The sequence below is a fragment of the Bidens hawaiensis genome, unplaced genomic scaffold (genome assembly GCF_021521415.1).
Source record: "Bidens hawaiensis isolate Kalapana, Puna unplaced genomic scaffold, B.hawaiensis_p1.1 tig00023470_1, whole genome shotgun sequence".
In the NCBI taxonomy this organism is placed as follows: domain Eukaryota; kingdom Viridiplantae; phylum Streptophyta; class Magnoliopsida; order Asterales; family Asteraceae; genus Bidens; species Bidens hawaiensis.
Window position 1 is genome coordinate 17,733 of NW_027493691.1, and position 128,813 is coordinate 146,545.

The 128,813-nt window shown below is 35.7% G+C and overlaps 11 protein-coding genes across 13 annotated transcripts; 7 read left to right on the forward strand and 4 right to left on the reverse strand.

Annotated features, from left to right (window-relative positions):
- The first annotated feature begins 5,669 nt into the window (after positions 1–5,669).
- On the forward strand, positions 5,670–22,206 carry LOC143567642 (importin subunit alpha-1-like). 2 transcript variants are annotated; one of them, XM_077054014.1, is made up of 11 exons: positions 5,670–5,724; positions 19,272–19,368; positions 19,460–19,551; positions 19,664–19,795; positions 20,093–20,278; positions 20,349–20,512; positions 20,591–20,669; positions 20,750–20,878; positions 20,975–21,102; positions 21,528–21,906; positions 21,996–22,206. In XM_077054014.1, the coding sequence occupies exons 1-10, from the start codon at positions 5,689–5,691 to the stop codon at positions 21,898–21,900; spliced, it is 1,416 nt and encodes a 471-aa protein (XP_076910129.1). In that variant the 5' UTR covers positions 5,670–5,688; the 3' UTR covers positions 21,901–21,906; positions 21,996–22,206. The 2 variants fall into 2 exon arrangements, with proteins under 2 accessions (XP_076910129.1, XP_076910128.1); XM_077054013.1 differs by lacking the exon at positions 5,670–5,724 and adding an exon at positions 18,171–18,383.
- On the forward strand, positions 7,679–9,992 carry LOC143567633 (syntaxin-43-like). The gene is made up of 7 exons (XM_077054003.1): positions 7,679–7,884; positions 8,778–9,144; positions 9,231–9,311; positions 9,397–9,474; positions 9,545–9,610; positions 9,688–9,768; positions 9,872–9,992. Exons 1-7 carry the CDS (start codon positions 7,679–7,681, stop codon positions 9,977–9,979), a joined length of 987 nt encoding a protein of 328 aa, XP_076910118.1. The 3' UTR covers positions 9,980–9,992.
- Positions 10,182–11,789, reverse strand: LOC143567632 (pentatricopeptide repeat-containing protein At5g56310-like). The gene has a single exon (XM_077054002.1). It carries the CDS (start codon positions 11,787–11,789, stop codon positions 10,194–10,196), a length of 1,596 nt encoding a protein of 531 aa, XP_076910117.1. The 3' UTR covers positions 10,182–10,193.
- A 2,931-nt stretch (positions 22,207–25,137) lies between the features above and the next one.
- On the reverse strand, positions 25,138–28,835 carry LOC143567650 (protein SAR DEFICIENT 1-like). The gene is made up of 9 exons (XM_077054024.1): positions 28,763–28,835; positions 28,250–28,394; positions 28,083–28,158; positions 27,927–27,979; positions 27,346–27,836; positions 26,981–27,141; positions 26,701–26,898; positions 26,508–26,616; positions 25,138–25,466 (listed from the first exon to the last, which is right to left on the reverse strand). The coding sequence occupies exons 1-9, from the start codon at positions 28,833–28,835 to the stop codon at positions 25,138–25,140; spliced, it is 1,635 nt and encodes a 544-aa protein (XP_076910139.1).
- A 7,595-nt stretch (positions 28,836–36,430) lies between these two features.
- Positions 36,431–41,662, forward strand: LOC143567634 (uncharacterized). Of its 2 annotated transcripts, none has more exons than XM_077054004.1 (10): positions 36,431–36,575; positions 37,507–38,188; positions 38,281–38,365; positions 39,184–39,271; positions 39,357–39,541; positions 39,762–39,894; positions 40,545–40,681; positions 40,783–40,857; positions 40,961–41,080; positions 41,219–41,662. In XM_077054004.1, the coding sequence occupies exons 1-10, from the start codon at positions 36,431–36,433 to the stop codon at positions 41,321–41,323; spliced, it is 1,755 nt and encodes a 584-aa protein (XP_076910119.1). In that variant the 3' UTR covers positions 41,324–41,662. The 2 variants fall into 2 exon arrangements, with proteins under 2 accessions (XP_076910119.1, XP_076910121.1); XM_077054006.1 differs by having other exon boundaries at positions 36,438–36,575; positions 38,269–38,365.
- A 1,605-nt stretch (positions 41,663–43,267) lies between these two features.
- Positions 43,268–44,469, reverse strand: LOC143567652 (uncharacterized). The gene has a single exon (XM_077054025.1). The coding sequence runs from the start codon at positions 44,467–44,469 to the stop codon at positions 43,384–43,386; it is 1,086 nt and encodes a 361-aa protein (XP_076910140.1). The 3' UTR covers positions 43,268–43,383.
- An 8,789-nt stretch (positions 44,470–53,258) lies between these two features.
- LOC143567643 (putative protein disulfide-isomerase A6) lies at positions 53,259–58,291 on the reverse strand. The gene is made up of 11 exons (XM_077054015.1): positions 58,087–58,291; positions 56,620–56,704; positions 55,773–55,870; positions 55,557–55,612; positions 55,309–55,426; positions 55,125–55,152; positions 54,939–55,030; positions 54,702–54,858; positions 54,262–54,386; positions 54,044–54,143; positions 53,259–53,390 (listed from the first exon to the last, which is right to left on the reverse strand). The coding sequence occupies exons 1-11, from the start codon at positions 58,245–58,247 to the stop codon at positions 53,325–53,327; spliced, it is 1,086 nt and encodes a 361-aa protein (XP_076910130.1). The 5' UTR covers positions 58,248–58,291; the 3' UTR covers positions 53,259–53,324.
- A 3,631-nt stretch (positions 58,292–61,922) lies between these two features.
- Positions 61,923–63,686, forward strand: LOC143567653 (uncharacterized). The gene has a single exon (XM_077054026.1). The coding sequence runs from the start codon at positions 61,923–61,925 to the stop codon at positions 63,684–63,686; it is 1,764 nt and encodes a 587-aa protein (XP_076910141.1).
- Positions 63,687–71,300: 7,614 nt separating this feature from the next.
- LOC143567635 (uncharacterized) lies at positions 71,301–75,316 on the forward strand. Its single transcript, XM_077054007.1, has 10 exons — positions 71,301–71,362; positions 71,480–71,563; positions 71,664–71,688; positions 71,807–71,889; positions 72,849–72,881; positions 74,366–74,444; positions 74,509–74,561; positions 74,769–74,829; positions 74,964–75,046; positions 75,184–75,316. The coding sequence occupies exons 1-10, from the start codon at positions 71,345–71,347 to the stop codon at positions 75,271–75,273; spliced, it is 609 nt and encodes a 202-aa protein (XP_076910122.1). The 5' UTR covers positions 71,301–71,344; the 3' UTR covers positions 75,274–75,316.
- Positions 75,317–81,282: 5,966 nt separating this feature from the next.
- LOC143567636 (cysteine-rich receptor-like protein kinase 10) lies at positions 81,283–90,357 on the forward strand. The gene is made up of 7 exons (XM_077054008.1): positions 81,283–82,086; positions 88,079–88,222; positions 88,491–88,615; positions 88,689–88,899; positions 89,169–89,406; positions 89,733–89,883; positions 89,983–90,357. Exons 1-7 carry the CDS (start codon positions 81,291–81,293, stop codon positions 90,355–90,357), a joined length of 2,040 nt encoding a protein of 679 aa, XP_076910123.1. The 5' UTR covers positions 81,283–81,290.
- A 24,398-nt stretch (positions 90,358–114,755) lies between these two features.
- Positions 114,756–115,432, forward strand: LOC143567654 (protein FAR1-RELATED SEQUENCE 5-like). The gene is made up of 2 exons (XM_077054027.1): positions 114,756–114,948; positions 115,035–115,432. Exons 1-2 carry the CDS (start codon positions 114,756–114,758, stop codon positions 115,430–115,432), a joined length of 591 nt encoding a protein of 196 aa, XP_076910142.1.
- The last annotated feature ends 13,381 nt before the right edge of the window (positions 115,433–128,813 follow it).

Sequence of the window (128,813 nt, forward strand, 5' to 3'; positions counted from 1 at the left end):
TATATTACAATATGGTACTCATATAAAAGATAAAAAGACACTCGTTATTATGGTGAATTTGTTTTTCAATGAAAACGTCGTAAAAAAAAGTTATGGACGTTATCTTTCCTACAAAAAATATACTTCCTATTATAACCTAACCCTAATATATTAATATATGGTGTTGTCAAAACCATTGTAAATGATATTTGAAAAAAAGAAAAGAGAGAATATTGAATAAGGAGGGTATGGTCAAAACCGTTGTACAAATCACAATTAAAATAAACCGGTTCGGTGAAACTGTTGTAAGTGATATGTATAGAAAACGTAGTTCTTTTCTAACCGTTGTGAAAGATAAGCCATTTAGTCCAACCGCTACAAAAGGAGTTTATTTACACTAGTTAAAACATATTGTCATGATGGACATACTATAAGAAGCGTTTTCTCGTGTTTTTTAAGCGGTTTCATGTGTAACTGCTTTAAAATAAATTTAAACCTTTTTATAGAACATTTCTTGATATTCATATGAACATTTGATATGCAATGACCATTTGATCTTGATGCAGTAGTTGTGTTAAATTGATGCAATCATCCGGTAAGTGTTTAGAGACGTATATATATATATAGGCTAAGTATAAAATGAAAACCCACTTGAGTTGTGAAAACTCTAAAAACTCATTCTCAACCACATGTTTTTAATTAATGTTTAAATCTTGTGGTCCACAATTAAAGTGAATAAAAAATATAAATATAAATATAACTTTTTCCCTCTCCTGAAAACATATATAAAAATTAGTAAAAAAATATTAAAAAATAACAAAACATTTTTTATGTTTCGATATTTTGTATTAAACGTTACAACATATATTACATGTAACAAAAAAAAACGATGTTACATAGGGTTTTCGTAGGTTTTCACAACTCAAATGAGTTTTCATTTTAACCTTACCCTATATATATATATATATATATATATATATATATATATATATATATATATATATATATATATATCATCAATAATGAACAATTTAATAGCATTATAAAGTATAATAACATAATTAAAGTTTAACCATTATACTTCCAAAAAATTGTTTCTCTAATGGGGTTGACTATAAAATTTTCAAGTATACACAAGGGGAAGAATAGGATGGTTTGAACTTCGGTTTGGGTCGAGATATCAAGATGCTCATGACGATCGAGTCTTCAGGATGGATTGTACCAGTGAGAGTTTTTAATGAGATAAAAACAACCTTTTGAAAGAATCAAGTTATCATGAAAATATTTGACAAGTTATCAATTAGCATTACTATAAAATGTTTATAGTAACTATTTTAAGTTGAAAATAACTTTCCTAAACTATTTAATAGGTTGCCTTTAGAAAGAAAGACTTACGGCCTATTCCGCTTCAATCATTTTAAACTATTGGTACATTCTATAGGATGTTACAATCGGATATACTTCTTTATTCTATCAAACATCTACTTAAAATCATATCGTATGTAAGAAGACTTTCATAATTTGCCTTCTCATTGTCTCATTGTGTATCATCATTCATCAATAAACCATACATTTTTATTGAATGCTTACGCGGAAGCATTTTCATAACCCACCCGAACGCGTACATACATATACATTGGCATGATTCCATTGTGTTACATAAACGATATCGATGGTGATCTAGCCATATGAAGAACTAGTTTAAAATCACAATCATCAATTCTAATTGGTTTGTAAAATCAGTCATTCATTAGAGTGATCTAGCCATATCAAGAACTAGTTTAAAATCGCAATCATCAATTCTAATTGGTTTGTAAAATCAGTCATTCATTAGAGTGATATTGTCACTTGTTAGCCACAAATTTTCATGGCATGCATCTCAGTTTGTTGCCTGTTTTAAACAATTAATAAAAAGGTTTCGAGACCTTCTCTTTGAATTAAGATAACAGAGAATAATATTTAATATTATTCTCTGTTATCTTAATTCAAAGAGAAGGTCTCGAAACCTTTTTATTAATTGTTGTGCGAGCATATAACGTGTATATATATGTGAACCTTCTGGTGGGCAAAAGTGAAATTGCACTAGTTTTGACGTTATTTTACTAATATCGTGAAAATAATGTTAAAAGTGGCGGAAGGTTAATCGGGCATCATGTGATGGCGTTGATAGTCGAAAGTCAAGGATACATGCACCAATCGGCCGGTGTCCCGGTGATTGAGTGTTATGTGTCTTATGTTCAAGGCTTGATGCAAAACTACTATCGTGCCGAGGGGTCTCACCGGAAGCAGCCTCTCTATTCCTACGGGGTAGAGGTCAGACTGCCTACATCTTACCCTCCTCGTACCTTACCATAGCTTTGCTAGAACATACCGAGTACGATGATGATGACGATGAGAATAATATTCCTATCCAGCAGCTAGCTCCGCTGGTGGTCCGGTTATCGAAATGTCTAACGCCACTCCGACTCAGTTCAAGCAAACTCGCTCTTATGCTCTTCTTAGCATACAGGATCCTGCAGGAACCTCCACCTTCGTCCATCTCCCTTCTTTCTAATATATTGTGTATCTATGTAAATATGCAAATCACTTTGCAAATATTAATATTTAGATATGTATATGCATGCGTAACTATTAAGCAGTAGAAGACAGTAGTTTAAGTAAATCACACAGACAGATATTGTATGTTCTGATTTATTTATGTGTCTTTTGTATATATTCTGTCAATGTATCTTCAAGAACAAGAACTAGTATTATACAAAAATACAATAGTTAATTAGTTACAAAAAATGCATAAATATATTTATGTATAACAATTTTATTGAAGGTACATCATATTTGAGCATCTATGCAGAAGTAAATGTAAACAAGGTTATTAATTTCTAAGGTTGGTATGAAAGTTTGTACCCAAAGTTATTGATATAGTATGGGAGGTGGGATGAGGCTTTTCTCTATTTCAAGGAGGCGCTGTCAGTGCCAGTGAGATCCTCGGCTTTAAAACTATTTTTTACGTGTACAGTGTACAATATAGTAAACTAAATAGTATAAAATGTGTCGAAATAAATCAAAGCAACAACCATAAAGTAATAATAATGATAGTAGTAAACTAAGCTATATTGCAACAAATAAAAGTACTTATGCACTCCCCTAAAAAGATCTATATGCTAAGACAAAGCTAGGATAACACAAACAAAAATGTAGGAAAAGCTAAGGCCTAGACAAATAAGAGAGATCTATACACTCCCCGTAAAGTCTGTAAACTTAATCCGATGTCTTAGAGCATTCTCAACCCATCCTCTATAATGTTGTGAGGGGAATTTGTAAATTATAGGGTGGGGTTGTAAGTGGTTGTGAGTGTAAATTATAGCGTTGAGAGAGAAAAGATAGTGATTTTTTGTAAATTTGGGGGAAGGTAGTGATTTTTTGTAAATTATAGGGTGGAGAGAGAGAACTGTAATGATAAAAGTATAAAAAAATATTATTTAATTAAACTGAGAGAGAAATATGGTGTTATATAGTGCAATTATGAAGATGGAGATAGAGAACGGGCTGGGAATGCTCTTACGTCTCTAAAAACTTATTTCTTCTTCAAGGTTGACCTTCTCAAATTACCTTTATCATTTAGGATCTTGCTGGATTTGATAATACGGTTCTAAACCCCCACTAGTGGATCCACTCTTTGACCATCGAACACGCCACCATTTATCTCGTGAACGTTTATAACAATTACCCAAAAATCTTTTTCTCTATAGTCTAGACTAGGGATGAGATCGGTATCGTACCGATAACGGTACCAAAAAGCCCGATCCTGAAAATCATATATTTTTGATACCGATATCGATACCGAAATATTCATTTCAGTACTGGTACGGTACCATTGAATGTGACACAACATGCTTTAAAACTTCAAAGGCTACCAACAAATTCCACACTTTTGTAACGTAACATGCTATAATCGATATTTATTAACTAAAAACAAATTCCACTTTACCCATGACAATTTACAAACACCCTTCACTATTATTATTATTATTATTATTATTATTATTATTATTATTATTATTATTATTATTATTATTATTATTATTATTATTCTTCTCAGTTGTTTTATTATTTAACAAATTTATTATTATGATCTATTTTTTATATTAGAATTAGTTACCACTTTTTTTAACCTTATCTCGTACAAGCCTTACGAACATAATATCAATCTCTAACTAATAACCCTCACTATTAATTTAGTCACAAACTCCTTGTACTACCAATCATGATATAACTTTATAATGAATTTTGTATCTGATCGATATCAGTCACTCTTTTAAGTTTAATTACGCAATCATAGTCACTTGAAGTCTCAGTGTAATTATCTTTTACAGACCGGTAATAAAACGTAATAAAATAATAAAAAAATTATACAGTCTTGAATAAAAAAATTTACAAAAAAAAAGGTAAAATAAAGTAATTGACACAAACATGAGTACCTTAGCCATTTGAATTTAAAAAAAAAAGTTAAAGAAGAAAGAAGAAAGAAACCCTAAAACCCTATTTGAGTGTAATTGTTTGACACACCCATCTCCACTCCACTCCTATATAACATAATACTAGCTTGGTGCCCGCGCGATGCGGCGAGTTATGCACGCAAACATGACATCAAGTGTGTAGCTGGTATTACCGTTTCAGTATCTGCGTGACTTCACAACAATGGGCGCATAATCCGATGATAGTATGCTCATAATGTGGCATTGGAAGCTTAACCGGTATTAGAAGCACGTCAAACAGCGAATGTAGGTGCTCAATCAAGTGTCGGTGTGCACATAAAGCTAAATTGATCATGTCTTGGCTCACAACCCGTTCCGCCTGACACTGTTTTAACCTGAAATCTGTTCTGACTTGACCCCTTTCGAGCCGAACTCATCCCAACCCGACCCAAACCAAATTAACCTTTTTTGTATCGACCCATTCTAATCTTAACCTTTTCGACCCATGACCCAAACGGTCGAACCCGCCCAACCCGTTTGACGGTCCTTAATGGTAATCACGTAATGCATTAAGTTTTTAAAATGAGAAAGTATAGTAATATCATACTCAAATTAAAGAAAATAAAATTATTGTTTTTATGGTATAATGTTTTTTTTTAAAATGTTAACTTATGAAAAAATTATAAACGTTTAAACGTCGTGGTGGTAGTTAGTTTAAAATAAATGGTATATATTTAACTATTCTATAAACTAACAAAATGTAATTAAAGTTAAAGGACCGGACTTGTAATTATTTTTTAATAAATTAAAATCAATGTACATAATTTTACTAAAAGACAAAATTGTTAAAAGACAAAATTGTCTCTAAAATGTCTTAGTCTTATGTATTATGGTCTCTCACTCATGCTTTATATATTTACTAAAAGACAAAATTATTCCTAAAATGTCTTAATCTTATGCAATATGGTCCCTCACTCGTACCTCAACAATTCATCAACACCACTGGAGTCGGTGTGCGTTATATCACTCTACGGGTTCTGTTTTCACCACTCTCATCATATCGTTGAGGCCTAGCGAGCGTACGAAGCACCGCCGTAACCGCTACAAGGTGGCGGTGGACGCCGATGAGGGGCGGCAGAGGAGAGAAGACAACATGGTTAAGATCCGTAAGAATCAGTGAGAAGAGAGTTTGCAGAAGAAAAGACGTGTAGGACTCGCTGGTGCTCAGTTTCCTATGCCGGTTCACTCTGCTTCCGTTACTGAAAAGAAGGTATAGAGGCTTTACGACGTCGTTTTTGTTATACACGATTAGGTTTTTGTGTGATGTGTGAATTTTAGGGTTTGTTGTTTGTATAGGATTAATTAATTACGTGTGGTGTAAAATGCGGATAGTTTGTTAATTGATATTTGTGTTTTGTTCGTTTCCAGTTTGATGACCCTTTTGTTTCTATATGTGTAGGTTGTATGGGCTCTCGGTGATGTTGCTGGTGATTCTCCTTAATGTCGTGACCTTGTACTCGATCAAGGTGTTTTGGCTTCTTTGTTGGCTTAATTCAACCATAACGCTAAGCTGTCTATGCTGCGAATGCCACCTGGACACTCTCTAAATTCTGTAGAGGCAAACCACAACCTTCAATTTTCAACATCATCTTCAACCTCTCACCACAGCACCACACCACCAAAATGAAGAATTAACAAACATAAAAGATGAAGATATTCAGAACCTTACATCACATAACGATCCTCCCACACAATCAGAAAACAACGGAATTACGGGAAAATAAAAGATCAAACAAACAACCATGGAAGATGAATATTATGCAATTGCAGATCTCATATCAACATATCAAAAGTAAATGAACGGACACACATTTAGGTAAAGTTAAGCATCAACGAAACAGCAACGAAACAGTTTACGTACGGAAACAACAAAACAAACACATTAATCCTCACAAGCAAAAGACCAAAAGTGGGATGATTACTACCTTGGTTCACTCGTCATGTCGTCTCACCTTCTCCTTCAGTGCCTCCTTCATCTCAGTAAGCACTGTCTCCATTATAGCGAGCCTGCCAACCAACGTCCTCGCTCTCTTCTTAACCAAAAACATTCTTTCATTCGCATCACTTACTTGCTCATACAGAAACTGAGACATCGCGTTCGCCACCTCCGGCAGCTTAGGCAGCGGACTAACGAACACGTCTTCTGCGGTCACAGGCGGTTCCGTTGCGGCGTTCACATTTTCTTCGTCTGACGCCATGAGAGGTGAGGTACTGTTTGTCTGTGAGTTTTTTTTTATGATTGTGGGGATAACTACACACCACATTTATATTACTGTTGTTGTAATTGTAATTGTTGTTATTGTTATTACTGTTACTATTTATTTTACTATTACTATTATGATTATTACTATTACTATTGTTATTAATAAATTCACTAGACGTAGATCCAAATTGTTCTTACTTTGCGAACGCCGCGTCTTTACTAAATTTAATACTAACGCCTTGTTTGACAATTTTTAACAAACTAACATGCTGGTGTGTGATATATTATTTAAAAGGCATGTGATGCGTTAACACTTGGATTTTCACAACCCGTCGGCCTGAGCGTCTCGGCTCGTTTGCACTCAGAATACTATCTCCGGTGTTTCACGTGTCGAGGGTTTCCGGTTGAATTCGGCAATAATGTATATATGTGTGAACCTTCTGGTGAGCAAAACTGAGATTGAACTAGTTTTGACGTTATTTTACTAATCTCGTGAAAATAACGTTAAAAGTGGCGAAAGGTTAATCAGGCATCATGTGATGGCGTTGATAGTCGAAAGACAATGGTACATGCACCAATCGGCCGGTGTCCCGATGATTGAGTGTTATGTGCCTTATGTCCAAGGCTTGATGCAAAACTGCTATCGTGCCGGGGGTGTCACCGGAAGCAGTCTCTTTGTTTTTACAGGTAGAGATAAGACTGCCTACCGAGTCCGACTATGATGATAATGATGATGATGATAATATTAAAAAATAAAAAGACAATTGACTAAAAGAAAAAAATGTTACATTTCCCATGATCAGTGCGGAACTCGGATATTATCGTGATCACAAATCAAGTTTTCGTCACAAGCAGATCTTCGTTCCTGATAGCTAAGCAATATATATATTGTTAATCAATTGATCTTTATTGCGATCAATTTTTCATTCATTGAACCGGTAATAGATCGATTGTCATTCAAATGGCGACACGGAACAGAACATTTATATTTTGGAGATACAGAGACGCGTTGAAGAGCGTTAGGGCTCCGACGTTCGGTCGTTCCAATGCAGCAGCTACCTCCGCTGGCTGTCCGGTTATCGAAATGTCTAACGCCACTCCAACTCCGTTCAAGCAAACTCGCTCTTATTCTCCTCTTAGCACACACGATCCTGCAGGAACCTCCACGTACGCCCATCTCCCTTCTTTCTAATTTACTAGTGTATCTATGTAAATTAATATGCAAATCACTTTGCAAATGTTAATATTTAGACATGTACATGCATGCACTCTATAGGAATTAAACTAACTATTAACTAGTAGAAGACAATAGTTTAAGTAAATCACACACACATATATTGTATATTCTGATTGATTTATGTGTCTTTTGTATATATTCTGTCAATGTATATAAAAAATTGCAGAAATATATTTATATATGACAATTTTATTGAAGTTACATCATCTATGCAAAAGTAAATGTAAACAAGGTTATTAGTTTTTATGGTTAGTATGAAAGTGTGTACCAGTAAAATCTCACTCATAGCTAAGTTATTGATACGTTACGGGAGGTGGGTTGAGGCTTTTCTCCGTTTCAGAGAGGTTGCTGTCAGTGAGATCCTCAGCTCCAAAACTATTTTTGATGTGTACAATGTACAATATAGTAATTTAAATAGTATAAAATGTGTCAAAGGAAATTGAAGCAACAACCATAAAGTAATAATAATGATGGTAGTAAACTAAGCTATATTGCAGCAAATTAAAGGGTAAAGAGACATGAACAAGTAGCATTAACCCTTAAAAGTACTTATACAATATACACTCCCCTAGAAAGATCTATATGATTGATGTCTATACACTCCCCTTAAAAGTTTAACCTTAATCCACACGATGTCTCACGTCTCCAAAAACTTATATCCCCGATCATGTCACTCTCCTACCCACCCAACACAGTTGGCCTACAAAACGTTTATTCCCTACTTTTATTGAGTCAATCTATACTTAATTTTTTACGTATCCATATTTAAAGGATTTGATTTCTGTGAAGATTATACAGGTAGTGAAGTTTTGTTCTTTTGCAGTGTAGGAACACAAACAGTGGGTCTTCCTCCTGCTTGGGTGGATGTATCTGAAGAAATATCATCATACATTCAACATGCACGCGATAAAATGGCACAGCTTGCAAAAGCTCATGCCAAGGCTTTGATGCCCTCATTTGGTGATGGTAAAGATGATCAACACAGAATTGAGGCACTCACCTATGAAGTAACTGATCTTATAAAGAGATCAGAAAAACGGTTAAGAAAACTATCTGCTGGCGGGCCTTTTGAAGATTCAACCATCAGGAAAAACGTGCAGCGGTCTCTAGCCACTGATCTTCAAAGTCTTTCAGCGGAACTCAGAAAGAAGCAATCAAATTATCTTAAACGCCTTCAGCAGCAAAAGGAGGTATGCTATGATGAATGTTATATATGTGAATATTATTAATTCGTTTGTATTATGTGTGTGTAATATTCATGAATCATCTTTGTCAGGGTTCAGATGGTGTTGATTTAGAACTGAATTTAAACGGAACGCGTTCTTTGAGGGAGGATGATGATGGTTTTGATGGCATGGTATGATACTATGATTCATATTTGCAGCAATTAAGCTGTTTAAATTTCATTACTTTTACTTATATTTGGATTATCATCTTGATAGAGTTTTAATAAACATCAAATGGCCAAGTTGAAGAAAAGTGAGGCTTTGACTATTGAAAGGGAGAGAGAGATTCAACAGGTTGGTCCGTCAACAGTTTCTTACTAGTATTTTAAGTTCACCTTCATACTGATCTCATTAACCTCTGAAGGTTGCAGAATCGGTCAACGAGCTGGCACAAGTCATGAAGGATCTGTCGGTTCTTGTAATTGACCAGGTCAACACGCGATATACATTTTATATAAATCGGTTATAACTTATCTGTTTGTTAACTGATGTTAAATTCACAAGCAGGGAACTATTATTGACAGAATAGACTACAATGTACAAAATGTTGCAGTGACTGTGGATAAAGGCCTTAAACAACTGCAAAAGGTTGTACTTTCCTCAAATCTTATAATTATTTCATCTAATTATAGTTTGCAGTTGAAACCATTTTATACAAAATCTGGTCAATTGGGTGGTTTGATATTTGCAGGCAGAGAGAAATCAGAAACAAGGGGGAATGGTGATGTGTGCTTCAGTACTTGTAATCATGTGCTTTGTAATGTTGCTTCTATTAATCCTCAAGGAGATTATCTTCTAATGATATACATCTCTCAACACTAAACATCATCAACGCGCCAGATGCATAGAAGAACGGGGCCCACACAGAATTTAAATTCCCTCGTATTTTTTTCGGTGAGGGTTATAATTGTCATTAACCGCGAGAGGGGAAAATGTGTATGATACATTTGAGTTGCGTTTTAATTAATAAAATCTAACTACAAATATAAAACAATCAGAGGGTTTAAACTCGGTTAATCGATCCTGCTTCCAGCCTTTTGCTTTCTAGAACCGGTTTCCATCATCTTGTTCCTCATCTCAATCGCGCGACTCCACTCACCCTTTTCACCATGTAGCTTGACTAGCATCGAGTAAATAGAGGGATGATCGCGTGCCAGATTCTCCAGTGCATGTGTTAACTCATAATGCGAGTGCAAACCACAAGCACTAACCAACGCACCCCACACGCCCACATCAGGTTCAAAAGGCATCTCTTTAACCAGTTTCTCTGCTTTCTCAAGCTCACCTGATTTCCCATATAAATCCACCATACAACTATAATGCTTCATCTCTGCTTTAACTCCATATCTTCCCATTGAGTTAAAATGCCATTCACCTTCTTTAACGAGTCCTCCATGCACGCAAGCCGATAGTAAACTAACATACGTGGCATCATCGGGTTTGGCTCCACTCTCTATCATCTTCTCAAACTCACACAACGCACGTTTTCCCAATCCGTGCCTCGCACACCCGCCAATCACAGAGTTCCATGACACCGTGTTCTTCATTTCCATAAACTCAAAAACACACAATGCTGCTTCAATGTCACTGCATTTCATGTACATGTCAACAAGCGCGGTCAAAACAACCACTTCACGATCCAAACCCATTTTCAAAACACATGAATGCAGCTGGTTCCCAAGGAGAAACGTAGAGCAACCCGCACACGCGTTTAGGAGGGTAGAAAAGGTAAAATGGTTAGGACGCGTGCCTGATTTGAGCATCAAGATAAACAAGTGTATTGCGTCCATCTGGTTATTATACTGTACATATCCTTTTATCATCGCGGTCCATGTCACCACGTTCTTGTATGGCATGTTATCGAAGATGGACCGTGCTTGATCGATCTTTCGGCTTTTTATGTACCCGTTGACCAACGTCGTCCAAGAGATGACGTTGACCTCAGGCATGTGGTCAAAGGCTAATTGTGCTTCAACTGTGAGGCCCAAGTCCATGTAGCCAACAACCATCGCGTTCCATGTGCTAACATCTTTCATAACAACATCATTAAACACGCGACGTAACGATTCGCAATCGGTTATATAGGTATATCCCCGCATCAATGCAGACCCCACAAAGACATTGGAATGAAGGCCTAAGCGGATTACAAGACCATGAAGCTGTGGAACCAAGACACTGAACGTGTTCATAAGCCCGGTGATCATGGTCGAGAACGTGACCTGGTTGGGGGTTTCACCGGCTCTGATCATTTGCAGGAACAGTTGGTAGAGTTTGTGTGGGTCTTTGGTCTTGTTGAAACCGGACAGCATGGCGTTCCATGAAACGACGTCTCGCATGGGCATTTGGTCGAACAGGTTATGGGCAGACTGCATTTGGTTGTTTTTAATGTAGCCGGTGATCATGGAATTCCAGGTGATGGTGGTGGGATTTTGGTCGAACAGTTGGCGTGCATGTTTGATGTCACCATTGCGAATGTGGTCTTGAATGAGATTGGTGACTGAAAGAGTGGATATAAGGCACATACACTTAGAGGGGATGATGTTTGGTGATGGTGAATGCTTGTGGAAGATTAATGAAGCTCGAGGGAGCTGGTAACGAAGAGGGTTCATTCAACTCAAATCACCAAGCACGTCACAAAATCCTCCATTTTCTGGATTATGAGTTATTATCAAGGTCTTTTTGTTATTTTTTCCGCCTTTTCTAGCACGACTGGTTTATAAAACAAGCTAGAAAGAATATAAATGAATGTTACATAGCAAGAAAAATATTTTGTAACGACCCCGCCCAAGTAGTGTTCACCTTCATATTTATGTTAACAACCCACAAATAAAATTGTGATCAAGTATTGTGCCATTACGAAATCTCCACATAACGCACAAACTCGACAAAATGAACACATGAATCATTTCTTTCTTCTGTTTAGACAACGCTAAGGAATCTATCCACTTGATCAAATTCTAGCGAATGAAAAAAAACTAGGAGCTGAAATATCCAATCATTTAAAAATGAAGAGCCATGAAAAGTAGGCAATGTTACGATCTCTAAACAAGTGCTCTAGTGTCTCATCAACGCCATTACAAATAAGGAATGTCAGTACCCCGATAAATCAAGTTAGATATGTTTAGAAGATATTCAATAGAATACGTAATCCCAAAATATTAAAATATATCGACCTCATCAAGTCTCTTATAGACAATCCGGTAACGTCATTGTATATTTATACCTTCTAATTGGATCGATCTAAATTGAGGGTAATGCCACTCACTATCGAACCACTCATTTGGGTCGATTATGTTCCATCTCTAACTAAAAAACCTCTAAGCCTAAGGCCAATCCGACTAAATTCTACGATCTAGCATAGAGCACTTTTATCATAAGTTTAGATGGAAAAATCTAGGGAATCTAACACGAGGATCATCATCCACCCAAGTCTTCATCCAAAACACTTTATCTATTTTCTTCTTCAAGGTTGACATTCACCTTTATCATTTATGATCTTGCTAGATTTGATAATACGGTCCTAAACACCCGCAGGCGGATCCACTCTTTGACTATCGAACACGCCAGCCTTTATCTTATGAGTAACTTTTATAACAATTACCCCTAAATCTGTTTCTCTAAAGTCTATACACAAATCTTCATCTCCATTTTTGTAACACAACATGCTTTACAACTTTTGTCACATCTCAACCTAAGGCGGAAATGCCGGGGTGTGATCCGATTGCTCACAGCTCGAAGATACTATCATACATAAAATGTGACGTGTAAGGCCCCGAACCCGGTGACCCTACTTTAGCGTCGGATTTACTCATAAACACAGTTCTTCAAATCAGAGTTTATTAAAACTTTTCGCGGAATATAAAACATCAATCATTTGTTACAAAACATTAAATCTTTTATTTGATACCATAACACAAAACTTTATATTTAAAACATCTTTACTTCTTCCTTCAGATGCCAGCCGTTCAATCCATGCCGTGTGTCATCCTCATGCTAACTCTATAATCAGCTCACCTGCGTGCATACTAAAAGTCAGCTACGCTGAGTGAGTTCTAGTTAATCGAACGCCATACAATACATACACATACATACATATCTTGTAGATACATATCCATACTTCACTAGTTACCCTTCTGTTCTACATACATACTTGCTACCATACATACATACATATCTACAATCACTAACCTCAGTCTACCGAGAGTACGTTCATAGTTCACCGTCTATACCTGTACTCAAGGTCGTGAACACGTACAAGGTTCGCAGTCCTTACCTATGTTCACTATTTATGGTACGTACAAGGATCGCGGTCCTTCCCTATACCATAGTACATCCACAACACGTACAAGGTTCGCAGTCCTTCCCTATGTTGCAACCTAATTCATAGCACGTACGAGGTTCGCAGTCCTCCCCTATGCTACAAAATCAGCACGTATAAGGTTCACAGTCCTTTCCTATGCTGAAATACATCCACAACACGTACAAGGTTCGCAGTCCTTCCCTATGTTGCAACCTAATTCATAGCACGTACGAGGTTCGCAGTCCTCCCCTATGCTACAAATACAGCACGTATAAGGTTCACAGTCCTTTCCTATGCTGACGCCTATCTACATTACGTATAAGGTTTGCAGTCCTTATCTACGTTTACATATATCATCTACTTCACGTATAAGGCTCGCAGTCGTTAACTACGCCATCACCAGCCGAGTCTATGTCCGACAGAAGCTAGAGGGATTTGCCATCCTAACTTACTATGTCGAACGTAGAACTCACATGCCATTCGTGTACCTATATACACATACTTACATTATAACATAAGAACACTCTAGGCATTCTTTACCTCATTCATTTAACAACCATACCCCTTGTCGTTACGTGCAATATCCGAAGATCGTTCACGCCCCGACAAGTATTCATTTGAAATATTCATACATCTACGATATATACTATTCGTACCTTTATTTTTAACCTGACAGTACGCGCAATATCCGAAGATCGTTCGCGTACCGACAAACAATCATTCATATCTATCACACATATCACATATGACATACACTTATCACTTAGGATAAATGTATTAACAACACATCGAGTATGCACACAGCCCCGAAAACATAACAAGGAATGGGGCTAGAAACTCACCTGAACACGGTTACGTTCACCGTTAATCGTGATCCCTTTCTTCAGCTGTGCACGGCTGACTGTATAACAAGTACACGTATCAAACAACTATCACTACTCATATCATCTTTCCAGTCTTAACTACTACCCACAACGAACGGGGGTCCGGGGGCAGCGCCCCTGGCAGCAGGGTCTAGGGGCGGCAGCCCCTAGCAGGGTCCAAGGGGCAGAGCCCCTGGCTGGGGTCGAGCTGCCAGGTCAGCTTGGAAAAATTTTATTTACATTAACTGTCTTAACACATTTTCCATTAGGTTTTTAATTTATTTTCTAAGCGAACTTAACTTTAGGCGAAGTTAAACCTCAGGCGAACTTAGCTTTAGGCGAAGTTAAACCTCAGGCGAACTTAGCTTCAGGCGAAGTTAAACCTTAGGCGAACTTGGCTTCAGGCGAAGTTATCATTAGGCGAACTTAACTTTACAGCGAAGTTGCCATCAGGCGAACTTAGCTTGCAGGCGAAGTTCATCAGGCGAACTTAGCTTGCAGGCGAAGTTCGTCGCGTTGAAGGCGAAGTTGCCCAGATGAAGGCGAAGTTGCCCAGACAGCCGCTGTTCGGTTTCTTTCCAGCATTTTGAGCGATTTTAACACCCTTGCTATGATTCAATCTCACCCACTACGCTTCCCGACCATTTTCGGTCGCTTATACACTAAAAAAAGCTTGGATCTCTAAACTTCAAAGATCAAGAATCATACCTTTGAGCTTGTTGGATCTCGTTAACCTGCTAGCACACTAATCTTTTTCTCTTGGACCTGCCCGATTATTCCCTTGGCTCGGCCCGGTTCCGGCGAAGTTAGTGTGTGGTGTGTGTGTTAGAGAGTTTGGTGAAAAATGAAAGATATTTTGGGTTTAGGGGATATTTATATCCCTGAAATCCCATGGACCTAAGGCCCATTCTCATTTAACCCATCTCTATTAATCCAAGTCCATAACCCACATCCATTACCCGACACTAGCCCGACCCATACCAACTCCTATTCTTTTATTTATTTCCTGATAACCCGAGTAAACTTTCCCTCTATTATTAAGTAATATAATTAATATTATCTTGAAATTTCGGGATGTTACATGACGATATCTAATTAATGATTTTATTGAAAATAAATTCACACGATATTCAAATAAAACAAACAATTTAAATATATGAATGTAAGCTCAAATAATGATTATCTTGTTTATATCCTAAGGTCTTGTCTAAGTGTCCAACTTCAATCTTCAATACAAAGCATCATGCATATGCATAGAAAATGGAGTTTGTCAACAACACATGTTGAGTGAGATGATCACCAATTTTGACACAACAAATAGTTACATAATAAATAAATAATAAATGATAAATATTAAATACCCAAACAAACACATGTGATAGTAATCAATCAAATCATAACAAAACATTATCAACCATAAACACAACCAAAGACAAAACCAAGACTTGATAGTGTGCCAATGAATCGTTGCCAAGCGAATCGGGCATTGATTACAATGACTAATGTTGTCGTTTTACCTTCGCCAAGCGAATCGGGCTCCGGTTACTAAGACGGTCGTATGATCATACTAATGAGAACCCTATACAAGGGGATATGTTGGACCTCTCCGACAATGATAGAATATACACATAAGCAAATAACAATTAGCAAATGGCATTTAATTGATATACACACAATGATTATGATTGCGAATTTGTGTGTGTGTGTGTGTGTGTGTGTGTGTGTGTGTTATATATTGCGAATTTGTGTGTGTGTGTGTGTGTGTGTGTATATATATATGGAAAATATGAATAAGTACGCATATGTCCTCACAAGGTTTAAAACATTGTATAAAAAGGGGAATGATCAAACTCACCTTAGATAAACGACAAACGATTAATAAATGCGATTAAACGAGCTAATAAATAAGCGAGTCGTCCACTACACGTCAAATGTTATAGACAATCAGAATATGAATCTGTGAGATATGATAATACAAAACAAACTCGTGGTCGCTGGAATCAATTCAAACGGACATTTAGAACTCGAGTTATGCTTGTTTTAAGATTTAAGCGAGTTGGTACTGACCGGAATCCATACAGCGATTCGGAAGTCGAGTTTTGGTCAGTAGCCTTAAAATTACGTTACGAGAATAAAAGTCTTCTGGACTGAACGTTAAATCCGGCCAGAAGTATGAGAAAACGGATAGTCAAACTTGTTGATTATTTTGCCCTTTAACGAGTTTTAAGCGAATTGACAGTAAACACCCTTCAACTATCGAAATTGATTGAAGGTTATTGACTAAGGAATATATATGAATGATTCCTATGTTTACAACTTACCCGGAAAGTGAAAGAACAAAGAGATATGACGAGTCAAAGATCCATACGCATGCAAAGTCAAACAAACAAGCTTGTATCTTCAACGAATAAGCAAAACCGAGAGGATACGAGATGGGCAGAGGGTAGGACGGCTGGGAATAGTGAATTAGGGTTTAGGGATGATTTATGACAGAGAATATATGACATGTTTATATATGATATACTGAATCGAACTAAATATGGTAACTTACTCGTTTAAGAAACCGAATGGGCCTTTAATGATCAAGTCAATATTATAACCAGTAAATTTCGTTCTTAGACAAGGGTTAATGAATATGGACATGTATCTAAGCTTTGAGGGATTTATTGGGGTTTAATTCACTCGATTATGTCCTAAAATAAACGATTTCGGGTCAAAAATGAACTAGGAAACAATCAAGAGTTAAACGATCTGATCAGAAGCTCCACGACGGCGTGCGACAGTGAGGGGGATGCCCACCGCGATGCGCTTCGGCGACATTAAAGATATGTTTCATTTTTTACAACTTTAGCCCCTGGACTTCATTAAATATTTAAATATTGATTCTTTTTAAAGTTAAATCAAAGAATAACTAGTTTAGGAAATATAAAGGGTACAAAGTGAAAATATAATCCTTAAATACTGATAATTATTTAATATTATTAATAATAAGGATCCGAATAAGTTCGAAATTCGATAAAACAAATACTACTACAAATACTGAAAACCCGAAATGTTACAACTTCAAAAGCTACCAACAAATTCCACATTTTTGTAACAAAACATGCTTTAATCCACATTTTTATTAACTAAAAACAAATTCCACTTTACCATGACAAATTTTCAAGCCCCCTTCACTATTATGTTTTATTGATTATATTCTTCTATTATTCTCATTTGTTTTATTATTTAATTAATTTATTTTTAAAAAGCTAAAAAATATTAGAGTTTGCTACCATTTTTTTTCAACCTCATTCTATACAAGCCTTATGAGTATAATACCAATCTCTAATTGTCGTCCCACTACTAATTTGGTCACAAATGAACCTAAATTAACAATCAACCTCCTCATACTACCAATCATGATAACTTTACAATAAATTTTGTATCCCATCAATCACTCTTTCAAGTTTAGTTGCGCGATAATAGTCACTTGAGACCTCAGTGCAATTATCCTTGACCGGTGACAAAACGAAAAAAGTTAATAAAAAAATTATATTGGCTTAACTGAAAAGATCTACAAACAAAAAAAGGTAAAATCAAGTAGCTAGCCATTTGAATTTTCAGGAAAAAAAAGCAAAAGAAGTTAAAAAAGAAAGAAGAAAGAAACCCTAAAACCCTATTTGAGTGCAAGTGTTTGGCCCGCCCATCTCCACTCCACTCCACTCCACTCCACTCCTATATAATATAACATACTCACACACACTCCTTCCTCAACAATTCATCAACACAACTGGAGTCAGTGTGTGTTGTATCGCTCTAGGGTTTCTGTTTTCACCAGTGGCATCATGTCGTTGAGGCCTAGCGAGCGTACGGAGCACCGCCGTAACCGCTACAAGGTGGCGGTGGACGCCGATGAGGGGCGGCGGAGGAGAGAAGACAACATGGTTGAGATCCGTAAGAATCGGAGGGAAGAGAGTTTGCAGAAGAAGAGACGTGAAGGACTCGCCGGTGCTCAGTTTCCTCTGCCGGTTCAATCTGCTTCCGTTACTGAGAAGAAGGTATAGAGGCTTTACGACGTCGTTTTGTTGTATGCGATTAGGTTTTTGTGTGATGTGTGAATTTTAGGGTTTGTTGTTTGTATAGGTTTAATTAATTAATTAATTAATTGTAGTGTGAAATGCGGATAGTAGTTTGTTGATTGATATTTGTATTTGATTAGGTTTTAATGTGATGTGTTTAGATTTTACGGTTTGTTGTTTGTTTAGGTTTAATTATAGGTTGATCATTGCTAATTTTGGTGATGTTTGAAGTGTGGAATGAAGATATCGTGTTGATTAATCATGATTGCATGCTTTGTGTATTTGATTAGGTATTCATGTATTGTGTTATGTTTGAGTTTTTAGGGTTTGATGTTTATGCAGGTTTAACTGTAACTTTGTCTTTGCTAGTTTTGATGAGCTTTGAAGTTTGAAAATTGAAATGTAGATATTTTGTCAATTGACTATGGTTGTATGCTCTGTTTCAGTTTTAGCTATATATGATATCTTAGCATGGTTGCGGATTCTACAATGGTTCTATGTTTTAATCCCGGAATGAAATCCCATATTGAGTTTTGTTGTTGAAAGCGGTGTTTAAAATCAGCCATGTGCGGTTTATTAGTTTTTCGTGATGCAGAAATGTAACACACATTGTGAGAAACACGAATGACATTTAGTTAGCTCTAGTATTTTTGAAAGGAGAAATATTAATTTTTTATTTTCAATGTACCTGTTGTATTTTACTGTGTACTGGTATGACTGTGTCAGTGTGTTGTTACTTGTTAGGAATAATGGAAATGAGACATTTTTGTTAGAAATACGGGTTGTACTCATAATTATTGTTATATTGAAGAATACAAGAATTTTTTATACAAAACTTGTCTTTAACTGTGATGTTGCTTATTGCAGTTAGAAAATCTACCCGCAATGGTTGCAGGGGTTTTCTCAGAAGATAGTAATATGCAGCTAGAGGCTACTACCCAGTTTCGTAAACTATTATCAATAGGTATGTCATGCGTTTTGAAGCATCTATAAACTTTTGTTATATTAACTGTTGATGTAACACATGTCTAATTTGAGATATGCTTTTCAACCAGAACGCAGCCCGCCTATTGAAGAAGTTATTCAAGCCGGTGTTGTTCCTCGTTTTGTTGAGTTTCTTATGAGGGAAGTTTTCCCTCAACTACAGGTGAGATGAAACATTGTGTAATATCTATTTTTATTGCTTCATTTAATATGTTGAAGATATAATTTCTTATGTGTTGTAATTTGTATGTACTTTATATTTTCTATATGTCTAGTTTGAGGCAGCTTGGGCTTTGACTAATATTGCCTCGGGGACATCTGAGCACACCAAAGTGGTGATTGATCATGGTGCGGTTCCTATATTTGTTAAACTTCTTGCATCTCCTAGTGATGATGTTCGTGAGCAGGTATGTTCTGGTATTTTATGTATTTTATTTGACTCATAAAGCAGTCTGGTAAGAACATATTAGAGTTGACACATTGTTGCTAACATTTGCTTTTATTGGTTTTAGCTCAGTCATGTTTGTTCATATGTGTTCAGTTATGTTTGTGATTGTTTGTTTATACACTGTAAACAAGCGAACATAAATGAACATGAGCACATTTGTTTTCTTAACACACGAACACTAACAAGATACTCCTATTCATGTCTGTGTGTTTTGTTTGTTTACAGTTTCATGACACTTTTGTTTCTATATGTGTAGGCTGTATGGGCTCTTGGTAATGTTGCTGGTGATTCTCCTAAATGCCGTGACCTTGTACTCGGTCAAGGTGCTTTGGCTTCTTTGCTGGCTCAATTCAACCAGAACGCTAAGCTGTCTATGCTGCGAAATGCCACCTGGACACTCTCTAATTTCTGTAGAGGCAAACCACAACCTTCTTTTGATCAGGTTTGTCTCTGATAACTGTCCTTTATTATTTGCTAATTTTGCTTGTTAATAATTTTTTTTGTTTTGACAGACAAGGCCTGCGCTTCCAGCTCTTCAACAACTTATTCATTCAAACGATGAAGAAGTTTTGACCGATGCGTGTTGGGCGCTTTCGTATCTTTCAGATGGTACAAATGATAAAATCCAAGCTGTAATTGAAGCGAATGTTTGTCCCAGATTGGTTGAGTTACTCAGGTGAGTATTTAAAATATAATATTTTTAAGCTTGTTTTGTTTATGATGTTATGCAATTTGGATTGTTTCGTTGTTTCAGTCATCCGTCACCTTCAGTACTCATCCCTGCTCTTCGTACAGTTGGCAACATTGTTACGGGTGATGATCTTCAAACTCAGGTACCTTTTTTATATTATTATTGTATAATGCGTTTGCTTTGATTATAACTAATTCAATTTTGTGTTTGAATGTGTTGCAGTATATCATCAACAATCAAGCTTTGCCCAATCTTCTGAACCTGTTGACCAATAATCACAAAAAGAGCATTAAGAAGGAAGCATGTTGGACCATATCCAACATTACAGCTGGCAACAAGGAGCAGATTCAGGCAAGATGTTTGAATTGTATTTGTTTTTGTCTCTCTTAATTGGACTATCAGATTATTAACTTTGGCTGATTAATTCTATTTGTTATGAGTTTACAGACTGTAATTGAAGCAAATATCTTTGGGCCCCTTGTTCAGTTACTTCAAAATGCAGAATTTGACATCAAGAAGGAGGCTGCGTGGGCCATCTCAAATGCTACTTCTGGTGGAAGCCATGATCAAATTAAGTAAGACCGTCGTTTTGCCTTTGTTTTTATTTTATTATTGTGTAAAAGTGTCAAGCCTGAGCTCGCCTAAGCTTGAGCTATACTTGTTTGAGTCACGAGAGCTCAAGCTTGGATCAGGCTCAACTTGTTTAGTATTTATTAGTTTTTATATTGATGGATGTAATTATTTTTAAATATATATTTATAATTTCAACTTTTGTATATAACATTTTTATTAGTTATTTTTCTTGTAAATCTGTATACTAGTATTTAGGCAAATACCATAAAAACCAGAATACGTTCAGTTTTCTCTTACGAAAGTCAATAATTTTTGCACATTAAAGTTCATGTAAATAAAAGTTATTATATGGCTTGGTTTGTTTTGTTTAAGCTCCTACTTATTATTAAAGTATTGATGGTTATAAATGTTGATAAAATAATTGCAGGTATCTTGTTGATCAGGGGTGTATCAGACCGTTATGTGATCTGCTTGTGTGTCCGGACCCTAGAATTGTGACGGTTTGTCTAGAGGGGCTTGAGAATATTCTTAAAGTGGGTGAAGCTGAGAAGAATTTGGGAAGATCCGGAGATTCAAATGTTTATGCACAAATGATTGATGATGCTGAAGGGTTGGAGAAAATTGAGAATCTACAAAGTCATGATAACAATGAGATTTATGAGAAAGCCGTTAAGATTCTTGAAACGTATTGGTTGGAGGAAGAGGATGATGTAATGCCACCTGGCGTAACCGCTCAGTCTGGTTTTGATTTTGGTGGTGGTAATGTTTCGGTTCCTAATGGTGGGTTCAGCTTCAACTGATTTAAGGTAAGGTATTTCCTATGTTTTGGGCTAAGGTTTGCATCAACTTTGATGTTATGGTTGAAATTTTACATGTATAAACTTGTACTTTTCAGGTTGGTCTGGTTGAAGTCGGGGCGGTTTGTGTGGAGGAAGTAGTGTTTGCGGGCATCTATCTATCTTTATGAGATTTACTATTGTAGTATGGTTGAAGTTTATGGAGTGATTTGAGATTTTTTTACAATGAATATCACTGCAATGTTCTTGAATTATGTAAAAGTAATATGGGATTTCTCTTTTGGGGATCATTTTATTTGGGATTTATAGAGTTTCCCTTCTTTTGCATCTCTTCATACTTGTTTAGTTGTTTATGTCTTATTTTATGTTTGTTAACTGCATGAGAATTTTAGAAAATTCCTTTTTAACAACAAAATTCTATTTTTATCTTGCATTTGCAAGGACTTGAACCCGTAAGTGTTGACACCGTATCAATAGACCGTTTGTAAGAAAATTTTCAGACAGCATGCTATATATATTATTTTCAGTTACTTATAGTAACTTTTGTCTTATGCATCAATTTGAATATAAAAAATTGCAACAAGAGTGATGATCGTTTTTTCCAAAATGCAACTAAGCATGTGAAGAAATCGATGTTCTTGTTCATATTTGTAAGTTTGTTTCTTAAAAAAAAATGAGTGTGTTTGTGTTTGCTTTCTTTGTTAGTTAGAAATTTGAGCGGACACCAATGATTTGCCCCATGAATGGCTTTAATGGCACTTACCTGCATACGAATCACCATCTCCACTTTTGTAACATAATATGTCAAAAATTTTAGAGCTGCCAACATCCAACCCACCTTTTTATTTACTAGCTAAAACCGAGTCCCACTTGACCCATGGCAATTTACGAACACCCTCCATCTTTTTGTTTCGTTTTTATTTCTTTTATCATTTATTTCATTATTTGACTACATTATTTTTAAAATATAAAAAAATTATTACACTTGGTTACTAATATTTTCCCACCTCATCATGAACAAGCCTTTATGAACATAATAAATTGGTGGCTAAATGGATTTTGATGATCAGAGTTCTATTTAACACATTCAACATGCTAAATTTATCAATCTCTAATTGATAAGCCTCATTATTTACTTGGTCAAAAATTGACCTACATTATTAACAAGTAACAACCAACCTCCTCAATTCTCATACGTGACCAATTATGATAATTTTATTTTTAAATTTTTGAATTTTGAATTTTGAGAAGTCATACCCTATTGGAGCACGTTTTATCTCTTATATAGGCGGTAACTTTTATTTGTTATGATTTTACATACGGTAATTGAAGCAAATATCATGGGGCCCATTGCTCAGTTACTTCAGAATGCAGAACTTAGACATCAAGAAGGAGGCTGCATTGGCTATTTCAAATGCCAGCCATGATCAAATCAAGTAAGACAGATCATTTTGCTTTTGTTTGTGTTTTATTATTAAGTTTGTCAACGAGTCGAGTCGAGTCTTGGCTAGCCTTATTTAATTTACGAGAGCTTGACTCATTTTAGCAGAGCTTTGTATATAATGCTTGAGCTCGGCTTGTAAATATTTTGACAAGCTTAATTTGTTTACTATTTTTTAAATATTTTACTGGCATACGTAATTATTTATATATGCAAATCAATCAATCAATCAATCAATCATGCCCAGTAAAATCTCACCGACAGCAAAGCTATAAGTAGGGTCTGGGGAGGGTGGGATGTTGGCACACCGTACCTCTATCCAAAGGAATAAAGAGGTGGCTTCCAGAGAGACCCTCGGCTCTAAGTACATTTGCATATATATTTATATATGCAAATGCATCTATAATTTCAAAGTTTGTGTATAAAATTTTTATAATTTAGTTATATATTTGTATATTTATTTAATAAAATTTAGGGCAAGTTTCATAAAAACCAGCATGCTTATGAACTTGTTCCAAGTTATTTTTTAAAGAGTTTACACTTTCATTCAATTTTAAAATTTAGATGGACTTTAATATACAAAACAGTTTTAAGGAACGTTTATGATATGCGCCATAATTATATATTTATTGTGTTATATAAAAGTCATTATATTTATATAAATAATATGCTCAGGATGTGAGGCTCGGGCACAAGCTCATTTACTCTGATTAAGGCTCTAGCTCATTTCAAGTTTTAAGTTATTATAAAAGTATTGATGGTTATATATGTTAATGAAAATTGCAGGTATCATGTTGATCAGGGGTGCCTCAAGCCTTTATGTGATCTGCTTGAGTGTTCGGACACCAGAATTGTGATGGTGTGTCTAGAGGGGCTTGAGAATATACTTGAAGTGGGTAAAGCTGAGAAGAATTTGAGAGGATCCGTAAAAGCAAATATTTATGCACAAATGATTGATGATGCTGAAGGATTGGAGAAAACTGAGAATCTACAATATCATGATAGCAATGAGATTTATGAGAAAGCCGTTAAGATTCTTGAAACATATTGGTTGGAGTAAGAGGAAGATGTTCCGGTTCCTATTGGCGGGTTTAACTTCAACCCTTAACTGATTTAAGGTAAGGTAATTCTTGTCTTGGTTTTGGTTAAGGTTTGTATGAACTTTGATGTTATTATATATATGGTAGAAAATGTGTTTGAAGTTTATGAATGTTGATGGATTATGTCAAAGTTTCATATATGGTATTTAAATTTTCTCTTTTGAGACAATTTAATCTGGGATTTATGGAGTTTCCCTTATTTTGCATCTGTTTTGTATTATTTTCATCCACCTTAATAAATTAAGTTGTCATGTAAAAATTTGCAGCAAAAGAATGATAACCATCTTTGTTGTTATTTAATATTTTATTATGTGTTGGTTTGTTTTTACATAATGTAATTGAGCTTGTAACCAAACATGCGAACAAATCGATATTTAGTAGCATAACTACTTACTTAAGTTTGTAAGAAATTTATACGTATATATTCTCAAGAAACTTTTAAGCAATATAACCTCAAAGCGCATCTCATTTTTTTTGTATGAGATGCGTTTTGGGCTTACTAATACAACTTACAATAAGGAATGCTGACTAATACAGTTGGTACGCCAACATTCCTTTGTTTGACTCAACTCACAAATACACTTGGACGTAGGGCGATCGCTAACGACCAGCCACACACGATAACTCCTGGTAGGAGAAACTTCTAAAACTAAACAAAACAAGCAACTATATCTTATGTATAGTTAAATACCACCAACTTTAAGCCCAAAAATCAGAAATCGGGTCAAATTCCGCCATTCTTTTGGCAGCTACATCTTTCAAAACCGAAACCCATTTCATGGCAGCCTGAATCTTGCACCACCTTCCCCTTGGAGATCCAGATGCCAATCCTGATCCTGATCCATTGCAAATGTCCGAGTCAGAGGAAGCAAAACTTATAGTTTGATTATTTTGTCCATCTGCATGCCATGATGATATCCCAGTCCCACCATGAAGATCAAAACCATCATACCCAACAATAACTCCCAGTTGACTCGTATTATTCAATCTACTATTATACGGATGTGAAATCTGCATTTGCAATTCATCTGTAAAAAATTAAGGCTCTATAAGCAACAAACATAACCGGCAATAATAACAGAATCTTAAGTTCCAAATTCCAACTTCTTTTAGTTTTAAAGATTCTCAATCGAAATATACAATGATTCACGTTATGTTTATCTTTAACGGGTCAAACAGGTACAAAAATTGCTGGAGCTGAAACATGTCAAAAATAGCCTAAAGCGTAGTTTGAATGCATAAAACCTTCTATAATCATTTTTTTCAAAAGTTCTGATTAGTATTGAAGTAAGACAATTTTTTTTAATTATGTTTGTCAAACTAATGATTTATGTAAAAATTGTAACTTTTGGAGAAGAAGTGTTTTGGTTCATGAAACTTATTTTGACCAGTTGACCAACCCGCTCGCCCAATTTTTATTACCTCTGTTAAAGAATAATTCAATATTTCTCATTGTTGGTGACATCTAGGTCTTTAAACGAACCAAGCCGGCTCGTGAGCTACGTAGATTGGCTCATTAAAAGCTCGAAACACCGAGCTTAAACAAGCTCAAGCTCGAGCCTTAAAAAACGCTTGTTTAATAAACAAGCTTGAGTTTAATGAGAAATATTACAGATTACCATGAAAAAAAATTAATAAACAAGCATAAGTTCACTTATCTAGCTCAAGCCGACTCGCAAGCCTAAACAAGCCTAATTTATATAATTATATAAAACTTAGAATTAAAACATATAAAAACTATTTAATTTAAATAATAAATGAGCCGAGCTTGAGCTTGAAAATCTACTCACGTCCCGAGCTTTAGCTTTAGAAAAAGAGCTGAAAGTGGAAACAAGCTCCAGCTCTCATATGACAAACGGGCCGAGCTCAGGCCTAGCAGGGGGGTTGGGCTCGGCTCATTTACACCTGGCATCTTGGAAGTTCAATAACAATCAATTTGTGAAACAGAAATAAATTGGCATTCTTATTCAACTTATTATTATTATTATTATTAATTTATTATCATTGTGATTTGTGAAAATGAGATATTAACATCTTGCATGCCTAAATATCAATTCTAAGAAAATCACCATGAAGATTGAGTCCTAGCACCGGGGTTGCAACCGCTGAGAGATCATTAATCGGTATCATTCCATCCAAATCCTTGTAAAACTGACATTTTAACCCTTCAACCATAGACTGAAAAACATATCAAAATTAAAAAAACTATCAGTTGAATGCTACATAATGGATTTTAAAACAAGATTTCAATATGCATTTTACCTTCTGAAAATCATCAAGTTGATTCATGGATAGATAATTTTCACCATCAAAGGTTGCACCAACAATTTCTAAAATGGAATTACACAAAAGCCCGAATCCATCAACGCAGCTGTACACGTACACTTTCTCATCCAAAATACATTCTTTCGCGTGTCTGATTATCGCCTTCCATATGTTGTTATTGGGCCCGCCAAGTAGCTATATCATCCACATCAGAATTTTAGTGATCTATAACAAGTTAATAAAAGATAGGGATATAATTTAATTCAGAATCTCTTACTCTGCATAGCAAAGACTCATTAGTAGTATTCACTTGTAGGAAATGTTTCAAGGTGTATATTTTCTGTGATGTCAACCGCGAATGCAAAACACCATCTTTCGCTATCTTTTCCAATCGCCACACGTCATCATTTAAGGATGGAGGATGGTGCTTTTTGTATGCTAAATAAAAAAAGTAAAAAAAAATAGAGTTTAATTCACTTTTCGCCTCGGTGGTCATCTTACTATTATAACTGCAAACTACATCCATTTTGTTATAACTGATTATCTTATTCTAATTATTTAGTGCCATTGTACCAATAACTTGCTATGAGTGAGATCTTACTCGGTGCGTTTGTTTGTTTAAAAATAAAAAGGAAAACTTACATTCTCCTCTCTGATCTTTTACCACAAACGCTTCACTTCTCGCCTCTCTAATCCTCACTCCACCCATCACATTTTGAGCCTTCGCCCCAATCCTAAACTTCCGGCTTCTTCTCCAGCTAGAATTGTCAGTAAAAACTACATCACCTAACTCTGCAACACCTTCTTTTAGACTAACTACCGAACTCCCGGTTAGCAACGGCCTTTTGCCTTCTCTTGCACTTATGACTTTGTCATCAAAATAACTCCAAGACCAATCTTCATGATCATCAGCAGCAAAATCACCATCAAGAGGCATGATCATTACCTTTGTTGAAGATAAAGGTCCATTTGTTACAATCTTGTTAAGATTAGCATCAAACAACACTAGTTTGATGGCACTAGTGTCCTCGGATTCTATCCTACTACCAGTGAAATATGTAGGAAGAAGTCTAGACAGAAAACGAAGCTGCAAGGACGTTGCACTACGCGATTGTAGTTCATCAGAAGGTGATCTATAATAATAGACGTATAAATATACAAAACATATATATGATCAAAGTTTAAATACATGAAAATGAAATGGAGATGTGACAAGATACAACCTTGGTGATTTGCTAAAGACCTTTGCAAATGCACACTCGACCTCATCTCGCACCTAACAGAAACCATGCAAGCATTTATTGACAAACAATAATCAAACACATGACAAAAGGCTCAATGTAACAAATTATGACAAAGCAAGAAAGACATGATTATACCACTCGACGAATTAATGGCTCCAACACTGCTGTCGGATCTTCAAGTGAATATCGCTGCAGCACGTTTCTCACATTGCTGAAAAGGAAACAAACAATACACAAACCATCAACATTCACAAACAACTACAATATCCAAATAGTAAATAAAAAACATAAAGTTAACTCACTTTGAAGATCCACTTCCCCCGGGTTCCTGATTCGAAGGACCTGAGCCATCGCCTACCTCATCCTCATCCCTATATACCCGTTTCGGTCCCATCAAACACCAATACCAATAAATAAAAGTTAAAAGTAGAAATCTAATCAATGTAACTGTAAACTGCCAATATATGCAGGGTTGTTATATATAGAGAGAGTTTATTGGAAGCTTATTTGAAAGTTCCAAGTAATTTGTGTACCTAGAATGTGGGTGTGGTTAGTGGTTTTGTCATATAATATAAAGCATGCTGTCACTATCACAATATCTTGTACCTTGTTTCCTTTTAAACATAATAAATGTCTCTGCTGCACACATCACTAATTATAATCCATACATTTTATGTACACAATTGTTTTCATGTCAGTTTAAGTTTATCATCCTAAATTAAATCTCAGATTAGCTAAAACATTTAATATCATGTATAACTTGATTCATTTATGCACGATATAAATTATATGATGTACGCTAAATTGTTAATTACATGCAGTTTGAAAATTGGAATCAAGAGCCCTGATGGCCCCCACAAACAACGACAAGTAGTTGTCGTAGGACATGAGTGTGTGTGATAGAGAATACGCGTAGGTGGTTCATGGGATTAATTACGTGGAAGATTAGAGGAAGTTACAATGACGCGTGGAAGAAGATGTGTTGACTTTCAATATTTTCATATTTTTGTTAATTACCGCGTCCTTACTTAAAAAGGTTCATATTAATTTATAGGGTCCATAAACACAAACATTAACATGGGTTCTCAATACTACGAGTTAGTTTTGTTTATGGTTCGGTTTAAAATAACAAAATTATTGCTAACTAGTAGCATACTCGGCGTGTTGCGTCAAGGCAGGTTTAAAACTTAGGCGCGCGGTAACAAAACCTAAGAGCTGTCGGTCTTAGGTGTTGAGGTGGTAAGTTGACGCGAATTCTGTTAGTTTTCATCACGTTCGTTACGATAGCGGAACCAAAGCAAAAACTAAATTGGCATTCGGCCGGTTTTCGTTATGTTCGTTACGATAACGGAATTAAAACAAAACACAGTGAGTCCACATGAATTTGGTCGGATTCAGTCACGTTTGTTACGATACCGGAACTAAAATAAAAGCAAAATTGACATTCGGTCGATTTTCTTACATTCGTTACGATACTAGAATTAAAAGAAAAAAAACAAAATGTTGCAGACCACTAAGGTGCCGCAAAATGGCCCAATAGAGCTTTGCGGCACCAAAGTTATCTTTTATAATTATTAGAATGTTGGACTAGCTCACTTGGTAGGAGAGTCAAAGAGGTACACGGCTTTTAAAAGGGAAGTTCCAAGTAAACTAGATTTGTGTAAAGTAGAGTAGGAATAACATTTGTTGTTACAAATATCATAAAATTGTTTAAACCAGTCATTGGTTTGTTTTCGTGATCGATTTTTTAAAAAAGTTAGATCGGTTGGTTTTAAAGCATATAAACTGTAACAAACGCTATGGTTTGCAATTACTATTCAAAGCAGGTCGATATAAAGAACCGGACTATATTAATATGTTGAGCTATGCTTCAAACTTTTTTTTAAAATTTTCATGTACTGGGAAACAGAAAACTACATAACAAATTCAAAAGTAAAATACAAACAGTTAAAATGGTTATTTAAAAAAAAATCAAAACAAAAGGCTAAAAAGTACTAAAATGGATATTCACAAGTTGTGCCCATCCCGGAGTTTGGCTCGAATTTTAAATCATTTTGGCTTAATTTGGGCTTGGTGATTCATTTGTATTGTTAGTGAAGATAGAAAAATGTCTTTGACGCTACGTAAACCTGAATAATGATAGAGAGTTGGACTAGAAAGACTGAACATTTTTTATTTGTACTATAAAAATTAAAAGTTGGGGTCGGATGTTTGACCTCTAGCTCATTTACAAACCGAATCAACTACAAAGAGTTTTCCTTTTAAGCGAAATATCAACCAAGCTCTAATCGAGTACTATTTAAACACTTTAGACATTAATGTACCCCGTAATAATATTTAAAGGCATATAAGTTACAATTGACTAACATGCCCGAACACGTTCGCATATGACTGGAATTTCTTTTTTAGGTCAATATTTTTAGTCCCTTTAACCTAAGTTCATCGCTATTAATTTAAGATTTTTATTTTCATTCTTAAAAGATAATAATAATGACGAATCAAATATGATTGCAAAAAAGAATATACCAAATAACTAATGTATATCATTAGGGTCGGCTCTAGGGTGATCCAAATGAGGTAATGGCTTTAGGCCTTCATCCTTTTAAGACCTTAATTTTTAGGGAAAAAAAAAGAAATTATATAAAGCAGATTTGAGAGGCAATATAGGTCTTGGAAATTGAGAATTCAGGAACCCAGACTATTGAGGCCTAGTCGACCTTGAACAATGAAACGTCCAGAAATGAGTTCTTTATTTTGATTAGGTTTTAATAACTATTTCGGCAAATAAGCAAAAACAGAACACCTAAAAGCATTCTGGTTGGAAGAGAGAAGGTGAGGGCTTTCCTCACAAAGGAAAGGGAAAAAGGAATGGGATTTGTTCATTTATCCATCCATTGTTCTCAAACATGATTATAGTGGAATTTTAGTTTTAAGGATTCTTTCAATATATTTTTCTCTTATTTCTATTAATTTTTTTTATAATTTAACCATATAACTTTTTATTTGTTGAATTTGATATTAACTTATTTTTTTTAATTAGTTGTATTTTAAAAGAACAAGCTTTAGCTATATCAGAGAGGAAGAAAAAACATTTTAACATTTTTTAGTTTAATAATAAAAATTCAAACGAACGAAATACACGTCGAGATAGTTTTTGGCATAATACGACTTTAGTTTTTATGTATTCTCTTTAGGTTGGTATAGTTAAATAATAAAAGAAAGAAAAACACATGTGAATATGCTTTTGAAAAGAGAATTTCACGAATGATTATGTTATTTGAGCCAAATTTTATGCAGCGTCTCTAATGTTTAGAACTTGACTGTATGGTCTTAAATCATTAACTTTGGTTTTATTATTGGTCCAAAAATATAACCTAGTTAACTTTTAATGTTAAATGATGCAAGTGAATGGGTGGTTTGGTCCATTTAATTATCTCATCTTTTTCATTCTTGTTATTTTCTAACATTCTTTTTTGTTCCAAAAATTACATTAGTTTAAGATGAAGTTCATAACTTATAATGATATTCTTTTAACTATCAATTCAATTGTTTTCGGTAAGGTAAATAAAATAATTTATTGAGATTATTTATTTCCAATCACGTGTGGTAGTGAGGGTGACTTTGTAAGCATAAAATAGATGTATTTAGAATGTTATTGATTACTATGGCCACATGCGAGAATTGGTATTCAACTTTTGGAGTATATAAGAGTCCATACCATATTTGTTTTCATGTAGGTTATATTAAAAAGTACAACTATTAATTTAATGGCAATTAACTCATGGCTATAATATGTTTACAAATAACTCTTGGTTACTGAATCGTTTTGGTTGGATAACGGATCTATGGTTTGAAAATCTGGTTAAGCTGATTCATGAAACCACCCATGATGGTTAGGACAAAGCAGACATAATCACATAATGCCAAATTACATAGCAATCAAAATATGGTAAATATTTGGTACATTCTTAACAATGAACTATCTTTGATTTTGATGTTAAAAGATCTAGTCTTAGGTTTGAGGTTGGAGATGAGTGTGAAAAAGAGTTTTTGTTATATAAGAGGAAAGAGAGAAAGATGAAAAAAGTTAAATGGACCAAACTACCCCTCACGTGTAACATTTAACACTAAAAGTTATCTGAGTTATCTAGACCAATAACGAAACCAAAGTTGATAGTTATGGACCACACATACAAGTTTTAAACAGTAAGGACCATATATAAAATTTGACTCAAAACACATGGACCATCCGTGGAATTCTCTTGCTTTTAAAAGATAGAAGACAATAACAAATATCACTCACCAACTCTTAACATCACGACACATTCAAAACCAGGCCCGACACCCCGCTAGGCCCGAGTTCTTTTTTTTTGAAAAAAATTATATGTAATTTTATTAAAAACAGTATGTATATTTAATGTTTAAACAAAATAACATAGCCACTTGCTTGGTCTAGTGGCAAATGGGTATTACTCACAATCAAGAGGTTGTAGGTTCTACCCTCGCTTGAGACATGTTTAATCTTTTTTTATACAAAAGTTTTTTATACAATCCAAATTATAACCAAGTAAGCCCATATTTAGACAGTTTAAACCCAACAAAATACTTCTTTTACTTAAGGCCCCAAAAAAGTTTCGACTTCGGCCCAAAATTTTTTTTGCTTTCTCGGAGCCGGCCTTGTTCAAAACCGAGCTCTTTGATGGGCAACCCAGTTTGTATTCGTTTGTTTCGATCCACTTTGCAACTTGGACAGTTTGTTAGTCATGAGCTCGGTATGGATACCAGTACCAAAAATCTTAATAAATGAAATATAGGACATTACCGGTACCAATCAAATTATATTTGACAAATCAAATCTTTTAACTTTTTATATGGTCCCTAAAATATTGTTGCCGTCAATATATTACCTTTTGTTTCAAAAGGTTACCACTTTGGTTATTTTTTAAGAGAATTAAGACAAATCAGTTTCTATTTTCTCTTCACAGGTTACATACATAGTCCTTAGGTATAAAATAATTAAATTACCCTTCTAATTAACATAAAACACAATGAATAGGTTGACACAAGGGTTAATGTGGAAGGGGCCCTACCCAAACATACTTTTCAATTAACCAATAAACCATGTAAGAGTATTCTCCACCCATTCTCTATATTTTTGTAAGGTGGATTTGTAAATTATATGGTATAGTTATGAGTGGTTGTGAGTAGATGAAAGAGAAAATGTTATAGGAGAAAATTAAATTTGGGGATTCACTGTTCATACCGTATAATTTTTAATATTTTCTAAAAGTGGTTGTGACTTGTGAGTTGAGGAAAGAGAAAAGATAATGATAAAAGTATAAAAAGTATTATTTAATTAAACAGAAGAGAGAAAAAATAGTAACTTTTAGTGTAATTATATAATATATATGAATATATAGTAGAGAATGGGTTGAGAATGCTCTAATGGCATCTCATCAGAATGGGTTGTAGTGATGCTCCCAAATAAAACCAATCCCAGATTGCAACCCAAATTTACTTTTTCATTGTTCACCTTTAACTTCATCATTTGGTTCGGAAACCCAATATTTAACCTGAAAATCCAACCCGAGCCACTTTCCGCCTTGTTCCCAATCTACCTGAATGAACCCGAATTGATTTCCCGAAAACACGTTATCTAGCTTATAGAATTTAAACCTCATATGTTGTTAAAGGATTCCTTACTGGACTGAAAGAGTTTGAACATGCCACAAGGATTAAAGTTGGAACATATTAATCTTTAATTTGAATATAACAACGTGATATATAATTTTGTTTTAAAGAAGATTGACATTTTTCGTAAAATATAAATGTTACAAGTGTTGCGATATATTGCGTAATTATAGCACACACGTCACATAATTATTCACTATTATTTATAACATGATACATACATGCATGATACATGTCACATTATAATGCTAACTAGGTTAGATCCCGTGTTACACACAAACGGAAAATATATAAAACTTCATATATGTGTATGCGTGTGTGCGTGCGCACGCGTGCGTTATATACATTTTAATGAATTGTAAACGTCAGATAATATAACATTATTATTATTATATGGTATCACATTGTTATTTTAATAAAAAAAATCCAACATACAAAGATAAATAGATAAAAATAACAATTTAAAACATAATTCTAAGTTATGTCACATATCTCTAACTTATATCATTAAACAAAAAATACATATTAATTAAAATTTCATCATTTACTGAAGTCATATATTGTAAACTATGAAGCATAATCATGTAGATGTTGTAACATAATAATAAAAATTATTTTTATTGAAATTATAAAACATTTAAGTACACAACATATAAAATGCTAAAAATATGAATATAACAACGAGATATAATTTTTATTAAGCCGCGCGTTTAATAAAGCAACAATATAATCCAAACCTTCTGACTTAAACCATCATTCAATCCAAACATTCAGTCCAAACGTTCATAAATAATTTCCCAAATCCAAAAAAATAAAATAAAATAACAAAGTCTCAAAATTTTAAAAAATAACAATGAAAACAATTAATGTCTTTATTACTCAATAGATGATGATTATAACAATTTATTTTGAAACTTTTTTCAACTAAGGAGCTAATATTTAAAATTAATGTTCAAATTAACATGTGAAAATTATATAAATGAGAAATTGATAAGCTAGAAGTCTATATGAACATGCTAGTTGAATGTCATATAGAAACCTTATATTACTTAAACAGCATAGTAAAAATTAAGATAATACAGTCGCATCACTGCTTAAATATGCTTTCCATGTAGAAAAAAAAGAACATCCTAGTAGCTACACAAAACATATGCAAGGATAAAAAAACTCGCATCTCGGTTCATAAAGATCCACATTTTGTCTGGTAAAACAATTTATTAAATCCATTAATTTTGTATATAATAAAAAATGTGTCAAAACTTCATAATATTCAAACCTAATCATTATGATTTCAAAAATTATCACATCTAAAATATCTCCGGCCTTATCTTATCTTTCTAGAGCCAATTACATTACTTGAACATGATATGAACCAAAAATCAAACTAAATTATGTTAATACCGCATATTACATACATGTATACGTTTTTATTATAAGTAAATGTACACAAAATTTACCTCACTTTTTATATTACCACTTTAAAGCTAAAAATTATGAAAAAAAGTTTAATTAGTTATACAACTACTTTTTTTTTCAACAGTGTTTGAAACTACCCGTAATATCCAAGCGAGTCTCCCTAAGACAGAATGTTAACTGTTCATACTGATGTTGATGCTTAAATCCTGATTAAACCAAAAACGTCATCAAACAGAAAACCCACTATTGTGAGAAAACCTCATTAAGTCATGTTTCAAACTCGAGGCTTCAAAGATCCCGAGCCTTAATCATTACATTAAAGTCATTAGACTAGATCACCAAAATATCAACCACACAATAAATTATAAAACCTTGTCTATTTTTTATTTTCTAATAATTTTAAATATCAACATAAAATATCCAAGCAGTATAATCATACAAAAAATCATTTAAAAAAATATAAATTAAATGCATTTAAATAGATTGATCAATCATGTTAAATAAGCCCGTTCATTTAGCTAAACGTGCCTACGAGTTCAATCCGAAATTAACCCCAACACTTTTACACTATCCAAAAACTATTTGTATACGTATAAAAAAAGGGATTGATATTATAATATATATATATATATATAATTTGGCCTTGTTCACGGGAACGACGAGTGGGAAGGACACAGTGTCGTGTTGCCATTTCTGGTAAACGATATCAAGTGGGCCATACTTACACCCATACCCATACCCATACCCATACCCATACCCATACCCATACCCATACCCATCAACTGCCTTTTAGGGTTTCTCTGATCACCGAATTCTCATTTCATTTCATAAACACACACACACACACACACACAATAATTTCTTTCATTCTCAAGCTATGGAGTCCATCGATTGAACACTCTTCTCTCCAATTCACACACACTCGTGTTCCGGTTTAGCGAACAAATTTAAGTAAGCTTGTTACTCTATCAATGCGAATTGTATTGTCAAAATTTTTCAGTTTTTTATGCTTAGAATGTTACGCAATTGCTTCCTTTATTAGGTTTTAGCTGATTTATTGATGAAATAGTATAATTGATTCGTGTACTGTTTAAACATTTAGGTTATCTCTTCTCAATTGATTATGTTTGTGTAAGCTATTTGTTTTCCTGAAAATGAAATTTGTTTTGCGGAGACAATGTCTAATTCTCGTGGATTTTGGATCTCTGTAAGCTACTGTTAATGTTGCCATTAGCCACCGCTGTAAATCGTAATGGTAAACACAATTTACTGATTTGGGGGAAACTGGGGAAACACATATAAGTGCATGTTTTTGTGTGATATTTTTTCATGAGTTTGCTCTGATGTATGGCAGTTTAAATTTTGTAGTTTTAATCATGGGAGTTGAGGAGAAAACTACTAAGTTGTCCGGTGATAGTATGACTCACCAAGAGTGGTCCATGTACCTGCATGCGTATTCTGATCTTACAAATGTTTCTCCACTCGTGTTTTTGTATCTTCTGAAAGAGTGTTACGTTTACGGTAAAATTCTTCACTCAATCTTTTAATTTGTTAGTGGTCTTTGCATGATAATCTCTGTTAGACATTTAGACTCGTTATCTTAAAAAGATTATGTAGCAGATCTTCGAAATATGAAAAAGTGGTTGTAAATGAGAAAATAAGTTATCCGTGTTACTATACTTTTTATATGTATTTGTCTTATTACTGATTACTCCCTTTGTTTAGAAAATAGGATTGTAAACGAACCGAATGAACATGAACAGAGCATGTTTGTTGTTGTTCGTTAAGAAAATGAACTTGAGCGTGCTCGTTTATGTTCGTTTGTTAACAGCATAAACGAACGGTTAACAAACGAACATAACCGAACATGGATGAAAAAACGTAACTGATCTAAAACTAGTTAAAAGTAACGTGAATAAAAATGTTCTGGGCTTCAAAAGTTATTAAAACTATACTAAGTTGTACTAGGCAAAATATAATAATAAATGAAAATATTAACGAATGCAAACAAACTAACTTAAACACATGTATACCAGTGAACAACAATGAACGAACATAAACATATTTAAATGAAGAACAAGACACGTGTTCATGTTCATTCGCTTAACTAAACGAGCAAATTTTTTTTTGTTCATGTTCGTTTGTTTATTAAATAAATGAACATAAGCAAACTTCTTGCCGAATGGTTCACAAACTGTTCACTGAACGCGCAGTTCGTTTACAGGCCTATTAGAAAATGCAGCACTTGCTATTTTGTGTTGTAAAGAAATGCAACTACAAGATGCATTTTGGATCAATTTCGTGCACAAGCTTTCTTAGCTTTGTCATAGTAAGGGGTATTTCAGGTATTTGGTCATCAGTCAAAGCTTTTTTAGCTTCCATTGTCATCTTTTCTATATTATCTCTCAGTTTCTTCTAAAGACATTCAATACTAAGATATTATATAAAACAGGCACATGCAAGGCAACTGCAAAGTTTTTTGCTCTTCAACATCAAGTCCATCAAGCTTTACACAACAAGCCAAGTCCCGGGCCCGCAGTATTTGTGGCCCGTTGTCTCTCTTTACTGCCTATATTTGAACCACACTGTGAAGGTTTTAGTCACTTGATGATCGCTGCTCTACGCCGTCTTTTAAAAACGGGGACCACACAGGAAGATTTACAAGAAGCAAAGTTTCTCACTTCCAAGTTATTTGTAATTGCTGTTCGTGGTTCTAGAATCCATGATGACAGAATACTTGTGAAAATGCTTGAAATTTTTGGCATCCGGCTTGCAGACATCAATGAGGTGTTGTTTCAATTGGATATAAATAATGATAGCTTTGAAGATATTGCAAAAGCCTTCATTGACCAGTTTATCTCAAAGCTTCTAGAATCTCAATCGTATATGACAGCTGTCACTCTTCTAGAACATCTATCAATCCGTCACTCTGAAGAGTCGTTTGTTCATGAAATGTTGGAAAAACAAGAGTATCGAGCGGCTGAAAAATGGGCTGCGTTTATGGGGAAGCCAATGCTATGTGTGCTGATTCGCGGTTATGTTGACCGGAAGCTTCTGAAACAAGCTTATGAACTTATAAAGAAAAATAATTTGCGTGACGAGTTTCCTGAAGTATATAAAATGGGCAAAGAAAGGTAGTAATTTATTTGTGTGAATCATTTTAATTACGTAATTTGTTAATTTTTTTGATTTATCACGTAATCAATGTATTCAGTCATATTTGCAGCTCACTTAAGAAGCTAGCAGAAAAAGGATGCTGGGACATTGCAGAAATGAGGGCAAAATCTGATAGGCAACTTCTTGAATATATGGTAGGTTGACTTCAAGTATTTGACATTTTCTTTGATTAATTTTCATGAAATACACGCAATCAATGTTATGTCATATAGGTAAAAACAGTGTTTTTTTGGTCCACTATAGGATTCTCAAAAATAATCGGCTTGTAAATGAACCGAACGAACACGAATGAAGCTTGTTCGTGTTTGTACGTTAACTTTAACGAACAAATGATTGAACATGAACAATTAAATGAACGGGGTTTTCTTGTTCGTGTTTGTTTTTTAAGAAAGGGAACATGTTCAGTTTGTTTATGTGCGCTTGCTAACAGTATAAACGAACGAAATAACTGAGTTAAAACCAGTTATAAGTAATGTGAAGTGTTGGGCCTAAAAAGTTGGGGTGTATGGGATTGCTTATTTTCACCAACTTCTAACTTGTTAACTTTTTGAAAAGTAGTTGTTTGGAATTGCTTGTGTTGTGAGAGTATAAGTTAATAAGTCATGATATTCTGACTTGTTAACTTTTGACAAAAGTTATAAGGAGGTAAATTAAGGAATCCCAAACACCCCCTAAAACTGGTCTAAGTTGTAATGGGCCAAAATTTTAACGTAAACGAACGAACTTAAACAAATGTAAACTAACGAACACAAACGAATATATATGAGAGCTCATGAACATAAATGAACGAACGTACGCGTGTTCATGTTCGTTTGTTTAACTAAATGAACAGATTTTTTGTTCATGTTCGTCGTTTGTTAAATAAAGAAGATAAACGAACTTCCTGGCTTCTCTCTGAACGGTTCATGAATGTTTTGTTCGTTTACAGGCCTAATAATGATCTTTTTTTTAGGTGTATTTGGCAATGGAAGCTGGTTACTCAGAGAAAGTTGATGAACTGTGTGAAAGATACTCGCTAACAGGTTTCGTAAAAGCGAAGGGTATGATAGCTTATATATATATACAGTAATATATAAACTTTGGAACAAATTGCTCTTTTATTTAGTGTTTTTTGATGTTCTACAGAAACTGAAGCAAGCCTTCCGCATATTCGGTATCTGCATCTTGATGAGTTGGCAATTGATGACATCATTTGGGTCGATGAGCCTGTTGGTCTTCATGAAGCAACATGTCATATTGAGGAATGCAAAGTCATTGGTCTTGATTGTGAATGGAAGCCTAATTATGAAAAGGGAAGTAGGAACAACAAGGTAATTAAATCAATGTATATTGATGATATTTTATAAATTAGATATCCGCTTAATAAAGGTATTAACCACTGGTTAGTAATACATGTGGATACATGAAGTATATAATTATACTAGTAATATGAGAGAGTTTACTTTTGATATATTTATACATAATGTATCAACTACTTCACGTCGTGCGTGAATTTTTATAAATTATTTACATTATTTGTCCATGTTACAGGTTTCCATCATGCAGATTGCTACTGAGAAGAAGGTGTTCATCATTGACTTGATAAATTTGTCCAATGAAGCTCCTGCGGTTCTTGACAGCTGTCTAATCCGTATTTTTCATTCGCCTCGAATTTTGAAACTTGGTATGATACACATTATACACACATGATCACATCACTAGAGGGTGCAAGATGTGTGGGTCTGGGTCAGGTTCTAGTAACCGAAAATTCGGTTTTTAAGTTTTTGAAAGCGTTCGGTTTCCGTTTTTTGGTTTTAGTGTTTGGGCTTGAAATGTTTGGCCAAAAAAATTTGGCCCAAAATAATGAATCTGGTCCTACAGCTTTGGCCTAAATCTTTGTGCTAACTATTAACTGGTTATTATACATTTAGGCTAAAATATTTGAATTATACTGTTTATTCAATTTTTATAAATTACTTAACATTCAAAATTAAAAATGAAAATTCATAAATTCGGTTTGCTTTTTCGATTTTATTTGCATGCGAAATCGAAACTGAACCGAAAGTTCCGTGTTTACTAAAACGCAAAAGCAAATCGTTGGTTTTTGTTTGGGTTTGGTTTTTTTGGTTCGGTTTTTTGGGTTACAGATTGATTTTTTTTATGGTTTACTGCACACCCCTTGGTTTTAACAGATTGGGTTGCACTAAACTAAACTTTGTGACTTTCAACCCATTTTGACCTATTATTCTCTTTTTAGCTAAAATTTTTTTACTTGACCCCTTGGAGATAAAATGCAACTCAAGTGGACCCATTTATTTTGTGTTAATTGTACAGGTTATAATTTTCAATGTGACATGAAACAACTGGCCCAATCATATGAAGATTTTGATTGCTTTAAGCACTTTGAAATGCTATTGGATATTCAGAACGTATTCAAAGAGCCTCGTGGTGGCCTGTCAGGTCTGACAAAGGTAAATAACTGAATAAAACAATATAGTATTATTATCCTTAATATGAAGTTATTACTTAAACGCGCTTCTTTCCCTTTTCGTTGATTATAAATCTTAAAAAGGAAGTATTGGGTGTTGGTTTGAACAAGACACGAAGAAACAGTAATTGGGAAGAACGACCCTTGACCCGCAATCAGGTTCATAATTTTTTTTTTCAAATTCATGTTTATATTTTCCTCCCGTTTCTATACATTAAAGTAAAACTGACAAGTGTTTTATTGAAATTGAATACATATGCAGCTAGAATATGCTGCTCTTGATGCTGCGGTGCTTATCCGCATATTCTGGCATGTTCGCAGCCAATCACAATCGACCGGTGTTTCAAATGAAAACACTCAAATGGAATGGAAATCCCATATTGTAAGTAAACTTTGTTTTAAATGTAATGGTTTTGTAGGTTTGATGTATTTGTGTTTGATCTGTTACAGATAAATATAAACCTGAATCTCGATCTATTTATGAGTAACAGAAGATGTATGTTTTTATGTGAAAATGCAGATTTCTCATGGAGGTGATCCGGCAAAGATAAAAAAGAAAGTGAAAGGTTGTAACACGGGAATCAGAGAATCTCATAAACCTGGTCAGAGTTTGGTAAAAAGATAACTGTTTTAGAAAAGGTTTTAAGTGGTAGAAGTCTAGAAATGTTATGGGATTTAGATTTGTACATAATGGGATGATTTAAATGGTTGGTTATGGTGGTTAAGCTTAGTTTTACCTTTTTACTGACCGAGTGGTGCAGTGGTAAGCACTTGATTCTCCATTGGCAGAGGTCTGGGTTTAAATCTTGTTTCTGTTGGCTTCCTGTCATAAAGTCTTGAAGGCTGATCTCGTTACTTGTTAGTTAGGAATGCTCCGAGTTTTCTGGCAATAGGTTCCCATTGGTTTAAAAATAAGTTTATTTTGCTACTCACTAAACCGTATGGAGTCTAATCCTAATTCCCTGGCACCCGCCAGCACTACAGATACAGAAAGGTGACTGGACAAAATTTGAATGATGGGCAACACGTTGCAGAACACATTGGCTTATGTAGACTTGAGCTTTGTCTTGAAAATAAAGTTGAAATAGAAGTTCAAAGGCTTCTTTTATGGCTCAAGATGCATCATAAAAATGATTAGGCCAATTGCTGTTTAACAAGCCTACAAACATTTTAATATTCTTTTAATATGAAAATAGTTAATGTGTTAATAGGTATATTAAAGCATAACCTAATTCTTTTAGATATTTGAAGCTTTAAAATAAAAACTAACAAAAGACAATGTTTTAATGGACTTGTACAGTTGATAAACTAGAAGTGATTGGGTGTTATTTAGTAGATTTATATCTGAGCATGTTATGCCAGTGACCCCGGGAAGGCGGGGAAGGCATCATTGAGAAGGTGACATAGGAGACATATGGCACCAAGTCAATGAAGTCACCACCTACACTCAATGAAGGAACGGAGGCTTTATCTTCCGCCATCTCGGGAACACAATTCACCATTATCGATGGGTGATAAAAGAGTGTGTGAACGTAAAAGTCTTCTACTTTCGTTGGATGCTATATTTTGTCATATCGCATACCTACATTTGTTTTGAGTGCATAAAAGAATTCTAGTGTATAGACAGACACAAGTGGTGGTGGTGGTGGTGGGTTGTATGTCTTTAAATGCTTTGAGATTTTAATCTCAAATAATAACAATAACTCTTCGAACACCAACCCAAATCCATCGTTACCCAGACAAAACCTGATTTAAAGCTCTTGCAAAAGCACTTCTAAAAAGCTCAAACTTGAAGCTTTTAGAAGAGCTTTACTAAATAAACAAATAAACAAGTTTAGAAAATAAGCAAGCTTTAGAAGCTTACCCAAACAGCCCCTTACTTTAATTGATTCACTCTATTGATTGGAAATGTAGTTGGTATACATCCTCAACCGATCTTCTAATAGAGACCGATCGTTTGGGCTGAACAGAAAGATATGCACATAAATCATAACTACAGTCTGGCAAATTCTAACACGCAGCAAGTGTAAAACACCGATCGTTTACCAATGCAACCCAATTTTAACAAAGTGATAGTTCATACAGCCTATGAGCACTCACGCGAGTACTTGTAGTTAGTACAAACGACCCAACCACAAAACAACTGATTATGAAGATTACCCAAAACAACTGATGAGAAACAACTTTGAAATCACTTCAACGTTCAATATTGATTCGGTAGCTCTATAACACGCCTTCAAGCATCACGATCTGAAAACAATCTTTCATTATGAAGGAAAGTTTTTCTGATATGTAACTTGTGTCTGCAACTCTGCATAGCACTTAAATATGTTTGATATCATGAAGCATCCGTTGTCATGGCCGAAACATGTATTGAGTTTAAAATGATCGGGCGCATAACTCAAAGTCGTGTAGGTACTGACTACTTACCGGTTAACTAACATCAAAAAGATGAAATGAACTCCAATGCTACATAAGTGAAAAGATGATACACAACTACGGATCATGTATAACCAAGAACTGAATAATGTCTTCTACACAAGCTATAATTAACCGATAACGTATCCACTCAAAATAATAACAATGAGAGGTAATTACTAATTATAACTATGTACATATAGCTTAACATTGATTACAATTGAACAACATAACTGCAAGTCTGCAACACCAACCCAAATCCATCCGTTACCTAGACGAAACCGGATTCAAAGCTCTCGCAAATCCATTCATGGCGCCATAACTCTTCGAACTAAACCCTAAGCATCCCAACAACCCTTGCCTATACGGCAGGTACGTCTTCTTCCTCATCTCCTCCGCTTGAGCTCTATTTCTAGAATAATGCACTTCATGTGCAGACGCCGACCGTCCGACTTGCTTCCGATTCAAACCTAATCCGTTCACCGCCTTCTTCGAAGTCGATTTAACCGCCGCTGTACTACCTTCCTCCGCCGTACCTGTCGCCTTCGAGGTCAGTGAATCTACCGATTTCTGGTTTTTGTTGCTTGAATTAGGGTTAAACGATAATGTAGACCAAAACTTTAGGTTACGGTTACTGTTAGTACTATTTCGTCCTTCGCTTTTGCTTCTGTATAGTAATTCCTTTAGGAATATCCACCGTTTCGAGCTCCGGCCGAGGGAGGATGACCGTGACGATGCGCCAGACGACGGCGTTTCGTTATCGTTTCCGTCATCTGCTAGTTGTTTATCCTCTTCGGATTTGCTTCCGTTAACTTCCGTTAATTCACTTCCGTCGTTGAATTTGAAATCCTCCAGCCATTGAAATGCGGTGTTGCTTCTCAACGGCGACATAGATCTGGCTTTCCTCCGGCGATCTCGTGACGGTAAATTAGCCCTACCTCTACCGAACTTACGATCTGCATTATCCTCCAATACGGCGTCGTGTTCGACATTATCGGTTAATGGAGATTGATCCTGAGGACGTTGAAGGTGAGACGAGAGCTTCATCGGCCGGATCTGGCCGTTTAAGAAGAGTTCGTCGGCTGACGTCATGGATTCCAACGGAGCTGGCTCGCCGGATAACTCAAACTCGAATGAGCCGCAGGCGTCTTCTAGTGGAGTAAACGAAGCGGAGGATAGCATGTGGTGCATTGGACTAGACGGAGCACTGTAGAAGAATCCTCCGTGAGAGTATAGCGGTTCACGGCCGGGACTGGACGGAGCACTGACGTATGGAGTGGACACACTGGTATGAATGTCAGGCTTTATGCTGCCATTGTTACTGCAGCCTTCTTCTTCTTCTGTGTCTGCCATTATTTTGAGTGAGAGTTGGTTGTGGTGGTGGTGGTGGAGGAAGGTGTTTATGTAAGTTGAGAAGCACCACTATCCTTCCATTATCTCTGCAACTGAAGGGTAGGATATTAAATTATTATTATTATTATTATTATATTAATTATTAAGTGATTAGAAACCCTTGGACAGATTTAAGTTAAATGAGTAGCGAATCCTATGTTGCAGATCTGGACGGATTCTCAAAGTGTGTTGCCTTACGTGAATATAACTCATAACTTTATGCTTTATTTTTTTATTTTCTTTAAATAGTAAACTCAATTTCATTTTCGTTTTAGATACTAGGTAAAAATACATACATACGGTGCAACCAGTGTCGGCTCAATAATTTTGGAGGCCTAAATCGAAATAGGATCTTGTGGCTCTTTAATACAATTGTTTTAAAAAACCCAACAAAAAATGCTAATAATGAGTCTTGAACTAATGACCTGCAAGTTATCAACACATAAGTTTACCACAAAACCAACAGATTTTCTTGTTTTTAATTCGCCAATTAAATATATATATATATCTATACATAATGCTTTTTTATTTATTTGAAAGCATTAACTAAGTGCAACCGGGCAAGTACAACATCAACTCTTTCATGGTTGTCATAACTCATACGTGAGTAGATTTGTATTTGGGTTTTTGAAAGTATTTTGTAATGGGAATAAAAGAATACAACAATTTATTAAAAAAAGAAAACTTTTTTAGAAATCTTCAGCATAGATTTATTTGTAAGTAACAATAAATATGACAAGATGGTTATAAAATTGAATATTTATGGAAGTATCAAGTATGATAGTTTGTTGATGTAATGGACAAAGTAACCAGGGATTTTCCTTTGAATAATGTGTGTTTTCCTTTCAATCAATCGATAGCTTATTAGCTTACCAGTTACCAATACCATTGCCTGTAAGCAGAAGTCATAGATTTGATGGTTGTAGTGGAGGGCATTAAAAGTCTTATGATAGATACGGAAGACCTAAATTATTACTTAAATAAAGATGGCCGATTCAATAAGGCAATTCTTCATATACGAGGTTAAAAAAGTAAAAAAAAAAAACCTTAATTTCAATTAACATAAACATTGACATCTGAAATAAACAAAGAACATGTTATGTAAACTGCTTCACTACTACTTTCACGAATTATCTAATTGGGTTCATATCATCTTATGTCATTGGGATAGTAAAATATTGTTAGACGCTTAGATGTTCACCATCGCCTATGTTAATATATGTTGAATCTTTTATGCTAGTGGGAGACAGTTGGATATACGTGCCCGCGAAAAAAAAATATAACAACGTTACCATTGGCATATGATCCGATATGATCAATTTTACCTTAATCTACAATTTTAGACGTGGTAAACATTAGTGAGATATTAGGGAACACCGGTTGTACATTAGTCTACATTTTACTCGTTTTTTTTTGCGTTACCAATTTAGCCAATGTTTACCCATGACAACACATTATTGGGCCTATAAGGGAGCCCCGAGTTTTCACCAGCCTATATATTTAAGTACTCGGTAAATAAGCCAACTTCAAGATGAGATATCGACTCCAACAAATGCCAGAACACGTGACAATCTTTATTGAGTGAGTGAGATGGCAACTGGCAAGTAATCATCGTCAGATGTGGTTGTTTGTCATTGGCTTGAAAACGAGCCGACTATATATAAGTTTTGCAGGCTAGTATTTTGCTCGCTTTCCTCGTGGTTGTTTTAGTTGGCTCTGAGGTGGGCCGCTATTCATGTTTATCTGTGATGGCTCCACATTAACTACATTGTGACATTCGTCAATTTCGGGTCGTGTTTGTATTCGTTTTTGTATTTGTTTATTATGTAAACCGACCCGATTTGTAAACCGAAGCTTATGTTATAATCAAAATGATGGATTTATGTTACAATATTGTTTCACACTTGTTGGGTCTTGAAAACATCCTATTTTTATTTTTATTTATTTATTATTTATTTATTTATTTTTTTGTTGTTTTATGTTTTTGTCTTGATCCATTTTGCATGAAAACTTTTGTGTCTCACACCCATATTTGACCACCAACATTACCCTATATATACACCGCCTTTTCTCTTCATTTTCCCTTGCTACAATTTCAAAAAAAAAAAAACTCTCTCAAACATCAAAGATTCAAGGTTATCTTCTTAAGTGTTCTTAAAGGATTTTGGTCTTTCATCTTAATTAGTTTATGTAGCCTTATTAATACTTGTTTATGGTTGTGCAACATATATATAATATACACCCCTTGTTTACCTTTGGTAGTTACTTCTCCGATTCCGGTCGGTGAGGTTTCGGACCCCATAAGGCAAGGCTTCATGGAGGACTTCGTGTCCTTGATATATATACATCTATATAACTTGTTCATACATATTAATCTTGCTTATTTTAGTTTGTTGGTCATGTTTACAAGTTCCATGGTTATGGGTTTTTAAAAGTCTATGATTCGGTTTAACCGTAAATAGCTCTAAACCATAAACCGAACTTTGTTACTAGTTTTGTTTGTTTAAACATACTTAGTGTTAGATCTAAGTTTCTAAAATCATTTTTACAAATTCTATGGTTATGGGTTTGTAGAATCTTACCTCGGTCTTAACCCGAAACACGATCCGAACCGAAAACCGAACTTTTGTTTAAAGACTTTATTGTTAACTTTTGGTATTTTTTTATTTGTACATTATTATACAAGTTCTTTAGTGTTTGGACATGTGGAAACCATCTATGAACTTGTTGTGAGATGGAAACCGAACCAAACCGATTCTTGCTCGCTTAAGACACACAAGTGTGTTTTTTTTAGCCATCAAGACTTGTATATTTCTTTAAAAATAGTTACAAATTGATTTTTAAATATTTTCTTAAGTACTTGGAAATGTTGGATCCAACTTGATCTCATAACAAAGTTTGGACCGACAAAACCGAACACTCGCTTAACGTGCGTTGTTAGTTCTAAAACAATGGAACTACATACTTGGTTAAGTCTTATTAAATTTTATTGAGTTATCTCATAACATTCAATATTTTGGAAAGTTGACTTTGGGTTTGACCAATTATCAAGACCCGAACTGACAACCCGAACACTCGATAAAAAAATCCCGTTTTAGTATCTTTATTCCAAAGGGATTTGCATTCTTGCATTTTACCCACCTTATTACTTAACATAGGTTGAGTAAATATTAAGGTTAGATACTTTAACCCGGTTTCGAGCAAACTTACATTTTTAAAGGGTTATTATTATAAATTCTTAAATAGTCACATTTTAAACCTTGAACTTTAATTATTTACATTTCTCAACATTTATTTTGTTTAAAGACCTTCAAGACAACCTTTCTAAATTCAAGACTTCTTTTCTTTTTAGGCATTGTGCGTTAAACTCGTCGTTCCGACAAATCTCCAAATTATCATCTTTCAAGTTTACCACTTGAAGGTGAGTACTTCATACCCCATTTTCCATCTTTTATTTTGGGGGTGACATTTCATACTTATTCAACAAAATGCTTTATATTTGAATCTTAAACCACAAACGTAGTTGTATACTTTACCTAAATAATTGCTCGATTTGGTGTTCTATGCTTATATGCCTATGTGTTTATCGTTTTTGGTTGGTGGAACTATAAAATCCTAGACTATTTGGCATCCCCTTATAGCAAGGTGTCGTTAACGTAATGCAATTAACGATAACTATAAAATCCTAGACTATTTGGGATCCCCTTATAGCTAGGTGTCACTAATGTGTTTAGAGATATCTATTTATCCAAATTATCACTTTTATTTATCGTTGCGTATGCAAGTCTTGTGGCTATCTTTATTATATACCAATATGATTAAACTTATGAATTGCTCACCGACCTTTGTGTTGACAAACTTTATTTTATGAAATGTTGCAGGTTTGCATATTGGTTGATTTATGATTGTGAAGAAAACGACATCAAAGACCTTAGGATATTAGTAAAAATGAACAATATCAATTTGCCATATTTTGTGATATCTTGTTTATGGTTATTTTATGGATAATTGTTATGTGACATTTTCGATGTTGTGAAATGAAATAAGTTTATTAAATACTGTAACTTTAATTAGTGTCATGTGCTTATGGACAATCGTTACACCTCGGCATGTTCCGTCGCCTTTGGTTAGGGTGTGACATACATAGCCAACGTTTCAGTATGTGGCATGATGTGGCTGACTGTTTTCGACGATGCTTATTTTAGTAACTACCACTTTTCAATGTTTATTTTTGATGAGTGAGACAATGAACTTGTCCTTTTTTGGGTAATCTTTTTCTATTTACATATATGTTATTAAGAGAGACAAAGTAACTCATCTAATCTACAATAAGTTTACTAGTGAAATTGAAGTTTGACTATTCTTGGTTCCTAAAATTATTTTTTTAGAACAATAACTTTCTTATATTTAGGCTACCACACTCTTTAAATTTGGAGAGCGTCGATGTCCCACTCTGGCCAGACTATGTTGTCTTAACCTGACCCATGCCGGCTTCAGAGTTTGGCTTGGACGATCCCCCCGGAAAACCATACCGCCGATTGCCACTTGACAATCGTTGTGCCACCACAAGAGCAGAACTCTCTGGCGTAACACACAGCGGGACCAAAAACCGAGTGGGCTTAGCCGCTTAGGATTCGAACTGACAACTTTTGCACAAGGCCTGACTCAAATCCTTCATTGACAATATCCACACAAAAGTTACACAAGTGAGATTCAAACCAACTCCACTTAGAACCCAAGCCTCCTACCACTAGGTCAAGTTCCTGAAATTATTTGCGTAAAGTTTTGTAGAACAACATGAAGTAAAATAATAAACTATACACAGGTAAATTAGTTGCTGTTTGAATAAGAATAACAATAAAAGATAAGAAAACGCCAATTCATAAACATTATTTTTACTCTTTAACACATGTTATCAAGGCATGATAACAGCGAAAATAGATTATAATTGTATGCCAAAATACTCGATATAACGATCTTTTATACGAGACACATGAATAAAAACAAAATCACATGGGAAATGCAGAGTGGCAGCCTTAGTAAAAATATAGCAGAGGAATTATTGGCTTTCTCTTCCTTTTAAGATGGGTGAAAGAATCACGTTTCCTTCTTACCTCACTTTGTCCTTTTCAATCTCTAAATATTTTTATACAACTTCTTTTTAACATAATTAGTTTCTATACATAATAAAACATAAAACCTCGCTTATTCCACGCGTAACGGTTAATGTTCTTTAAAAAGAATCTTTTGTTACATCATTACCAATTGTGTAATAATGGATTATGTCATCTTCAAACATGATCACTTCAAGATACATATGGGCTTTGTTATAAACGGTTATACCCATATAACGCGCTAGGAATGGTATATGGGCCGCCTATATAATGTCCTATTATAAGTAATAATTGGTTACATGGATGATTTATTTGATATATCTAATTTTTTATATACATATTTGGCCTCTTCTGATATAAGAAATTAAAGTTCTGATCCCTACTTTTTGTTGGTGGCCTATTGTGGAGATGAGAGAGGAGTAGACCTTGGTTTCTCATTTCAATAATCACACCAACAGCCTCCCGATATCAATCAGATTCCTCACCATAAGTCACTTCAGTTCATAGGGCCTCTCAAAATTTGAATTAAGTTTGTTGTTGATAGTATAATAGAAGGATTAAGTAAGTAACTTCATGTAGAAAGAAAGCAACAAGGTGACGAAGTGTCGATTTTCAATCTTTTCTTCGAGAAGACGAAGTGGAAGCCGATGATCAACCAAAGAATTCAAACAAATTAACTCGAATCGATGTTCAAATTACAATGCATGCCTTGATCGGGGAGGACCAAGTTAACACACCTTCAAATGGCAATCATAGGGAAGTTACATCTAGTTGAAGATCATGAAATAGTGTCAATCACCATGCATTTTAAGTTTGAATGAACAATGGGGTCTAAATGCGCATAATCTCATACTTATGAATAAAATCCGTTAAATCGGTATACCATATAGATCATCCGTGTGATTAACTCACACTTATTTATAGATACTCTTAGTTTATAATTTAGGGATTACTTGTCATATAATTATTCCATAATATCACATGCTATGAGATCATAAGCTTAATAAGTATGCATAACAGTAGAACTATCAAAATTGTTTACGACAGTACTGTTTGCTTTCAAAGTGCATTTCTATTTCGTTTACTATTTCAACATAACATAAACCTTGATATGATAATATAATGAGTTAATGGCATACATGTTGGGTGCTCTAAGTTATTAAGTTTATTAGTGTTACTATTTATAATTCCAAATCAACTTCATCCTCTTCGGCTCTATCATCCAAGTTATAGCCTAGTTTGTACTATTTGCTTTCAAAGTATTGTACTAAGCCAATATATTAAGAAAAGAGTTCAACCGCTTTGGTGGGGTGTGGTAGAACTTAGAAGCCGGTATAAGATTAGGTGATACTGTTCCGACACTTTGAATATATTAATATTCATATAATTTGAAAGAACTATAATAAATGGGATGTTAAAGTCATTAGAAACTTTGAGATATTAATTAAACAACAAAACTATTAGAAATGCAGTTGAACGTTAGAAAGATGTGATCCCTTTGGCCACCTTCAAACCAACCGAATTTCTCCTCACTAGAGTTGTTTAAGCCAAGTCAATAACATCTTGCAACTGAGTTAGAAACTCAAGTCTTACCCGACTCAAGATAACTTGTCTGTCACTCAATAAGTTGAGTCATTTTTCTTAGGTCTGATGATTTATATGTTTCTTTTTACAGAAGCCATATATAATTAATAACGTATCATCAAACTCTCAATGTATATGGAAACATATTATATTAAGTGAGTTGGTGCACGAGTTACTCGAGCCAAATTAGCTCACAAACCAAACCAACCTTAGCCAAATCAGGTCAAATTTTTGTATTAAACGAGCTGTCGATCTTAGCTTAGCTCAAGCTCGGTCTAAGCGTTTATATGAGAGTGGGCTCGAGCAAAATAAACTCGAGTTTTAAATGAGCTAACTTATACAAGCAACAGACTATCTGAATAATTCCATATAACCCAAGTAAAGTGAATTGCTTTATCCGGAGATTATGTTTAGATCCTACTAAAAGGGTATTGGCTATGAGAGTATCGTTGTTGGTAATCAGTTGTGGGTGATGTGTGGGGTTTGCCCGGAAGACTCATTGCATTTGATGGTGCAATGTACTTGTGCAAAGGCTGGTTTGGTTGGTGATTCACTCATGGGGTTAAAGTTTAAACTACCAGTTTTTGGACATTTTTGCTCCTTACAAGATATTCTAGAATATCCGATCAAACAAAAAACAACCATGGTGAAAAGCTAATTTGTTCAAGCAATTACGGCTGCTACATGACATGTAGAGGTGCACAAAACAACCGGTTCCGGACCCGACCCGGCGGTTTCTACCCGGAACCGGACCCGACCGGACCCTACCTACGGGTACGGACCGGGTTTTGGGTTTCTGATGCAGTTTCGGAAGCATTCAAATGGCTCATGATACTTTATTTAATCAAAGACCGATAAACTGTATCATACTCCCCGTCTTCGAATAAAACTCGTCCTCGAGTTTTGCCTTCAGACCAAAGAGTTTTGCCTTGTACCAAAGCCACCAGGGTCGAAAGGAACATCAACCCTCTTTATGTTTATAATCATCATGACCCCTCTCCGCAACTCAACTTCACGAATCATCTCACCCGGTTCTAGACCTGTACCGCCTGGGTCTACTGGGTTGTTAGGTCTCTCTGATACCAACTGATGCAGTTTCAGAAGCGATCAATGGCTCGAGAAACTGATGATTAATCAAAAGACGATAAAACGAACCAAAGGTTCCAAGAACAATGTTCTTTTATATTAAAAACTCAATCAAAAACTAAGAAACTAAACAACCAGGATCCCTACTTATACTAAACAGTAAACAAGGAAACGATAAACTAGGAAACGTGATAAACATAAATAATAAAAGATATTAAAAATCAAAATTCAAATATGGAGATAATTCTGCATCAGTTTCCCTCTGAAACTATACCCGAAACCGGAACCGACCCCTACCCGGTGGACCCGGTTCTGCTAATACCCGGTCAAAACCCAATCGTACCCTACCCGAAACCAGAAAAAAAACCGATGGAACCGGTCAAATACCCCACTATACCCGGAACCGGTTCCTACCCGGACCTGGTTTTGACTTTTGTTGACTATACCCGGTTCTGGCTCTTGAGAATACCCGATTTGTGCACCTCTAATGACATGAAAGCCAAGATATGATTTGATTTTCAACAACAAACAAATATCCGTTACAAATATCCGGCGCAGCTTGTTGCCTGCTTACCTTCTGTTTCGATGTAATCTAAATACTTTATAATATAGATTATTTACCATTATGTAAACGAATTTTGATTTTACCGTGACAAATAGAAGCAAGATGACGAACTTGTTCAGTTTTGTTTGTGCTCGTAAAATTCCCAATTATATCTATCTCCAAACAAGTAATGTGACCATGTCTACGTTAAACCACCACAAGGACTATTTATTATGCATGCACGAATGACAAATCATGTCATGAGAATAAAATTTTAAAAGCAAGATACATTAAATTTAAAACAGTCGTGAAATAGCACCAAATGTAAGGTTCCTGTAAGCTGTATTAAAAAGATTAATTTCTAACATTACTGGTGGTACTACAGAATGGCCCCATAATCTCCCCCCTATGTTACCATGTCCAAATACCAAAAAGAAAACGAAACATCTCTGTGAGAACTCATAGTAGACAACGATTCGTATCAGTCATCACGCAAATGCCGAAAGGATGTTCTTCTTGAGGGTGAACTCGTCAGCCTTTGAAGGGCTAATGGACTGCAGAATAAGATAGAAAGATCGATCAGACTGTTGATGTTGGGAATATATATATTACAAGTATATATACAAGCCTGTGTGCATATTTCTGAATATATATATATGCACACACTTATATTAATATGCATACGTGTATAAGAATAAGATATTGACACATAACACGACCTGAACCTAATACATACTAAACCTGATATGAAAATGGGCTGGGCCATCAAAAGTCAACACAAGTATTTAAGTTGACCGAAACATATTCTATTTAATTTTATTAATATATAAAATTCGGAATGAAAAATCTACCATAACAATGCAAAGAAATATATTAGAAGACTAAAAAACTACTTAAGTTGGATACTACTCGATTTTTAATAAAACTATATTGAAATGTGAAAAGAAAAATATTATCAATTGCTAGAGGAAAAATTAGAAAAAAAAAAGGAACTGGTGCTTTTTAGATGTTACGTTGTGGTAAGGAACTGGTTACAGACACTGGAACTAATTTTCAGATAGATTTCAAGTTATCTAAACACCTCACTAACCTGGTTGCATTACTTTTAAAATACAAAAAATTACAATCAACTTTTCTGTAACATAAAATATTTTTAAAAAGGTTAATTAAATGTTGAATGGCTGAGGGGAGCCGTATCGAATTTTACCTTGGCAAGGATACGTTCTAGACGTTGGATCTCGTTCTTTGCATAATCAGCACCTTTGCTTAGACTAGTCTTGGCGGCTTTCACATATATCTTGCCATATCTAAGGTTCCGTTAAAAAACCACGTGTGAAAAAAGTATTCCACATGCATTTTAATAAAAAAAAACGCAATCTTAGCATATACCGCTTCCTTTTCATCAAGCCAAATAAAAAAAATAACCTGGCAGAAGAACCCGTGAGCTTTCCAACTTCCTCCTCAATCTTAGCATATACCGCTTCCTTTTCATCACTACCAGCAGCTACAAACTCCTTCACTAAGGTATTCAATTCTTCGATTAACCCAGCCTACATTAACAAAATTAAAATTAAACAAAAACAAAATGCAAATTCATAATACCACACATACCCTTTTTTCATATTTTCGACATCAATACCTTCTCTTATGTAACGAGTTAGGTTATGAGAGTTTGAAGTGTAACAAAAAGGAAAAGGGAATAAATGTCTTTATATAAAATGTTTTAAATGAAAATGTATGGTGCTTCAAAGGGTATATTTGACATTTATTAACTTTTGATTGGGTAAATATGATACTATTGCAAGTTTTACGGGTAAATATGAAATTTCCCCTTTCCTGGTTAAAGTTAAAGATAGGGTACTAACGGTGGATGTGAGTTGCCCCTTTGCGTCACGACTGGTACCACATTTTTCATTAATGAATGTCACGAAGCTATCAATATCGTGTCCGCCTTCATAGTCTTCACCATCTTTGTTGTTCTTTGGGAAGAACTTAATGGTTGGGAACCCGCTCACACCGTACCTATAAAATCCAAATCAATTTCTCAACCATCAAGCATAAATTTTATGTCTACAAAGAGCCATTATTATCTTGTCACTTACTTTTCTCCTAAATCTTTGTAATTGTCAGCATCAAGATTGGCGATAACTACATCTTCTTCATTTTTGAATGCAGCTGCAAGGCTTTCGTACGTCTGACAAAAGTAAAGGATAATTAGTGTACTGATTTGGTAAAATTAGGGTCCAGTGAACAAATTAATATTAACTATTAAGAGATCGGATACATACAGGAGCAAGGCTTTTGCAATGACCACACCTGCAACAGGGGACAAAAATGTAAAATGCAAGTCAGCAATAATAAATAAACAGATTAGGATGACACTAAGGAGTTTCAATACCTTATTAACACATGCGTATTTATTTAAGATTCAGGAATATAATAGAAAATAAATGTAAACCAAACACGACTGACCAGGGTGCATAGAACTCCACCAACACGTCCTTTTTGCCATCCAATACAATTTCATTAAAGTTGCCAGAATTTAGCACCACCACACTTGAGGGAACTGAAGCTATCTTTACATTGGTCCCTGAAGATGAAACAATAATGTGATGTTAAACACAAGTAACCTCAAATGTGTACCCAGAAAACAAATTTACAAAGTGAAAAAAGGGAAAAGAAAGAAAATCAACAATATAATGACTAATGTGAGTCACTACCTCCTTCAAGATTTACAAACTCCACAAGTGCTTCAGCTGTGCGAGCGCCTTCATACCTAAGGAAAGATTTGACACTTGTGTTAATAAACCAAATAAAGTTATATTTAAAATATTGGAAGGTCAAAAGTGCATGATGATTGATGATAACTACCTATTAACAATAGAATGAAGGGCTGATTTTAATGCACAAAAGAACAACATAACAATAAGACTTACTTTTTGGGTTCCAAAGATCCCTTAGGAAACCACTGGATGGTGGGGTAACCAGAAACACCATATTTGGTACAAACACTCTTATGGTCATCACAGTCCACCTGGCAACACAAACAGTAAAGATAAAATAGTATCACCAGCCATAAGAAAAATAGACCATCTAGATTGAAAAACAATCAAAAACATCTCTTCCCAACAAATTCTGATAGGAATCATGCTCGAGTTATAGTCTAAATGCAACTTGTCTATTTTGGGAGGGGGTCAGTGCAAGTTATAAATCTATAAATAGGTATTATTAGCTAATAGGGAGGGAGAGTAGGTTTATGTTTAGGATGGCATTGCCATGGCTCCTGCTTATGCAGTGAGAGAGGGCTCGGCCCGGGAATCTATTGTACCCTTTCTATACATTTTCATTAATACTATCGTTCGGTTCTTTGTTTGTTTTATTCTATTCTCTATCTCAATTAACCGCAATCCTAATCTATCAAACCTATCAAATTCCAAATGTTAACTAATCATGGTATCTATAGCAGTTGAGATTCAAAATCAGTAATTGAGATTAATCAAGCTGATTATAAGATTAAAAACAATTTCTCTATAAAACAAGCACCACAAAAGCCAGATAAATAACAAAATATGTTTTAATACCAAGTTTCAACATTGCAAACAGGATTGAAGGTCTTTTTTCGAGTAAAGTAAAAAACATATGTGCCTCAGAGCACAGAGTTGTACATATGTTCTCAATTTATAACAGGAAAAGAAAGCAATGAAACAGCAAATTCTTGCTGTGAGACATTAAACTCATATAAAACTTATCTTTCAAAGATATACAAGAGGCTCAAAGTGTTACCTTTCCAATCAAAACGGATTTTGATTTTTTGAAGCTCGCTCCAAGTTTTTCATATTCAGGGGCAAGCTTTTTACAGTGCCCACACCTGCCACATAAAACAAGTCAAAATCCAATGTCTTTGAATACTAGGATATGAAAATCTTAGCAAGCATTTCAAGGAAGGAAACTCAAAATCATTTACAAACATCATGCCTACACGCAACCATGTAAAAGCTTCACTGGGTATTTAAGATTAGTGAGATCTTCTAAAGCTGTTCAAGACTATACAACACATGATGAAGACACGAAAAGAACATTACAGAAACTACAGTGCATTTAACTCTATATACATACAACAATACATTAAGCTATATAACCCTCTATCCATGAAGTTTAATTTGAGCTTTCATTTCAACTTCAGCAACTGAGACTTTTGTAGGCGTACAAAATTAACCACGTGTAATTAAAAACGAAATCAATTATATGCATCAAGAAAAGGCACATCTTAAGTTGTGAAACAAGCTCATGAAGAAACAGAGAAACATAACTACTAAAGTTACCTAATTATTGTTTCATATCAATTACATTTAAACTTCCAAAAAGACAAGTTAGGTATCTTGCCAGCAAAAATCAAACAACTAACATGGATCAACCGACCTAGCCACCAACCACATCTCAGATCACTCCAACCTAACACATATCTAGACCAAACACATCGACAACACAAAGAACGAATAAAATCAAACCATTCACCTAAACAGCATATGCAAAACAGACACCAAAATCAAATTTCATCATAAAAACACTTCAAAAGGCTGTAAAAACACCAGAAACTGAATCACAAATCTAATTTACCATAAACAAAATCAGTAAAACACTAAAAATACTTAAACAACACCGCTAGACAGTGAACCGGTGACATCCAAATCTCAGCAATAATAAATAATTCAACCAACAATAACAGGATTGAAAAACAGACACCAGAAGCAAGTTTCATCAGCAAACACACTTCAAACAGCTGCATAAACATTAGAAACCGAACCGGACACCTATATTATCCGAAACAAAACCAGTAATCGGCGACATCTAAATTTTAACGACGATAAACAACTCAACTAATCAGATCAATTAAAATACAGTTAACAGGAATTCAAAATAGACTCCATAAGCAAACTTCATCATCAAGCATACTTGAAGGAGCTGTGTAAACGCTAAAAATAGAATCAAAAGCCTAATTTATCCAAAACAAAATCAGTAATCAGTAACACCTAGATCTCAACTACTCAGATCGATTAAAATACAGTTAACAGGATTGAAAACCAGACACTAGAAGCTAATTTCATCATCAAACACACTTCAACGAGCTGCATAAACACTAGAAACCTAATTAACCATTAACAAAATCAACTAATCAGATGAGTTAATAATAATAATAATAATAATAATAATAATAATAATAATAATACGAGATGAGTTGAGTTGAATTACCAAGGCGCGTAGAACTCAACAAGAGCGCCGCGATCTTGACCGACTTCCTTCTCGAAGTTATCTTCGGTTAAAACGACGACGTCGGCGACGGCCGGCGAGAATAAGAAGACGAGAGCTAGGGTTGCTGCTAGTGTCAAACAGATCGATGATCTCAAAAACATGATGATTGATTGATATTATTATTATTTTGTTGAAATGAAATGAATCGTGGAATGAAGGGTTTAGATCAGATTTAAAGCGTGCGTGGCGTGGGTGGGTGACGGAGTCTCATCTACGTTAAGGTTTAGTTTAGGATCCAAATACTGACTTTTGACTTTTTTTTCTTTTTTCTGGTTGTCAATATCTTTCTTTTCAAGAAAACTAAACTGGTTCTAGAAATTTATAAAATATGAGTAAAGTAAAACTACAGCTGTAAATAGTAAGCAAGTATTTCTACCGCGTGTTGCGGAAGCTACATGGCAGGAAAGTCGGTCGGTATGTATCGGTTCGGTTCATTAAGGTTGTGATAAAAGTTGAGAGGCTAGAAAGTATATATATGAAACTTTTGTAACAAAAATCTAATAATATAAAGTTTTTAAATAAAGTTCAGGGGCTAAAAAATACACATAAAAAGTTTGGAGCAAAAGTCTAAATAGGAAAATTCCTCCTTTTTAAGATTGGCCGATAATAATCTCGTCTCAGAAACTTAGGTTTTTGGGTTTTTGATCGGAATGAGGACATGAGTCGATTAACGTAAAACTATCTCAAATGGTTTTCTAAACGGCTTGATTTTTTGTTAATTGGAAGTTTAAACACCTAAATTGAAACATCGTTTTGTTGTTTGTAGCCATCATTTCCAGGTAAGTTTTACGTCAATCGATTCGTACTCTTCTTTCGATCAAAAGCTTTAAAACATTAGTTTGAAATTCAAAAATATTAACAGAGATAAGTTTTTTTTTCTTTTGATGATGGTTCCATAAAAACATATAATGTGAAAGGTAAAATGTGGAATTAGTATCGGCCAACGTCAAGAAGATAAGATAAATAAATTCTAACTTTACCTTTTAAAATTATATAACGTGTTTGTTTTAAATTGAAACAATTAATCAAGCACAGAGGATGTGAATGCAATGTAAATGATGTAAGGTTTGGCGGGCATGCAAAACATCCTTGAGGAATCTAGAAAAAGATTGTTCAGGATTTGAAAAAACTATTATATAATATAAAGTTTGGTCTATCTTACCTGCAAAAAATATAAATACACATATTATTTGACCAAAATTAAATCAACATCCTGATTGAATGAGTTATTTTATCTATCAACAAATTTAATTTTGTCAAAGTTTGACTTTTACATGCGCTATACAATCAACACTTCAGATTATGTAATAAAATAATTTGTTACAACCTGTTTTATGGCCTAAAGATAATTTAAGTTTTAGTTCTTTTTGATTAAAAGGAATTTGCATGTATTTTATGGAATTAAAGGGCTATATATTAATTTGTTATTTTGTATGTGTGAAGAGCCTGGCTCGTAATTGGGCTTCCATCAGCCCACAAGTGAGTAGATACGAAGATAAGGCCCAACAAGGATTCAAGAGGGGAAAACCCCAAGTTAAAGGAGGGGATAAGAAGTTAAGAACGGATGTTTAAGGAAACCAGGTCCGGAAAGAAAGGTCTAATCCATGGTCATCTTCCAAGAAAAGATAACACTATTCATCTAGTCAAGAGGGAAGATCGAAGCAAACATGCGCCCCCAGTCCAGACCAAAGTACACTGGATAAAAGGTTGAAAGTTAAAGACTCAATAGAGAAGGGAAGAAACCGTCAGGAAATACCTAATAGATATAGGGCCAAAGAATCCTCCATATAAACATGCATCCTCCTCCTGGCTATATAAAGGAACGAGGGGCATTAAGTGAATGAGACAGAAAAACTTGTAATTTACATCTTACTTAACTTCATACTACTCTTGACCTCTTGTGCTCACATTTCATTTTGTAACACTTGTAATCCGGTCATTCGATAGAGCAAAATTCGAACCCGTATCAATATTATTGTCGATTCAGCTAGGGTTCCAACAATGCGTATGTGTATATATTAATTTAGTTTCTTTGTTGTGACGTAATGTTTGTGAAATATAAAGAATCACTATTTCATTTTGTGTATGATATCAAACATGTCACATATTAATTATAACACTTGAATGAGATTTTCAATAATTTCTATGTTTGATGTTGATGATGAATCATGATTATTATTCTGATTAATATTGATGTTTGCTTCATTTGATGGATTTATTTGGTCCGATGTTAGTAATAAATTTCCTTGTCCTCTCATGTATATTTATGTTGAGAGTGATTTAGAGGAGAGAAGAAGGCCGACAATGAACCAACTCAATAAAGATATTTACAATTAGTCCCTTAAGATATCAACTTCCATCAAATTATATATCTAAAGCTTATGGCGCTCAAGAAAAAAGTTATCTTAAGTATACAAAATCATCACTGTCAAATTGCTATCATTTAAGATATTTATAACGTTCTCTCGCTTTGTCACTTTACCACTTGACTATACATTCATTTACGTATATAATTTGACATTAGTTAGCCAAATAATTAAACTTGAATATGTTTATTAAACCTTCTTATGCAAAGCAAACAGATATATAGTCGATTATATTTTAATCAATGCATATACTCCTATCAATTATATAATATGTGTCTTAACCATGCACGTATCCATGCTCACCTACCAGAAGGTTTTGGTGGTTGCCATTGTTATTTCATTATGTTCTTCAAAGTGTTACTGGTCATAATAGTTAATGGGTTAGTGGGTCATATGTAAGGTTAATGGGCTAATTGGTTTACTTCATTTATTGTAAGGCTATATATATAGCCAACTTTTATTATTCATGAAAATCATGAACGAAAAATATTAGTTGAATTCTCCTATATTCTGATGTCCTCATCCTTTATCTTTCTAGAGTATAAAAGTGACACATCATTGTAACAATGACATTCATCTCAAATTAACGAGTTACGTTACGCTTGTCAAAAGCAATGTTTTTATAACCAGATCAGATAACAAATCGAACGGACTACCGGTTCACTGGTTTAACCGGACAGACCGGACGAACAACGTTTTCCTCAAAAATGATGGACAAGGTTAAAAAACTGTAATTTTTTTTTAAAATGGCTTCTTTCATAGTGAACCGGTTCAACTGGTCCAGTTCTGCGACCGGACCGGTGAACCGGTTCAAACCGGCCGGTTTTTAAGAACCGAGCAAACTACCTATAACCAGATGGATCAGGTGACCGAATCCTGGTTGGACTGGTCGAATCAGTTTCAAAAACATTGGTAAACATTGGTCTAATAACGCACATGTATTCATAATTATAGACAAAACCCATATTATGTACATGATCGGCGTATACTTTGGGCGGTATACGTTGTGCAAATAGATTCGCTAACACGGAACGCATGATGATAACTTAGCATTAACAATACGGTCTTCCACTCACCTGGGCAGAAACAAGAACATTGTGTTGAAATATAGTCTTAGCATCACTTGGAGTTATTTAATAGACATATTAGAAGTTTATATTTGTGATATATTGTAATTCATTTATATAGGCTTTATGGTTAGGATCTTATCGAGAGATAGATTTGTAATATATAATAAGGGAATGAATAGATAGGAGATAAGCAAATTGCAAAGAATATACCGTTTATCATGGTATCAACCCTAGCAGCCTAAAATCTTTCTTCTGCCGCCGGCTGCATTCCGATCCTTATACCACCTTCCGCCACATCTCCTTTCTCATTCTTCGTGTCTTTCTTTTTCCCTTCTATGCTATGGAATCGAAATTGCATCCCGCGGTTACGGTCACAAACATCAAAAACTTTATCCCCATAACCTTAGACAAACAAACCGGCCAATACACTTCTTGGTCTGAGCTATTCAAGATACATTGCAAAGCATTCCTCGTGTTTGATCACTTAATATCAGACAATCCAGCACCTACCGAATCCTCCTCAAAAGCCAAAGAAGATGAACCCTCTAAACCTGAACAACCGACTCTAGATTCTTGGGAGCGGATTGATGCCATAGTCCTTCAATGGATCTATGGCACCATCTCCCAAGATCTGTTAAACACAATCCTAAAGAAAGATACCACCGCACATGCCACATGGACAGCCCTTGAAAGTTTGTTCAATGACAACAAAGCCACCCGTGTCGTTTATCTCAAAACAAAGTTTGCAAATACCCGACTTGATAACTTCGCAAACATGCACTCCTGTTGTCAAGAGCTAAAGGTTATTTCAGATCAATTGGCCAACGTGGACGCTCCGGTCACCAAGGAAGATTTGGTCATACAACTAGTCACGGGTCTCAATGAACAGTATGAAGGAATTGGTATGATAATTCAAAACACGGTACTGTTTCCAACCTTTGCAAATGCTCGATCCCGGGTCACTATGGAAGAACAAAGAAAGTCACACCAAGCGGCTTCGGCCGCCTCCGCTGCTGGACATGCTTTACACGCCACTGCAACAAATTCTTCGTCACAATCCGCTCCTGATCATCGTTCGGATATGTCATCGGACAGGGGGCGCGGCCGTGGACGGACCCGTGGTCGGGGTCGCGGTCGCAACACTTGGGAAAGGGGTCGTCGCTCAGGACCCGGATATCAAAATTCCTTCAATAATGGTTCAGGTTCTTGGCACAACAATTCGTTTTCTACTGGGCCAAATCAAACAAATAGCCATCAAAATTGGGTTTCTCAATCATCACAACACCAACCATGGATGCAACAGGCTCCATATCAACCCAATAATTGGCCACAACCTCCCTGCCCATATCCTACACACTCTCGGCCCAACACAAACAATCAACCCGGTGCTGGCCTTCTCGGCCCAAGACCCAATCAAGCATATGCAGCGGCTTATTCGCCAACAAATATTGAGCAGGCCCTATACACCATGTCTCTCAACCCGCCCGATCAATGGAATATGGACACTGGAGCCACTTCTCATATGACCAACAACCCGGGTAATTTTCAAAATCTTTTTAATAACGGCATTTTACATAATATTATAGTTGGCAATGGTACCACCATTCCGGTCAATGGACAAGGCAATCAAACTTTACCTCCACCTTACCCACCCCTACAGCTAAATAATGTCCTTTATGCACCCAAATTAATCAAAAACCTTATTTCTGTCCATCGCCTAACTATTGATAATTGGATGTCTATCGAATTTGACCCATTTGGTTTTCTTGTAAAGGATTTCAAGACCTGGATCCCTATTCTCCGATGCAACAGCAGCGGTGATCTCTATCCTCTTCTTCCACCGGAGTCTACTCAATATACTTCACCGTCAACCTTTGCTGCCATCTCTCAACAACTCTGGCATCAACGACTTGAACACCCTGGCCCCACTTTATTACAATCTTTAAGAAATTCCAATGTTATCTTTTTTAATAAATTGACTAAGAGTGTTTGTCGTTCATGTGTTCTTGGAAAAGTGTTAGATTACCGTTTTCACATTCTAGTAATTACACTTCTTTACCATTTGATATTATACACAGTGACCTATGGACCTCACCCGTTGTAAGCACCAGGGGACATCGCTACTATATACTATTCCTGGATGACCTCACTGACTTTCTTTAGACTTTTCCTTTAGCCAGAAAGTCACAAGTGTATACCATATTTAGTAGCTTTGCCAAACAAATAAATACCCAATTTGAGAGAAATATTAAAACATTTCAATGTGATAATGGGACTGAATATGTTAACTCCTCGCTTAAACAATATTGTGATCAAAATGGTATGGTATTTCGATTATCGTGCCCACACACATCCTCTCAAAATGGAAAGGCGGAACGCAAAATCCGCACCATCAATAATGTCATTCGCACCCTCTTGGCACATGCCTCCCTACCACCCACATTTTGGCACCATGCTCTAGAAATGGCAACATATATTCTTAATATCCTTCCAAATAAAAATAATAAATTCAAAACCCCCACCGAAACCCTTTACAACCGGTCCCCTTCATACGAACACCTACGAGTTTTCGGTTCTCTATGTTACCCTTTACACCCTTCCACACTCACTCATAAACTCGCTCATCGTTCACATCCTTGTGTTTTTCTTGGCTACCCACCCAATCATCGAGGGTACAAATGCCTAGACCTTCACACACATCAAATCACAATCTCCCGGCATGTAATATTTGATGAAACCATCTTCCCGTTTGCTTCTAATCCTTCTAACCTGCTTACTACCACTATACCTTCATATAATTTTCTCAATACACCACCGCATCCACATCTATGGACATACACCACCTCCTCTATCCACCCTACTCAGTCATCGAAACCAACCGCCACCCAATCTTCAAGCCCAATAGGCACGGCCCAACCAACACGCACCCAACCTACGGTCTTACAATCCTCACCACATACCTCCTCATCACATGCAGCCCATTTCACTCCTTCCACCTCTCAGGACCATGCCACATCTCAAGTCCCTTAACCCACTCCTAATACCTCTTCTGCTCACTCCACTCCCATTGCTACAGTACCAAACCATACCACCACAGAATCCAACACACCCACATTTAATATTCAACCACCTCAACCTCCTCCACCACCACCTAACCGCGCTATGCGAACGCGCGCTATGGACGGTATTACGAAACCCAAACAACTCTTCAATCTCTCGGCTATCACCGTCCTTCCCATCCCAAAAAATCCTGTCCACGCCTTGTCTATACCGGAATGGCGCAATGCCATGGCTGACGAGTTTAATGCCTTAATTAAAAATGACACTTGGGAACTTGTACCCCGCCATCCATAAATGAATATTATACGCAGTATGTGGTTGTTTAAGCATAAGTTTAAGTCCGATGGTACACTTGAGCGCTATAAGGCGCGGTTGGTTTGTGATGGTCGTAATCAACAGGTTGGTATTGATTGTGGGGAAACATTTAGTCCGGTAGTTAAACCGGCTACGATTCGAACAGTGTTATCTATTGCCTTATCACGTTCGTGGTCGGTGCATCAATTAGACGTCACCAACGCCTTCCTACACGGCAAGCTAAACGAAACGGTCTACATGTATCAACCTATGGGGTTTCGTAGTAAAATGTATCCCGACCATGTTTGTCTTCTTAAACTGTCCCTATACGGTCTTAAACAAGCACCAAGGGCATGGTACCAAAGGTTCACCGACTTTGTTCTACATTTGGGTTTTAAGCAGAGTAAATGTGACAAATCGCTGTTTATACTCCACCGAGGGCCCCACACGGCATATCTTCTTTTGTATGTTGACGACATTCTACTCACGTCGTCATCCGAAAATATCCGTGAGCAATTGATGTCCAGTCTAGCTTCTGAATTTTCTATGAAGGACCTTGGTCAGCTCAGTTTCTTTCTCGGGATCTCTGTCACTCGCACTGCTAATGGTATGTTTTTATCTCAAAGCTTGTATGCTCTTGACATAATTAAACGAGCCGGCATGCAATCTTGCAAGCCGATTGCAACCCCTGCTGACACAAACAGTAAAGTAAGCGCTACATCCGGTGCACTATTTGAAGATCCGACACTTTATCGAAGCATGGCAGGTGCGTTACAGTATCTGACTTTTACCAGACCTGACATCAGTTACGCGGTCCAACAGGTATGCATGCACATGCATGCCCCTCGGACCACTCATTGGGATGCCCTCAAGCGGATTATTCGATATGTCAAAGGTACTACTGATTACGGTCTTACGCTTAACAAGTCTACAACCCCATCCTTAGTTGCGTACACAGATGCTGATTGGGCCGGTTGTCTGGACACTCGTCGCTCGACATCGGGTTACTGTCACACCCCGTTAAGCGATTTGCGGAAGCGTAAAATGGAAATGCAACAGATACAACTAGTATCAAATACATTGTTCATAAAGTAACATTACTAACTAATTTACAATATATTACATCGTTCTAATCTCTTTTACAAACTAGGTGATACAATCAAACCGGTTCTTCAATTACTTTACTTCTAACTCAAATGCCCACGACATCAATCATCAGTCAGACACGTAACGCACAGGAAATTACTTCTCATATCTGATTACCTGAAAAGCATGTTAAAACAGGTCAACTACGAATAGTTGGTGAGTTTCATAAGTTTAACGAAATCAGTTCTGCGTATCACACAGTCATAGTTTGTATGTACGCGCGTATGTAAAAATATGTATTTACGTTTGTATAAATATGTACAGCCATATCCTTGTGTGTGCATATGCACACATGTAAGTTTATAATATGAATTCAAATTTCGGTAAAATCGTCATTGTTTGTTCGTACTATCTGTTTCCAATTTCCGTGTTTAACCAACCACTGTGGACCCCCTTCCTCCCACAACGGTTCCACATAAACTCAACATTATATAGTGTACACGCAAATAATTAGTATATTCTACACATATTATTTCCTACGGCTAATCACATAGCATGTATATAGACACACATACACATATAGTATTTATCACGTATCACCAAATACTGTGGCTCCCCATCCGCCCACAATACGCATAATCACATTATTTTATTAACATTCATGTCATAATCAAGTTAGTTCGTTTAATAAGTTGCAGCAGAACTTGGCTCATAGGCCATACTCAACTTTAGTTTAGTAAGTTGCAGCAGAACTTGGCTCATAGGCCATACTTAACTTTAGTTTAGTACTATTGTGCCCCCCCCCCTTCCGCCCACAATAGCCCCATGGTCATTACAGACCACGTTATTCACCAATGGCCATTACAGACCACGTTATTTCCTCAACCTGTTGTGTTTAGCATTATATAGCGTATTTGTATAAACAGGTTGTCACGTATGATTTCATTATGTTTTGGCATTCGTAATGTTTCCATTTAATATATCAATCACGATAATAATCACCTTTCCTCAGCACGTAGTTTATCATTATGTTTGTAGGAATTTTTCATATATGAAGGTTCAGGTATTTTTCGTTCTGAACCGTTTTCAGATAGATAATGCATATGAATATGCTTTTCACCCCAAAAGTTTGTAAACAGTTTGAAAAGAGGGGTCATGAAACTCACGGTTTTGTAGGCACACAGTGCGAGATCAGCACGGGGTTCGTTTCCCTTGCTATCACTTAGTCCCTATAGTCCATATTATAATAATATTAATATTTTAATATTATTATAATCTCGGTACTAAACTGGGCTGTATAACTAATCCGGGTATAGCTGGAACGCCCAGAAAGTGGTAATAGGCTTAAGTTGTGATGTTGTTCAATGTCTAATACTTAAAACCGAACTTGGCTCAGATTCCCGTTTTTCCAGTTGGGCCAAGTTGTTCGTTTACGCGTTCAGAAAACAGTTATGGGGAAATAAGCTTGGGTAAATGTATTGGTAAATAAAATGATTAAATTATAAAAAAGGATCACATACTGGGGTACCGGATTAGCCTCGGTGCCCGTTTCCATTTATTCAGTTTGATTTAATAAGAAACGCGCACAATCTATCCGGATTGTCCAGGTTTCTCATAGAAAAGTTCGTTTTTACTTAATTAATTCAAAAATATGATTTTTGATCACTCTTGGTGTTTTGATATTCTCGCAGGTTCGTTAATCGCGAACTTGCCGGTTTTTATTAAAATTGAATTTGTTTAATCTTCAAATTAGCATAATTAATTAACCATTAATCATTAAATTATGAAAATTTAGCCACTTATCAAATAAAATATGTAGATTTTTATAAAAATATTTCTGGAATTATTTACTGATTTAATAATTTATAAAAATTCATTTTATCAGCTATATTTCGCCTGAAAATCATCCGTTTATCCCAGACAATTTCCAAATATTCCACCAAAATTCTTGAATATCCAATTTATATCCCAAAACAACCTGTATCAATTCCAGAATGTAAAAAGCTCATGCAATATTATTTTCGGTCCAAATTCGACTATAAAAATTCACACGAACGCATATATACACAAAACACCTTTAGACTTCTCCAAATGATCCAAAAATTAATATCTGATCAAAATACATCAAATCTGAGTTCCCAGAAAAGTTTTATAAGTTTTGAATTATTTTAGCTATTTTTCCCAAATAAATGTCCCAATTCGGTAATAAATTCGCCAAATATTCTCGGATGGTCGAAAAATTACCAAATTTAAACAGGGACTTATTGACATGGTCCCTGATGTTCCTGAATTCAAGGCCTAAAAATATACACATCACAACCTTAACCTAAACAGCCCGTAAGCGAGTGTTTCGGCATTACCTTAGCGGTTTTGGCTCGTTTCCGACTTTCTAACCAAGTTTTCAGGTTCCTGTGCTTCTATGCAAGCTAGATACAAGTCCTATATCACAAACCAAGCAATTTTTCATCAACATAACAGCCCTTAACTTAGGGTTTCAGCTAGTGCACAAAAACGAACTTTTGAACCATCAAAACGCCGTTTCAACCCTTTAATCCGTGTTTATGGCCAAAAAAACTATTATACCAGGTTCCTCACCATGTTTATGATCAAAACATGTTTATGGACCATTTTTAGGGTTTTTACATGGTTAGGAATGATTTTTGGCAATCAAGCTATGTTTATATAATATTAATCGAGTTTAAACGAGCCGAAAATCGATTATTTATGACATTTAGTTTCTTGCTGGTTCTTGATGGAGAGCTGCTTGTGTCCAGAATTCTCATGAAAATGATTTCACAAAATATCTTAAACTTGTTTAATATTTAAAGGAAAACCAAGTGTAAAAAAGTCTTTTTTGGCGAGCTGGGCTTGTTGGGCCCCCTTTTGGGCCCATTTGGCCCACTTTTCTCGATTTACGTGCCCGAACGTGAAATGCCGAGTCTAAATTTATTTCGGGTTCGGTTTTTGGCGACAAAAATATATCGGGTACGACAAACAGTGCGAAAACGAGTGTTTTTCGGCTATTTTTGTGTAAATTTATAAAAACATACTATACGTTTGTAAAAATCAAAAATATTTTCACGGATCGCTTAAAACATTTCAATTAAGTATTTGGTAAGTCTTTTTCGGCTTAACGGATGATACAATGCTTGGTTTGTAACTATCTTTCGCGTTTAAATCTATAGCGGGTAGTTAAACGAGCATGTTTTCGTTTAACTAGTTTGCTATCATACTAAGACCTTAATATCAGTATGTTGGCTTATAATAGACATATATCTTGTATAGATGGCCCCTCGGGATATCTGGGTCATAACCAGACCCATTCGGTTAATCGTTTGTTCGTTACGCAATAAACGGTTAAACGCTTATTCGAGTTTGTAAGTACTAAGGTGTACTCGGTTTTGCCACGGATGTCAAAGTTACTGTGTTTACTATGGGTCTAATCTTATTTCTTGGTCATCAAAGCGTCAGCCTACCATCTCTCGATCGAGTGCCGAGGCCGAGTTTCGCGGGGTTGCAAACGTTGTCGCCGAAATATGTTGGTTGCGAAATCTGTTGTTGGAACTTTATCGTCCACTTTCTTGTGCAACGCTTGTTTATTGCGATAACGTCAGTGCTATTTATCTTTCTGGGAACCCCGTTAATCACCAACGAACAAAACATATTGAACTTGATATTCACTTTGTCCAAGAATAAGTTCAGCGGGGGCAGGTACGCGTTCTTCATGTTCCATCTCCTTATCAGATCGCGGATATCTTTACCAAGGGTCTTCCTCGAGTTTTGTTTGAAGATTTTCGATCCAGTCTCAGCATTCGTTCACCTCCCGCTTCGACTGCGGGGGTGTAATAGACATATTAGAAGTTTATATTTGTGATATATTGTAATTTATATATATAGGCTTTATGGTTAGGATCTTATCGAGAGATAGATTTGTAATATATAATAAGGGAATGAATAGATAGGAGATAAGCAGATTGCAAAGAATATACCGTTTATCATTATTATTGTTTGAAAAACTCATAGTTATACTATTATCATTGTAGATTTTCATCACTGTATGGAATTAACTACTTCGAGTCCATTGGTCAAAATTCTTGGAAGCATTGCATAACATGTGGCATGATAACAATATATGATGCCATCGTAGTCGACATGGTAGCTAATTTTTGTTTATGACTTTTCTAGGAAATGAGTCCTTGTTCAATCGGTTATGGGACTAAGATTAACTATACTCAGGCCATTGGCATCCCTATAAGCATCTTAAGCACCCGAAATTTCTTTATCGTTGGAAGTTCCTTCTTTTAACAACATTTGTGGTGTTTGCCTCTTAAAAAGCGAGGTAATGAATTCAAATTCTTGCAAGTGCAAAGTTAGGGAACGCTAGTTTCATTAAATACGTAGAAATATGGAGGAATGAAATTTAAGTCCCTTGGTGACGTGCTCATTTATGTGGAATAAATTGGAATTTGAAACTAATTCCAATAAACTCCTGTGTTAATTGGATTTCAAGAATTCCTCCACTTTCTAAAGGAAAGTTCAAAGATGCGTTGGAATATTTAATTTGATTTGGGTCGAGAGAGGTCATATTGAAACGGGTTTAGGTCAGAATAGGTTCCGACTTGGCACGGGTTCGGGTCGAGACGGGGTTCGGATCAGAAAGGTTTTGGGAAATCGGATTTTAGATCGCACGAGTTATGGGTTAAAATGGGTTTCTAGTCGGATCAGGTTTCAGCATGAGTTCAAATGGGGATGGGTTCGGGTAGGAACAAGTTTCGGCTTGGCATGGGTTCGCGTCGCAATGAGTTTTGGTTCGGAGCGGCCGGTTTCGAATTGGAAGGGGCTACGACCTGACATGGATTTGGGACGGTTACGGGTTTAGGTCAAGTCAAGTTTGGGGTCGAAACATGGTTCGTGTCATAATAGGTTCAGGTCGAGACGGGTTTTGGCTCAGCATGAGTTCGGGTCGCGTAGATATTTGGGTCGGATCGAGGTTCGTATAGGAACGTGTTTCGACCCGACATAGTTCGGGTTGTGCTTTGGCTTGACCTAAAACAAGCTCCTACCCGAAATCCATGTCGATTCAAAACCGGTTCCGACCCGAAACTCGCTACGTTTTGACCCGACCTCAAATTTTCAAAATCGATCCCGTAAAACTTTCATCCATTTTATCTTATAGAAATAGAATTAGGGTTTAATTTTATCCCCAAATTGAATAACAATATTTTGAAGGCGCCCTAATTCTCAATCTTCCAATCTCTTGCATAGTATCCACCTTAAATTCAAGTTCCAGCAAATTATTGAGTCTGATCGTCGATCCAAGCTATGGCTCAGCCCAACAACGTAAGCTCATCTTCTCTACGTTTTATATCATTCTGATTTCGAATTCACAGTGTTTTATATTGCTGTTCTGATTTGTTATAAACAATAATAATGGTTTCAATTGCTGAATGTATGCAGAGTACTGCTGGAGTTGACAACACTTTCAGAAAGAAATTTGATCCAGAAGAGTATAAACAACGTGCTCGTGAACGTGAAGAAAAGGTAGCTGCATTTACTCATTACTGTGACTGTTATTTTTCAATTTCTAGGGTTTTGATTATGAGTTCTGTCAAATGACTGATGTTTTTTTTATGCAAATTAGGAGTTGGAACGTTCCAAGTCTAAAGGTGAGTTAAGAGTTCAATTTCTGGCACAATTACACATTTTTAAATTCATCATTCAATCGACTAAAAGAACGTTCCGAATCTAACTGTTTTAACCATGTATAACTTTGTTTAATTGCAGCGAAAGGACCGCCAGTGCAAAGAAAGCCATTAAAGCATAGGGATTATGAAGTGGACCTTGACTCGCGCCTCGGGAAGACTCAGGTTAGTTACCTTTTCTTTCGTGAAGTGGGCATTGTTTGGTAGCAATTGTAGCTGCATGTGTGAATAGTTGCATAAAATGTTGTTTTGAGATTGCATGGCATCTAGTAAGTGATGAAAATGTTGTCTTGGTTCCTTATTAAATGTTTTAGTCCGTTTTTAGTCAGCCTACTGATCAGTGTTAAAAGTAATTAAATAATTAATTAAACATTTATTGTCATTGTTGCTAACATATTATTGGTAAATGTGATCCTGCCAACTTTGGGATTTGCTCAGTGTGGTGAGTCACGAGTTTTTCTTTTGAGGCGTTTCTTTGCTTTATATGTGTGACAGTTCAATAGTAAATAGGTTATTTTTATGCAATTACGTGTTCTGCTCCAAAATGTGCTCTTCATGGTTGTCGGTTTTTATTAGGTTGAAGATCACTGGGATTTATTAATCCCGATTAAGAATTATGAAAATGAAGGATTTAGGGAATTTGAAAGGATATTTATATTATCTAGATTGATTCGTCGGGTAAGTGCTGACTGCTGAGTTGATCTTTGACTTTTAATCAGGAGCTAGACCAAGGGTTAAAAGGTAAAAATGGCATCAAGTCATCAACTTTGTTGCTAATTACTGTAACCATGCTCTTTTGAAATAAGAATTCCTTATCTTGTGTTGATGGTTTAGATTTTAGAATGATGTTACAAAATTTTAACAAGAATCCTGTTAATGATTTAATTTGCCCTCCTGGCAGATTTAAGCTTGTATTATCTTACTTAGCGGCTTGTATCTACTTTCTTTTCACATCTGCATTTGTTCACATGATCTACATTTGCATACAATATACTTGTGCAATCCACCCTGAAAGTTCTCGCCACTGCTTATAACTCTAAGTGATGGTTAACATACTGTTTTGGTGGTGTTGAAATATATGAATGCCATTTTGTTCTGACTTCAAACTTCTTTTTTTTTGATAGGTTGTCACTCCAATTGCACCCCTTAGCCAGCAGGTATGTCTTTAGTATCATGTTTCTAAGTTACTTTTGAACCAATATGTGCAGATGTTATATATAGTGAATCTTTTTTACAGATGATTTACTAACTTCATACAATTAATTTTTTTCCAAATTGCTAAAAGGACACAACATTCGAACTTTAAAGACAAATGCAAAATAAATATTTAATTTGAAATTTTTACTCACAGTGGCCGCTTAAAACACTTTCACCATGCTGTTGTTTTCATTGGTAATACACAACCAGTTCAAAGTCAAAAGGGCAAAACTTAACAGTTCATCTACCTAGTAATGCTAAAAAGGCTAATTCATTAAAGTCTAATACCTTGTTCAATTTTGTAATAATCTTAAAAGTACATACACCGTCCTTTTTTAATTTTATTTATTTAAACCCTAACTGATCACCAGTGCAAGTTAGAGCTTAACTGTGTCGAACTTAATAGAATTAAGCTTGTTAAGATGCCACAATTATCATGGGTATCACTTATGCTTATTTTGGCATCCTATTCGATATTTAGAATAAAGTGTATGTGCTTAGTCATTTTAAGTCATCAAAGCTTTCATACCGACACACACAGATCCCTTATTTTTCTTTTGGATTTACCCACAAAACCACAATGCCTTTAGCAACAATTTCAGCTTCATTGTGCTGAGTAAAACTTATTCAACATTTGGATTTGGAACATGGCCTTCAAACACTTCTTTCCATCCATTTTGAACATGTGATTTGTTCCTATACGATTCTTAATCGAACAATAACCTTAATTTGAAGGAATTGTGTATGCGTTTTGGATCCAAGATGAATGCATTAGCCATCAACAAATTACATTTCCCCGATTACGTGCCAAAGTTCCTGCACGTTTTAAAATCTATCTCTTTAATGCATTCACAATCTTTAAACCTGGTTTTACCCTAATTTTCTTAAACTTCCAAATCTCCGCAAGAAACTAATTGGTACTGATCTTCAAGAATATATTTGTCTTTTTTATTTTAAAACTTTGGATGATTTTATGACCTTTCTACCCTTCTAGTCAGTGATTTATTTTGATGGTCTACTAAGCTTATTTAAAGACAGTTCATAAATGAACCACTATCCATGCTTTAAGGGCTTAATGTCTCATCTTTTTGAGAGGCTGACTTCTTCATGTTGTTGAAATATTCTTTTTAGTTAAGAAAATACTTTGGATGGCATGCCTTCCATCTCGAACCTTCAAATTCAATATATGATCTCAACATCTAACACCCACTAAATTAAGGACCAACTTGACGTGTAATTCATCATCTTATATCAGGGACAATTTCGCTATTTTCATGTTTCTCATTCGGTTTAAAAATATTATAACTATAATTCAATTAGTCTCAATTAAATGTGCAGTCAGACAATTATATCATATGGTATGATATGATTTGAGGTCTACCTTATGATGAAAATCACTAGATATGTTAAAAAAGATATAATATGATTGTATATTTGTATGCAGGCTGGATACTTCTGCTCTGTTTGTGAATGTGTAGTGAAAGATTCTGCCAACTATTTGGATCATATCAATGGAAAGAAGCGTAAGTAACTGCACTTATCTGAAAATATAATTATGATTTATTGTTAATCTATCATCTATCACAGATCAAAGAGCATTGGGGATGTCTATGCGAGTAGAACGAGCATCTCTTGAACAGGTAGAGATCCATACATGCATTAAATATTTAAAAGTCCTTCAAAATTTTACTCGGTTAAAGAAGCTTGTTAGATGCATAATCACCATAAGATCAACATGTAAAAGCTTCAAGTTTATGAACCTATCAAACCACAAGATTATGTGTTTGAATTACAGGTTTTCATCAAGTAATATAAGCTTTGTTAAATTCTTTGCTTATTTGAGACAGGTTCAGCAACGATTTGACAACCTCAAGAAACGAAAAGAGACTGGAACGTTTACTGAACAAGGTACAGTAAGCTTAGAGTAAACTTGATTGTGATTACATAAAAAGAAAATTGAAAATCTGTATGAAAAGTCTTTCTGATTAAGTTAACCTGACTCAACCCGCATTGAAAATAACCCTCTTTGTTGCTTATGTTAGATCTTGATGAGCGAATCTTGAAACAACAACAAGAAGAGGAGGAAAGAAAGCGTCAAAAGCGAGAAAGGAAAAAGGAAAAGAAGGTCATTTTTATATAATTTTACATTTTTATTGTTTTTTCATCATCATCATGTTGTGGAGTCTGAGGAGGGTAAAGATGTAGACCCTGATGTTGTGGAGTCTGATTGATGTTGTGTATGTTTTTGTTTTTTTAAAACAGAAAGAGAAGGCATTAGAGGAGGAAATTGAAGTAGACCCTGATGTTGCAGCTATGATGGGTTTTGGAGGTTTTGGTTCATCCAAAAAGTAAAGAAGTTCAAAATTAAAAAAATCTTTTTGGTGGTTTTGATCTTATATGTAAAACTGCAACACGAAGTTGTGTAAGTTCTAAACTCTAATCTTATCTTATGTCTTCTATGACAAACCTGTTTTTGAATTTTTAGAATTTGGTTTTCCTTTACAATATTAGTAAAGTTAGGAGTTGGTAAAGACAGAACATGAGCGTTGTGTTTCTTATTTTTTATGTCCTTTGAACTCCTTTGTCAAGGTAAATGAATACACTCATACAGAACATGAGCGTTGTGTTTCTGGCTACTGTTCATAAAAAATGGAGGATTTAACAATATGTTAAATCCGTTACATGATAGTTAAGCCGTAGTAAACCTAACATAGTATATTTTCCCTATTCTGGTTTGATGAATTACATTTTCTACTCTTGCATTATTATTTACCATAACAAATACTATAGAATCGTTGACCTAAAGAATAAAAGTTGGAAAACGTAGACACAATTTTCTAAACATTCTCATGTTGCATCTGTAAAAGATGCCCCTTGTCGATGTACCAACACCTTGATTGCTGCTCGGCTCTCCCTTTTTACCGTTGCTGGAGTTAAATTAAAACGAGAACCCATGGGATTGTGGTTAATTGTTACCTGAGTTCTCTTAAGGGACACATGAAATGTTGGGTGAGTTTAAGCATCCTTAAGTAAATCAAGATGATAAGCCGCAACTCCAAACTTTTCTACCTCTATATAGATCTTTGGTTAAAGCTTGTTAGAATTAAACCGTAAGGGTAGTGGTTTAACAATAACGATGTAGTTTGGGATAAATGATCTTTCCTATGATGGTTGTCAGCTATTTCTAATATGAGCTGTAGTCAAAGATTGCTTCATTTAACTAAAAAAGCTCACCCACAAGTCTGTCCACCATTGAAGGGCCCACTGGAATATGCAAGGAAGATGGAATTCCACATAATCTTGGAATGATGTCATTTATACCACCAATCTACCAATGACAACCATTTACTCCACATCTTGAGTCCTTCCGTTATTACACATCTCTAATACCTTCTAAGCATCTATTGACGACCTCTATTAATTTGACCATCCTTTTGGGTGGTATCAGTTCAGTTTACAATTCATTCGGTTTCGATATTTTTTTTTATCTCAAATCGAAAACCGAATTGATCCGAATTCAGCTTGTATCGGTTAAAACCTAACAAACCGAATTAATTGAATGAAGTGACCGGGTGACATTATTATAATTGTTCTAACGACAGCTTGTTGCAAATCATTGAGTAGCTTTCCTTTTTAAATATTGTATTCTGTTTGTTCATTTTGGTTTATGAATAAAATAATGAAAATTTCTCCTCTTTCTAAAAATACTTTTCACTAACCATTCAAATGTGAAATACAGATCCTGGGTTGAAAAACAAAAAAGTAGAACTTGGCGCTTTGCTCATAAGTTAGAAGGCTTTTTTTTAACAGGAATCTAATCTACTTCCAATAATACCATAATAATGTTCACAAAAGGACTTGAACCCTTAATCTTTAACATTGTATTATCGGGTTTAAAATACATGGAAAAGAAATTATAAGATTGGGCAGAGGAAGAAAGGAAAAGAAATTATATACTTAAAAAGCATTCTCGAGTTATAATAAAAGAAAAAAAAGGAGAAAGTGTTAATTACATTCTTGAGTTAGATCGGATGGAAAAAAATGAAAAAAAAATTGTAACTTTACAATTATGTCCTCATAGCCAAATGGAAAAGAGAATTGAGATAGGGTAAATTAGTAATATCGTAATTAGCTATAAACTTTACTTCACAATCATATTTGGCTTGAAAGTTTTAGAGGAAAAAAGATCTAACTTTTCTTTTCATTGTCTTTCTTAAAAAAAAAAAAAACTCAAGAATGAAATTTTTTTTTTTTTTTATATTTTCTTTTCTAAATCCTAAAATAAAAAACTCAAGAATACAGTGTATGAGATATGATATCTTATAATACATAAAAATACAATTGGACAAACGGGGATGACTTGGGTCTTGGAGCTAATAAAATATATTCCTGTTTTTCTTGATCTTCTTTTGGGATTAACAAACATAAATTTGGAGTTTCATATCTCAGATTGTTTTACCTTTTTTAAAAAAATTGACTCATAAGAGGACACGGAGTGAGGGTGAAAAACATCAGTGTAAAATCCGGTGAAAACAAATTCCTGGTCGAAGGAAAAACTTGAACACCCCTTGGGTTTTCGGGGGGTCTTCTTTTCATCAAAATCGGCCCACTTCAACGGTCAAATGACCTTTAACTTGAAAAAAATAAAAAATTATTAATTTTCCTATGTATATCACTTATTTCACTCAATATTTTTACATTTTCTTAACTCTATATCCTTTTACATCAAAAAAGTTAACGGATCCGACAACCTAGTTTGCTATCTTTCACCATGCCCACATGTCATTCATGTATTGGTTCAAAATTTAATTTATATTTCCTTTTCTTTACATACTAATTAATTTTAATACTAAAATTGTTTTTTCTTAATAACTTTTAATAAATAAGTTTTTAAAAATATCTAAAAACACGGTATTATTTAGTTTTTTTTTGTGAACACACAAGTATAAATTTTATTAAAAACATAAGATAGGAAAAAAATATATTTTTATAATAAACTAAATACTAATCATTATTGATATACATTATCCGACACTTATCAATTCCTATTGGTTCATAAGATTTTTCGGATAAAACTTATTATCTAAACAATCTAACAATTTATATTTATTTAATAAAAAATATTAAAGTTTGGGTTGTTAATGAGTGTGAAAGGTTTGGGTTTGGTTGGGTTAGACATGTGAAAAAAAGAGAAATTAATTTTATAATAAAGTTTGGATTGGGGTGGTTCGTGAATGGGGTGGTCTAAGGAAGAAAATATTCAAACAAGTAGGCCTAGCTTCGAATTTGTAACTAGCATGACAGCTGTTGTATTTTGCGAAACCCAACAAACCACTTCATTGTCAAGAAGGTTTTATTTATATTTTCAAATGTTTTATTGCTTTTTATTTTACTATTTTTTTAATGTTTTAAGTTTTCAAATTAATATTATCGCATTTAACTTATTAATTATTTATTATCTGTGTAACTTATTAATTATTTTATGCATTTGACTTATTAATTATTGGTATATTGGTTTTATTAATCCTAACTATCGTCTTTTGGTCACTACTGGTCCCAACTAATGAATTGGCTACTGACGGTCCCAACTTTTACATATGTGTTCACAACGGTCCGCGACTAACAGAATCTTAGCGTTGTTAGTTTAAGGTCACCGGAAAAACATTTTTGGCTGGAAAACTCAATTTTTTTTCCCGAAAACTTAACATTTTCGTCCCAAACATCTTGGTAACTTTGCATCAGATCTTTAGGAACCTTTTTCTAGTAAAACCCCAATTATTGAGGTCGCCGGAAACCCTAGAACATCGTCAGAATCGGTGATGGTACTCAAGTGGTGGTAGTTGGTTGACGGTGAGTCAATTGGTGGTGGTTGCGGTGTTCAGGTGGTGTTTTCCGGCAACAAATTTGACTTTTCGGCCAAAAACGTTTTTCCCACGACCTGAAACTAACGGCATTAGGATTCTGTTAGTCGCGGACCATTATGAACAAATACTTTAAAAGTTGGGACCGTTAGTAGCCAATTCATTAGTTGGGACCGACAGTGACCAAAAGACAATAGTTGGGATTAATTAAAACCAATATACCTTAATTATTTGAACAAGGTATGCGTGTAGAGACAATTGTGAAGGGTCTCGGTTAATAAAACCATACTTTGACGATGAGAATCCGACATTAACCCCCGAAATACTTAAAGAAAAATTCGAATGAGCAAAGAGCTATTTTTAACATGGTGATTTAGAGGCAAAATTCGAGTACTTTCCAACGCGTGTTCATGCTAGAGGAAGGCAAAGTTTTAAAATAAGTGCACATCGGCTATATGACAACGCTCAAGCGCAAAAAGCAACCCGAAAAGATATTGAGCAAGCTTTTGGTGTCCTAAAGGAAAGTGACAAATAATTCACCAACCCGTCGAACAAATGCATCCTCAAAGAATCATGTACGCTTGTGTTATTCTGCACAACATGATGATTATAAAGAATCAAGGTAGGGCCTCCCGATTACGTAGAGGATTCTCCACATAATGAACCGATAGAACCCGATATTCTCACACTTCTATATACGATCCTGAACAACCCACGTCAACCTACAATCGAATCTCATCAAGCATTTGGAGCATTTGTATCAGCCGAACCATTTAAATAATTATTTATATTTTTATTGTAAGTTTATTTGTATTTAATTTATAAATTTATTGATTATTTATTTTGTATTAATTTAGTTAAATAAAATAATTAGTTTGTTTCATATTAATTTAGTTAAAAAATAATTAGTTTTTTTTTATTTTAAAAATAAATCAAAACGGGAAAAACTATGGAAAAACTAACAATGCTTTGAAAAGAAACTAGATAAAAGTGAAAAAAGCTAACGCAACGCTGTCACGCTAATGTGACATGCGAGGATAAAATGGGAAAAATGGCGATACATGAAACGGTTCCTATGGTCTAAGATCATTCTCAGACCATCCACTAAAATTTTGTGAGAAAAGATTTACATATTATAGGAAAAGGTTGAGATTGATTGTGAGTGAAGCAAGAGAAAATATAGTTATTTTTGGGAAACTTTATTTGTCCATATTAATTTTTGGTGTATTAGTTTTTATTAATCTCAGCTATTATCTTTTGGTCGTTGCCGATCTTAATTAACGAATTGGTTGCTGATGGTCCCAACTTTTAACGTATTTGTTCACAATGGTCCGCGACTAACAGAATCTTAACTTCGTTACTTGTAGGTCGCCAGATCGAAAAACGTTTTTGGTCTGAAAACTCACATTTTTCTGGAAAACTCAACACTTTCGTTCCAAACATCTTTGTAAACTTAGATCGAACTTTTAGGAACCTTTTTCTAATAAAAGCCCCAATTATTGAGGTTGCCGGAACCCTGGAACCGTTGTAAGAATCGATTGGTGGTGGTTGGTGAGTCGTCAGTTGGTGGTGGTGTTCAGGTTGAGTTTACCGGCATTTATGTGGCTTTTCCGGCAAAAATCGTTTTTCCGACGACCTACAAGTAACAACGTTAGGATTTTATTAGTCGCGGACCGCTGGGAACATATACATTAAAAGTTGGGACCGTCAACAGCCAATTCCTTAGTTGGGACCGGCAACGACCAAAAGATGATAGTTGAGATTAATAAAAACCAATACACCTTTATTTTTTAATATTTACTCAAAGTGATTGTGACTTCAGAAAAAAAAAGATAATGATAAAAGTATAAAAATATTATTTAATTCAACAGAAATAGAAAATACAGTTATTTTTATTGTAATTTTAAAAATTAAATAAAAAAGATGGGCAGAAAATGCTCTAAATTCCATGTCTATTAGCTATGTTGTGTGTAGAGTTTATTTTTCTATGTGAAAGTTATGGGAAATTCGAATCTGTACATCACAAAAGAAAATGGACGTACGTAATTACTATTTGTATATTTAGTATAGTGGCGAAGCTTAGATGGGAAATTAATAATAAACGAGGGGGTCCGGACTTAAATATTTGGTCGAAATCAGGTAAATTTACGTTACGTGTAAAAATTTTCAGAACAACAAACTAGTAAATTCACAATAAAATCGAGGGGGGGGGGGGGGGGACACTCCAGATCTAAAGAAGCTTCGCCAATAATTTAGTACAAGAAGTTTTCTTATAAGTTTACAAGTCAAACTATTTTTTCAAAGGGTTTTGTTTGTTGAAACCACGATTTGGTGATTTTTCAAGAAACGTTAATTAGGTGGGCCAAGAGGATTATGTGGTCGATCTACCGCCATGCATAACTTTCTCCATGACTCGGTCAATGCAGGTGTCTTTTAATGATCAAACTCTCTTCTATATATCTTCCATAACACTTACATTTACGATATCCTCCTCATCTACAATAAACAATGTCCATACTCCCCCTCTTCTGGTTCTCTTTGATACACATATGTTCAATCAATGCCATCACCCTAGCACAACCCAATTTCGTTTTCAACCGCTGCGGGAACAACGAAAACTATACCATAAATAGTGCCTACCAAAGGAATCTCAACACCACCCTCTCCACCCTCCCCACAACCAACTCGGGCTTAGGCTTCTTTAACTTTTCCACCGGACAAGGCAACAATACCGTCTACTCTATCGCACTTTGTCGAGGCGATGTCATTCCAGATACGTGTAGCAGTTGTCTGAATGACTCCATCGTTAACTTGCGACGAGTCTGCCCGAATCAGAAAGAAGCAATAGGAATCTACGACTTCTGTTTTCTGCAATACTCCAACAATGTCTTATTATCATACCCACAGCCGACAGATTATTTTATTCAGTTTAATCCACAGAATACAACCGATATTGATCGGTTCAACGGCGCTCTGCGACCATTAATGGATGACCTTCGAGGTAGAGCTGCCGCTGGAGATCAGCTGCTGAAGTTTGCCACCGGTAACAGGACTGGGCCAGGTTTCGATAGGATTTATGGGCTTGTGCAGTGTGCTCCATACTTAACGGAGCAGCAGTGTAGTGAATGTTTGGAGAATCTAGTCAGTCGGATAGGGCTTCATGATAATGGAAAAATTGGAGGCAAAATGGTTCTACCTACTTGCAATTTTAGGTTCGAGATATATCCGTTTTTTAACGAGGGTATTCGAGCTACTCCCTCAACACCATCGTCTCCGCCGCCACCACCACGACCCGCACCTGCAGGTATGATTAAATAGTATTTTCTAAGTTATAATTTTATGTAATAGCATCAAGAACCGTATGAATAAAACAATAATGTATGTGTGATATACTGATATGCGGTAATATATGAACCGTTAGTCTTGAATAAATCTATACATGAAAACAAAAATTCCTAGTTGTCCCATATATAATTCAATTTTTGACGTTGAGATCAGATATTTATGGTTTGTCTTTGGGTTGATGACAGAAAGTCTATCAAACACCCAAAATTCCAGATTGAAGTTCAGTAAAAGAAATCTGCCTCTGAAAAAATATAATAATTGTTTGGTTTTAATTTTCAATTATAAACGATACTAGAGTTAGGGCTGTAAACGAACCGAACGAACACGAACAAGGCTTTGTTCATGTTCGTTCGTTAAGGAAATAATGTGTTCAAGAACACAAACGAACACAAATAAAAATCAATAGAGCCTAGAAATTGAGACCGGCATATTCATCAATTTGAATAATAAAAGTTTGTAAACAAATCAAACAAACACAAACAAGGGTATGTTCTTGTCGCTCATTGAACTTCAAACGAATACGAACGCTTAATCGAACAAATATTTATAATCTAAACGAACATAACTGAACAAAGATAAACGAATATAAATGAACATAGATGACAAATGTAAATGAACACAAATAAACATAAACGAAGGTAAATGAAAACACTTAAATGAACTCAAATTAAAAAATGTAAAAACCTTTAATTAGATTTCTCATCCAGATAATAAGTAATTATTTTCTATTAATACATAAACGAACATAAATAAACAGATACAGACGAACATAAATAAACGAACATAAACGAACGTTCGTGAATATAAATGAACGAACGGAGTATGTGTTCATGTTCCTTCGTTTAATTAAACAAACATAAATATTTTGTTTGTGTTCATTCGTTTATTAAATAAACGAACATAAACGAACTTCCCGCCGAACGGTTCACGAATAGTTCACGAACGTTCGGTTTGTTTACAGGCCTAACTAGAGTAGAGACACACAAGCTGATGATCTTCGAAATCATCGAGCTCGGAGCGAGCGTGAAGCAGAGTGTAGTTTAAAAGTGATCCTTTCGTTCTCCAGCAGGACCTGCACCGGTTGCACCTGCAGGCTGCAGGGCCTCTTCGAGAATTTAAATACCTCGGTCGAGCTAAAATAAGAAGATCCATAGCCCTAACGAGTAATGAAATATATAAGTTAATTTTTTTAAACAACGATTATGTTATAAGAATAAACATAGAAAAATATATTATTTAAATCAAACAACCTAATAGCTAACGAGTAACCAATGATTCGTGAAGCTCTACTAAAAAAACATATCTTGGTTCTTGGTGGTAACTGCGAAGGAGCCTGTTGGTCAACGATGAACCAACGGTGGTGGTCAACTGGGCTAGTCGTTGTTTAGTTTTTATTCAGCATTCGCAAAGAAGGAAGGAGCCAAGGAAGAATTTCAATCGATTGCTATTTCTTTTATTTTGCATTTGATTTTTATTTTATTCTTTTAGTTTGAGCCAAATAATTTAAACTTGATTAAATGGGTTATTGATAAAAAAAAGTTCGGGCCCAATAATTATAGATGATAAAGATTAAATCATATTTTATAAGTTTTATATTTTTAAATTGTGTATATATATATAAATTTTGACCCCCCCCCGCCGCAAATTACGTGTCTCGCTCGACAGTCCGACCAGCACCACCCAGCCAGCCCTGCGTTGCACAACATGGGCTTGTTAGGAGGCCCGTTTTCGCCATAAGAGTGTGCCTATAAAGTATAAACAATCAATAATCATCATATATTTATACATACTAACCAATTAAATGCCTTGAAATTAGACGTATCATAAATGTAACCAATAAACATGACCTCAGATGAACACCAAATTCAACAAATTCATATTGTATATTAACAAAGACAAACTAAACTAAGCAAACTGATTAGACCAGAAGACACTAAGAAAGAGGTTGCTCTATGTATGACCAAGTTTGAAAGTCAAACATCCAACTTTGAGGACATTAAAAGAAATATTACCCTGTATTTGATAAGTCAAACATCTAATTTTGAGCAATCAAAGCTCAAATTTCAACCATTTCTTGTATTCTACATTGAGAATTCTAATATGACGCAATGAAAGACTACCAAAATAATATATATTTCAAGGAAAAATTCTCAAAATGGTCCATTTTAGAGAGAAGTCCCAAAATAACCATTTTTTCCTTAAAATCTATTATAATTTGGACTGTCAAGACGCATTGGAATAGATAAAAATAAAGACGAGATTTTGAAAGAAAGTCAGGTAAAAGACGAGATTTGGGGAAATAATGCCGTGCAAGTCCAAATTATTTGTAATCTTGGAACAAAAGTTCAAATTTTTTAAAAACTTTTTTACTCAAAAAAACCGTCTTGAGAGACTGTTTTTATATGTTTCATACCTTTCCCGTCCAAATTTTCAAATTCTTGAAAAATTATATTTTTTTACAATTATACCCCTTAACCACCACCACCTTGAACCACCACCATCACCTATGCCGTTGGCCCCACCCCATCACCGCCACCGTCACTACCACCATAGCCGCCTCCACCACTACTGCACGGGCCAGATGAACAAACTATATCTACTGAGAGAGCGAACCCAGAATCCTAGCCATGGTCAACTCTCTCCGTTGACCTCAACCTCCCTCTCACTAACCCTCCAATCCTACATCAATTCAGACACCCCTTCCCACGGCCAGAAGATCCACACCTGTAGTAACAAAACCGGATTCAAACCCAACACCAACATACTCATTAAGCTATTGATCCTCCATTTGAAATCCTCTTGTTTGGTGCACGCCCGGCAGGTGTTCGACGAAATGCCCCAACCAACTCTCACCGCTTACAATTACATGACATCCGGGTATATCAAACACGGCGAGGACGCGGGCGAGAGTCTGAACTTGGCCGGCGGCTATGGTGGTAGTGACGGTGGTGGTGATGGGGGTGGGGCCGACGACGGCGTCGGTGATGGTGGTAGTTCAAGGTGGTGGTGGTGGTTAAGGGGTATAATTGTAAAAAATATAATTTTCCAAGAATTTGAAAATTTGGACGAGAAAGGTAGGAAACATAAAACAAAGTCTCTCAAGACGGTTTTTTTAAGTAAAAAAGTTCTTGAAAAATTTGAACTTTGGTTCCAAGATTACAAATAATTTGGACTTGTACGATATTATTTTCATTTCTCGTCTTTTACCTGACTTTCTTTCAAAATCTCGTCTTTATTTTTATTTATTCCCAATGCGTCTTGATAGTCCAAATTATAAAATATTTTGAAGAAAAAAGGCCTATTTTGGGACTTTTCTCTCTAAAATGGGCTATTTTTAGAATTTTCCCATATTTCAAAGTATTTGATTAAAAAATTCCCAAAAACAATCAATAATCAATATAACAATCATGTAATGTGACCATAATTGTTTCCAAATCAGTTTCTACAAACTACCATATGATTCTTGTGAACCTTGATCTAAACAAATATGAACATAAAAAAAACAAAATCACGCCCGCTTGTGGGAAAAAAAATAATAATAATAATAAAAATTAAAATTTCATGCATGCATTCACAGCCCACACGTTGTATGCATGCAAAGAAACGGTCGATATTATTTTTTTGGTTCAATAAAAAAACCAATAGAATAGAGTCGTAATATGCCAAAAAAGATACTGTTACATGCTTCCGCATTGCAGCGTAAAAATAAAACACGAAAACGTAACTTAGGCCAGGGGTATACATCCTTTTCCACTGTTCACTGGTCCTACGTGGAACTTAAAAGTGGGAATGGTCTCGTTTGAACCCCGCTATACCATCTCACGCTTGACGTGAGGAGAATGAGCGTGCTCATTCTAGTCATTTGGACTTAAACCAATCAATTTGTTTTTCTTTTCTTTTTCATTTCTTTATATTATTAAAATAATAAAATGATGGAGAATGATGGAGAATAAGAGGAATGATCTGTACCCTTAGTTGAAGGGTGACGTTGAATAATGAAGGAAAAACTGACGTGGCGTAGATGTGACAAATAAAGGGAAATGACTCAAATGGACTATTTAGCCTTACAATGCGATTATTGAAAAGGTACAAAACCAATCATGATTCTGCAGCACAGTTTGAGAATTTCCAAACACAAAGCCTAACTTTTATACATATTCTAATATGAAGATACACTACCAATTTTAAGTTTTTAACCAATCACGATTTGTGCAACACAATTTGAGAATAAACATTTCTTTCAATAAACACTTGATCTTTTCGCAACGTAATTATAAAATTCCAAGTTTCAGTTATTTTTCAGGATAAATTAACAATAATCATAAAAAAAAAAACCCTGATGAGCCTGTAAAGTTAACATGAGGGAAATAAGTTTCCTAACAACATAGTGCTTATGCAATTTTAATTACAAAAGGTATCAACTCAGTCAATAATTTACATAATGAAAATAAAAGCTTTAATTAATCAAAATTGAACCAAATTAGTAATGAAATTGGACTAATATACTTGTAAGTTCGAATCGATTGAAGACAACCTAACTCGAAGAGTGGAGGAAATTTTGAGGCGTCTTATAGAGATTGTGTAATTTAACAAGAATTAAAAAGACTCGTTACTGACATAAATTAAAAGGAATTGATTAGGATTGCAGCATACTATTGTTGGCAATCGATTATTCAGTTGTAACGTTTCCTGAAATGGAATCTTTATGTGACCGATCAATGGGAAGAGGGTCTGTTTTGATCGAGCAATAAATAGAAAATCAATACATTGCATTCAATAGGAACCTTAAACCCTAGAATGTCAGCGAACCATCTTGATTTAATATATCACTCCATTTAATTTCCGCTGCGTTTTCCAATTCTGTCCTCACACCCTTGTAATTAGATGTTGTATTATATGCACGAAGACATTAAAATTCTTAAAAAAAGTTCTTAACATGCCCATGCTGAACCTTATGTAATATAGACATAGATATAGATATAGTGGGGTGGGATCAAATAAAAACTCAAGTTAAAGAGAAAACTTAAAAACTGCTAAATAATTATTTTTAACTTAAAAAAAAACTTTTATGTAGTTTCTTTTTTTCCTATTATTTTTATATGTTGATATTGTTCCAAAAAAAAAAAACATCGTCAGTAAGCTTGTCGGTGTAGTGCATACGTGCAATAATGTGCATTACATATATGCAAGAGTATTGGATCACATAGAATACAACACTATTACACATATTTGATGCACATTATTGTATATATGCATTATAATACCAATGTGCACATCGAATGCAAATTAGTACATATGTGTAATACAACACCAATGCACATGTGCACTATATTTTTTTTTTGTATATAATACAACACTACTGCATATATACAATACACAAATATTAAATATATGCAATTAAACACTATTGAACATAAATATACACAGTATTACACATGTGTAATATAACAAAATTGCACAGTAATATGTATGTGCCAACGTCTTTTTTTTTTATTTTTTTTCCGGTGAAAGTTACAAAATATAAGAATGGAAGAAAAGAAAATTTCAAAATATTTTTTTATTTTTAATTAAAAATAATTCTTTATGAAGTTTTTAGGTTTTTTTTAAAAATTAATTTTCTCTTGATCCTCTTTCTCTATATATAGACGTAGATATAGACATATATGAGGATCATGTGATAAATCAAGTTAGAATATTCATATTGGAATCCGTATATCATCTCAAGCATATAATTATAGGAAAAGTTTATTGGTTTTATCATATTTTGCAAAGACCATATCTAGTTACCAATTTTTGCGTCTATTAGGCGTCAAAGTAAAAAGAGAGAACTAGTTATATGTTAATATGCCATCCCTAAAGTTCAGAATCAATGTCCTCCATTAGTCAATTATTATTTATTACTACTTTTACTACATGACTAGCTTGTCAATTTTGAATTTTTATTTTTGTAGGAAATAAGGATAACACTACACGGACTGTGATCATAGCTGTTTTTGTGCCAATCATTTTTGTTATTATTATTGCTTCACTTTGCATCTTCATGAGACTACGCAAGAAGAACAAGCGCCCTTCACCTCTACTAGAGATGATCGAGTGTAAGTTCTACATCCTAACTTAAAACTAATTTCATATGCTAGCCAATATAGTGGCGAAGCTTGAACGAAAACGCAAGGGAAGAGGGGGTATGTGTGGTTGGGGGGGGGGGACCGGGCTTTTCATTAAGCTTTGCCAGTTGCCAATGGGTCAATATAATTAACATGATGCAACACCCAAGTTGTTTTTGCTATTGCTATATAGTTAACTATTACACTCAGTTGTGAATCAAGCACTCCTCTTAATTCTCTTTTTTTTTCTCTCTACTAGCTGAAACTATTGATATTGGGAATGCTGAATCTTTGCAATACAGTTTTAGTACAATTAAAGCTGCAACGGAAGATTTTTCTCAAAAGAATAAGCTTGGAGTAGGTGGATTTGGAGCTGTTTACATGGTAGACCACTTAATCTTGCTACAATTCTGCCAAAATTTAAGATTCTTCGCAGTATTAATCATATCATATACAGGGTAAACTTGGAGACGGTCGTGAAGTAGCAGTAAAGAGGCTATCGAAAGGTTCTGGACAAGGTGATGTTGAATTCAAGAATGAGGTTTTGCTAGTTGCAAAGCTTCAACATCGTAATTTGGTTAGGCTGCTTGGTTTCAGCATAGAAGGAAGTGAACGACTACTCATATACGAATATATGCCAAATGCAAGTCTTGATAACTTTTTATTTGGTAAATTCGTAAGGCCAATCCTCTTTTAAGTTCCAGAAGCTGCATTAAGCACACATGCATTGCAGCTATACATTTCAATTTTTACGGTTGCATAAAATGTTTTATAGCGAAAACTTTGGTCCGCTTTGAAAGCAAAAAAAAAAAACCTCTTTGACAAAATTACAAATAACATCTTCGAAATTTTAGCACTTCCGTAATGAAAGCACTATTGGTTGGTTGTTTCAATTTAGTTTTACTAATACAACAATAATTCATGGTGGTGCTTGTAGATCCAGATAAGCGTACAATTCTTGACTGGGAAAAACGATACAATATCATCAATGGTGTTGCAAAGGGGCTTCTATACCTTCATGAAGATTCTCGTCTAAGGATCATTCATCGTGATTTGAAAGCTAGTAATGTGCTATTAGATGCAGAAATGAATGCCAAAATTGCAGATTTTGGCATGGCAAGATTGTTTAAACCGGAGGAAACTCAAGGCGACACAAGTCGAATAGTTGGAACCTAGTAAGCTTCCTTTATTTATATATTTGTTAATTACAACTGCGTTACTTAAATTGGTTTAGTTATAACAATTTCAAACATATTTGTGATGCAACATCATTTATAAACAACGGTTCCACATTTACTACTGATTTCATCAATGTCAGTATTTTTACCGTATGTGCACTAGAATAAGTGATAATGGCTTCTAGACAACAGGATGCAATGCCTATTCTTGTCATTACAAGGTTTTCTTTGTAATTGACTAAGATTCTCGAACTAAATTAACCTCGTGCTACTCAAGACATTCATGCAATGCTAATCTTTTGCCCTCTCATGACTTCTTATAGTGGTTATATGGCACCAGAATATGCCATGCATGGCCATTTCTCAGTAAAGTCGGACGTCTTTAGCTTTGGAGTGTTGGTATTAGAGATGTTAACAGGTCAAAAGAATCAATTTTTTCGCAATGGAGAGAATATCGATGATCTTCTTAGCGTTGTAAGTATAATCACTCTTACCAGCAATACTAAATTATGATATTTAATATGATGAAATTGTATTAATACATCTTGAAAATAAACTTGTTATTTCTGTTAGGCATGGAAAAGCTGGAAAAATGGGACGGGGCCAGATATAATAGATCCCACATTGAAGTCAGGATCGAGTTCATTACGCAACATCGTTAGAAGTATTCACATTGGATTACTATGTGTTCAAGACAATGTTAATGATAGGCCAACCATGGCTTCCGTAGTTCTAATGCTTAATAGCTCTTCTATCACGCTTTCTCTACCTTCTGAACCTGCATTTTTCATGCGAACTAATATTAATTCTGAAGGGCCACTCGTTAAAGAATTCAGTTCTTCCACGGGAAGTAGTGGTTTAAGAAACCCTAATTTATCAAATGAAAGGGGAAGAACGTCTCAAATGTCACTAAACGATATGTCAATTTCTGATATCGCTCCTAGATAGGGGCTGGGTGAGCTTACATTTGCTATATTTTGCTTATATGGAACATATTTGAACTTAAGTCATTCAATGTTGTATATTGAAACTACATGTAAAAAGTTGTTTTGAGATTGTAAAACACCATACCATTAGACCCACCATAAATAAAGTACATAAAACTTTATTTCACAAACCTTAACCAAATTTGTCATTTAAGGTATATCTTCATATAATAGGAACACCACTGATGTCAACATGATACGAACATTTTATTTTGTGATTAATCGAATCGGTCGAGTCTTATTGAAAAACTAGAAAGCTAAGATACAAAGTGCCTAATTTGAATAGCATTATCACCTATGTTTGAGGAGAATATCCTAACATAAATTCGTAATATTTATACCATATTACAATAAAATACAATATACTAATAGACCCCGCAATCGAAGCACTAACCCTGGTCGAATGCAAAGACTGGACTTGAATCGAGTGAAGAGCTGGCGAGGTAATCCCTTAGTAAATATGTCCGTATACTAGTAGTTGGTGGGAACGTGTAAAACACGAATAGATCCAAGACGTACCTTTTCTCGAATAAAATGGATGTCTAATTCAACGTGTTTGGTACGTTGATGCTGAACGAGATTGTTAGATAAGTACATGGCAGAGATGTTATCACAGTACATAATCGATGCTCGTTGGATAGGCACGTGAAGCTCAAGAAGGAGGTTAAGTAGCCATGTAAGTTCAGCTACCGTGTTTGCTACACCTTGATGCTCGGCTTCAACACTTGATTGCGAGATAGTATGTTGTCGTTTTGAGGACCACGATATCAAGTTATCACCAAGGAAAAACACAATAACCCGAGGTGGATCGTATAGTGTCAGGACATCCCCCGATCATCGTCAGAGTAAGCCGTGAGTTGGACCAATTTGGAGGTCGATAAATGTAGTCCATGATCCACTGTCCCTTTGAAGTACCTTATAATCCGTTTAAGATAATTAAATTGAGGCTCACGTGGTGCATGCATGAACAGGCAGAACTTGATGGATGGCGTAGGCAATCTCAAGTCGGGTGAATGCCAAATATTGTAGTGCGCTTGCAAGGCTACGGTAAAGAGTGCCGTCAACTTGCATGCGGTGCACTAAGCTTTTGTATTTGTCTCGGCCGGAGTGGTGATTGGTTGCATTGCTGCATGGTGGCACGTGCAATGACGTCTTCGACAAACGATTACAATTGAGATTTGGTGATCAATTTGGGTTGGAAAACAATTTTCACGATCCGATGTTGCGCCACGTATCGTAAAGGATAGGGACCGGGTCCATTGCGTAGCTCGACCCAAAAGAAATCCGACCGACACCCTAACATCGCCTAGTATCGCGACGTGTTGGATTAAAATTCTTCTCGTAGCATGAAGAAAGAATTTTAACAAAAGTTTAGCATTTGACAACTTTGACCACTAAACTTTGATTAAATGCAAATAATGTATAGAATAACATGAAATAGCGTTAGGGATTGAGTTTTAATCATGTAATAACATCTATACTATATAATAAATAAAAGTTTTCTTCTGTCACATGTCATTCTTTTATGCATTCATACTATTTTTCCTGTCCCTCTCTCCTATTAATTATACATTAATGATACATACTTTTTAAAATTCTTTTTATATGTTTTTTGTTTAATGATTTCTCTAATTGTTTTTACCAAACGTACCTTATATTTTTAAAAAACGTTAGATTTATTTATAAAACATTTTCATTATTTAACTTGTCTAATATAAATTATATCATTTTTATATATATAAGAAAACATCTATACTTACTATATAATAAACTAGTTTAGATCCCGTGTTATACACAGACGAAAAATATATAAAACTTCATATATATATATATATATATATATTTATGTGTGTGTGAGAGAGAGAGTGCGCGCGTGTGTATTATATGCATTTTAATGAATTGTAAACGTCAGATTATATAACATTATTATTATTATTATTATATGGTATCACATTTTTATTTTAATTAAAAGAATCCAACATACAAAGACAAATAGAGAAAAATAACAACTTAAAACATAATTCTAAGTTATGCCACATACTTCTAACTTATACCATGAAACAAAAAAGACATTTTAATTAAAACTTCATCATCTACTGAAGTCATATGTTGTAAACTATAAAGCGTAAACATGTAGATGTTATAACATAAGTTGTGCGTTATAAAACTATTTTTTGTTGAAATTATAAAGCATTCATGTACACAACATAAAAAATGCTAAAAATATGAATATAATAATGAGATATAATTAAAATTTTTATTAAACCGCACATTTAATAAAACAACAATATAATCCAAAACTCGTGAACTAAACCACCATTTCAATCAAAACATCCATACATCTAGCCCAAACGTTCATAAATAATTCCTCCAAAAAAAAATTAAAATTACAAAGTCTCAAAATTTTAAAAAATAACAATGAAAACAATTAATTGTCTTTATTACTCAATAGATGATAATTATAACAATTTATTTTGAAACCTTTTTCAACTTAGGAGTTAATGTTTAAAATTAATATTCAAACTAACACGTGGAAATTAAATAAATGGAAAATTGATAAGTTGGAATTCTATGTGGACATTGTAGGTCCCTTGGCGGGTGGATCTAACAATGTTCTTGGATCAACCGAGCTTAGTGCTAGCGAAAATCACACTAAGCCACCTAAGCGGTCTCGGATCTTGAGATGTTATTTTCGGGTAGAGAGATAGACGAGAGAAAGAAAGTAAGAAAGTGTGTTATGCTAGAGAATTGACAAAAGGTTTTCTATTGATTATCAACAATTTTCTCTCATCGCATGCTTCTCTATTTATAGAGAAGCATGCATGAGAAACATTTCACATCATATGCCCAATGCGCTTAGTTACAAGTTTTTTCCCTTGGGCCTATACATACAAACCAAACAACTAAAGCCCAATACATATAAATACAATACAAAAGACTAATATAACAAAATGAGACCTAACAATCTCCCTCTAGTCTTTAGTATTGGAACCCGTCGATGTCGTAGACCAAACATTCGTCCTCGGTTAGTGGAAGTTCAACAAGTCTACGCACGAACTTGTTGAAGGCTTCAACTATCCGGTCTGTATTCTGACGACCTGGATCCTCGACGGTTCCTAGCGGTGAGTTGTAGAGCTTCTTCACATCCTCAATGTGTAGTCCCATAAGCTCATGCTCGTCAAAGGCTCTAATCTCATGCATATCACGGCAGTAGATGACTGCTTCACCGGTTTTATTATCAAACTTCCAATCAATGAAATCTCGGAGAGTGTTAGGAAGATAAAGCTCGCCGTGATAAATCTCGTGACAGTCTTTCGGCGCCTTGTATCTCCACATAGTGTGAGGCTCTCCAGTAGTTGGGTCGATCTCCCTTGGGTTCTTGTACTTGCGACCCTTATTCAGCTCGAAATCTTTGTAGTCCACTTTCGCTTGACGATGTAGATAATTGGGGACCCAACTATCTATCGTACTCCCAACCGCACCATGACCTAGAGCTTTTCGTAGATAATTAATGTCAAGCTCTGGTAACGACTTCAGCTCGTGGTGGTCAAGATAGATCAGATCGCCGCTATATCTTCTGATGGCCCAAACACAGTTCCTCTTATCATACTTCGCATAAACGATCAGCGAATCGTCATGATAAGGTTAGTTGAGCAAGCAGGCACATGCACGACATGACACAATGTGCGTCTTTCTCTTCTTCTTAGGTGGTTCATGTGTTAAGTCGGCGGTTGGATCGGAGACGGGATCAGCGGCAGGAGTTTCTGAAGCTTGAACTCGAGCTGGAGGTGTATCTGGATTTGGCGAGTAGTTGAGGTAGTCGTCTTCTACTGCCTCCTCCCTGTTAGCTGTATGTACTGCTCCAAGTCCTCTCCTGCTGCAATAAAAGCTTCCAACATGCCTGCAAAATCACCTTCAGGGAATACCTCTTTGTACATGTCACTGATCTGTGTGTCGTGTTCCCTGACTTTGCCAGATGAATCATGGGTAGCAGGGTCTTCATAATCATGTTGAGTGGGTGGAGGTGATTGAGTGTTAACTCCACATCCACCTCCTGCTGCCCCGTCCCCTCCGTCTCCTCCATTTCCACCACCATCATCATCGTCATCATCATCTTCATCAAAGCTGTCATGCACATTGTTGTCTTCTTCATTATCATCATCATCCTCATCATCTTCATCATCATCATAACCATTTTCACTCTCAGCTTGGCCACCCTGTTGTACTATAAAACCAACAGTCGCCTCACCTTCAGACGCCACAACTTGTTCAACACGCACAACCACACTTGGACCTGCTATGGGTTGAGATCCACCAACATGAGAAGTCTCACCAGACCTTCTCTAAGCTTTAAACACCGCATCAAGCCTATCCTTCAGACCATGAAAATCATCCTCATGAATACCCATAAGGTCTGAGGCAGTTTGATACTTGCTCACCAACTCTTCATTCGTCTTTAGTTGAAGCTCATTGAGATGATCATGCTCCTTTACTTTTACTTGAATCGCCTCCATCTCTGTACGCAGTGTATCGAGGGAGGCGGATGATGCAAGCTGATTTTCTATACTTGAGATTCTAGAGTTTGTAACTTCATTTTCAACATCCCATTTCCTAGTGGCATCCTCGATCTTCTTATTTAGACTCGTTCTGAGGGCACTTGCAGTTGGTAAGTTCCTTTCAAGTGTGGTCATTCTGTCAACAAGCCTTGAATGATCTGCTCTCAAATTTGCGTTTTCAGAGGCTTCATGGTTCATTATTACTTGCATATTCTGGATTCGGGTATGGAAGGTATTTGTCAGCAGTATTTGATTTTCCGCAAATGCATCGCTCACCACCTTCTGCTCTTCCAATACCCTTATTCTCTCCCTCAGAGCTGCCTTCTCTTTCTCATCCTCTATCGCCTTCTGTTTCATATCTTTGATGAACTTGAGGAGAATTATTTCTCTTTCTGCCCTTTTTGCGTTGGATTCCTCCAGTGCGACGATCCTATCGAGGATAGGATCGGCGTATACTGGAGGTGTCGAAGACTTCCCTCGGGCAATGGGTTTGGGTGAAATGATGGTGGATGGTGGTGTGATGGACACTGTGGGTGGTGAGGTTCTTTGCAAAGGTAGGGTAATGGATTGGGTAAGGATTGGTGAAGTTGTAATGGTGGGTGGTGTTGGTTGTTTGGCAGGTGGTGTTTTGGATTGGGGTGGTGAGGTTATCACGGTTTGGCTCCATAAGCTGGTTGTTTGGATTGGTGAACTGAAGATAGAGGATGTGAAAATTGAGGTAGGTTGTGTAGGTGGTGTGGTTATGGATTCGGTTTGAATGGGTTCAGCCAGTGTAGATGGTCGTGGTTGGTCTTGAGGTGGTGAGGGTGGTATTTGGGGTAGGAAGGTTAATATTGGTTGGTCTATTGGAGTGGGTTCGGGTGAGGATTCGGGTGAGTCGTGGAGTAAGGTTTTGGTTTTCTTGGATTTTGCTTTCTTTCTGGTCTTTGGCTTTTTATAGGTAGGGATTTGGATTTTGGTTACGTCTAAGTCCTGGAGGTCTTTGGCTAAGGCCTCTTTGGTGATTATGGGTTGGTCAGAGGGTTTACCTTGAGAGGGAATCTTGACAATGAGCTTGGATGACTTCTGGGAGTACCCAAGTCTCTTGATACGCTTGAGCCGCGGCTGCTCCTCCTCTTCCTCCTCCAAATCAACAACTTTCCTCTTAAGATCATGCTTAGCTTTCGTGCGGTCCTCAGAAGGCTCATCAGATGAATCCTGTTCTGCCTCAACCTCTGGCTCATCAACCTCTTCACTCTCAACAGACTGGTCACCCGCAGCCTCAGTTTCCTCAAACAAACCGAACTTTGGACTCGGCCTTGGTCCCTGATACTGATATCCCTTGCCCTTGGTGGTTAACAACACACCAAAAATTGAAGTCTTGATCTCATTCACATGATAGGGCTCGGGAAGTGACTTCTTGTCCTTAGCTTTCTTTGACCCCGGCCTTGGAACATCTGGAATCAACTCATCTAGAAGCATTTGTACAAATCTTGGGTACATAAGCCATGTAGCCTCACTCCTGATATTTCCCAACATACATAGGAATATCCTCCGAGAGTAGTTGAACTTCTCTTCAGTCGTCAATGCAAACATGATACGAACCCAGTCAACCCTCATGCTATCGAATCCCCCACGAATATCCGAAAAGCAATGAGTCACGATGTGGAAAAGAAACCTCCAATATGGCGGGAGATGTTTCTTCTCGAGGCTCTTCCACTTGGTGTCGTATCCCATCTGTGTAACAAACTCAACCAGATTCTTTCTGTCTCCCTTCTCATATTTATAATCTGGCTCGCAATCTTTAACACCCGTCTAATATCTGCTTCAGTGATAGTCAACTCTTTTTTGGCAACTCTTGTTGTAAAGGATAAAGAATCATCAGCAACTTTGGCAAACGCCCAGAAATCTAGAACCCACTTGTAGTAAACAGCTGGATCAGCAGAGATAACATGTGCAAGGGGTGATTGCTTAAGCCCCTTGACCATAGATGTGAACACTTTATCTACCTTAGACTTTGGTAACTCGAGAGCACAAAATTGATTATGACCCTGAAATTTAGTCATTTATGAACATGAGAATCATCATTAAATAAAAAAAAAATAGAATAAGTTATATACATATGCCTTAAATATTTATATATTACTTAATTTAATTAATTACTAGTAGTTAATTAATTTTGTACATTTTAGATTTAATAAGTTAATAAGTTAATTTTAGTTAAGTAATAAACTCATAAATCCAATATGTACAAAATTTATGTCCAAAACAGTCCAAGAGTCTAAACAGTACTTAAGTCTAAAAACAATCCAGTAGCTTTAGTTTCAAATCCTTGAAAATTTGCTAAGTGTAGCTTTTTCGCATAAGAATTTCGCATAGGGTCTAGTGTCGCTTTGCATGGGCATGCGAAGCGAGACAGAAAGCCTTTCGCTTCGCACGGACATGCGAAGCGAAAAACATTCCTATGCGAAAAAGTTGACTTAGCCATTTTTTATCCCCTTTTTATTTCTTGGGTGTCGCTTGGATCCGAATTAGGTTTCTGGAAAGATTGAGCCAAAAACTCTTTGGTTTACTTTGTCAACTTGACCCTTGAAACCCTTTTATGAAACCTAGATCTACAAACTTTACAAACAAACTTAAAACTAAAATCTAATGATGATTATCATAAACCAAAAGTCCTAAATCAGTTTCTAATCAGGATTTGAACAACATTAAAGAAATCCAGCCGTAGATCAAGGCGACGGTTCATCTGAACCGCCGTCTCGATTTTCGAGAACCCAGAAACAAGAATAGAGGATGAATGATGATGTTATGGTGGAATACCGAGGGAGCGTGATCTGGATTCAACGACATGGTTGATAATGAGGGCCTAATTCTTGAGAAAATTTGAGGAAGATTAGGGTTTGAAGGGTTGAAGATGAGAGAGAAGAGAGAGAGAGTGAAAGGTAAAAGTGTTTGGTGAATAGTGAAAGATATTTTAGTTTACCCTTATATATAGGGTCAGCCTATCTCTCGATATGGTCAAAACATTGCGAGTATTCACCGAAAATACACTCTCAGTCCTTGGTCTTTAACAATATTTGCATTTTCAAACCCGAAAAACATTCACCCACCGAATCCAAGCACTTTGTTTAATTTTTATAGTTTTCTTTTTGTTAAGTCAAGTGACTTGATTTTTGTTTTACTAAAAGTAAATTTAAATTCTTTTTGGTGAATTAAAGTTAACTCATTATCTCCCTCTAAAATTGTGACATATTTGAAAAATATTTACAATTTTAAAACCTAAAAGATAAAATTTACTCAAAGGAAATCATGCCCAATGACTCACGAGAAACAAAAATCGGGCACGACTAAAAGCTTTGGTAAAGAGATCTGCAAAGTTATAGTCAGTATGGACCTTATTTATATCGAAAAGCTTACGATCATAACAATCACGAATAAAGTGTATTCGGATGTCAATGTGCTTAGTCTTTGAGTGTTGGACCGGGTTTTTAACAATGGCAACGGCCGCCTCATTATCACATTTGATCGTGGATCCATAGAAATTCAAACCGTAATCCAGCAGCTGATGCTGGATCCATATCACTTAAGAACAGCAGCTGGATGCGGCAATGTACTCGGCTTCTGCTGTGGAGGTGGACACGGTGACTTGTTTCTTGCACTGCCATGAGATCAACCGATCTCCCAGGAATTGACATCCACCCGATATTGATTTTCTGTCCAAGTTGCATCCCCCATAATCACTGTCGGTGTAAGCATGAAGTTCCAAGGGAGACTCCTTTGGATACCAAAGACCCAAACGTGGTCTACCATTCAAGTATCTGAAAATACGCTTGACAGCCGTTATGTAGGATTCTCTTGGGTCAGACTGATATCTGGCACACTAACAAACAGGGAACATGATGTCCGGTCTGCTTGCAGTGAGATACATCAGGGAACCAATCATTAACCTATAAAGGTGTTGATCGACTGGTTTTCCTGATGGATCAGGAGCGAAAACAGGTCGCGTATCGATTTGTAATCTCTCCTCCAATGTCACCGGCAAAAGAAACGTGCCCGCTGTCGAATGGTTTGATGTCGAACAACAGCGACTCGTCTCCTGTCATGTGTTGGGAGCAGCCACTGTCTAAGTATCAAATACTGTTGACAGGCCTTCCAGGCTGACCCTACACGAACAACCAGTTAGTGGAGGGTTTTCCGAGACGCACTTGTCTCGGGAAAATTAAACACAAAATCACCAAATTTAATTTTATGACTTCTGAAAATGTAGTCTCTTGGTGAGTCAGAATCTGAAGGGCAATCCTTCGAGGAACTTGAATTATTATTTCCTCGGTTTTGAAACGTTTTTCTGGATTGCCTTCGTTTTGGTTTAGGCTTAACCACAGAATCTTCTTTATTTTTCTCAGTAAAAACTTTTAAAGGGTACTTGGGCTTTTCAGCTTCAGACCCCTTTACTAACCGCTTCTTTTCTCTTTGGGTTAGCCAGAAAGGTTTCTCGGGTTTGTCAGTTCTCTTGGGTCTGAAATCCGTCTCACTGCTGATGTGTAAGTTTGGTTAGGTATTTTCTTAGTTTGAGCATTAAACTTAGGAAATGTCTAACCAAACTTATTGTTGACGTCTTTTTGTTGCTTATGTCAGTTCTTGCAATGTCTTGCAAGATGAGACGGATTACCACAAACAAAGCAGCATTTTCTTTTATTGTAATTATAGATATCTTGGTCACTAAGATATGTGGGATAAGGTGATGCAGTAGGGTTAACACGTCTGTAATCTATATCTGTCTGATAATGATGTACATTTGGAAACTTTGAAGCAAAATAATTTGAGTGCCTTGGTTTTTGTTGAGAATAGTAATAGGCATTATCTCACTGATTATAATATTGAGAACTGTTGTTATACGAAGTATTTTGAAAAAATAAAGTTTTCTTCGATGGCACGTATTTACAGGAAGTGCTTGGTTTTTCATTTTCAAAAATGGATTTCTCTTTAGTTAGGTTCTCAAAATGATGATCAGTTGATGAGCAGCTAGGACTTTTCTGATCATCAACCTTAGCTTCAATTGTTTCATAAAAAATAGTTTCACATTCAGAGTCGGATGAAGAACATTCACTTTCATTGCAAACATTTGCACAACTGTCATCACTAGATGATTCACAAAATACAGCATTTGATCTTGACGTTAAACTTTCTAACATTGACTCACACACTTTGTTACAAATAGGATTGTTAATCGTTTTTGCTAGACCCACACAAGACTCAAAACGGGGTTGTAACTCTTCTTTTGGCTTACAGCCCTGGTTAACCTTCCCACAATCACCACTTACATCACCTGCTGCACAAGACACGTTGATGTTAGACTTATCAGATGATGGAATTGGAGCAGCTGATGGAGATGCAGCAGAAACAAATTTCACTGGTTTTGGTAGTTTACCAATTCCATATGCCATTTCTTTATCAGGAGAAGTATTATAGCTAAAGTGGGGTAGGCTAGTGTAATTATCATTCATCGGTGGAGGTACCGCTGAATAATCATATCCTAGCCCCTCTTTAACTTTAGTACTTCTCTGGGCTCCAATAAGATCATCCAATTGCTCAGATGATACTTCAAATCTTTCAACTTGTTTTTCTTTCTCTTTGTTATCAGAAGCATCAAGTTTTAGTTTCTCAATTTCATCTTTTAGCTCATTAATTATATTCTTATAATAGATGACATCTTGCTCCTTTATGAAATTTTTAAGTTTAAGATTTGCAACATCATCATGATGAGTTTTTATCTTTTCAACATATATCTTGTCAGCTTTAAGATACTCAGCATTTAATTGACGAAGTTTTGCATTTTATTTCAAAACTTCGTCTTGATGATATCTATAATATGTCACCTTGTTTATGCAAGCTTGAGTGCAAAGATTGTGTTTTACCTCATCAATGGGTGATTCATCAGAATTTGCAGCAGTGGATGAGAATGCTTCATTGTTTGTTGTGAAAGTCATGCCTGCCATGTTGAGAGGATTCTGCAGCTCTTGAAATTGGTCATCCCAATCCATACCAACTTGGACCTCTGTTTGGGAGACAAGGGCCCTTGTGTTCGAGCTTGAGTTGCCCTTGTGTGGATGGTTTCCAATTCCTTGAGCTGAGCTGCTTGGCTTATGCACCTCATGCTTCTTTCCAGCGGCTTTACTGTTTTCTTCCTCTGTCACCTCGGTCACACGAATATCATTGGCTGGCTTGGAAGGATTCGTGCATTCTCATGAAAAATGACCCATCTCACCGCAGTTGTAACATCGTAGCTTCGACTTGTCAAACCCGATCCTTTTCCTGTCAGAATCCTTGAAGTTGTCTTTCCCATATATCTTCATGAAATTTGTAGCTTGTTGCACGGCCATTGCCATTTGGTACTTGATATCCATCTTTTCGAGATCCTTTTGATTGATATCTCTCAAATCCCCAATCTCAAATTGTGGAGGCAATAGATTTCCCTGTAACAACTCTTCATGGCTTGACAGAAAAGCATGAACTATTGAGATGTTTGAGTCATTCAGCAACGGGAGAGCTTCACAGTAGCTTGAAGGTTTGCTAGGTTGAGGTTTTGAAGATGATGAAATCCCATGAGCTTTTAACGCTTTCTCAACTGCACTATCGGCTGCCTTCTGAAATGAGCTAGACTCTGACGATCCAGATTGACTTCCTGTTGAGATAAATGCAGTAGTCTGTGGAGGAACACTTGAGGAGTACTTTGGAGTGTTTATAGGGTACACATTCTACTGAGTTTTGCTAATAAAAGCAGTTGGCATTGAAGATGCAGTACTCATCCCTGCTTGATTCAGATAACTCAGATGATTATTCATTCTTATCTGCTCGTCCATTTCAAATGACTTGATGGTTGAGATCAAATCAGAATTTGTCATGGCGTTCAAGTTTGTGGTTCTCTTGATTGTAATTGTGTTGGTACTCCAGCTTCAGCTTGTGATTAACCTCAGAGTTGGTGATGTTGACACTTGCAGCTCTAACTCTTACCATTAACTTCTCAAATCTTTTCACCAAATCCAACACAGCCTCACCTTGACGATGATTAAACATGTTGAATTCTTCTTTCAATCGGGCTTTCTTGTTTTTCCCAATTTCTGCATTTCCTTCAACCTTCTCAACAAGAGCATCCCATAAACCCTTGGCAGTTCTATGTTCTTGTAGAGTCTCAGTAATCTCATTTGAAAGACAAACTGTTAAAGTGAGATATGCCTTCTTGTCTTGCTCCAACAAGGTCCTATCATTATCATCATAATTTTCAGGAGTTTTTAGTTGTTCCCCAGCTTGAGTGACTGTCACAGGAACATGAGGAACTTGTTCAAAGCATCTCATTAAGTCAGAGTCAGTCAATGAGATAAAATTCATGAACCTCCATTTGAAGTTGGCAAAATTATCTTCCAAGGTCATAAACTTGGAGGTTTTTGAGGTGTTCCCACTTGGTTTTCCAACAATAAATACCCCTTCAACAACTCTGAATCAGTGCTAGCCATGGTCTTAGCAGTCTCAAACACTTAACAATTCTTCAAACAAAAGAAATCAACAAAGACAACCTTTTTGCGCGAAAAAGTATCTCAAGCGAAGCGAAAAAGTCAAGCTAAGCAAAGCGAAAAAGAATTAACCCAAGCGAAGCGAAACTGTGAACAGTGAAGCGAAGCGAAGCGAAAAAGTTGTATGCGAAGCGAAATTCTTTCAGATGCGAAAAAAAAATTCAGCTTCTAGAAGTGATCTTTCTTGGGATCTGTTCACCTAATCTGTCAGTACTAGGTCAAGGGTTGGTACACTAACTTTCATGCCATGCGAAGCGAAAAAGTTACTTGTTGATTTTAACACCCTTTAAAGAACCCGTAACACTTGGTTTAACACTTTTCAACCCACAACTTTTGGATCTAAACCAAGTACATTGTTTATTTTCACCAAGAACACAATCTAAGTCATGTTCATCAACTAGAAACCGATTCTTTTTGTATTTTTGTTATTTTTCTTGTGTTTGTGGTTTTCTTTGCAAGAAGCTTTCTTATCTTCTTCTCAAGATCAAAACCCAAGATTGTGATCCAAAAACCCTCAACTAGTGAGCCGAAGCTCTGATACCAATTGTAGGTCCCTTAGCAGGTGGATCTAACAATGTTCTTGGATCAACCGAGCTTAGTGCTAGCGGAAATCACACTAAGCCACCTAAGCGGTCTCGGATCTTGAGATGTTATTTTCGGGTAGAGAGAGCGACGAGAGAAAGAAAGTAAGAAAGTGTGTTATGCTAGAGAATTAACAAAAGATTTTCTATTGATTATCAACAACTTTCTCTCATGGCATGCTTCTCTATTTATAGAGAAGCATGCATGAGAAACATTTCACGTCATATGCCCAATGGGCTTAGTTACAAGTTTTTCCCTTGAGCCTATACATACAAACCAAACAACTAAAGCCCAATACATATAAATACAATTAAAAGACTAATATAACAAAATGAGACCTAACAGACATGCTAGTTGAATGCCATATGAAAATCTTATATTGCTTTAATAGTATTTAAGATAAAAGTTTTTTTCTGTTACGTGTCATTTTCTTATGCATTATTACCAAATTTACCGTCTCTCTCCTATTAATTATACATACTTTTTAAAGTTCTTTTTATATGTTTTTTGTTTAATGATTTCTCTAATTGTTTTTACCAAACATATTTTATATTTTTAAAAAACGTTAAGTTTATTTATAAAACATTTTCATTATTTAACTTGTCTAATATACATTATATCGTTATATATATATAAGAAAACATTTACACATATATGAAACATTTTAGCTCCTAGAACTTACTTAGCGGGTTCATTGTTAAAAACACGTGGATCTTTAACTGAATCCGACCCCCCTTCTTTTCCCTGTAACCGCAAGCTCTTTCTTTCTATCTATATATTGTCAATCAAAACCTTATTGATTCTCTTTAACTGTACATTCTTCGACTTATCGAAAACTTTCTTCTATTGATGACCGGTTCGTATTGTTCCGATTGTACCACTTATGTTCTCATAATACTAATTTCCTTTAGTTGCTGCCATATTTTTAGTGTATCATCTAATATTGTATCGAAAGAAGTATTTAGAGATTTCTGATTTATTTTTAAGTTTGTAAATAGCAGCTGTAATTTAACTTTGTACTTATTTAATGTATTACTCAAATTTATTTAACAAAATTTATCACTTACAGAATTTAATTTGTCCGAACCGTGTAAGACATGAGTACCTAACCTAGTAAATGAATAAATAAATACACACCATAAATAAATAATGCAAAATTTTATTATTCGGGTATATGAAAATGAAAAATGACAAATGTGAAAGTAATCCATACTTTTAGAAATTTTGTCACGAAATTAGGATTAATTTGCAACGAAGAGATGCAGATACATGATCTTCATTTGGTCTTACGCTCCTAAGTGAATTCCGCACCACACTTGTATTCCAACGAACTTTAGACCAAAGGAATTCGACTACATATGGTTTCGATGTCTTTATGGTCCATAATCTCCGCGGGTTTCTCTACGAAATGTATTGACTCATCGATATGCACTATATTGAGTGGAATATAAATACTTTCGTTGGCTAAACACTAGATTTGAAATATGAAAGGTCGAATAAACACCGACGAGTTTTTGTGGTAGATCAAACTTGTAAGTCACGTTGCCAATTCTTTCATGAATCTTGAACGAACTGACATATCGAGTGAGCAAACCACATGGATGAAAATGATGGTTTACTTTATTTAATTAAAAAGGCATTTTTGTCATTTCATACTAACTTAAAATACTAGAACTAACGGAGTTAGTGATTTGGACTAAAATGGTAAGAAAATAAAACCATGAGAACGGGAATGGATAAAAAAAAACTTTTGGATGAAAATGAAAAAGTGAGCAAACCATAAGGACGGAAATGACGGTTCTCTCTTTGTTTTTTTGTTTTTTGTTTTGTTTTTTTTTTTTGTTTTTTGTTTTTTTGTTTTTTTTTTTTTTTTCATTTTTTGTGTTGTTTGGTCCGTGCTAGCTGGTTTAGATGGTCAAAGGTGAAATGTTCTCAACTAGCCTATCCTGTCTCGGTGAACCTTAAGCAGGTCTTACATATAAAGCTGCCCTATATGTAACCGGTATACCGTTTCATAATATGCTTATGTTTAGCTATTGACTGCACATATTGCCCTAGCAAATTAAGTCAAGTTGTGACTAAAAAATGATTATACTAAATATATAAAGAAAGATGAAGAATATGTTTATGATTGAGGGAGGTTGTATCCAAGATGTTGCCAAAAAATTTTAACCATCTTAATTTTCCCATATAAAACGTAACCAACTTGTTAATAAAAAAATCTAATGTTTCAAAACCACATTAACACAATGCCAGAAAGAGAGAACACGCCATCCAATTTAAGAAAAGAATTTTCAGATTTTATCACGTCATCAAAACCAACGAAAACACACCCAAATGGCAAAGGAGGGATAATGGATGCAAGCGAAGGGGGAACGATTGAGATTTCATCAACATTGAAACTCTCTAATTGTCTTTATGTTCCAGCGTTATCACATAAACTGTTATCAATAAGCCACGTGACAAAGGAACTCAACAATATAGTCCTAACGCATCCTACTTTTTTTGCATTTTACAACATATCAATACGGGAGTGATCATTGGGCATAACACTGAACGGTAAGGATTACATTATGTGGAGGAGGTGACTAAGGTACTGCGATGTTAGCTCATAGAACTACAAGTCGGGAAGCCGGGTTATGGCATAGAAGACTAGGCCATACGCCTACCGGGCATTTACATATTCTATTTCCTAAACTTTTCCCTTCAAATAGTCATATGAACTGTGAACAGCTCGTACTTTCCATGTTTTAACTATTGTATTTTCATATAAATTATGATTCTTTTCTTTTGTAATTCATTCAAAATTATAATAAAAATCCATGACATACCAAATATATTTCGTAACACTCCTTTTCGTGGATTTCAAAGTGGTTCCGCGCGTACTGTACACATGGCGCGCTCCCCTGCTATGCTTATTCCTGCGTAACTCCGGTACTGACGGTGGGCCTGAGTGTACCTGATGTGCGAATATATATATATATATATATATATATATATATATATAAATAGAATGCGGTTCGCAACTAAGATTTAAAATTGAACAACCTAAACTAGCGTCACACAAACGGCAAGTGTACCGGTCGCGTGTAGCAAAGACAAAGAAAGTCCGGATATCGATCTCAAGGACACGTGAGGTGGTTTGGAAAACTAGACCCTAACTAAGTATTGCCTAATAAAAATATTTAACTTTTTTTTATCTTTCTTATTTTATTTTAATTAATTTAAACTACTTTATCTAACTTACTTAACTTAACGGAACTAACGGGAAAACTTAACGGTACTAACGAGGTTTTAACGAATATGGAGAAACGACTACCTAGGCAAGAATCCTATTGACATTTCAACGGCTACGGAATTAACTAATCACACGACACCGGGATCTTAAAAATAAATACATCAACTAAGGCTCACTAAAGTTCGCTAGATCACCTCTCGGTCTCACCAACTAACCCTCACGAATCTAAGAAGATTGAATTAACCTACCAGGACAAATATTACTAAGGTACCCTAATGACGTATCTCCTCTCAGTCTCAACAATACAAAACCCGCTAAAAATTTGTACTAGCAACTCTAGGGATAAAGGGGTAACAATATTTAACTTGATCTAGACACTTATTCGCACGCAAATCTAAACCAGACAAGACCAAAACTCACTCTCGCGCAATTCTAACCTAGCCGAATAAAGAAATGAGACAAACCGACTCCCTATTACCTCTCGGTCTCAAGGAAGGTGAACCTATTGAATTATAATAATTAATTGCACAAAAGATTCCTATGGTCGTGCTAACCACAAATAGATCCAAAACACCAAGTCTATGAACTAAGCGTAGAACCATAACCGAACGACACACAATCAATCAAAGTCATACGCGGAATCAAAAGCAATGATTATATAAAAACAATATTTTAACACATCCAATATCAAATTAAATAAAGTCTTTCAATAGTAACATGTCATGTGATCAATCAAAACCAACTACACCGTCAAACAAAAGCAATATTAATTTAAACCTAGGTAGCTAATAAAGTTTTAGCCAATCATGTTCAAGAAACTAAAATAAATAAGTTCACCACTCAAGTTCATAATAAAAGATAATAAAATTTAACCAAGAGAACCGTGCTTAGATGAATAGGTGTGAACCCGAACACCTCCGAAATACACTGACTTGCGCCTGAATCTTTATTCCTTTTCGTACGTAGGGCCGGCTTCTTTCCAAGAGTCATCCGGAGAATAATAATATTGGTCTCCGCTGCTGTGTAATTTGTCTTGACTTAAATCCCCTCCTGCCGCTCAAGACCTTGGTCTCATGTGGGCCCAACCCACTTAAACTATGACAAAAATTAAATAAATAAATAAAAACCTAAATATAAATCATAAACTTTGATCATTATTATTATTATTATTATTATTATTATATATTATTTTTATGATGATGATGATGATAAGGGTCACGTTTCTTTTTTTATATTTTTCTTTTTTTTTATTCTCTATTCTCATAATATTATTATTATTATTATTATTGTTATTAATAATTTATTATTATTATTACTTATATTTTTAGTACTACTATTATTAGATAAATGTGTTAAAATTTTCAACCATCGATCTCTTAGTGAAATTACCGTATTTTAGGTCATTGTCTCTCCAAATCATTTAAATTCACATATGAACCACATATTAATAATATTCAATAAAAACTTAGCTCAAAATAGGGAATATTTATATAATAATATGTATAATTTAGACCAGATCAGTACCTCCATCTATGTGGTATTCTTGGACTTATCTGCTTTAGGGGTGCGTCTATGGATGTGTTCACCTTTTTGGCGTTTCCCCTTTTGACAGTTTTGGCCTGCTAGAGTCTGTGCCTAGATCCGACCCTGATTTAGGACCATATATTTTCAGTAACTATTAACTAAAAACTTGAAAAATAGCCTCATTAGTATGTGACACTCCAAACATAGGCTCATTTGAAGTCGAAAAATAGGCTCATTCGTGTATACTATGCTAGGCACTAAAGCTGTCTAGATGATGAGGAATAGGTACCTTTCTGGCTGAACTAGGCAAGACACATTTTCAGCCAAAAGAAGCTTGACAAGGAACCATTTTAACCTATAGAATCTGACACCTTTTCAGCCGAAATAATCTGATTAGGTAGCATCTTATCCGAGCCAAGTGGTTGGTTGTGGCTCAGCTTGTGGTTTGGTTAGTGGCTTGAGGAAGCTACGGAGGTGTCGAGTTAGAGGCTTATGGCTCTATCCTAGCCTAAGCGCAGATGACACCATCTCAGCCTAATCCTTTCTTTTAGTCCTCATTTTAGCCTAGTTGTGACACATGCCTCTTTTTTAAGTGATGTCAACTCATTATTTTTTAAAATTAGCGTTAGGTGTCTATGATGTCTAATGGAACCTAGAAAGGGGTATGTGTCATTTTTCCAGTTGGCCTAGCCTAGTTTGAAGATTTAGAAATGGGTCCTGCTAGGGACACCGCACCACCACCACCCTAGGCGCCACGTATAGGCCTATACGCGGCGTTTTAGGGTACGATTTGACGTCCTAGCCTGGCCTGTCATAGGGTTGTCGGATCGTACGGGCTATACGCCGCGTATAGCCCTATACGTGGCGCCTAGGGTGGTGTATATTTTTGAAGCCCGGCTCTCTCCCCTCCCTCTCTACCATTTCTTTTTTCCTTTATTTATTTTTTCTTAACCCTCACCCTCTTCATTCAACCAACACCAACAACCATATATGTTTCCGGAGTCGGACGAGGAGATGCCGGACGGGTAACGGTCAGTCGGAGTTAAACCATGTATGTTTCCGGAGTCGGACGAGGAGATGCCGGACGGCGCTAATGGTCAGTCGGAGTTAAACCAGGTTTCGTTTTATCTTTATTTTTTACATGTTAGGACATAGTTGTAGATGTTAGGACAAAGATTTGGTGAATGGTTTACTTTAGAAATTTGTCTAGGCACCGACCGTTTGACGGTAACCCAAGTTCGCCGGGCCTCCTAAACTTAAAATAGATTTCCCGTATTGTTACCGTCAGCGCTAAAATTTTTATTATATTATTACTATTAAAATATTAATATTATTATTAAGATATTGTTGTTATAAAAATATTATTGTTAGTAAAATAAAATACTATTATTGTATTTATTAAAATAGTATTATTATTATTAAAATAATAATATTTAAATGCTATTTAAATATAAATTATTATATTTTTATTATTATTATTATTTAAATAATTATAGTAAATTACTATTAAAATATTAATTATTATATTATTATTATTATTTTTATTCTAAACATATAATTATTAGTATTAAAGCATTTAGTTTTCTATTTTTATTAGTACTAAAATATTATTATTATTATTAGGTACCTGATGTACGCCAAAGAGTCAGATGTCAGGGTTAGGTGGCGACGCAAGACTTTCGGAGGTACGTTTGTATAGCGTATTGTATAATATAATATAATATAATAATATTATTATATTATTATATTATATTATGTTATATTTTATTATGTTATATTTATGTTAGTGAGTTTTCTAGAAAAGCCCACCAGTGTTGTCTTATTATGGTTTTTTTTTCCTTTTTTTATTTCTTTTCTTTTGTTATTATTAATGTTATTTATGATTATTATTAATATTAATAATATTTAATTATCAATAACATATTATTATTGGAAATTCGATAAAGGGCGTTTAGTAACAGGACTTATTTGCGAAAATTGACAGTGCGAAACAAACTTTTAAATTATTGGCTGCTTTCGTTATGGGCATCTTCAATCAGTTACAGTGGCTTACTTAGGAAACTGGCATTTCCAAACGAACTTTCAATTTCTTAGCTGCTTTCGTTATCGACATCTCAAATTTGGCTCTTCGATTTCTTCGAACTCCAACGGTTTTGACCGCCGGTCACCACTAACAACCGTAGTTATGTTCACTCGAACACATATCAGTCGTCACTAAGCTTAAGCTTAGACTTGTTATTAGTTTTATTTTTAGTTGGGGGTATTCTAAGTTGTTCATGTTGCGTATATTAAAGAATTATCGGCTTTTATATATACATATACATATATAGTAGATGTGCGTTATAAGAATTCATTGCGTCGAGATAACCAGCACCAGATCGAGACGCTAGTTTGATGAGTTTGAATCTCTCGGATCCGCGGTATTTGCTAACGGCAGCGAGAACGGGAGTCCCTACTTTGGACAGATAGGTGGAAATTCGGTCATTGCTCCAACATAACGATCACCAGATTGAGATATTAGTTCGCACTTAGCTGAACCGGTTGACACGTATGCAGACGTGGGTTTAGGTTCGGTGCTGACCCAGATATTAACACGTATGTTGACAGCATTCGTTGACACGTTTGCATAATACACAATGAAAGCACAAACTCAAACAACAATCCATACAATAGCAATTGTCTTCGTTATTTTTCTCTTCTTCTTGTTTGACTGGTCGTTGAAGAGAATTGCTATTGTATGGATTGTTGTTTGAGTTTGTGCTTTCATTGTGTATTATGCAAACATGTTAATATCAGCGCCAGCACGGAGCCTAAATCCACGTCAGCATACGTGTCAACCGGTTCAGGTAGGTCCCGACTAATATCTCAGTCTTGTGCTCGTTGAGCTGGAGCAATGACCGAATTTCCACTTATCTGTCCAAAATATGGGCTCACGTTCTCGCTGCCGTTAACGTATACCGCGGATCCAAGAGATTGAAACTCATTAAACTAGCGTCTTGATCTGGTGCTGGTTATCTCGACGCAATGAATTCTTATAACGCACATCTACGATATATGTATACGTATATATAAAAGTCGATAATTTTTTAATATACGCAACATGACCAACTTAGAATACCCCCAACTAAAAATAAAACTAATAACAAGCCTAAGCTTAAGCTTAGTGACGACTGATATGTGTTCGAGTGAACACAACTACGGTTGTCAGTGGTGGCCGAAGGTCAAGAGCGTTGGAGTTTGAAGATATTGAAGAGGCGGATTTGAGGTGCCGATACCGAGAGCATCCAAGAAAGGGTTCGTTTGGCACTGTCAGTTTTTACCAAGGTAATCACCGTAACTGATTCAAGATGTCCATAACGATAGCAGCCAATAAATTGAAGGGTCGTTTTGCAATGTCAATTTTCCCATATAAGGCCTGCTACCGAACACGGTTTGCCGAATTGTGAATAATAATATATTATTCATAATTAAAATAATATTAATAATAATTATTATAAATAACAAAAAAAAAAGAAAAAAGAAAAGAAAAAAAAACATAACAAGACAAGCGGGTGGGTTTTTCTAGAAAAGCTACCCTATTGGCCGCGTATAGACCTTTACGCGGCGTCTTTTTATGACTAAGACGCCACGTATAGGCCTATACGTGGCGTCTTAGTTTGATTACAACCTGCTCTGCAAAGGCTGGGCTTGGTTGTCAACTCGTACCTTAGACGCCACGTATAGACCTATACGTGGCGTCTTGATGTTGCTGAATTATTGGAGGCCGACTCCCCCTCCTTTCCCTCATTTCCTTTCTTTATTATAAATGTTGTTGTTGGACTATGTTTCATCATTCAACGAAAAACAATACAACATTTGTACTATATATACCCAGAATGTCTTGGTTTAACCATTTATTTCCAGAGGAGGACCTGGGTTACGCTGCTAACGATCAGCCTGGCACGTCGTGGTTACCCGACTTGAACCAGGTTTCGTTATATATTTATTTAGTATGAATTTGGTAGTTTTTTTTACTAACACATGCTGCATTACGTTTTGTTAGGAGTATGTCGGGTATGATACCCAGCCCAAACAGTTTTATGGTAACACTGGCTTGCCGGGCTTGCCAAACTTAAACCAGGTTTTGTTATACAGTCTTTTTGTAAATATACGGTTATCTTATTATTATTTTAATATTCTTATTTATTATTAAAATATTATATTTTATAGTATTATTGGTATTGTTATTATTATTATTAATTATTACCAATGGCACTGTTGTTTGAATTTCTAATTTATGTATGACAGGAGTACTTCGTGTCGGATTATGGTAGACAGCTTTCGTACCCGTCATCTGTCGCCTCGTTGGATTACGGAGGTCAGGCTACGTCATCGTACCAGCCACCAGTAGCAAATGATCCGTTTTATGGAACCGAGTCTTCATCGCACCACGGGCGAAATGATTATGCCGGACCAAACCCAAATAACGAAGATGGGTACGATGACGACTACATACGCGAGGTGAAGGTTTCGTATAAAACAGATGCTGTAAGACACCGTATGTTTTGTTTAAGTTAATATTATTTGTTTGTATGTTATTTAATAAACGGCTTAAGAATTAGTGTAAAACTGTTTCAGATTTTTGAGAGCCGCGAGGAGCTGGAGAAATGGGTAAAAGTTAGAGGACGATAGCATGGGTTTGTTGTTGTGGTCCAGCGGTCAAGGAAAAACGCCGTTGACCTTGCATGCAATCGTGGAGGCGAACCCAGAATAAAGGCGACGGTGAGACGTACCGGCTGTGACATCTGCCCGATCCGACCCGACCCAGGTACCCGTTTCTCCGATCCGATCTCTTTCTGTTATGGTTTAATATTTATTTATACTTATATTTTACTTTTAATAATAATAATATTTTCCTTCCCGCCTCTTTCTCTTTCTTTCTTTCCGCCGTCCCGTCCCTCTTCTCTCTTTCCGCCTTCTTTTCCCTCTTGTCGCCGTCCCGCCCTTAAGCCTTGAACCCTCTTTTTGTCCTTTGTTCCTTCCCGCCTAAGGTTGTCTGCGCAGCTCCACGCGCCAGACTCCTTACAAGGAAGCCTGCGTGAAGACCACCTGTTACTGCGATACGCAAGACGAACTGTCCCCGCAGCGCGCTAAGGATTTTAGTTCTTCCCGCAGCGCGCTATGGATACCGTTCTTCCCGCGACGCGCTAAGGAATATAGTTCTCGCGACGCGCTTAGAATCGAAGTTCTTCCCGCGGCGCGCTTAGAAATGTAGTTCTTCCCGCGGCGCGTTAAGGTTGGTTCTGTCTGCCTTCGCGCTCGCGCACTCTTGACCTTCTGTGTCTGCCTTCGCGCTCAAGCTTTCTCGCGCACTTTTGCCTTCGCGCTCGATGCCTTCTCGCGTTGAACCCTTGTCTTATCCCCTGTTTAATCTAGCCGTTTGCTTTTGTGATATCTTATCTTCTGAGCTGTTGACCTAACCTGTCTTATGTCTGAAAAGTTACTTTCGGCGCAGCATGCGCACCAACCCCATTGGTTGACAGAAAAAGTGACTGACATTATCTTTGGAGATCTGCTTTTCCATGCTTGACCAGTACCTTTATCTGAACCGCCCACGCCTTTTACTGTTCCCTGTCAGCTTTTCCTTTGCCCCCTGCAGCTGCCATATCTTTTGATATCTTTTGCTTTTGGAATCTTTTACTTTTTGGAGATCTTTTCCCCTTTCTCTAGGGATTGTGTTCCCTAGGGTTTCTCTATAATTAATAATGTTATTTTTCCTAACACATCACACACAAACACTAAACTTAAACTCTCCTGTTCTCTCTTGCTCCTTGCCGTTGTCTTCCTCTCTGCCTCCGTCTTCCTCCCTGCTCTGCCCTGCTTTTCCGGTATTACATAATATAATATATATAATAATTTACTTATTAATTATGCTAACTTATAATCAAGACTTAAAACAAATCATTAAAACAATAATCTTATTTATAGGTTAACTTGTGCTTGTTTAAAGTTGGTTCTTGCTTTATCTTACACCGCACCGTTTATCAAGTGAGTAATCTCGTACCTAATCCCTTTTTATCTTTAATGTTTTGGGATGTTCATGTGTTCATACAAACTTAGAGTCTTAAACTTGTTTATGAACTTTAGTCGCGCAGTATCCCATGTGTTGAGGACGTTTACTTGGCTGTTTATTTGTATGTGTGTATCATTAACCGCTTTGTTCGGCCTATTCCGAAGTTTTCATGGATCCATTGGATGAACACGGGAGACCTATCGTTTACGGTTTTCTTTGTTTACACTTGCACAGATGTTTTCTCGTTTTTGTGCTCAATTGGGAGCACGGATTGAACTATGAACTATGAGCTATGATCTATTTAGGCTTGATCACAATCTGATTACACCCTTGCTAAACACCAGACATACACATGTTGCGCGCAGATTTATTGTTATCTATTATCTATTAAACTTGATTTCTCACCAACACGCAAGTGTTTGACGTTTTATTTTAACACATGTTCAGGTTTGCTGTAGCTACATTTGGAGCTTGTGGACACGTAGGACGTTTTTACTTTTGGACCTAGATTAAAATGTATCAAGACAAGTTATTGCTGTTCGAATATTTTGTCTTATAATATATTGATTCATGTTGATTTATGTTATCTTGTGTTTACGTTGCGCGTGCGTGAATGAGTATATATTTATTAAATATTGACACCCAATAGTGTCACGAGTAATGAAACAATATGTGGCGCCCCGATGTATAATCCGCCTTTGGTCGGGGTGTTACACCGGCAGCATCTAAAAATGCTGTCCGTTTAAGATCCTGGGCAGATACGACTCGAGGGGTGCATGTTGGAGGGTTCAAGTGGTAAACGAGACTCACAACCACGATCCCTTTGAATTCGAGGAGGGGTGTGCGTCTTTTAGAAAAATGAACACCGACCAGCTGGATATGGTTGAGAGTTTACACAGGGCCGGCGTGAAGCCGCAAGAAATCGAAGCAGCCCTCCGCGAAAAGTTTCCCGGTGTGCAACCTGTATTAAAAGATATATACAACCACATCGCCAAGATTAGGAGGGATGGGCTACTAGGAGACACCCCTATGAAGGTAGTTCAAAACACTTGTAGTTTTAATGTGTACTTGTCGTGCTTGTAATATTTAGCAAAGTTTTATTTAATCCAATGCATGCGCTGGAAAAATTTCTCGCAGGCAACGGTTTCACGTTCTATACCCGGGAGAGTGATACCGATGACAGGACGGAGGAAATTTTCTTCTGTCATAGTAAGTCGCATAAGATGTGGAGTACGTTCCCCGAGGTGCTGATGGTTGACACGACGTACAACACCAACATGTACGACTGGCCGTTGGTTCAGTTTATCGGTGTGACCTCGACATCACAGTCGTTTTGTATCCTCGCCGCGTTTGTGATCAGGGAACGGCAGAGGAACTTCGGCTGGGCTCTGGAGAAACTTAAACAAATGCTCTACGAGTGTATGGAGCCACGCGTGATCCTGACTGATGCGGACCAGGCCCTCATGAACGCTGCGACGCGGTCTTCCCTAATGCCACCAAAAATTTATGTAGGTGGCACATATCCGAGAATGTAAGGAGAAAATTTAAGGGCCTATATAGCACAGAAATGGGGACGGACTTTGCGTATTGGTGGAAGGTCCTGTATCAGTCGCCGACGATTCAGGAGTACGACCACCGTCGCCTCAACATGGAGCGTCATTTGATACGGGACGATAGAGCCGGTGAGTCATTCGTATCACCTGACAGTTTTTAATAGCCTAAACATACGTGTTAATAACGTTTCCTTTTATTTTTCAGAGGTCTGGCAATACATTCGCAAGAGCTGGCTGGATCCATACAAACACAAGTTTGTAGCCTGCTGGATCGACGAACGCCGAAACTACGGCGAAACTACGACGAACCGAGTTGAGAGCCAGCACGCAAATCTGAAAAGGTACCTCAATGGAAGCAACAACTCGCTCGACACAAATGCCAGGCAAATCCTTAAAATGGTCAACTCGCAGATGAAAGAAATCGATAAATCTTTTGAAGCCTCCTGCTCGAAGGTCATGGAAGGATATCGACAGCACGTCTGGTTGAAGAAGCTAATAAACAGGGTGTCGATTCACGCTCTAGGTCAACTTGTGAACGAGTATGGGTTGATACACAAGATGCGTAACGGCGGCGCTTCATGCGACCACCATTTGTATTCGTCTTCGGGGCTGCCATGTGCCTGTCGGATTGAGGGATACATAGTTAACGACACGTGTATCCCAATAGAGGATGTTGACCCGTTCTGGAGGAGGCTTAATTTTGATCCAGCCTGTCCGCCGAACGAAGAGCCAGACTACGCAGCAAGTCTACGGGACATCACAGATACGCTATCGTCCATAGATGACCCTAATCAAAGGAAAAGTTTTTTCGCCAGGTTCTTGTCTGCTATTCCAGGGAGATCTAAAAATAAAGAGCCAGAAAAAAGAGAGGATCCTCGAGGGCGTCCCAAAAAACCAGATCCCCCGACGCACAGCACATACACCCCCGCTCCAGATCTCCCCAGACACAACTCCTACAACCCATCCTCGTCACAGGGGCCCAGCCAAGAAAACCCCACCCCATCCTCGCTGAATCGTTCATTGTCCCAGTCAGCGTCGTGGTTTAAAACTCCTCGTCGACGACCTATGGGAGCTCACCTCGGGTTTCCTTTGTTGGTTTCGCCTACGCAAGTACCGGCGATAGAAACGTTTAGGAGCGTCATTCCTAGCTGGGCCCAGCCGTTCAACACAGACATCAAAAACGTACGCCCAAACGGTAACTGCGGTTTTCGATCAATTGCAGTGGGTTTGGGGATACATGAGAAAGTTTGGCCGGATATTAGGCGGGGGATGCAGAACGAGCTGGAAACGAACGAAGGGTGGTGGAGGGCGATGTTCAACAAAGAGGATGGCAAATTGTACGGCTGGGTTCATGCCAGCATTCCGTACTACAATACGGTCAAACCGGCGCCGCCGAGTCGTTGGTTCAGCTTACCCGGTCACAGGCACGTGGCTGCTCAGACATACGCGTGTGTGTTAGTCAACCTAGTTGGCAATCAGACCGAATCTTACTCCCATTGAGAATCGGTCCTGACTTGGTTCCGGACCCACAGGTTATAGGCATCGCTAACTGGGGAGGTGATCACTGGATATATATAAACCTGGTAGGGGAGTTCCCAATGCCTAGGCCAAACCCTAATTAGGAAAGAAGCGCCGTACCGGCGACGCTTGAATGGAAAACACGGTTCAGACAACGTTTGAAGGAGTACGAAGACATGCGCCAGGGTTGGCGAAGGGAATCCTTTAACGTAGATCTAGACAGCTTATAGAAGACATAGTATCAATGGACAAAAAAGTCTATAATAATAATAATAATAAATATTAAATAATAAATAATAAATTACAATAATTTTAATAATAATAAATAACAATAATTAAATAACAAACTAATATTAACATTAATAACTAAATAATATAAAAAAAATAATAAAATTAATAATAATAATAATAACTACATAACAAATTAATATTAATATTAATAACTAATAAATACTAATAAATAATGATAATTAAATAAAAAATATAGGGCTAAGACGCGCCACGTATAGTATCAATAGACAAAAAGTCTATAATAATAATAATAATAAATATTAAATAATAAATAATAAATAACAATAATTTTAATAATAATAAATAACAAACTAATATTAACATTAATAACTAAATAATATAAAAAAATTATAAAATTAATAAAAATAATAATAAATAATAACTAAATAACAAATTAATATTAATATTAATAACTAATAAATAATAAACACTAATAAATAATGATAATTAAATAAAAAATACAGGGCTAAGATGCGCACAAGCGGGCGGCTGAGTACATTGGACAGGATACGCCCTGAAGCTGATGCTTCATTAAGCCACTATCAGCTCACCGGGAGCTGACACTGGAGGTTTACTCCACGATATGCGTTACGTAAGTTTACTCCACATTGTTATGTTTTTAATATATTATATTATATTATATTATATTATATTATATTATATTATATTATATTATATTATATTATATTATATTATTACAGGCCCCGCGCGCCTGGTACGCCATAGATTGAGATGAGGGTGCCAGGCGCCGATACGACACAGTCGGAGGTTTACTTCCGCATGTTCGGGCATGACGTCCATCTCTCGATGGAGGAGTTCGCGGTTGCTCTAGGCTTATACACCGCGCAGGAGGTACGCAGTCCGATATACACGGAGAGCATCCACTAGATACCGGAGGACGAGCTGCGGGTATGGTGGTGGGCCATCAGCGATCACGACTTCGGTGATAGGACCTTGGGCACCAGTTCCAAGGTCTCGTCTATTAGGGACCCGCTGCACAGGTACGTTCTTAAAATGTATTCTATTGTTTAGTATAACGTAATATAATATAATATAATATAATATAATATAATATATAATATAATATAATATAATATAATATAATATAATATAATATAATATAATATAATATAATATAATATAATATAATATAATATAATTATTGTTAATAAATTATATTATCTTATATTACACAGGTATCTTCACAGGCTGATTGCGATGTCCATTGCTGGTCGCAATCAGGGTGCGGATCACTGCAATCTACGCGACCTGTTTTTTTTGAGGTGTTTGCTGACTCACAGGCACTGCAACCTTGCTAGGGGGTTTGTAGACTATTTTGTCGCCTACCTGTTCAGGCAGGGACGAGGGTCCTTGATGGGTGGCGGGTACGTCACCCAGCTTGCGATATCTCTGGGCCATGGAGACCTGGTGGACGGCCTGCGTATCACTCCGACCCCTCCCTGCCCGCTGGACCGCCAGCGTTGCGGCGGCATTTACATTGTGCGTTCGTTCCCCGGGCCCCACGGCCCGCGGGACCGACTAGTGGCCGGGGCTGGGGCACGTGCGCCTTACATCCCGGTGCCTTTAGTCGAGCCTCCCACGATCGCGGCACCGGAGGTGGAGCTTGTACATGAGCCTGTCGAAGCGAGGGAGGGGGCCGGCGGGGATCCTGACGACGGTGGTGCCGGACGTGAGGATCCGGGCGCATCTCAGGTACGTTTTAATATATTATCGTTTTATCGTTTCTTTTAATTCGACTTCGTATTAAACGTATTTCTGTGGTTTTGTTGTTAGGGGCCGATGCAGCACGTTCCACGCACATATCGCGCGGTGCATCTGGGTCCTGCCACCGACGCTAGGTTGGAGGCCCTAGAGTTGGAGATGAGGCGGATGTCGCGCCAGACGGACTGGAGGATGAGCCAGATGTCGCGCCAGATCGACTGGCTTGTTGCTAGTCGGGTAGCGGAGCTGGTTGGACAGTAGTACACCGTGCCACCGCCACCGCCACCGCCACCACCCCCCAGTTTTGACCACAAGACGAGCACGTCTGGCGTGAGACGCGGACGGGGCGACGACGTGGATGCCCCGGACGGTTTCAGGCCGAGGCGCAGGGGAGAGGACGACGCCGACGTTGGCGACGCCTTCGGGGGGTTCGTGGGCCATGACGATGACATGGGCATGGACATGGGGGACTTCACGTAGATTTTATGTTTTAGTTGTCGTATTTTCTTTTATTAATCGTGAGGAATTACGTTCGTTCGTTTCTTTCTTTCATTTTGCTAAAAAAAAAACAAACCTCCTAGATTTAAAGTTCATATTTAAAAGATTCGCAAATTAATCGTTTATAATATGAAAACAATCCAAATATATTTATATTTTTAACAAGTTATATAACATACTAAAGCTCAAGGTTCAAATCGTAAATACACTTTAATTTAGTTTTAAAAGAATCTTGAAAGTTGGAGGGCCTGTTGTGTAATTTATTCAAAATATATTATTAAACTAAATAATCACCCAGCCGTCACCTCCAGCCCACCTTGCCGGCCGTTTTTCCGGTGAGCTATTCCGGCGCCAGCGAATCATGTAAACCACCTTAAATCTCGCGTCAAAATCCAATTAACTTTCCGTAACAACTTTAATCCGTAACGACAATGCTTAATCAACGTTTATGTCACTTTATAACAATTTTTATCTAACATGGAATAAATTAACGGACTAGATTTCTAGGGTTTAGTAATGTAGAAGATGAAGTTGTTATTATTATTATATATGTAATTTAATTTCTGTTTAAGACCAAACAATACATCTTGGTCTAATGGTTATGCCTGTAATATGTTAAACCATAGACCCGGGTCGAACCCGGGTCATAGCGGTTATATTTATTTTTTTTAAAACCCTTTATAAGAATCATTTAAATCTTTTAAAAATCATAATAAATCAATAAAGTTATTTTTAAAACAAATAAAAATTTTTATAAAATAAATATAAATTATAATTCATCACTTTTCCACTTAAAAACCAGACTTTCATTTTCGTAATTCACTAACTTTAATTCGTTTGTTAACATAAACCGTAACCTTTAATTAATTAGAGTATTGCTATAAAACCTTTGAATTCAATTTCGACTCGTAAAAGTTAGTCCAACTTTTACGAATATCATGCCTTGTATATTTTCCCGTTAAGATAGCAATCAAATAATAATAACCCAAAATTTCCGTTAAAACGTAAAATATTATTAAAACAAAATGAGTAAAAATAATAATAAAATATTAATTAGTTCGTTAGCTTTAATCCGTTAATCTTAATTCTTTAGAGTTAAAATTCGTTAGTTTTAATTCGTTAACATAATTAGTCTTCGAGATATAATACCCATTTAAAACGTACATTTTAAGATTGTAACTCTCATATTAGTGTTAAATTATAACTTAAATCATAAACATCGCTAAAACTTCGTTAAACTCAAATATAATATTATATTATAATTTTCCATAAAAAGCTAATAAAAATATATTAAAATCCCTTTATCTAAATTATTGTTTTCATCAATTTTGTTAGTTAGTCTTTAAATATTTGTATTTATTTATAGTTCGAGAAGTTCAAACGTTTCAGATTCTTTAAACGCATTTTCGATCGCTTTGGTTTCGTTATTGTGCTATCGGCTTTTATTACAAGTTTATCTTCGCATTCGAGGTGAGTTTCTCACAACCCCTTTTTAAATGTTTTCATATTTTGGGGTAGCATATGTATCTATTACAAATTCAAGTATTACGATTTCGATTACAAACTAAAATTCGTATATGGACTTGTGTGTTACTTGTATTACTTGCACGAATATTACTTGCACGTTAGGAAGCCTCATTAAGTATTATCATACTCTCTCCTTTGCACTCCGGTCCATTTGTACCGAGTGGAAAAGGGCTTCATTATCCAAGTACGTTGGTGGTTACCAATTGGAAATGACCTTACTTGCGCGAATACCCAAGTACGTTGGTTGATACCAACTGGAAAGGGCTTTACTTGCTCGTTTATCACTTGTCCATGAATTGTATGATTTTTATGTATGTATATAAAACTGTGGGAACTCACCAGCTATGTTCATAGATGACTTTATTTTATACATATGTTACAGGTGTAAAGATACGATGATGAAAGTTAGAAGACACATAGCATGCCTATAGGATATTCAAAAAACAACTTATCATTTATTTATTTATTGTTTTAACTTGTATTATTTGATAAACTTGTTACATTATGATTTAAATGAAATAATATTATTATGATCACCTAATAGTGTCACGTGTGTTTGAGCAATCTGTACGTCACACTCAGGCGTTTCCGCTTTAGCCGGGGTGTTACATCATTTATCAGCTCGTTCGTGATTTGTTAAATAAACAAAAATTTGACTTTTGAGGTCCGAGCTTGCGTTCTCAATCAAAATGTTGATGCTCATTTTGTTACTAATCCAACAATGTCATAATTTTAATTGTAATATAATACTTCAAACTGTTCGGCTTTGTTACCCATTTTGTATATAACTAGTGTTATACCTGGCGCGTTGTGCCAGACAGGTTGGTGGTGATGATAAATCCAAACGTTGTCGGTTTCAGACGTTGAGGCGGTAAGTCGACGCAAATTCAATCGGTTTCGGTTAAGTGCATTATGATACCGGAACTAAAAACCAAAAATAATACAAAACATATAAAATTTGAGGTGGATCAATTAAGTGGCGTTAGTCGGAAACACTCGGGCATTGGGAAGATCTGAGCATTGCCGATTCCAGAAGTTAAGACGGTGAGTCTATGCAAATTCGGCTGATCATTTCCATCACATTGGTTACGGTACCGAAATTAAAACAAAATGTAGCGAGCCTATGCAAATTTATTCGGTTTCCATTATATGTGTCATGGTAACGGAACAAAAAAAAACAAAAACAAAAACAAAAAACAAAATTAAACGATCATTACGATGCCGCCAAGTGACCCAATCGACACTTAGCAGCACCAAAGTTTGTAATTGTATTATATAATAATACATGAAAATTTATCAACAGTTTCAAAGTAGTAAGTTTAACCTTACAAAAGTCAAAGTGCACCATTCAAGTTCAGCATTACACTTCATATATTATAATTATAAAATTAAATAGAAACCAGAGAACCACCATGCACATCATACACCCTAAAAAAATGAGAAAAGTTAGAGCATTCTCAACCCATTCCCTACCTATATCCATATATATCATATAATTATACTAAAAATTACTGTTTTTTCTCTCTCCTATTTAATTAAATAATACTTTCTATACATTTATCATTATCTTTTCTCTTTCCTCCACTCACAACCACTTTTAGAAAATATTAAAAAATTATACGGTATGAACAGTGAATCCCTAAATTTAACTTTCCCTATAACATTTTCTCTCTCATCTACTCACAACAACTCATAACCATACCATATAATTTACAAATCCCTCTCACAAAATGAGTTCTCTGCCAGCTAATCCCATGGTCAACATAAGTTGAGTGCCCTGGTTGCCAAGCCATCAAATGTTAATTGTACATAAACTAGAATGTAGCCCCCGCAATGCGGCGGGGTTGAAATAACAATGAAGAAACGTTGTTATGAAAAGTTACTAACGTTTATGGCATACATTAGCATATGTTATGTTCTACATAATGACTATATTGCACCTTTTAACATTATATGAGAGTGTCTTCTGGACTATACAAAATATTTACAGAAACTAATACAAAACATTGTTGGTTGTGCCTTGGAGACATATGTTAGTTCAGCCAAAGCCAGTATTTTCCGAGTAATCCCCGACTACTCCCGAGTACTCACAACTCCTCAGTCGACCGCCTAGGACCGTTTAACGACTTTTACAACCTTGGCCAAAGGTATTAGCTTGCCATTTGTTGCCACGACGTGTCAAACATGTTACAGTGTGGTGTATAAGTTGTTTTGGTGTTGGTTTTGTAATTGAATTGTAGGCAACAGCATATACCTTAAACAAAAGGCATGTCCACGATAACAAACATATAAAGTAAACAAACATATAAAGTAATTAATTCGCTGTCTTCAAAACATATTTTCAAAGAAAACAAAAACAGTACACAACCATTTGTTTACTAATTAATGCTAACAGTAAGTCAGTAAGTCATTTTCTATGCGGCTAATGGATTTCGATGGCATGTATCTCGATGACAATTATTTGGATATTAGTATTACGTTTATAGTGGTTTTGAAACAAAGAGGATGTCATACAACTCCCAAAACTTTTCATTCAAATACGTTGATAAGTAATATCTTTTGGTCATTAAAGTAGACAAAAAATTGTTATCGGGCCATTAAGCCACCCAAGCAACATGATTCATTTCAACAAAAGCTGGTTTGTTTTTAAAGAACAGATCACATATCACACACAACCAACACCAAACAGATCATATATATACACATGACACACAACCGCACGCAATAAAAAGTTTAGTCACTAGCAAAGACATTTCATCGAACACCTTGTGAGCACAAGAAAAAGAAAATTACCAACAATGAAACAAAATAAAAAACAAAAAAAGAAAAACAAATTGGGATTCAATTGCTCCGTAAAACAACTAAACTCCGTTTAAACAAATTCAATCGGGCCTCAAAAAAGGCAAAAATCGACATTCATGTAACAATCAAATAGACAGCTAAGAAAGTTTAACGTAATCAAACATACCGACAACCGGCGAGGAACTCAAAGCATCATAACAACGACTACACTTTTGATCATCCGGACACCATAAACCATTATACAACCAAAACATAGCTGAATCAAAAAGTAGCACAGAACAACCTAAAAAATTAAAGAAAACATGCGATCAAGTGAACAACTAAAAAACTATTATGCAGAGGAAAGTGATAATAAGGGTTGTATGGGTAACATGTATAAAGGAACTAAGGAAGTGAGCACAGAGACAAAGCCAAAGCCAAAGCCAAAGCCAAAGCCAAAGGAAGAAATCCAACTGGAGTCGACGTGTGTGAACATGTGACCAGATGTGATAGGAAACAAACATTATAGGCAAGCTTACAAGTGAAACAGCACAAAGTACAAACCTCAATGCAACAGAAAGTTGCTAATTGTGTATATATATATATATATAATAAGTAAACATGATAAAGAAAATACTGCCAAATCATTATTTTGACTTGTCATATGCCAAAATATTATTTTCCTGTAAAACAAAGAACATATTCCAAATCATAAAAAAACATATTCCAAAACATAAAAAAGATTCAATTAATTAATCAATGGTAAGCTTTTGAGACCAAAAAACTGTATACCTCTTTTTCTACTTTTGAGCTTGGTTTCTCGTCTATTTAATTTATAACTTAACCAAAAAATCTAAAGTAAAAAATCAATCACTCATAATCATACTATATAATTTACAAATTTGACTCACAGATTTTTAAGAAACAGATTGAGAGCGCTCTTAAAGCATCTACAATGGTTTAGGTGCTTTTATTTACAAACACCTCCACATCACCTTTAGAGAACCTCCTATATCTTACTTTTATTTCATAAGAGAAGTTTGTAAATGAGGGATCTTCAACTCTATCCTTACATTTTTATTATCCATAACAAATACTCTTAGGAACCGAAATTACAAACTGAAACTGAAATGATAATAACCCTATTCAAGATAGGTTGATCTGGTTACAAAGAATTAACCTAGTAATTTTGATAAACATAAACTTTAGCATCCTTCTCAACTAGAACAAAATATATAAATAAGAATTAGAGAGAACTTCGATTTTGGTCTTGGTGATTTTTTAAAATTATCAATTTTGGTTCAATAGTTTATTTTAGGCTTTTATAGTACAATAGTTTTAATTAACTATCAGTTTTAGTCCAACCCATTAACGTTATCCACCAACCGTTAGTTAATACAACTTTGAGAGGCTTTTTTGTATTTTTCACAAAGTTTTAATCATAAGAATTTTTGGGTTTTCTACCAAAATTAAGTTTTATAATTTTTGTTATTTTTTTATTATGGTTTCTTATATTAATTTGTTTATATATAAATATTTCTACACCTTTTGTTTTTAATAAATATAATTTTTTTCGAAACTAACGCTTTTATGCAAGTGTATATTTTTACTAAATACAAATCAACACGTCATTCCCATTTGGATGGGCTGACATGGTGATTAAGATGTTAAATAATTGTTTCAAACTTTATAGAATACAAAAATTTAGTTGTTCGAAAAAAATACAAATCAAGAATTAAAATTAGTAAACAGATTTTCAAAAACCTTCGTCATTTGAAAATTAAAAAAAAAAAATATATATATATGCTCTTTTTACCACCGAGAAATAAAAACAGAAAAGTTAAGTTTTCTAAATCATTTATAGTTACTAGAAGTGTAGAATTAAAACGGAACTTAAAAAAAATAAATATTCTATTTTTTAAATCCTATATATTATTACGGCTATAAAAAGTAAAAATAAAAGTATTCAAATACAAAGAAATAGATGCACAGTTGCATAAAAGCTCCGGTTTCAGAAAAAATATTTAAAAAAAATAAAAAAGTATATATATATATATATATATATATATATATATATATATATATATATATATATATATATATATAAACAAATATAATAAACCATAATAGTTAGAATATAACAAAATGTATTTAGTAAAAAAAAAAAGAAATATTCATATGAATTAAAAGTTTGTGAAAATATAAAAAAAGCCTCTCAAAGTTGTATTAACTAACGGTTGGTGGATGACGTTAGCGAGTTGGACTAAAACTGATAGTTAATTCAAACTAGTGTATCACAAAAGTCTAAAATAAACTATTGGACCAAAATTGATAATTTTAAGAAACCACAGGGATCATAACCGAAGTTCTCTCTGAGCATTATTAGTATAATAGTTGACTCTAACCTTCAGTTACCCATCTAATCTAATCAAACTATATTATTAAAGCAAGATATTTTTTTCACATGACATCATTTTAGGGCATCCACATAGGATGCCATGTAAGCAGTTTCCAAATTTATCAAGCCAATAAATTATGTTATATTAGGAAATTCCAATAAATAAAATTTTGAAATATTATAGATGAATGAATATATAAGCAATTTCGTTAAATATCCTATTAGTATCTTGGCATTTCTTGTAATCACACGGGTCAGTATCCAATGTTGTATTTAAAGATGTTTTTAGAGATTTATGAATTGTAAAATTGTATTTTCATATATATCTTAATTATCCACAAGATATGCTATTATGTATATTATTAAATTTAATTATTTTGTTGTATTTTTTTAACCACTCGTGTATCACACGGACTATATCCTAGTTTATTAATAAAGTAATAACCGATGTTAAACTTCAGTTACCCATATGCTCACTCTCCCCCTATTTCGATAACTGTTTTGACCAAGATCTGATATCATAATAAATACCTTCCCCTTATAGAATCATTGACCTCATGAACTAAAAGCAGGAAAATGCTGAAATATATCTATACATTCTCATGTCACGTCTATTGAAGGTGACCCTTATCAATGCACCAACATTATGATTTTTTCTCGGCCATTCCTTTTTACCGTTGATGGAGTTAAATGAAAATGAGAATACATGGGATTGTGTTACATTTTGGACAAGAGAACTCATCTCAAAAGACTAGTCTGGTAGATGAGCTAAGGAGAGCTTGTTGGGTCTATAAACTACACTTTTGTTGGCCATACACAACCGAGGGGGGACAGATCCCATATCTTGCCATGGTTTTAGTTCGAAGCAATCGATCCTCTTGATAATGGTTGGATCCATCCAGGCCACCGTGGGTCACCACTCCAAGTTTTTCTAAGATACCACAGTTACAACTAAAACAAGAAAACTCATCCCAAAAGACTAATATGGTGAGTGAGTATGCTTATTAAGTCTACAAACTCCACATTTGTTGCTATACAAGTCCCACACCTTACAATGGGTTCAGTTCGTAATAGATTGTGATTAGTAGTTATCAATGGAGTCGAGCTCTTTTAAGAAGTGACACATATAATGTTGGGTGAATTTCAGCGTCCTTTAGTAAATCAAGATGATAACCACAGCTCAAACTTTTCTACAAGTATATAGATCTCCTGTTATAGGTTGCTAGACTTTACCGTACATGCATTTTTAGCAATAACGATGCAGTTTGAGATCCACCTCAAATGATCTTTCATTATAATGGGTGTCACGTACCCATATTCTATTATGAGCAGTAGTCAAGGATTGTTTCAGTTTATTCTAGTGGCCTTCTCATTCTATCATCTGTTCACCCACAAATGCTATTGAGTGCCCCTTGTATGCAAAGGATGAGGAATCCCATGCAAGTCTTCGAATGAGTCATATGTTTAGCCGAGGAAGGGAGAGAGACCTTACGTTCATTGTCATTCAAAACAAACTATGCTAGTTGCTTCATATTAATCTCCTCATCCAATTCACCATTAAAACCCTTTCTTTTGTATAATGTATTTTGAATCGTGTTAATCTCACTTTTAGATTAATACGGTTGACAGATAGGAAATCTTAATTAAAAATGTGTCGGCTGGCGGTTAAAACGATTGCCACTTATTCGATTACCATCAGTTTAATAATTCTAAGACAAAAAACCGTTAAGTGATGTTTGTCCTACTTTCAGTAACCGAGATGTAGCATTGATAGTATACTTGCTGCTACTTTCAGGTGTTGCTCTTCACGACCATGAACGACAACATTATTGTTGATCAGCTGATAGAAACCTGGTTCGGGTTAATACCTATAATGCCAAACGGGTTAAGTCAATTAAAGAACAGATTCAGTTTCCCGCCTATCATTTAATTTAAAGAGTATTCAAAGGAGAGTCAAAGTTAAAGGCTTAATTTGAGGAGTCAAAGGCCAAAGTAATGGAGAAGTTTCAACACTCATTTAGAATAAATAGGCATAGGGCCTTATCTTTATAGATATCAATGTTTATTATTATCTAAGTATTAGGTTGTCTTTAACCTTGTATTGGAGACTTCCCATCTCGAATTGGGTAATTGGAGACCTCCCATCTCGAATCGGGTTATTATGTTTCAATAATTGAATCGTTTGTTTGAGTCCAGATTCTAGACTTTATCATTTGGTTCCATTACCGGGAAACACATTTAAAGGAACAATGGTGCAAACCAGGGGTGGTGGTTGTAGCAGTTTTACGTCCGATCAAATCGCCGCTCAATTGGCAGTCATCGCTGCCAAGCTTGACACCATACTCTCACAATTGGGGGGTGATGTTTCAGAAATCAAGTCCCAGATGATAAGAGATGGCATGATAAGAGATGGCAGTTATTGTGAAAAGGCATATAAGGATCAGAAGAACATGGGGGCGGATGACAGTTTAATGGCCGACAAAAGAGGCAAGATGGTCAACTCTAATGACCAGAAAAATAGTCATCAGATTTTGGAAATTAAATCTGATGAATCTAATGCCATGAGTTTGGCCCTTGAATCCGAGTCCAAAGTTGGCCATACAAAGTCTAACAGAAATCCAATAGCAA

Coding starts and splice junctions, on each gene's coding strand:
- LOC143567652 (XM_077054025.1), bottom strand. CDS start 44,469: ATGGCAGACACAGAAGAAGAAGAAGGCTGCAGTAACAATGGCAGCATA.
- LOC143567636 (XM_077054008.1), top strand. CDS start 81,291: ATGTCCATACTCCCCCTCTTCTGGTTCTCTTTGATACACATATGTTCA. Junction 88,900..89,168: donor TCTTGATAACTTTTTATTTG/GTAAATTCGTAA, acceptor TGGTGCTTGTAG/ATCCAGATAAGCGTACAATT. Junction 89,407..89,732: donor AGTCGAATAGTTGGAACCTA/GTAAGCTTCCTT, acceptor GACTTCTTATAG/TGGTTATATGGCACCAGAAT.
- LOC143567632 (XM_077054002.1), bottom strand. CDS start 11,789: ATGAACCCTCTTCGTTACCAGCTCCCTCGAGCTTCATTAATCTTCCAC.
- LOC143567642 (XM_077054013.1), top strand. CDS start 18,171: ATGTCGTTGAGGCCTAGCGAGCGTACGGAGCACCGCCGTAACCGCTAC. Junction 18,384..19,271: donor CTTCCGTTACTGAGAAGAAG/GTATAGAGGCTT, acceptor TGCTTATTGCAG/TTAGAAAATCTACCCGCAAT. Junction 19,552..19,663: donor AAGTTTTCCCTCAACTACAG/GTGAGATGAAAC, acceptor CTATATGTCTAG/TTTGAGGCAGCTTGGGCTTT.
- LOC143567634 (XM_077054004.1), top strand. CDS start 36,431: ATGGGAGTTGAGGAGAAAACTACTAAGTTGTCCGGTGATAGTATGACT. Junction 36,576..37,506: donor GAAAGAGTGTTACGTTTACG/GTAAAATTCTTC, acceptor TATATAAAACAG/GCACATGCAAGGCAACTGCA. Junction 38,366..39,183: donor GGCAACTTCTTGAATATATG/GTAGGTTGACTT, acceptor TCTTTTTTTTAG/GTGTATTTGGCAATGGAAGC.
- LOC143567643 (XM_077054015.1), bottom strand. CDS start 58,247: ATGTTTTTGAGATCATCGATCTGTTTGACACTAGCAGCAACCCTAGCT. Junction 54,387..54,701: donor AGGGGCAACTCACATCCACC/GTTAGTACCCTA, acceptor TTGTTAATGTAG/GCTGGGTTAATCGAAGAATT. Junction 54,144..54,261: donor CTCACGGGTTCTTCTGCCAG/GTTATTTTTTTT, acceptor ACGGAACCTTAG/ATATGGCAAGATATATGTGA.
- LOC143567654 (XM_077054027.1), top strand. CDS start 114,756: ATGAACACCGACCAGCTGGATATGGTTGAGAGTTTACACAGGGCCGGC. Junction 114,949..115,034: donor GAAGGTAGTTCAAAACACTT/GTAGTTTTAATG, acceptor AATTTCTCGCAG/GCAACGGTTTCACGTTCTAT.
- LOC143567653 (XM_077054026.1), top strand. CDS start 61,923: ATGGAATCGAAATTGCATCCCGCGGTTACGGTCACAAACATCAAAAAC.
- LOC143567650 (XM_077054024.1), bottom strand. CDS start 28,835: ATGTCCTACGACAACTACTTGTCGTTGTTTGTGGGGGCCATCAGGGCT. Junction 28,159..28,249: donor GGGGGAAGTGGATCTTCAAA/GTGAGTTAACTT, acceptor TTTCCTTTTCAG/CAATGTGAGAAACGTGCTGC. Junction 26,617..26,700: donor AACTTGATGATTTTCAGAAG/GTAAAATGCATA, acceptor TATGTTTTTCAG/TCTATGGTTGAAGGGTTAAA.
- LOC143567635 (XM_077054007.1), top strand. Junction 71,689..71,806: donor GGAACGTTCCAAGTCTAAAG/GTGAGTTAAGAG, acceptor GTTTAATTGCAG/CGAAAGGACCGCCAGTGCAA. Junction 74,445..74,508: donor TCATATCAATGGAAAGAAGC/GTAAGTAACTGC, acceptor CATCTATCACAG/ATCAAAGAGCATTGGGGATG.
- LOC143567633 (XM_077054003.1), top strand. CDS start 7,679: ATGGCGACACGGAACAGAACATTTATATTTTGGAGATACAGAGACGCG. Junction 9,312..9,396: donor ATGATGGTTTTGATGGCATG/GTATGATACTAT, acceptor TCATCTTGATAG/AGTTTTAATAAACATCAAAT. Junction 9,475..9,544: donor GGGAGAGAGAGATTCAACAG/GTTGGTCCGTCA, acceptor TAACCTCTGAAG/GTTGCAGAATCGGTCAACGA.